This window comes from Melanaphis sacchari, unplaced genomic scaffold (assembly GCF_002803265.2).
Source record: "Melanaphis sacchari strain LSU unplaced genomic scaffold, SCAv2.0 Contig8_pilon_pilon, whole genome shotgun sequence".
NCBI lineage: Eukaryota > Metazoa > Arthropoda > Insecta > Hemiptera > Aphididae > Melanaphis > Melanaphis sacchari.
In genome coordinates this window covers 4,104,171-4,248,349 of record NW_020271635.1, presented here as the reverse complement: position 1 = coordinate 4,248,349, position 144,179 = coordinate 4,104,171, and the positions used below count along the sequence as shown (strand labels likewise).

Below are 144,179 nucleotides of genomic sequence, written 5' to 3'. Positions count from 1 at the left end.
ATATACTTAAATATTTTTCTTTGAAATTGATTTTTTCAAGTTTTTAATTTGTATACATTTTTGATATTTATATTTATAAATAATAATAATATAATAATACAAATATCAAATACGTAAAACAAAAACTATAATAATAATAATAAGTAATTATTGTGGTGGAAGAAAAAGTAACTAAAAAGTACCTAAGCTTAATCAATTAAGAAAAAAAAGGTTATGTTTTTATTTTAAAGTGTATTATTATTCTAATATTGTGGTTTTTTTTTGTACATTTTTTAAATAGTTACAATTTAGAATTAAAATAATATAGAAAATAAAACTAGTGTAGTATAAAATATAAAATATAATTCAATAAATAACTGTATAAAATAGTCATAGATGATCATTGATCACATTATATAATAAAATGACAAGACCAAAAATAAAAGCAATAAATTATATGAATGAAACAAATAGAACGGGTTTATTACTGTTTTTATGAATGAATATTATTTAATATTCTATTCATACTATTGAATTTTGAAATCCTAAAATTATCACAGAAATTTACTGTAAAAAAATTATATTTCTTAAATTTAGTAGTGATGGTAGAAGATAAGTTTATGAAAATAATGAGATAAATAAAACAAAGCGCGATTTAAAATTTGCATATAATTTGAATAAATCACTTGAATATTCCAAGGCAGTGCGTATACATACTACTTTTAAATGTTTAACTCTTGTCATTACACTTACGAATAAATTTGAATACAGTAGGTTTCTATATTTCGAGTTTATATAGTATTATAAAGTTAATTGTTTTTAAAATACACTACGTATGTACATTAAATGTGTATGTACGAGTGTATATACAATAGTCATTGCAATATAATATTATATCTATAGTATACATTTATTTTTTATTTTTAAAATAAATCAATGTACTTGAAAAATGTTTAAATGAAACAACATATTTTTCCTAATCAATAAATTTGAAAAAAATGAAATATGTTATTATTTTAATAATTAAGCTGATAAATATAATTGGACTATGCACTAATAGATTATATTTATATGAAACTTAAGTATGGATTTTCAGTATATCCAAACAGTATATTTTAGTATATTTAAAAATATAAAAAGTTATATATTTAGTATATTAAACTAGTTTTGTCAAATAATATACTTTAACAATTTTTTCATTTTAATTAAATTATTTTACATAATTACTCCTTTTCTATGAAAATATCGTATTATAATGGTGATTAAATTTAGATGTGGTTTACTAAAAGAGAGGAGGATTGATATCAGCAATATATCTTTTTTTTAATTAGTATTTAAGTTTTAAGTGTATTATTTAAACAATTTTATTTAATCTTTGAATTTTTATGTATATTAATATGTGATTTTTCTAGTAATTTAATGAACTTATGGTAGTTGAATAATACTAGCATTATTGTCTGCTTATATTATGCATTATATTATATTTACAAGTTTGAATTTTGATACTCAAATAGGTATATATTATATATGAATATACAATCTAATAAACTAATGCTTAATAGAACTCATTATTATTAAAATTAAAATTAACTAATCATATTTAAAACAAATTATTCTTACCCAAAAATTACAACTATAAACCTTTCTTAACAAATTGGTTAAAATTTGATAATTTTTATAATAGTCAATAAACCACAATTACTATAACCATCTAAAACTGTAAAATAATCATACTCAACAAATAAGATTTTGCCGTTAAAAAAACAGTAATCGGTTAGAAGTATTCACAAATTTTCTACAATTTACAAGAAAGCAATTCAAAGATTAGAAAAATTATCTGTTATTATTCTATTAATTTATTATTTTAGAAGAAAAAAGTTCTCACAGAGCAAATGCATTATAAAAGTAAAATGTATATTAAAATTAAAATCAATACAAATCAAAATATAAAACTAATTTTAGTAAAAATCATGAAAAGGTGTATTAAATGCATAAATTATTCTCATTTTGGATATAATTTAATTGTATATAGTCTATACGTTAATTTTTTGAGTTCCGATCTGTTATTTATTAGACTTCAAGTTTTTATGCCCGCCATTTATAATGCGTATGTAATATTATTGATATTTTTGAAGAAAAAATAATTTACATTCATTTGCATTGAGTGAGTAAAAGAAAGTTTTAAATTCAGTTATTTTCAGTTTCTGGTATTATGGTATCACAAATAAAAGCTAAGAATTGACGTTAAAACTGATTTAAGTTTTGAAAACTTTTGAAGGAACGTTTAATATGAAGTGCCTGTCAGGAATAATGTGTTTAAATGAGCGTTTGTTTTGAATAATGAATATTGAGAGATTTCAATGATACAAACAGGTTATATTGTTTGCTATTTATGATTTTTGTGATATTGGACAATTAAGAATGTAGAAATGTATACGTATTAGAATAAAAATAGTGATTTGAACATTAAAAATTAATATTCAATTAAATATTATTTATTATAATAAATAATACTAAAATATATCTACATATTAAAACATCGTGAAATTCGTTATGCTTTATTAAGTTTCATGTGTACCTTATCATTTAGTAGAATAAATATGTTAAATTATATGAAAAAAAATGCTAAGCGGAGATGACATTTTAGTCTATATTTCTATGGATATTTTATAAGATATTTATATTACTATAGATAAGCAAATAATTTATTTATTTTCTATTACTATAATTGCAGGTTGAATTTATTAATTTAAGACATTTATGAAATAAATTATGTGATGAAAATAAAGGATGTTATAGCGTGTGAAGTGAATAGGTTCACTACTTAGAATTGCTGGCACAAAAGATTTGTGGTTTTGAGGATTACATGAAAAATAGGTTTATGCATAGATAGAAAGAGTGGGAAAAGGAGCCAAGTTTTTGTGTGATGCAGTTGAATTTAAAAGGTAGATTTTATCAAGTGATTATTAAGCCATTAACGAAGTGGAATTTTAGGCAGTGGTTAATAAAACAGAGCGAAGTGAGAGATGAAAATTATTCTAAGGTAATAAGAATGAATGAAGTGACTAAGGAGGATAAAATATAAAATAAATTCATTAGATGTAGTGATGTAGTGTAGAAGTAGTGCTTATTATAGGTAATATATATCATTTATTCACACGCGTTACGCTAAATGTTAGTATTAGCCATTAGGTATGTAATCAAATTTAACAAGTATGCAGCATTGTGTACGGACAACAAAGTGCAACGAGATGCTATAGCTACGATATCAAACTAAATATTTTTTTTAAAGTACTCTTCAAAGTTTTTATTGATTTTTTAATATTTTTTTGTAAATTTTAATATTCGTTTTTTTGATTAGGGGCATAGATGTACTTGTATGAATTGTTTTCTGAGATATAATATAAAAGTAAGCAACATTACATTACCTTCGTGTACATTATTACACATTAAAATTAGGCCTTTTAGTGGTTCAAACTTTGTTAAATTTTTTATTTATAGTCGTTTTTCACAGACAACAAGGTGTTCATTTTATACATTTATGAATGTAATTCCGATTATTTAAAAAATTAATTACTTGATTGTTAATTAACTTAAAGAATCAGAAATAGGCTTAAAATCATCTCCACCCAAATGAACTGTGTTAAATTTTTAAATAATCATTATATAAGTTGATACAATATTAATAATTTTTCTAGTTGTAATAAGCTCGACTCGCCAGGGAAAAAGTTTCACCATATTTTGTATTGAATTTAAGTTTTATTTTGCTGGACAGATGGTATCACTAATATATTCATATATTATTGTTCAATATTTTGTGAACGGCAGTCGGGTTCATAAAATTATACTTAAAACTTACTTCGTAGTATGCTTTTTTATTTAAAAAAACCACAACCCATCTAAGATTGACACATGTGTTATTTAAGATATATCAATCCCAATATTTTTTAGAACTCTATTGCAGTGCCACCTAATGGATCCAATTATGAATTTGAATCATCCAGAAGCCTAATAAAATATATAAAAAGAATGTGTAAATATATTAATATTAATATTAAACAAAATAATTGTTTTTTATTGACCGAATATTTAAAAAAAAAAAAACTGTTATTTTTGAATTTAAGTTTTGTACCAAGTCTAATTTATTATTATCATTTTTTTCATTAGTTTATTATATTAGGTAAGTATATATTTTAATGTAAATATAGATATCTCGTATTATCTACAGTAGGGTAGTCGGGTGGTTTCATGGTTTTGATATTCGTCGGGTTTTTGCTGTGCTAATTAAGAATGCCTCAAGGCCTAACATTTCCGTGTATACAATGATAACATAATTTTTTGAATATAATGTACGGGAGGGGGATTGAATGGATATCATATTATCATGTATAGCAGGATAGAATATGTTATTTAAATAGGTGTTGAGAAATTATACAAAACGTAGTACATAATAGTTATACACATACATCACAGACAGCAATTTATGAATATTTTAGGTAGTATAGTAAGGATTAGATTTCAGAAAAAATAGTTAATAGTGTAGATCAAGCCTACGAAACAGTTGTGTCAAGACCACATACCTAACTATAATTTGACTATTATAAGTAAATTATACCATCACGATTCACGACGAATAAAGTCTTGCTCCTGTCGTATATTAGGAGTGTAATATGATGATTGTTTAAGTAGCGATCGTAACACAGACAAGTCTATTATTTAATTTTTGTTTTAATTCAATGATAAAATTGTTTACGACTAAAAACTATGTTAAGATTTATTGTAATTATTTGATGTTCTTATCGTTTATCTTGAATAGTGTTGGGATGTACGTACTTTGAGCCGATGGATTTTTTTTTTTTAACTGTATGTTGCACTGTAGTATATTATGTAATTTTGTGAAATTCTCTTTTCTTTGACAGAATAAACTTAAAACAGATAAACGTATGCCATCGTATTGGATTATAGCTAAAACAGAGTTAATCCAATTATTTTTTCACAGAATTATTAGCTTAAAGCGGGGGTTACTGACTTATTTCTATGGGGGTCCGTTTTGAAACTTTCCAAACTTTCTGCGGTCTAAATAGTTTTAATGACTTTTTCACGCGTTAATAAATAGATATATACATATATATTTTATAAATTTGTATTTATACATATTTATTTATTTAAATTGTATTTTAAACACGTTAATAAATTACTTGAATAATTTTTTTATTATATAATATACATTTTATGTGACACATTTATAGTTTCTATATTTATCTTATACAAATTTAAAAACTACTCTGTGGATAAGGGTCTATAAAAAAGTGTTTGTGGTTCATATTCAGACTGCGGTCCGCCAATTGGTGACCCCTGACTTAAAGTGTGCGAGGGTAGGACGATAGTAAGTTAAGTGTATATTACTCAAAAGAACTGATATGACAGAATACAGTGTATTAGACATGCACGTTAGGTTGCTCAACATGTATATTTACGGAGATGCCCGCGTGTTTTAATTGAAATGAGAGAATATAACTATTTTCGGAATTTGAATTATTATACTCGTATATTTTTTGCTACGAATATTATGTAAAATAAACTATTAAATAGATTTTACTTTTATTTATTTGTTTACGTTTAATAAATTAATTTGGGACTTATGGTTTTGAATGTATATTAATCGATGTAATGTGTTTTTTATCAATGACGTGTTTTTAAAAATGATTTTTATAGTATTATAATAATAATTCTATTGAAACTTGATTTTTTCTATAATTACTAGTTTAAATATTTTATCATAGATTTTAATTAATCTGATGATTACATGCAGTTTTAGTAATTTAAGGTTCTAATTTTTAACTAAATAATTAAGATTATTTAACCTAATCTTACCTACGTTATTAATTATTTATTTTAAATTATTTTGATATAACTGAAAATGATTAGGTACGAAAAATAACTTTTTTTTAAATTTTATTTTACATTTTGAAGTGTAGATAAAGTAATATTTTATTACTCATCTTAGATATTTACATAATAAGATAAACATTTATATACTTGTAGTATAATTATTAATGATTTAGATTCTCTTTAAATTTATTTTTGGGAGCATAGGAACGAGGGATAATTCTCAATTTATTTGTATTTTGTATAAATAATAATTCCTTTTAACACTAAATATTTATAATATTACATTATATTCCTTCATTGAATATAATGATAATTAATTGAAATTATCATTGATATAATTTAAATAGTTATTTATGTTTGTATATTTTAGTGTAATATTGCATTTTACAAATTAATTTTTTCTTATTTAAAAATCGTTCATCATTTTCTTTTTTTTAATATCACTGTCAATCGACCGTAGCGCAGACTCCCGGGTGGCAATTGTACAACATGCGCCCTCGGCAGCACGTGTACATTATATTAAAATGTTAGTACATCCCCAGTCTTCACGCAGATCGGTCATATTATGTTGTGTTAGCGTTTTCCGATCGGATATTTTTTTTTCATTTGGATTTATAAACGAGCTGTATACATTTGGGTGAGTTGTCATATTAATATTATTTTAATAATAAAATTTTAATTGCAGTTTTTAATTATATTAACAAAAATATTTATGTATTTCTAATAATTTTAAAGTTATTTAAATCATTTGTCTCATGATGCGATTACAATTTTATTAGTTTTAAATACTAAATTTTCAAATACTTTTAAGATTATATGACTGTTTATTTTATATTAATGAGTATTTATTTGCATATATAAGTTATTGATTATATTTTTGAAAATAATTATTCAATTATTAAATAGTTGGTTGTTGGTTAAGACTGAGGATTTATATTTTTAATAGTATTTATTAAAAAACTTTTAATTGTGTTTTATTAATATAGAAAATAAAATTTGGTTTTTTTTTTAAATTTATTAAACTTAACTATAAGTATTACGTATATTGTATTCATTAAAATTATTTAAATTTAAAAAATAATAATGATTATTCTACGTTTAAAATAACATTGAAATTTCATTAAATAGTAGGTAACATTTAAAAATGAGCTTTAATATTTAATTTTTTCTAAATACATAAATAAAATTGCTATGAATAATTCATTTTTTGTTATAAATGATAATTAAAATTTATAATTTATCAAGTATGAATGTAACTAAGAAGTTAAATATTACTTAATATTATTATGTTCTTTGGATAGTTAAATTTCAAGAATATTAAATATAATCGTTTAATTTTCATAGTTTTAATACATCTACATTTTATAATACCTATTATAGTGTCATATACTTTAAAATTTTATTTTGCAAGATATCTCATTAAATTATGCGTTTTTGGCTAATATCCTAAAACCTGAAATCTCTTTAAAATACACATTTTCTTTTTATTGTATTCTAAAGACACTTATATAAAAGTAAATAAATTGAGGTGATTTATAGATATTAGGTTTTTTTTTGTCCTCGTTTAAGTCTTAATCTTTTGAAATGTTCTGGCACGAAAATAGCATTGTAGATTTGTCTTAAGCGGTTTTTCCTCACAATACATCTATAGAATATAATTTCCCCAAGCACCCAATGTCTTGCTGTTACCTAATGTATTTCTATTGTACGTAAGTTCGGATTTGTCTGATGAGTAACGGTGACAATCTCAGTGAGCTACATAAAGTATGGGCCTATTAGATTTGTTGATGCTGGATATAATTATGTAGGTCAATAAGTTTTTTTTTAATAGGTTCGTCTAGACTTAAAGCGTATTATTGTAGACTTTGTCAGTGATCAGTTCGAAGTACCTATAAATTTAATATTTTATGCAATTTATTCATTATTTTGAGTAGTTAAATCGAACACCATTTTGAATAGATATCTCTAGTATTTTGGTGTATTAGCTAACACTTATTGGATAACACATTTTGTAATATTTTTAATTTGGATAAATAATATTTATAATAATAATCATTATTGATCGTTTTACTATTACATTATTATACTCATTATTTAATGATTTTGAATAAATTAAGCTTATAGAATTCATTTTGTTTTATTTTTTATAATATATCATACAATTTATAATTGTTTATAGTTCAAATTTATTCTGAAATTTATTGATGCTATAGATTTGTTATAACTCATAATATTTTAAGTAATTGAAAAGTTAATAATTTTCTTTAAGAACTAACTAGTTAAAAAAAAAAAATAACATTTGTAGGTACTAAAAAGTATTCATGTTTTACATTTTAAGAACATTGTGTACTTAAAGCTGAATATTTTAATTTTAGACAAGTAACTACGTTTACCTGAGTAATATGAATAAAAAAAATGTAGTTATATTATGTTAAGAATATAGAACAAAATAGAACTAAAATTTTTTGTGTATATAACATATAATATATTAAAATAGGGTATATGTACAATGTACATACATATTCATACAGATGAATAATATATTATTATCTCAATAATGATATAAACGAATATTGGTATATTTTATATTTCTATGTACACATTTAATTAAAATTGGTTATAAAGGCTAAGCTTCTTTTATTAAATTATTTCTACTTTCGTGCGCATTTAATTTTCGATTAGTACTGATTAGTATACTTTTTGACAGTGTTCTTGAAGGATGAATACACAAAATTAAATGATTTTTTGACATTACTCGAAATGAATCTCAATTAAAAATTTAAAAAATAATTAATTTATAAAATAATAGATCCTCATTAAGTAATGCCATTGGAACTCTTTAAATTTTAGAAGGAGACTGATGACTGATTAACTGCATCTGTAAAAATCATATATCTTAAATAAAGATTAACTAAAAAAGATATGCTGTGGCATAGTTTTTATAAAATGATTGAGTATAATTTTAAGTTAATAAAATATTTTTAAATTAAAAGAGAAAAATGGTATATTTTAATAAATATGAAGCAGGACGTATTATAGACTTTAGATGTTGTCAAAAACGTAGAATCTTTGTATATTTATATACTATATAATATTTAAGGATGATTAGTATTAATTTTGGTCAATAATGATATGCGTGTAAGTAGTATAATTCATTATATTGGCAATTTATATTTTGTGTAAAACCACTAAGGTTTTACAATTTTTAATTAAATTAATTTAAACTAATATTTAAATTGTATATTATTATAATAGCTCAATATCATAGTAATACAGTTTTTGAGATTAATCTGATTTATGTGAAAATAACTTGCATTTTAATTTTAATTTACTATAATTAATTGTAAATACAAAATTAAACTAAATAAGTTTAAAATGAATAAATGTTAAAATTATTGTTATTATTTGTATGGAAATATTTTAGTTAATTAAAACAGAGATTTTCTTATTAATTAATTTAATTTTTAGAAACATATTAATTGAAGATTTGGATTAAAAATATTTAAATAAAATTTTTTTTTTTATCATGATTTAATATTGTATTTAATTATTTATACTAATTATTTTAACAATTAAAATTTATTATCTAGATAATAATATAACATTAAAAATAATAATATTTTTAATTTTTACATAACTTTAAGTCAGTACAACAATTTTTCTTTTTTTTTATCATCATAGTTTTTCTTTACTTTTTTGAATGTTAACAGATTTTTATTTCATATATTTCAAAGAAGTACATTATTTTGAGAATTTTATTCTATGGAAAATGAATTTTTATGAAGAAGTAGTTAGTTATAAGCTTATAAACGAATGTGTATTTAAAGTTTGATTAAATAAAGTAGTAGACCAATTATTTTGCTAGTACCTCTGCGGCTCTGCACCGTTCCACTCTACTCACTTGCTTTTTAAATCATATTTTAAGCCTTATATATTGTAGGTATAAAAATAAATAATACTTCGTGTTTGTGTGAATATATTTTTTTTTCTAAATAATTTTTACGCAGTGATTTAATTAAAGAAAATTGTTTTAAAAAAATAAAATGTTTAAGCTAATGACTGTTTACTATTAATATAATCACTCTACCTATAAGACTACGTCATGAAATAATAAATTATGATGATTTTGTCCGTATATTTCTTCAGATAAGTATAGGAGTGTACTTTTACAATTAAACGTGTACAAATTATGTAGTGTTACATTTAGGTATTAGGTGTTACGATAATAATTTATTCCCGATTCCAGATGTGCGCATATTATATTATTATTATGAGACTTTGGTTTATGTTTATGTTGAAAAACAGATGTTGTTCTATTTCGGTACGTTATTTTATTTTTCAGTAAACGTTCAGACTCTAGGGCATATATAAGTTACAGTAAATGATTATTATTAACTATTAAGCTACTGTAGGGTACTTTTGAAATTTGTATGTTCTGATTATTAATAGTGTATAATGTATATCTATATTAAGTTTGTTTACTCGTAAATATACAATTTTGAACGGTGTATGGAAATTAACTGTATTTTTAAATATCTCTTGTGCTAATTTATCACAAGAATTCGCTATAGCCTATAAGTACTTCCATAAGTATTACAAAATAAAAAAATAACGAATGCCAAACCTAGTAATTGAAAACTATAATGGGTCAATTAAATGTATTGTTATGTCAGGTAGTAATTTATTTAGTGATATCAGTGCCTTTTTAATTACCGTCTTTTAATCTAATAAATAATAGTAACAATATTCAATATCAAATTAGTAAATGTGTTAACAATTTATTGATTTAATTATTTGAATTGTAAATATATTTATAAGAAAATGTTGATACTATTGATGTGAAACTAATGAAATTTTAAAAAAAATTTACACCTTTCAAATCGATTATAAATAACTTTTATTACCTCTATTTATTTTTGTCTACATTATTTGTATTTAAAAATAGAACAGACGTGTTCTTCCATTCATTATATGTACACAATTCGATCAATCAAGTTTTCTTTGGACCTTTTTTTGAATACAAAATCTATTCCCCTCTAGATTGTTTTTTTTGCACCCTTCTTGTAAAAACCTTTTAACCGGCCAGTCTGGCGCCGGAACTACACCCAGAGAAAAGAATTCTAGTAAATGTGGAAAATCGAAAAAGCTCACTAAATCAATAAAACATTGAATTACGCATACCAGTTTTAAAATTATTATTTATTATCATAAGTTAATATTTTGCATACATACAAACAAAGTTTTGAAACATGAATTTCATAAATTTTAATACTGATCGCAAAAGGTGAAATAATAAATTCGAAATAAATTTCTTTTATTGTTCAGTTATTATTTTAAAACTCATTACACAAATTTTGATTATCTATTTTTGTATATTCAGCACTAAGGAACTATATAATAGTATTGTCGAGTTGGAAACTTTACGAAAGATTTATTTTTATGAGTTGTAGGTATCCTAATTAATATTTAAACGTTTAAGACAAATGAAAAATTTAATTTGATTAGTTGTTACATTTCATAATTAATTTACCTAATAAGTCATGATGTTGGTTTTGAATGTTTAATAATGATTACAAAATATATCGTGGATTCTTGTTAAATACTAAAATATATTAATATTTTAATAATAGTCTTATTATTTATACTACAATTTATGAAATATTATTAAAATATAACTTTTTCTATGCGTAATATTTAAATTAATTAATACATTTTTACTTTGCAAAGTATTATGTCGATAAAATATTTATGTGAACATGCAAATATTTAATCATAGTTATTTTTATTTTTAAAATTAAACTTAATGTATTTTTTATTTTATTTTCAACTAGACACTGAATTAATTTTATTGGTGTTACGTGATTTCTATACGAATTGTAAAAAATTATTTTATTAACAGAGTTTTTACAAACTTTGATTCTTGTATATATATATTATCTTTTATCGTATTATATCTATTTAAATTAATCGTACAAACTTACCAGTACATTTGTAATACATACGAATTACTTAACAAATTAAGATAATATGTCATTAAAAAGTTAGTTACAAAATATTTTGGATAATTCAAAAAACCATATTTTCCGTGAAAAGGAAGTAAGATTTTTTTTAATGTTGTGATGTAACATATAAGTGTTATTAATCATGTGTATAATATCTCTTAGATGATCTATAAACCTTTTTAGATACAATATGAAATATACATTATGAATACATAATGCTGTTTCTCAGAATGCTGTATAAATGGAGATTAATTGTTACTGATCTATTGGACCGTAAACGATTATGTGTCAGACCTATTTCGACTATTCCTTTTATATTGTCAGTGTTGAAGATATATTTTTTTAAAGTAAAACATGATCTTCTTATATTATATGACGTAATGATTATAGACATCACTATGTCATGGGTGTTTGTACCGGAAACCGTGACAGGACATTGTCAAAAAGCAATTATGCGATAAATGATTTAGGTTTAAAAAAACAATTATAAACGATTATCGTATCGAATTTAAAAAATAATAAGATAAAATGGTTTGTATAAAATATAATGAGCAACGAAAAAATTCTTTAAAATCATCAATTAAAATAAAGGTTAGTACGTATATTCGTAAACAGCCCTTAAATATTTTTATGTCAACTCATTTTATTGTTAGTTTTAAAATTAAATTTAAAATCATTTCTGATCTCATTAAAAAATAATAAATTAAAAAAACATACTCCGTAATTATTTTTTAGTAGGCAGTATTATCATTTGGAATGGAATTAGATTATATCAAATAACTTATTAAATATAAAATAATGTGAAAACTATTATGGTTTACTTCTCAAACGGTTGGTAGAAAATTGTATTAAATGAGCCATTTAAGTGATTGTTCATCATATGAAATTTGTAAAAACTATTTTATCATATTTTTAAAATATTTTTTGAACATAATTGTTTCACAGATTTATATTTTTTAAGTTTGAAATCTTAAAATTGTAAATTTTCGAAGAAATATAAAGTGTAATTTAACATATATTTTATTATTAAGTAACATTAATAACGATAATAATAATAATAATATAATAAACATAATTTCAAGAAAAATACCTACCTATGTAATATTATACTTAAATATAATATCATACATATTATAATATTTACTAGTTTAATTTATAGGTACTTGAGTTTAAGTTCAATATTAGCTATATTATTATAACAATATTATAATTATACGTATAAGTATTTAAAAATTTTTTGCCATAATGCATTTTTAAATTTTATCATGATGTTAGTCTTATAATCAATTCAAAGTAATGAGTTAACAGTTTTTAAATTTATTATAATTTATAAAAGGATATAGATATATTATTTATCTATTTCATTTTTGTATTATAGTTTTATTAAATACTTATACTAACCATTTTAGAGTTAAATCGGAAAACCATCAATAAACAATTGAATGACGTTTTGGTTTTATTTTATAATTATTATTGAATAGATTTAATTTTATTAGGCGTGAAACAATAAAAATTCTTATTTACTTTTTGGATAATATAATTTTGCATTAACCCAGTAGTTGAAGTCTTTTTCCTGAAGAAAAAAAAATTTCGTTGTTGGGGAATAGTTTTTAAATTCAATCCCTAAAATATCCAGAGACTGTGTGTTTATCTGGAAAGGGTAAAGAAAAAACTCTCTATTGGTTTTTGTGATAAATTAGTAAATAAATTAAGTTATTACATCAGTAGAACAGTTTACACCGTAGTTGACCGGTTTTCAGCAGTTTGTGTAAATTTATGGCTACCTATACTGAAATTATAACGCTTTAAAGTTCTCCAATTCTTATTAATCCTTTTTGGTGTATTTCAAATCTAAAAAACAAAGAATCTGAGATTTTCAATTAATAATATATATAATATATATATCGTATTATTTTTTCTATCAAATAAATTTATATCTATATTTTTATTTACTTGGTTATAATTTAATATGTAACATACTGAAACTTATAAACATATTTCATTTTAACAGAATTAAAAATTTGTCAAAATTTATTATGTATAATATTTAATATTTAAAGTATTGAAATTAATAAATTAAAAAATCGAATTCGTATTTTTATTTTTAATAATTAGGTATACAATTTAAAAAAAAAATGTTATTTCATTAGTCTTGAAAATAATTGATTAAAAAATTACATTTTTGATTAAATATGCCATGTTATTGTATTTGAGAAAGTTAATTATGATTGTATTAATTATTTATTTATTTTCAAGCCAAGTTGATTAATTTTAATATAGTTTTGAATGTCTTGTTCTTTCCTTGATTGTTGTGTGTTTGTGTTATTATATTACTAAATCTTGGGGAAAAAATCGACCATATTTATTTTATTATATTTCATTTTATTTAAACATGTTTTGAAATTAATGACTTTTAATAATGTAACGTGTAATTCAACTATAAACTTATAAAATAAGTATACATAATTATATAATGTTATTTTATGTTAAAATTGTTTATAATTAAGACACACAGACAGGTTATAGATGATGTTAAATTATTTACAAATATTTTAAATTTTATAACATTTTCAAACAACTAAAATGTTTTTATAAAAAAATTTACCTAATAATTTATAATGTTTTTGGTTTAAATTAGGTACCTATCTAGATACTTGTAAGTTGTAAGTTTAATATACTGTAAACATATATTACGTCTTACCAATTTTTATAGACAAAAATAAATTTAAATAAATCATAAATTCTAACACTATTGTATTGTTTTCTATAATTTTTAATAATACTAAAATAATACGTTTAAATATAACTATGTTAAATAAATAAACATTTTTTTGAGAATTGTATTGTTATTCAATATTTTCCAATGAGAATAGTTGAAATAGTTACCAATTGTTATAGTTTTTATGGTTAAACTTTTAGTTTTAAAGGACGGATTCACGTTTATAATAGCATTTATCTGTATTTTGTCTTCCACCCAGTATAGTGTTTCCAGGGACCAGGGTTGTCTAAAAGGGTTCACAGTTTCCTAGTGTAGGTAAAGTAAGAGTGTCTGCGTCTGAGAATGTTTGAAAAGTTTTCTGGTTGTCCTTCGAATACTCAGCAAAAATGATGATAGAGAAAATCCATTTGCTTTTCAGACCCAAGCCTTTTAGTCCGCGTGTATGACATTTTAAACAAGTTTGTGTTGAGAGAGATGTAGACACTTTTTACTTTATATGTCCTTACGGATCATGCAAGGTTCTAGATATACTGTCCAAATATGTCATTTAAATCATTTATTTGAATTCCGTGTTCTTAAAATTAAAGCTTATAAAATTACAAGTCATAGTGAGATTTTAAATTTGTACAACTTGAATAACGTTTTAATGAAAATTATCCTTATTGAAACTTGAAAGTTAATAAAATTAAACAATAAATTTAAATAAATTCAATTTTTAAATTTTCAATATATTTATTTTAGTATATTTTTATTCCGGGTACGTAATCAATAACCATATAATATTAAATTTAGTAATAATAATCGAAAAAATAAAAATGTACGTATTTTAGGTGTTATCAGTTTTTAATGGTTTTAAAAAGTATTTATGCAAAAAATAAACACAAAATAGCTGTTTGTGTATTTGTAGTTTTTTGTACTTAAAGTATGGGTAGTAGTGTTATACCTAAAATATTAACCTGTATACTATTTATATATAAGTATTTAACGTTGTGTATGTCAACAGCGACTACAGAGCATCCCCATGATTTATATGGTGTACAAAAACATGAATACAAAACTACATTACACACGCTTTTTTGTGTTATTAGGCTTGTATGTAATATGTTAGTAAATGTGGTCGTTATTAGTCTTTATGTATTTGCTTGTACCTATTGCTTGTAAACCGGTATATGCTGCGTTTTGTTACATAATAGTAAGGTGTGAATGTGTGATCCGGAACCGTGGTAGATTAAAATATGTACAACGAAATTCAGTAATATTTGAAAAATAAAATGTTAAATGTTGTTTGGTGAATGTTTTCTATTAATATTATATGCATGCGTCACATTATACTTAAAAGCTTTTGAACATAATATTATTGTGTTGGTGCATATCGAAGCTACTCATGTGTAAAATTAATTAATATCTATAATTATTTGTAAATATTAACGCTATTTTTTTTTTTTTTTATTATGTTTAATAAAAATCTGTATTCATGTATAGATTAAATTATTTTTAAATCATATTATTTGGTAACTGATGAAAATAATATTTTATAGTCAATAACATATCATATCAAATAATTTAATTGCGAGTTTATTATACTTTATGGCTAAATAATCTATATATAATATTGTCGTTATTTGTACCGATTGGGTTTTAATATACGTATGTATATATTTTTTTGAATGACTAAAAATTATATTATACACCATTTAGAATTGTATCAAATAAATTTAAATTTCATCACATAATTGTACAGTTTTTTCAAGCTATAAGTAAATATATTACAAAAAGTTAGTTTAATTAAAGTTAATTTGTTTTGTTGAATAAATACTAATTAAATTAATGTTATTATTAAGAAGTTGAAAATAAAGAATTAAATCAATATATTTTGATATATTGATATATAATATAATACCTTATAATAAGAAAAATAAATAGTTTTTCTTTAAATATTTATCAAACATTTTTAAAACTGTTTTATAGGTATATTTAAATAAATTTGTTGTTATTTAAATTCATAAAAGATAAATAAACATAACTGCAAAAATTCAAAATTATTTAAATTCAACGTTAAATTTGGCCATAAAAACATAAAATTAATTGAAGAAAAACGAATAAAATATTTCAACATTTATTCATTTAGCTTAGTGATGTGTATCCGGAATTTCAATAAATTAAAAATTATCACAGTCGTTCGACAATGATGAAAGAAAACTACTTTTAGCTCTATTGGTCTAATGTCAAATCGACGTTATTATTTCCATTTTGTTTTCCTCGTCGACCATAAATTTCAAATTAAAAGTCCCCGCTGTAACAGGATATCGCTGTCCAATTGCTTGGAATCTAAAATAATTATTATAATTTACGATAACCGGCGAGAGGAGGGTAAATAAAATAGTACATTCGGCAGCATTCCGACTGGGTGGTCCACACCTTCAACGATTATGTCTGGTCGACCAATAATAATAATCGTCACCAGACATTAATGTCCACCCGGTAATGCACCCGGTACACTAATCTAAATTATTGTCCGGTATTGATCGTAAAGATCTCAGTATAACGATTTTCTACCGACACATAAAAATAACCAGACGCCTGTACATGGGTTAAATGTTATTAATTCACTAAATGACTGTCCGCGCGACCTTAAATTTATTAATACAAGATAGAAAAAAAAAAACAATGTTACTCAGTATTCACTTTTTTTTTGTCTTTTTAATTTCAATATTATTAAGTAGGTACGATTTATCTAATTACTCTTCAGTATTAAATGTAATATCGTTAGTTTCTTTTTTAAATGACGATTGTTCTAGCATATAAATGCAAATTTCATGTATAAGTATTAAAGGCACACGTCTTTTAATTTCGATAGTAATTGTTGTTGGTATTAATATTTAATAAATATCAAAGTATGAATATAAGTTTTGTTTTGAAAAGTGATTTTATTTTGAGTAAATTTTATTTTACAAGACCTTGTTATTTTATTGGTATTCAAAAATGATCATTTTTTTTTTTTTTTTTTTAATCGTAAAATGTGTAAAACATACTTTAATTTTAAATTATAATTCTTCATGTGTTTTTTTTTTTTTACTTAACAATATTTAATTCTAATATTATTATTATTACTTAAATTATCATATTTTAATTGTTAAAAATGCACCATTATAATATCATTAGATGTAAATAGCCATGGCTAAGAACATCTTATATATATTATATATGAAATAGCACCTATTTTACATGTTATAGTACTTATTATTTTGTATGATGTGCGCTCATGACTCGTACACCTGTAACTTGTATACTACCCCCTTCAGCTTATGCTTTGGTAAGTGACGAGTATGACATTCAATTCCTGACAATAATTGCTGGGATTCACTCAACCCACATTTATCTAAACTTTCTGTTTGAAATTAGTGTTATCATATAATTGGCATATTAGTATATTACACTACATAATATATTATAAACAAAGCCATATTATCCCGATTGCATTTTATATTTTTGATGCTTTGACATTGTACATCGAATATCAATTGTATGTTATATCTTTTAAGTCCATCATGATATTATACGTCTGAATACATTTTATTTTCAAAAAAAAAAACAATATTAAAGATATAATAATTTACAATTTTATGGATATGTCAATATATACAAAAAAAAAAAAATAAATAAATAAATAACATATACGCTAGCAATCATTTTTAGATAAATAACTTTATAACTATCTACTTTAAGCACAATTTTTTATATAACAATACAATATCGCTTTTCAATTTTTCTTTTCTTTTAAGTTTTTATTTTAGGATTATATTTTGTAAATAGAATAATAAAGAATAAAAATAATTCTATTGATTAATACAATTTTATATTGTTCGATTTGGTTATTTTATAAAAAAAAAAAATAATAAGATAATACTAATCTTAAAACCTTAAAGTTATACTTATTTTAAACATTGGTAAAATATTTTTTATTTAGATTTAATCAGAATTTTGAAACAAATTATTTTAATTTATAATTTATTATAAAATCCTTTTGTTATAATATTAGTTATTTATAAACCATATATTGGTTTTTTCACACACCGATATTCCCGATATTCCTTCAAATGATTGTTTACGTTCCAGTACGTATATACCACTATAAATACTTAATAGTCACTGTTTTTCGTTTAAAAGGATGACGTATACATATATACGGTTTCGTGTACTGAACTGACTATAAGGTCGATATATTAATTGATGAGTAGATAACGGATAAAAAAAAAGTTTTTTAATACGATTTTAACATAGTGGTGAAAAATATCACAATATTTACGGTATATTTACTTTGTTCTCTATAACTCATTATGTATTATGTTGAATAATTCTTTTAAAGTTATCTATTTCGTAAATATTTACCGAGTTTTATAGTTTAAAATAAAAACATATTATTACTTTTGAATAATGTGTATAACAATAATGAGCTGAAGCATCATCTTTCGGGGTTTTCCTTAAAGTTGGTGGGGAATTTAATAAACTTTGGTACTAAAAAGAGGACGAGTGAAATTGCATTAGGGTGTGCGTCAAAGATAGAGAGAAAAATAGAGGGTAGAAGAGCGATGATTCAACATTGTGAGAATGAAAACGTAGAGGGAAGACCTAAACCGTTTTCTATGTCCTGCTCCTCCCAATTAGAGTCATAAAAATTAATTACATCAGACCCTTACATAGTTAAATGTAAGCTTTATCACACTCTCTTAAATACTTACAGATGAGTATGAAGATCAATTAAATTTGTCTATTTTATTGATCTTAATTAAACTGTAAATGTATTTATATATATTTATTTAATTTTTAATGGAATAGACTGGCGCTCAAATTCAACAATTAATATTAGTTTTATACAAGTTATTATTATATTTTCAACTAACAATTTTACATAAAAATAATAAAACAGTAATATAAACAAAAAAAAGTAAATATAATCAAATATTTGATAAAGTTACGGAAATATAAAAGAGAACCCCCCCCCCCCCCCCAAAAAAAAAGAAAGAAAGATTGGTATTGGAAATAATTGGCTTAAAGTGGTGTATAGGTTTAATAAGTTTCATAAGTGTTCGATCGGAAACAAATAGAAACAATTTTAGTTGAATTTTTTTTTCAGATTATTCGAGATGAAAGTTTATAGGTATTCGCATACTTAATGTCAATTTTTAATTCAAATGTATTTCGTTGAAACAACTGTAATCTTTAAAACATAATAAGAAAACTATGTTGTATAGTTGCTACTTTTTTTGGTATTTTTGACATACTGTTCAATGTTCATATTGTATTTAATCTTTTTAATTCCGTTACTATTTTGCTTTTTTCATAACTTATTATTTCATATAGTAGTTCTTACATATTTTTAATTAAAATATTAATTAATAATTTAATGTATGTTTCAATATTTTCCACATTTACTTTAATTTATTTAATGATAATTTATAAATTATGATATTAATATGTTAATTTATAGTTAATTATATATTATAATTGCTATACAAAAATAAATATATTTTTTGGGGATATTATCTCAACTTCTAACATGCATTTGTCGGTTACACGTCTTAAGCAATTTTCCACGAACTTCCTTGGAACTATAACTTGAAACTAAGTAGTTAATTATGATTAATAGCTAGAATATATAGTCTGCTACTTTATTTTATATGTGTGAAAGTATAAAGAAATAATTATTTTGTGGCATATACACTAAGAAATATTTTTACATTTCCATCAAATCTATTAAATAACGTGCATAAGTTGGATAGAAAAAAAACGTGGGGTTTTTGAATTTATCATTTGATTTTACGAAACGTCGTTTGTCTTCATGTACAAGATATAAACTATATATTGTTCTAACAAAACGTTTAACATTTGTGAAATTTCTCAAGACAAAGAGGGGTTTTTTATTTTTTTTGAAGTAATATGTAAGACTGTTGATTTTTTCATTTAAAACATTAGGACGTATATTATATATAAATCTTAATGAGTACAGAAAATGGTCAATATATTATGCCCTATGTTAATATATTTAATATTAATTATTCTATACCTACTTAAGTTATTAAAAATGTATGTAGTAATTTAATTAATATGTGTTAATATTATTGACAGTATTTTAAAAATGTAAAAATTATACAAAGAAATGTATCAAATATCATCTATTTATCAATTGCTTATTGTATTTTCTAAAATAAAATAAAAATTGAAGTAAATATTGTGGTTTATTGAGTATAATAATATAAGTACATTAGTAGCTATTTTATATTAATAAATAAGTTATAATTTATACTTATATAAACATAATATAAAAATAAACCAACTGCTCTTAGAAATCAATCCACTTGTCTCCAAACTCGATCGTTTTTTTCATATAATTATTTAATATTTACCAATCATTAATTTTGAATTTATCACATTCGTTACAGTGACCACGATGATTTATACTAGAAATCTACATATTACATAATATGCGAGTTTTCTTTTTTTTTGTGGATTTTTATATTTCCAGATATATAATATATAAGAACAGTAAATTATTGGATAAAAAAAAATGTTAAAGTAAAATATTTTTATTTTTACTGTATTTTCTGAAAAACATTTAGTTTTCCTGTCACCACAAAATCTATATAAATACGTAGATGACACATGTCAAAAACTAGAAAACTTATTAATTTATATTAAGTTTGAATCAATTTGACCTTTTTCACTTAATCTTGTTATACTTATATAATTTAAAATATAAATTTTTAAATTACGTAATATTTTATGCGTCAGTTGAGCATATAGTTTTAATTATTTACTTTATCACAATATGTTATTGATGTAGGTATTCATATTAAGTTCTTGACCAGTATAAAAAAATTGTTTCATGTTTTCATTTTTGATGGAAGCGTTAAAAAATTATATAAAAACAAACTGTAAAAGATTTTACAATCTTTAGATACTGATTACTGATACAAATATTATAAATTTAAGTCGTTTATAATCAATATATTTTTATTTATTACATTTATTCAATAGATGATCTATTAAAATTTATCAGAATTTGTTTAATGTACGCAATTATTAAACATTATTTTTTTTTATAATATTGTTACGACGTATTGTTTTTGACTTACTTTACAACTCATGAGCAACATGTGGTAAGCAAAAAGTACAGGACACTTATTATAACATATAAATTATATTTTAGATATTTATTCCTTCAGTCCATTGTTATTAAATTATCATACATATTGCAGATTTGATTTAAAATTACTTGCTAATAATATATTTTGATATGCTTTAATTGTGGACACAGCCTAAAGCGTAGACGAAACGCAATAGCACTTTTAGCGGTTAGCTGAAGGAGATTATTAATTATATCATGAGTCGGTACGCCGCGGGTGGTGTACGTATCGTACAGAACAAAATTAAAGGATGTTACCAGCTGTGATATGTCACCGTTGAATAATTCAAGTGGAATAGCACCAAAATAACAACACATTTGTGTCGATTGTCATTCGTAATTTTCTCGTTACAATTTGAATATTTTACTTAAGTACTAAAATATAAATGTTTTGTAGTCTAAAAATAAAATATTCCTTATATAATAACATCTATTGATTAATCTAAAAATAGAAAAAATTGTAACAAAATTTGAAATAATTTATTTTTTATGTACTTATATAATTAAGGATAATTTATCGAAATATAAAAAAATAAAATGTTCACAATAATCAAAAATAGAAATGTCAACACAAATATAAAAAGATTGATAATAATTGACATGAACATTTTACTCACCTTTTAATTATTTGACAAGTCTCGGAAAGTATATTATACAATATTATATAGATACCTATAGGTAAAATATGTTATAAATATCTTCTATTTTTCATCTCTTAACTGTATAATATAATAAAGATTATAATTTGAAAAGAAAGTTGAAAAATGTTTAAACTTTGAAGATTGATATTTTGAATTATTAACTTTTTTTGAAAACTTTTTTTCATTCCTATTGTCAACAGAACAAGTTTAAATAACGATAGTATTATATTTTGTTAAATTTGTGTTTTAAACTACATTTATGAACTGAAAAATAAAAGAGTTAAATTTTTTTCTTACTTATTATATAAATGTATCAAGTTATCAATATTTTTTTGGTGTGATTTTCTAAAAAAATATATCTATAAATTATAATATGTAACTTATATCTATTTTTATAATTGATAAAAAGTTACATACAAATTTAAAGTAGATAATTACTTTTGGAGGGTTTTTTCACTAGACATTCTCTTTCCTTATACTAATATCGTTTTGTAAATTACAGATAGTAAATAGTCTATTTTAGTAATAATATTAATGAAAAATAATTACTTTTATTGATTTAAAATTCAAAAGTTTTTTTAGAAAGAAAACTTAAATGCACCATTTTAAAATCAATTTTTACCCTAAAAATTTTAAACTATCCTTGCCTTAAAGTATATTTTAGTATATTTTATATTAGTTGAATTATTTTAAATTTAATTTTAGGATTTTTATACTTTTAATACTACTAATATTGCCTACCATAATATAATCAATGATTCTTTCTATACATTTTAAATTATTCAAATTAACAAACTGTTGTACTTGAGCGGAAAATATAATTTTTTAATTTAGTCATTGATTAATAATCATAAAGTTTAGTATATATTCATACACATTAATGCAACCATTTTAATAACACACACACACACACACACACACACATATATTTAATTACATGTCAAGTATCGCTTTCTAAGAATTAATAATCATTGAAATCACATTTGGTCCTCATTCAAATTAGTCACTTTATTCTGATTTCAATGCCTAAGTGAATAAGTTGTAAGCCGTTGACGCCGTTTGTGTGATTTATAATATGGGTTTGCTTTTAGATAAGTGACTTATCGTATTACATAATCATATATGGGGGGATTGATATAAAGATTTTTGATTAAATATTGTTTTTTATTTTATAAATTGATGTATATTTAGTTGTTTTTTGTATTATATTAGATAATTATTCAATATTAAATGTGATAAATTCAAATAACTAAAAATAATAGGTATAAGGTGATGTCAAAATATTTAAAACTCATCTTGAAAATTAAAAAAAAAAGTTACTTAGTACTTACATCAATACAGACAAAAATAATATTAAAATATTGAGTTAAAATTAATTTGGACAATATAAAAAAATATAAACAGTGTATAAAAAAATAAAATAAAAATGTTATAATTTAAATTAAATTTTATAGTCTGTTTGTTTAGAGAATAATAACATGGGAAGTATAATATTTTTTGAAAATCAGAATAGTATTTTGAATGTTGTAAGGGTATTGTAAGTTTTAAAAAGGGCAGATAGGTGGATACATTGTGGTGATAATATTTAGTGCTGCTTAAGATAAAATGATTAATGTCACTTATTATAGGGTTGTTATATAGTGCATTGTGAGAGTTACTTAAGAAATTTAATGCAAAGAGAGATGAGTATAAGGTGTTGCTGAATTGGAGAAGAGAGAATAATGTTTTTCATTTCCTAGAAAGATTAAGGTTGTAAAATCTCAACCCTGAGTTATGATAGGATGGTTAAGGATTAAAGGATATACTTCTATACCAATTATTAGTAAAACTAGGCTTTTCAGATTTTAAAAATTATAAAAAAATTGTTCATTGTATATTGAATGCAAGTTAAATGTGGGTATACCAATACCGAATAGAATAAATACTATTATTTCTTTTCTTTTTTTTTAATATTTATAATATTTAATAATGGTTTTACTTTATTATATAAGTACAAAATTTGTATACTACGTATTTTGGTTTTAAAAACATTTGGCGTTTACATAATCAAATACGTTTAAAATTTTTTTAAACAGTTGAAACTCTATTAAAATTAACAAATACCTCTGTAAATTATGTCTGTCAGATGTATGCAATATAGATATAATACAAGATTCTAATGTAAATATCATCGTAATAGTAGCGAAAAGTACCATCTAATTGTCACAGTGCAGATAGTCGTAGTAAATCATATATTTCAAAGCCAGAATGTGGCTTTTATATTCGCTATTTACTGTAAGTAATAAAAAAACAAAAATGTTCATAAATAAGTATATATTTTTTCATTTTATAAGTTTTAAGTTATTCATTTTTATGGTATCCTATATTTTTAATTTAGTTTTTATTCTAAAGTAAAATACTATTCGGTGTAATTATATTTCATGTAAAAATGAAATTTTGAATAAGTAGTAAATTAATAATGAGTTATAAGTATTTAAAGTTTTGATAAACTGAGTAGTGGGCTAACGCTTTGTGGAATATCCCTACGTCATTTCATTTCTCTAATCTAGATTTTAAATTGTATGTTATTGTACAAAAAAGTAAAAATTTAAGGCATTTTTGCTTTTTACTATTTGTTATTAATTATTATATACAAAAACATTTTTAAAATCATTAATAATTTTTAAAATAATGAATGGTTCACGATGAAAGAATCACTTTTGTGTAGTGGCGTTTATTTCTTTTTTTTTTTTTTCATAAATACACTCTTCCATTCCTTGTCCGTATAGTCGTATCGAATTTAAACGCATTACAGAACACAAATATACATCTTATATATCTAAATATGAGCCCGTTGAAAAACCATTAAAATTTTATAAACCCCGGAAAAAAAACAGTTAGGCATGATATCATGTTGCGATAAATCTTCTGTTACTACTGTTACGGATATAAATAATTATTTACATTTCATGGGGTTTTTTTTTTATTCAAATTCTGATGTTTAGAATCTTTAATTAGATATATTATATGATATAAACCTTATTTTTAAAATATTTAATTTATATATGGTATTTTAAGAGTCCGTTAGTACCATAAAATTATTTTGAGAACTTCTTTTATTCCTGTAAATTAATTTATTAAGTACATAAATTATTTAATGAACACGGCTTATTAATTTATTTCTAAGAAAATATTACTTTTTAAAAATTTGCACGTGCCTATTTAAATTGAAAGGTATTTTATACAATCTATATTCTTTAGTAGTAGTTTATGAAGATAAGTTTAAATATATTGAAAAGAATTTCTTCATTTTCGAAATATAATAAATAAAATTGAAAATAAGCTATTTTAGTCCAATTGTATACATCAATTAATAATGGAAGCAGACAAGTAGTATTGTTCACACAGAACCTCCCTAATGTCAGTTTATCAGAAAATAAATGTTTAAGATGTTTAAATATACTGGGTTATTCTTAATATATAATACATCATCAAGTCAAAAACTTATTATTCCAACATTTTTTTACAAATTATAATATATTAATTTGGATAACTAATTTTTAAATTTGAATTTTCACTGTAATAAATTCTAAATTTATTATCAAGGACTTTTTTTTTGTATATAAAGTTAAATAACTAGAGTGTCAGGCTGGTTCAACATTCGATTTAAATAAGTAGATATATCGCATTAAAAAAAAATTTGTTTAACACTTTCCAGTAATCAAAGAAGTTAAATTAAAGAGGTGTCGGTTATATAATCATAGTATGGGGTGGAGGTTATGTTGTTTTTTTTTATTGTTCTTAGACAAAAGCCGACTTTGGTGTGTTACTACTAATGCATAAAAAACTTTTATACACGATAGTTTGGAAAGGCTGCGTGAGATGGTATTCGATTAGGATACTTAAATATTGGATACAAGAAATACACGGTTTATAGGCATATATTATATTATTCGAGGTATACACTTCGCATTAAATTATTTTCCCAAGATTTACTATTTGTGTTCATAATTTAAACTGATCAATTTGAATATAAATATGCATTATTAAATATATGTATTTATCTATTTATTATTATTATATTTAGTTTTTTTTTTACAATGAGCTATAATAACTTTAATAGGAATTGACAATAATTTCAGTTGACGGTCGTTACATTATCATTATGGTTTCAATAAGGAATAATTATTTTTAAGTACCCAATTTAAATGAATAATTGTTTTCACATTCAACAATTGTTTGATTTATATCTAATACTTACACAAGATACATTATTTTATTTATGAATGAAACAACTTTTAATCACAAAATTAATAAACGTTTTAAAGTTATATAACTTTTTTTTTATAATTAACATATATTACATTAAAATAATTTAATTTTTAAGTTGTTCATTATTTATATTTTGTAATCTAAACAAACTTAGTAATTTATTCTAAAATATTAAATAAAAATTAACAATAAAGTATATAAACTAATTATACTAGAGTTTATTTTAATTTTAAATAAATATTTTATCTTTATTCGTTTACATTACTTTTTTAGTGTAAAATAATTTTATGTATCAATTAGTGATCTTTTTATAGATAAAAGCCGTATAATATCAATATTTTAAAATATATTTATTTTTGAGAAGAATCTCATTAGTAGAAACTAATGTGAAAATAAAAATTTTAATATTTCTCATTTCTCAATAAATCTAAAAATAATAGTATTGTACCATTGTCGTAATGTAACTTTAATAAAATCTAACTATACCGTTTTATGTAAAACTTTTTAAATTTTTATCTTATAAAAAAATATTTTCAGTTAAAATAATTTTCTATATTATTATACTTGAAACCGAGACCAAATATTTTAGTGTTATACAGACAATTTAAATTAAAAATAAATGTTCTGGCATTGTTTTTGTACTTGCATTAAATCATTCTTTAAATTTAATACAAGTCGATTCAAAAATAAAGCTCCGAAAAACTTTGTTAATTTCTTGGTGTAAACTATTGGGTTCTTGACGTTTATGCATGGAAGTCCTTCAGGGAAAGTTTTCTATACTTTACTATACTTTACTAAATTGCTTGTCCATAGTAAGCAGGGTTAACAATTCTTTGTAAATAATTTTTAAGACAGTTCAATTTTATGTTAAAATGAAAGTCATTAAACATCTCATTTTTTATGTTGCCATTTAAACTATTAAATTTTGGGTTTTGAACTAAGCAATGGATGTATTAAATTTAATACATTTATCCGTCCATGTATAATATTATATTATTATTATTTAACTAACATCCTTATTACGCTCCTATTATTTCTTTTTAATAAGATTTCGATTTTGTTATTTTTTGGAGAAATAAATAATATTTAACAAAACTTTTGGTAAAACAACGTTTTTTGGGTCAACTAGTTTGATATAGTAATTATTAATTATTATTAAAATAAAAAATATTTATACTTTAAATAAATTATAAAATAATCTTGGGACATAAAGGACACTCGTATGCAATTATTTATCTTTGAATCTATACTTAACACACATAATATAGTGCTCTATTCAATGGCAAGGTAAACTCTAAATCTTCTATAGAGTAAAGCGCGACTTTCCTGTTTTTTTTTTTTTTGTTTTTTTTTTTAATGTATTTGAGAGTTTTATTAATATGTCTCTCTTGTTTTAAATTGTTATCTTTGAATTGTCAGAGTAAAGTTATTTTACTTATAACTATATATGTATAGTTATAAATACTTATTTTTCCTTTAATGAATCATGTAAAGTAGACCTAAAATTATAAATCTCTCATGAATTATTTATGATTTGTTAAGTTATAAAAGGAAATAGTTAGCTAGTATATTTGTATCGGGAAAAAACTTCAGAGATCACTGCAATTTATTATCTAATGTTTAATACAAACGCATATTGCAATAAAGTAAATATTTTATAACTAAAAATAAAAATATGTACAAATTATAGTGGTCCGTAATACGTTTAAAATAAATTAAATGTTAATCCTCAAATATATACAGGTACACCATGAACTAAATTACTTGTTAAAATAACCCAATTGTTTGAATTTACCTCAAATAACAAAAGATTTAATCTGGAAATGTTGTAATTGAAAATGTGAAAGCCTTCATCCACTAACATAATTCATTATCCTAATTAAACTTTGAAACACATTCAAATATTATACAAGCAATCGTCAAAAATGATATGGAAATCAATTTAAATAAAATATTGTTTTAATTTACATTATATAATAGTAGGTTCAATTGATTGATAAGCAATTAAAAATTGTTTTAACATAATAAAAGAGAACTTCATTTTAAAATACTTGTTGTTGTTTTGTAGTGCAAATCAAACCTTTTTGAATCTTTGAATGTAGAACAATATAATGTAAAATATTTCGAGCTATTTTTAGAATATCCTTTTTTAAATATCACTCATATTCTAACAGTATAAGCTTTTTAATAATAATTAGTTGAAATAAATAATACAATCAATGTATTAATTAATTAAAAAATTAAAAAATATTTAAATATCAAAATTTTCAATTTATAATATTATAATAGTTATAAAATGGTTTTAGGATGAGCTTAAAAATAAGTATACGTATGTGTTTCTACGGTCTATTTTCATATTGTAGTTAAAATATTTCACTATGATTCTTACCAAATACAATTTTAGATTTTTATGCTTGTTTATTGTTTTTATGCTATGTTAACAACAAATTAGAATATTAAATAACATATGTCGTTTATAAAGTAATTTAATGTTATAAACATATTTTTATCTTTTTAAATATATTGTTTATATCGTGGCTTGCTTTATTGTTAAATTTTGAATAACAAAAAACAGCACGCATCTTTGTTGTTAAGGAAATTTTTTCATTGTGCATAATATGTTTGTATCATGAGGTGTGACATATTATGTGACGCAGGTGCCACAAGCTTCGACTGGTATTACGCACAATTTCTCGTGAAGTTTTTCCCCAACGAGGGTGGGAAAAGCTTTCATGATATTCGATTGCGTATGTTGTGACCAATTTTCTAAAAGCATCTTTGTACAAAGTTTGATGGAATGCAACGCATTCATAATATTGAAATAATATAATTAAACGTACGGAAAGTGCGAAATTATTTTTAAATTAGGTTGTTCTCAATATTTTATATACTTATTTATAAATTCTGTGAACATATAATAATAATCAATTAAATCTATACGAGTAAGCTATATTTCTTTAAGCTCAATAAATATATTTTTTTTAATGTTATGATGTCGATATTGAGCAAAAAAGTGAATTCATTTTAAATGTTAGTTTTGATTTTAAATTATTTACTTAATAATTGGTAATTACTTAAACGATTTCACTTAAAATATATTAAATATATTTCATCATTATAATAAAATGAGTAATCAAGTCTTATTTCATACATTTATATAATTTTTTTAAATTATTTGATTGAAAAACTTTTTAATATAGTTTTCAGTTTCAAAATCATTTTAAAGTATTGAAAATATTATAAAATATGATATAGTTAGTACTATTCACTATTTACATTGAATTTATCTTACAAACTAGGTAGTTTATTGTATATTTTCAATATTATATAGCATGTTTATTAAATCATAAACGTAATTAATTTAAGGTAAGCAAAATCGCTTAAATGATACATACTATGATTAAGATTTACCTGTAAAGAAATCGTTATCTTTCAACATGCTCAGGTGAGCAATTTTGATATTTACCGTAGTTATCTATTTTGGTATCAATTTCTCTTACTCACGTAGAATTATTTAGTTACATATATAATGTCTTACTTTATGTCTTTGTTTTGTTTAATGGTTATGGTCACTATTAATTCATAGGTTGGTAAGTAGAGACCGAAAGCATTCAACCAGCATCTCTAATTTCTATTGAAATAAAGAGTCTCTATAAAGTATAAATTATATAAAACGATTTGTTTCTTATACATTATTCAACTGTTAAAATAATAATAACAATAATAATTAATTTTAGTAGGTATATAACTATATTATTAATTATCTGCTTTTACTATCATTTAAATAGTATACATATATAAAAATGTATATGGTTAAAACCATAATTAATTTAATTTGATTTAAAAAATAATAAATCTTAAATTATGCTGTGTGTTGATTTTTTATTAATTTTTGCCATCGCTGATTTAAGGCCCACCAATAACCATTATTGCTTCTTCTAAAAACTTTTAAAGAAAAACTAAGTACATATTTTATAGTATTATATTTTTATTATATTTAGTGAATTATGATAATTCTTAAGTATATATTTTTGAATAAAAATATCTGTTGTATGTTAATCTTTTGCAAAAATCTTTACGATGTGAATTCTAAAGACTATATTGTTTAAATTGTTCAAAGTATAAGGACAGATACGTAAAAGGAGCTTAAATAATTTGTCTTAATATCTCTGACGAAAAAGTCTTATTTCATTTTGAGCTCTACATTTAGACATAAATCCAGATTGGGCTGAGCAGAAGTTTATACATATTCAATTTATTATGCTTCGTACTTTGTAATAGCTAAATATTGTACCTGAATTTTAAGAGATATGTCAAATGTCTATTTTTCTCGTTCTGTGTTTACCATGCCTTACCGTTGTATACTGTCAATATCAGCGATATGCAACTTCTAGATAAGTATTATTAATTTTAATAATACATTTAATATTTTACAAAAATATACTGTCTAATAGACATTATTGATTTTAAAAATGCATTTACCTATATCTATTTGATTTAACTCACAGCATGTTTTTTGATATTACTCACAAATTAATTCGATTTAAATTTATCAAAAATAATAATATTATTAAAAATTTATCTGCATAAAATATAGATAAATATATAGTATATATATATATATACGTATATATTTACATCTTTGACAAAAAATCATTTTACTGTATGATTTTATTTTATGGGGGAAGATAATGGATACGTATATAGTTTTATTTTATAAATTATTTGCTATATGACTGAGAATCATATTAAATCAATTTTAAGTTGTAAATTATAAAATGTCTTTTATTGTTTTTATATGGTATTAAGTAAATAATTTTGGTTAGTTTTTAGTGATATTTTTATTAAATAATAAAATAATTAATAAGTTGTTATTTTTTAAATTATTTTTAAACTATTATTTTTCGTTAAAACAATGTAATTTATGAAAGAATTCTAAGCAATACAAACAGATCAAATAGTTTTTTTTTTTTAAATAATATACTTATTAGAGGTATGCAATCTGTAATATATAATATTTTGCGTCTTAAAAAGAATTAAAACAGCCTACTCTGAATACAAATTGATTATAAGTTACATTAATTTTAATATGTCCAAATAAAATAAAAATTATATAAAACCATATTAATCCAAATGGATTTTACCCGTTCGTTTTAGGTAAAATATTGTTATAGATATTAACTGTATTAAAACGTGCATTTCCATGATTATTTTAATGGAAGCGTTCGGAGTATGTCTTATGCGATACTTAATAAGTTATAATAATTTATACCTGCATTTTATTATATAAGAACTCTAAATGTAATATTATTTTTTTTTTAAACAACATTTATATCAACTGTTACTTTAACCTTTATGCATATATGCATATTACAAAAAATAGTCTAATGGGATTTTTTGGTTATTAATGTTAAGTCAATATTGTTCAGAAGTTTATCGATATTTCATGTATTTATTGATGCGTCTTCATATTAATGACTTCATGTTTTTGTTGGAAACTTGGTTACACGATAACATTTCTAACTACAAAACAACATGTATAGTAATCAATTCTAATGTATATATTATCATGGGTGTAATGGTTAGGATTAAAATTACTTAAACCAGACCCAGACTTCACTTTATAGAGAATATTAAAGATGATGTATGATATTATTTCTATTTTAGATTTTGGATAAATTGAAATAGACAAGTACACATGCATTTTAAGTTCTGTATAAATTTAAACCTAAATCCATATTTTGAACACAATTTTCATATTAAAACTATAAGTAAATTTTGATTGTTTAAATATAGTTGAACTATCATGAATTGTATTATAAATTTATAAATTATATTTTGAATATAATAGTACAATAATGAATTTAAATTATCTCTAAAAATTTTGTTAACATCGTGATAACAATATTAGTACATCTTATCATTAAAATAATAAATGATAGAATTACATTCGAAATAAAAGCACCTAGGTATTTTATATTTTTTTTTATAAATTTATTTGAATTTTTAAATAATTATACACAAATATTTATAAAAATAAAATAAAAATAAAAACTAATCGAATGACAATGTTTAAAGATTTGTTATGTTATTTCTCTAAAATGTTTTTTTGGTTTTCAATTTACGAAAATGATTTTTATATTTATACAGGTTATATAATACAAAATTTGTCAATATTGAAAATATTAGTGTAATATTTTATTATTTTATAATTTAAATATCAATTTATAGAAATATATGAACAGCGACATGCTGAAAATTAAAAATAAAGAATTTAAGTTAAGTTATATGACATGATTTTCATTATTAAATTAACTTAATTTTCAATTGTTTTAGATTTCAAAGTATACCTATATTTTATTATATAGGTTACACTTATTAGTCTATGCACTATTTCAACAATAATTATTAAGTATTTTAAATTTAAATAACTGCAATTTTGACATTTTTTTTTCATTGATATATATAATGGTATTGGTGTAATGTTCAAGAGCATTGTTGTTTTTTCTCACGCGCTATACCGACATATGGCCATCAATCTCGTTTATTCGTTAATTTGTTTTTGGTGAACACGACTGTAGTAGTACCTACTTTGATATATAATATTACATGTACGCAGTGTAATATGTTACACCTTTTCACATTACACCGAATGATATCCGAGAAATTCCGACATAGCCTCTTCTAAGCGATGATGAATGCAATATATACACTATGTATACATATACATATATAAAGCGCAAAAAAAAAACGTGACTAGTGAAACTTCGGTCCGAGTTATAAGAAAATATTTATATAACGAATATAAATTTAATTTTACTACTTTTGTACTTGTTCATTGTAATAAGACTATGCGTGGTTTATGTTGGTAAAGAAAAATTAATGAACTTTAATTCAACGTAAAAGTGAGGTCCAAGGTCAACGATGACGTACAATATTATAATATACATAATGTAAATAAAAAAAAAATGTGGAATGGAATTTTGTGGCTTTATATTATTTTTTTCTCAAATAACGTTTCCATATTCAAATACATATAAATTTCGATCCATTAAGTTATGTCGAACACAATTTTTAGTATAGGTATCTATTGTAATTTCACACGATATATTACCTACGAACCAAAAAAAAATTTAATAATATAATATAGTTCATCTTACGTCTGATGAAGCACACTACAATATTATAGTATATTGTCAATAAATGTACAATAATAAATTAGTCCCTATAGAATAATATGTTATTTTTCAAACTTAATATAGATAGACTTTTTTATTGAAACTTATATTATTGTTTATAGTATCTAATCGTATGAATGGATTTTTAATCGAGTTTATTTGATAGACAATTTATAGTTGAATAAATTATTTAAAAAATGTATATCAGAAGATACTTGTGTAATATTTTAAATTCTTCACGTTAATGTATACAATTTTAAAATTAAACATTTACTTCTTTATTAATCTTATTTGTATAATAATATACAATTATTATTACAATTTTAAAGTTTTTATTTTTCTAGAGTTGAGATCAATTGAAACTAATTTATATTTTAATGAAGATAAAAAAAAAAATAAAAAAAATACTGAAGTTTTTATGCGTTCAATTTCGTTTTTCTACTTTGTTTTCAGTTCAATCACTACAAAACAAATACTAATTTTAACAAAAAAATAAAATATTTGCTTTTATATGATTTATTAGACAATATGAAAAAAAAATATATATATAAACACACACACTCGTATGCAATATTACTTATAGAGTCTTCGTTTTCGTTAATATTAAGTTATTTTCAACTGTTTGTACCTATACAAAGAGGTCTCTTACATAACTTTATTTTATATGATACTCAAAAGGTTTAAACATATGTTGTTTTTGTTATTATGGTTACTGCAAAACCATGTGCAAACAAATGGAAAATTCATTTTGTGGTAACCCGACCAAAGTTTACATCAAATACGTATTGTTGACCGTAGTAGATGTACGGTTTTTATTCCTTTTTGTTATTTACGCCATCTGCAATTTAAAATGATAAGTAATAATAATTTAAAACGAATGAAAAATAATTTTTTTCATGTTGCTATTAAAAAATAAAATAAATGTTTGATAGATGGATGGCTTTTACTATTAATTTATTTTATTATATCTTATACGTATACACTCTAAAAATACATTATATTACAAATATTGTACATATTGGCTAAGTAACAATATATATTTCTATTTTATATACAAAAGTACATTTTTTTAATAGTTTGTTTATAAAATAGACTAAGTATTTTCTTAGATTAATTACTTACAGTAATTCATAATACATAAATGGACATGATCAAAAAGTGTAATTTAAAATACCAACAATAATCAAGATTATTAACTGTCAGTTATTTTAACTATATGATTAATAGCTTACGAACTATCAACGCAGAATATTGCAATTTAAATGAATCACTGAAATCTATTAAGAATATTTTGGTATATATTCCTTTAGTTTTCTTATATTTTTTTGTTATATTATATTACTAATTTTTTATAAAAAAATCCATAATACAGTTCCTAACGATTTCAATAGGCAATAATTCTTGTAATACTTTTAACCGTTATAGCTGTTGAACCGTTCTTTAATTTTCATTACCGTACGATAACACTATAATATATAGTCGAATGCTTAAGCACAATGATCAACAATGCGTTCCCAATATTGTTCCCCACTAAACAGTAAATCACCAATAGATTGATCCATAGAGTTAGACCGGCTATCTAGTTACTGTATGCATTACCAAATGTTTTACAACGGTGGACGTGCTTGTTTAATACGCGTAAACTTACCTCATGAAGCAAGAGAAATATGTTGATATCCACCGCTGTAGGATACGTGTTGCGTATAAAAATGGGCATTTGTCACGTATCACGCGATAACGTACCGGGTCCGAGAGGCTAATAAATAAACACTTCATGGCCGTGGGAAATCTCAATGGACCACGTACTACGTGATTTTCTTCATTTTACACACATACTATATACGTATATAAACCGCAAAATAAACTTCAATCTTTCATCACAATTCCGTGCAAAAGAAAAAACTAATTTTTCTATTTCTATTATTCTCTGTGTACCTATAACTGTTATTTATTTTTATAGCATATCCAAGATTTAAAATATTGATAAACAAAAAAAAAAAAATATACATATATCGGAGATACTGATACACAAAATCATTTTTAAGAACTCGGTGGTATTTATTAAAAGACGGAATCTTTTTTGACATACATTACCAAAGGCAATATTTATTTGAAACGTTCACTTTTATTTTCGTTAATTTATTATTAAACGTATATTGGATTAGATTATTAGAATACAATAACAATAAACATAGTTTTGTTTTTCCGACAAAACACATAGATACAATTAATAAACTTGAACGTTGCTTACACATTAATATTTTTTAACTTGTCTACCAGCATATATGAATATATTTATCGAATTTAAAATATGTATAGGTTAATTTATATAAGATATATCTACGACAACAGAATAAACCCCTTGATAATTTATTTTTATTTCAGTAATCATAACTATATTTATATATCCGTTTAATCATGGTATGTTCCTTTTTTGTTTTCTCCTATTCTTGGTTATTCGGTATGTAGATGAAAGATGACTAAATATTATTATACGTACTAGGTATGTCTTAAACGAGAAATTGCACTTGTGATTTATAATTTATATATAGATAGTAGTTAAGTAGGTAAAAAGTTTGAACAAACAAAACACCAATTCTGGATTAATGATTTCACATATTTATAATAATTAGTATACATAATAATATTATAAAAGTCGCGTACTCATGTGAGTTTTTATGACGTTTTGAAAATTCTGTAATCATGAATAAGTTAAAAATGAATAGAACAACAGTAGGTATCTACAGTGTACATAATATTACAATATAATATTCCCGATAAAATTTAATTAATTGTTGAGTTTCAATAATGATTTTGTATTCAGTGTTTAATTACGCATAAAATGTATTATCATAAGATAGATTTAAATTTATCGCTGGTGTGAAATAATTAATTGGCGAGCGTTAATAACATTATGACTGTAGTAGATGAACTGAAATACAGCGCCTGATAATAATAACGTACTGTTTACACACATGCTCGTGCGTATTCGACTTACACCAGTTGGCTACACCGATCGCCTTCTAAATAAAATACGACTTACCGTGAAATCCTACGTATGATAATATTACGTAACTACGTATTAAACACCTATTAGCCTATGTTCACATTTTTTCATCTATAGTATATTATTTTATAATTCGAAATGTTGACGTTATATTATAAATAAACCGCGTGTATACAAATATTTTATTTAAACATTTTTTTTTTTTATATACTGCAAACACGGGTTGTTGTATATTATTATTCGTTGGGTTTAGATGGTGAGTGTGATATAAAAAAAAAGAGGAGTGTCAACCCGTGTAATAGTGTTTTGCCCGGCCACCGGCGATATTTATGATCGGGAACTATGGAGATTAACATCAACCCTCGTGTTAGTGTCAACGTCTTTGACATTATTGTCCTACTTCAGTACACTTTTTATGGTTATTTAATTTCCTTATAAACGTCCGATTTCTCGCAGTTAAGGTAATAATAATCTTCGATCCGTTTACTTTTTTATCTCGCTCTTTCTTTTCTATTTTTCTTACTCTTTCTATTGCGTCTTTAATGCCTGAATGCGGGAGACGGTGCTGACAATTTATCTTATATGATAACGTATTAAAACAGATTTACACAAATTGAAATACTTTTATATGTGCTATAAAATAGAAACACGATATAATCGCCAATGGCTGCAAAGGATTTATTTTTAAATATTTGACATAGACTTTTAAATGGCCTTAAATTTATGAAACTAATTTTAGTTAGAATCAAATTAGTGTTTATCACTATTTGTTTTTTAAACTCCTGACTTCTGCGGTTTTCAAACTTTTAAAATGACGTGATCACCGTATATTATGTACTACAAAACAGATATTTATTCATGTTACCGACATATTTATTTTTGTGTATAAAAAACTCTTAGCAATCGTCTTAAAATTTACTTACACTGTGAAATTCTTCAATACAAAAACAGTTTATAACTTATATATGGGATATATTATTTGAAGTTTTCCTAAATGTTTTGACATTTAATATTATATATATTTTTAAATGACAATACTTAAAACTCTACTCTTTAAGATACCTATTCAAACTATGAGATGATTTAAATTTAAAAAATATTAAAATCTGTGGTAATTTACAATCTAAAAAGTACTTACTATATAAGCAAACCAGAATTGTGTCATCAAATATTACGATGATGGTTAGTACATCTATTCTGTAAAACTATTCGGTGAACGTTTTCAAAATTACAGACGTGCATTGACTATATGACAGCAGAAACTCTTGAACTTTCGAAGCCCACGAACGTGTCAAAGTGGAGTCAGCATATAATATGCCGTTGGGAATCTCTACGAATCTTCAAGCAATGTACTTAGGACCCATTAGAATGTGGATTTGAAGAGGTTAGAGTGTGTAGCATAGGAATAATACGCCGGCATATAAAATTATTTACTCAAGGGTGTGAAAATTTTATAAGAAATAAAAATTAAAAGTTTTTCTTCATTTGCTTTATTATATATTTATGTATAATATTTTTCCTTAGAATAAAAACTATAAAAAACAATATATTATAGATTATTTTTAACTGAAATAATTATTTAACCGTAACATTATTTTACTTATATTTAAGCTAGAATCTATCAAATTAATAAAAAAAGTGAATTGTAACATTATATAATTTCATAATATATATTTAATCAAAAGTATGAGTGTGATGACATAGGTGACGAATAATAATATGATTACATTTCATTAAAGTCAACAAGTATCTAGACTATAAATCAAACATATTGATTTTAAAATATGTTTTTACCCAATCCGATAAAATTATATTTCAATAATTATCAAAAAATATTGTACACAATAATAGTCAATAAGTTATGGATGACAAAACTTTACTATATAGTTAAGTTATTTTTTAATTAAAATTGTTTTAGATTTAGCTTTGATTAACCATACCTTTACAATAATTAAAACTCTCCGATATCTTGGTATTGATTATTCGTGCTTATTATAATTTTTTTAAAAATGTTAAGTTAGATATTATACTTAATTTCAAAAAACTTTATCATTTTCGTATACAATGAAATATTTTTGTTAAATCAAAATTTATAAAATTGCATTTTTCACTTTTAAGGAAATAAAATAAAATAGATTTTCAATTCAAAGTTAATTTTTTATGTTTCTAATTTATACTTTTACCTATCGGTTATCAGAAAACCTAGGAATACATGAGTATTGTGACATCAAGTTATAATAGTTCTTTGAACTTTATCAAATTCGCTGAAAAAAGGGGGAAAGATGGAGTTTAAGTAGATTTTAATTAGGCACTTAGATTGTAGGGATGACCACGTTTACTGTTCATAAATGCATCACATATCCTAGTAGTAATAAAATTGTTAAAGTCTTCTAACAATAGAAAAATAAATTTGTAATTTAATAAGTTTGTTATTATATTGTGTATTATTGCATTATTAAAAGATAATCATAAAATGCAGATAATGGTAGTATGGTATGATATAAAAAAAAAAAAAAAAAAAATGAAAAAAATGTTGATCCATAAAAAAAATGCTACGTAATCCAAAGCACTTTTTTGTAAACATCACACCCTAAGTCGTTAAACTCTAGTGCAACGTTCAAATATATTAATACAATAAAATACATAATAATTTATATATAACGTTGTCCATTGTTATCATATATTATGCAATAGTGGTTTAGAAAATAACTACGTTTGATACGTTAAAAGTACAACATACTTAACGTATTAGTAAAGGATATGGATAATATTGATAATAACCGAATGCGAATTATAAAAAGAAAAATATCACACCACGTACAAAATATCGCGTATGCACGAAAATAGTATCAACACAATATCAATTATTGTAATAAGAATATCAACATTAGAGAGTCATAGGGATGATTTTGGTGTTAAATTTTTAAATAACATAGTTTCTTGATCTATTAATGCACCAATGTTACTAACTGAAGTTAAATTTCGAATGCTAGTAGTGGGTTTAAGAGTTTAGAAGAGATACCACATAGTACATACCTATGGTAAGAACAAACTACCTAGATGTTGATCAGCCATGTTTCAGGTGAACCAAGATAAAAATTTTTTGTAAGATCGTATTTTTATAATAATAATGTATTATGTTTATGTAAACATGTCCTATATATATATTTATGTCTTTTACTATTTACTAAAAATAAAATCTGTATACTTATAGTGTTTTTTTAATTTGAATAAAAATTAATAAATAAAAATGATATTTACGATATACATTTTATTATTCACACTATGTGCACAAAATTATGATTCTTATTTCACATTACTAATGTAATTTTTCTTTATTTTCAGGTAAGTGTCAATGAAATAATAATACTAACGACTTATTCTTGGTTTCGGTTGGTCTAACATCTCATAGTACGTACCTATTATCTTTTGTATTTTAGTTTACCTCATACAATTTGTATAGATTTTAACATCAATCGTTATTTTAAAATTAACTTCACGAACGAAAAAGTTTTATCTTTTTTTTTAATGTTATTTTACTAAACAGATGGCACTGTTAGTGTATTACTATTTTATAAATCAATTTATAATCCATAGATAGGAATTGAATCAATAAAACTTATTATAACATATTCCTTAATGTACTCTTTAACAAAAAAAAAAAAAAAAAAAATACTTAATAAAATTAATTTGGTAGTTACTAAGATTATCCCTGAAATATAAAGGCACTTTGTTTGAATTCAATTATTAATTCATATATTATATGAATTATTAATTATAAATGAATAAATGAAATCCAATCATTTGTTTAATAACAATAATAATAAGAAGAAGAACTCAAATTAAAAATACATATATTTACGTTATAAAATTTAAACTACAGAATATCGGATATTTTTTTGACAAGTTATGGATTTTATGTATGTCATTTCATTTTTTTATGTATAATTATTAAAATTATAACTAAATTAAATTATTATAGGTATATATCATGTAAAATGTCGTCATTAGATGTTAATACTTAAATTGAAAATATTACGGTTGGAAGTTAAAAACAATAGTTTTTAAATATTTACTGTGCATGTTGGATACAATTTCATTAATTATATCCCAAGTATTTTAAATGAATTACATTTGTATTAATAATATTATTTAATTAGTTATTAGATATTGTTATTATCACATATATTTATTGTTGATACATTTCTACCAATATTAGTTTTTATGTCCGCAGTCTATCAAATTGCAGTTTATACATTAGAAAAGAGTGCAAACGGTTGGGTTAGGTTAGGTTCTGTCATATTTTTATACTATACTATAAAACTACCGCATCGGTTTATGACTGCAGCGGTGGCGATAATTATTATTATTATTGTACCTTGCACGACCGTACGTATAATGATCCTTTTGCTGTAAACTGTTAAGTGTTGATGGCGGATGGTGGACAATCGGTGTGCGTGATCCCGTATAATCGCAGAATAATAGTCTAATGCTTTTTCGTGTACTATTCCGTTCTATATCGTTGTACATATAATATTAATAATATAATTTATATATATATATGTATGTATAACGATTTAATAAAGAAACATTAGTTACTGGTGTACATGTAACTGGGTGCACAACAAAACATCGCGTCGCGTCAATCCGAATACGGAGCCGTGTTTTCGGAAAAAAATAAGACCAACACGCAAGTACTATCGTCGTTATTATTATCATTAACATTATTGTTGTTATGATTATCATAACATGATTGATGACTAAGCCGTCGCCAATGTAAGAACCGTTGTGGGACTGACTACGCACATTATAATATATTTGATTATTATAACTCAGTATGTCTACTTCTATGTTATATAGTGTGACTTGTTTAACGATTACTGGTTACCATACACTTATTGCTCATTTCTAAAAGTTTAAAGTCATCTGAAACTTTCTTTTTGTATAACTTGATGGCGACTTAAATATCGTCAACATTTGTTTTTGTGGTAGCGTTGACAGAGGTATGTTTATCGATTTAGGCTTTTTTTTTTTTTTAATAAATAATAAGATTTTAAATTTAATTGATTAAGTTAATATAATAGTACTTTTAGTGTAATGTTAGAATGGGATTTCAACTTTAAATGATTAAATGCATAAATAGTATATATTATAATCATATTTCAACATTTTTATTGGCATATTTTACTTTTAAGTTCAAACTATGAAATCAAGATTATTGGTCACCGTATATAATCAAAAACCTGTATTGATTATCGGCGAGACTAATAAAAATATCATTAAGGCAAACAATAAAAGAGAACAACTAAAAACTCCCAATATTGCTTATGTCTATAATTTTTCTAAAACGATCTAATGATCGTTGGCTGTTTAAGTAATCACCCTGTATGTTATACACCTATATTATAAAAATGTGTTCAAGTCCTTCACGTATTATACATTTATACGCTATTATTGTAGGTAGGTACCTACCTATAAGTATTATATGGCCGTGTGTACGTATATCATATACGCTTAAAATGTTACACGCTGATGGACTGATGCATCTGGGTCGGACCGTATTATATATTATGATGATGAACAGATTCCCAACTATTTTTCGATTTCCTTTAGCGATTATCGACGTTGTTTAAATTAGTATTATTATTATTATGATATAATATAGGTATTATACAACTAGATATATGCGTAACAATGAATTGTGTGAACTCCGTTGCAAGTCGTAATCAAGAGTGTTATTATACAAAATACGACTGTAACTCGAGAATAAATAATAAGTATACCTACATTTAATTTTATTTTTTTTAACACCTATCACATTCGGAAAGACGTGTGAAATGATTTATTGTTAGTGATTTATACTGACTGCAGCATATTATTGCAGGTTCCCCGATCTCTATTAGCAAAGTTCGGATATGATATTTACAAATATTATGAAGTTAGTTAACAATAATCAGGTACATGGCAGATATTTATGGGGGCGCATAAAATTACTTAAATATTTATTAATGCTTTTATTTAATGTTTTTACTACATAGGACTTAATAGATCTATGACAATTTAACGCAATAATTAACTAAAATATTACTATTTAATTTTCATTATATTAACAATTATTTAATGATTAAAAAAAATTAATTTAAAGAAAATTGCTTTTTTAAGAAAATAACATTACACTCTCGTAATCTATTCAAAAATTTTGCATAAAGAATGTTATTGGTTATTTTATACTAAAATTAAATATTATTCTACTCTTCGTTTGTATATACAGTGTGTAGTCCTCGTCGGTGATTACATTCTACCGATTTCATCGTATTTTAATATACGCGTCCAACGTACTTACTTTATGTTTATTGAGCAGCCCGAATATAATTAAATTTTTTTTAGTATAAAACTGCACTTTTAAAATATATATCTATATATACGTTACTCGATTTAAGTATCTGAGCAAACAAAGATAGGAGACTAGTAAAGCGTAACTTATTAAAAACTTCGAATGATATATGACACTCGTTATTACCACAAGTTAAGACTTCACATTTGCTTTTAAACAACGCATTATTATTGAAGATATACAATTTGTGGTTTGTCATTATAATAATAATATTTTAATGATATTTGTTTAAAAATATTTTCAACATCTAGTTAAATATAATATGTCAACAATATTTTGATTTTTAAACAACGATTTAAAGTTTATATTTGATTTTATTTTTAATTTTTCCATTTTACTTCTACTACTATCTATTAAATGTTTTTATATCATATGTTAAAATGATTTTCGTTTTTAATTGAGTTAAAAATATATACGTTTTTTGTACAATTTGTTTAATTTATGTTATTTGAGTTTGATATATTGATTAGAATAGCCATCCTCTGACGACACTCCTGGTAAAATGAAATCAATAATTTAAAATATGTTTTGCATTTTGTTTTTCAACATTACATATATTAAAAATAATTTCTCAATGTTTCCGTGCATATTTTCAACATTAAACTATAACTTATCTATCAAAAATAAAAGTTTATATTTTTTTATGTTATGTGCAATTTTATACATTTAAAATAATTTAATTTTAATAACTTTCGTGTCCAAATTTTTGGGCATAGAAAACATATGCAACATATTGTAAAAATAAAATTTTACGTTTACACGAAATGTTTGAATAATTATTAAACAACTTATTAAATTATAAATTATCAAAGTAAGTGATAGTGTTTAATGTTTTGCCAAGCATTTCAATATAACAACGAGCATTCAAAATAAAATTAAATCATCAAGCCCACGCCCTTCATTTATACTGTATTAATACACTCTAACACATACACATTACACATACGTATTTTACATACGTAAAATTATTGAGGAATTTATAATTGTACAAAGTAAACGCTTAGCGGGATATTTTATGAGATCAGTGACTTGACCTGGAAGGAATGATGGCGAGAGTGGCAAGACTCAAGGCAATTCTTCGAAATTTAAAACTAACGTAGGTATTTGGCTTCTGTAGTTAGGTGTATACAAAATTTGTTGCTATGTTCAAGTTTATTATCCATTAATAAATTGAATTTTTTTCATGAATTGGAAGAAACGTTTAAGTGAAAATGATTGATTAATAGCACTTACATTGCGAGATGTTCATTATAAATAAAAACTCTTCCCACTAAATATTAACACGCGTGATGAAAAACAATATTATTTTAAATGTGTATAATGACAATTTAATCCATATTGCAGCTGACACTTTTCATTGACATTTTTAAATCTTGAAAATTAATTCATGTTGATGGAATTGTTTTTATGTGCGTTGGAATTTGATTCACAAAACGGCCCTTTTAATTTAAATACACCCAGGTGCGCGTGCTACATGTAAGAGGGGAGCAAATCACTTCCACGGAGAGAACAGAATTCTGTCCCATGACATTTACCATTTACGCCCTTTTCGCGTTCCGGGTGGAAAGATAAAATGGCTTATAATATATTTGTCAACAATTTTGAACAATTCTCTTTTATAATAAATAGCTTTCTCTTTGTTTTGGTATGGTTTCGTGATGAAAAATTATTCAAGTTTTTCATAGTTGAAATATAAATTTCAGTTTATTTTAAAGAGTTAAGATTTCTTTTTTTAAATTGGTCGGCAAAAAAATAATCAAATCAAAAAAAAGTTTGGACCACCCCGTGATAATATAATATAATGTTTGTGAACTCTGTTGGTTCGAAAAAAAAAATAACATAAATCATTGGAGTAGTGTAATTGCGTGGTCATACAGTATTATAGTTTGTACTTAAATACAAATATAATTTTAAATCTTCATTACTTAATCTAAATTATACATTAATAATATTTTTCAATTTTAAAATATTTTGTTAAAATTTTAAACATTATACACACGAATATATAAGTACTCGTATATGACACAAGTATTCACTTATACATATTACAATATCACATAGAAGTATAGGACACCCAAGTTGCATTTGATAATAAGGAAAAAAACCTGAGATAACTATAGTGATTGTTCTTACATCTTGATTAATAATACATGTGAACGTCGGCAATCCTAAATATAAAGCATTGTACTTATCGAGTTCTATTATAACAGGTAGTTTTGAATCATTCCATCTCTGCGTGAGTTCTGAGTTATGCCTTAAATAATAAAAATCATTCCATTTGGAAAATTATCGTTTGAAATTAAAATTATATGTATAATAATAATAATAATAGTAATCGTGATACTGACAAAAAAATAAATAAATTAAAGAATAGGTAATATTGGTATTTAATTACCTTAAATTTTAACTTTATTATGTTTATAATTTAAAAAAATTAAAGCATTATCTATTTTTCTTTATGTACTAAAATATTATTACTTTTACCAGCTATACTATAGGTTTCAAGTAACAATCAAAACTTTTAAGAAAAAAAAATTATTATCATAAATAATTCATTATTAAACATTCAGTATGAAGAGATTTTATACCAGGCTTAATGTGCTAGAAAAGTTTAAGCGTTCTATTAACAATTTTTGTATATTAGTATATATTATCTTTTGTTGAGATATACCTACATACAAGTTATGTATTTAAATCTAAGCTCTTTGTAAAAAAAAATAAAATATTTAGAAACATTACAATGGTGAATAATAAATAATGATGATTAGTCTTAGGGTGATTAAGCTAAATTTTCATACAGTTTTTGATTTTGTTTTTGATTGTCATCATGCAAATACGTAATTATTTTAATTTATCTTTGAATGTCTTAGTCCAAAAAATACGCATTAATTATAAATTTATTTTCCTGACATAAATAAAAATAGAAAAAGTATCATTAGTGAAATTATTTAAAGATTGAAGAGTAATAACATATTTTTATTAGCTCAAGGAAAAAGATGTACATAGCGTAGTGGTAGATATTAATTTAAGAATAAGAAAATTAATTAATGGTGTATATATTCAAATGGTAAAGCACAGTTTGAAATGATTATTTTCTTTAGCGTCCCGTGGTGAAGGATCGCCCATTTAAGTCCATTTTCTCCCTCTAGTAAAAATAAAAAATAAAAAACTGAGCTAAGGCGGGCTTAAGTTTGGTATCTTATATTTTATTTTAATTAAACAAACTCACCATTGAAAATGTCGGGAGGATATTATTTATTTCTATGTCATAACGAAATGTGAAAATTATGCCAATTTTTATTTCTTATTGTCTCAAGAGTCCATTAATACATTTTTTCTCGATGGCTATATTCTAAGTTAGAATTTAAAAACAATCCCCCTCCAAAAATAAATAAATATAAATCACCTATGAGGAATTATTTCAATAAGATATTTTTAACATATATATATGCGCTACCAACGTTTCTTTTTGTTTCCTGTGCAAGACACGTCCACCTGCACCGTTATTAAAGTGCCTAACCTTCCGGAACACGCTCACTACCTACAACCCCCAAAACAGGTGTTTCTCACAATCATTGCCTTATGCTTGATATATTTTCTCATGACAATTATAATGAATAGAGTAACCTAACTTTAAAAAAAAAAAAAAAACTAAAAACACTAAAATATTGTATTCAATACATTTTATATTTTGATGTTTACAATAGTTATATAACTTTTTACAATATTCAATGTAGAGCAGCGGTTCTCAATCTTTTTAGTACCATGACACAAATTTTCCCCGAAAAATCTTTCGCGACCCGCATGGTTTCACTTTTCAAAAAGTAGTTAGGCAAAAAAAAAAAAATTAATAATTTAAAAATAAATAATGATAATAATATAATATTATAATTTTAATTTTTTTAATAAAACGGTAAATAAAATAGCTAACTAGCGATGATACAACTTAATGACTAATATTGAACCAACAACGACTGATAGTCGTCTTTGTCGAACTGCCACTTTATCGTATTTTATCGCAAAATTCTGCATATTAATAGGTGTACCCATCGAAATAAATAAATACACAATGAATTATTATTTAATATTCACGTAATTTTTGGTACTATATTACTATAATAATATAAGTATATTTAATAACAATATAACATAATAATATATTTAATATTAATTAACATACATATCTTGGAAGTTGGAATCTGTATAATTCAAAAAATTGTTCGCGACCCACCAAAAATTGACTGGGTCGCGAGCCACAGTTTGAGAAAAGCTGATGTAGAGTACAGAGAATTTTATTTCGTCACAAAAGTCTAACTAAAGAATACAGTTTTTTTAAACCGTTGATTTACCGTATTTACACAATCCGAAACTTATTCACATTATTCATGGTTCTTATGATTAATTTTCATCTTCAGTATAACGTTTAATATTAAATCATAGTCATCATAACTTAATTCATTTTTATTTTAATGTTTGTTACTAAACACTTAATAATACTCTAAATAATTCACTAATAAATAATGAAACGAATTAAATAAGAATAACTTATGTAATACAAAGAAATTGTATAACTAATGAAAACCATAATATAACATATTATACTAACAAAAGTTTTATAATACTTTATGTTGTCATCATAAATATTTTAATGTGAATGTGCAAATCATTTGAAGTTAACTAATGTCGGCCTATCTGATTGCTTATAAAATTGCGAAGATATAAATTAAAATATAGCTAGTCATCTCCTGTAATTGTCTTAGTCTGGTTTATATAGATGTAAAAACGTATTTAAAGGATACTCGTATATACAAAAAAATTGTACGAACCTACCAGACGTCAGATTTACTGATATAAAATATTTCAGATAGTCGTTTATGATTATTAATAGTTGATACCTGCAACAAGAGAAAAAACAATAAAAATTATTTGTTATTATTTGTCGATTGATAAGTAATAATGAACCGATACATACATTTGATTATTATAATGAATTAACGTGACGATTAATTAATTTACGTATAAACCGTATACCTAAATTACATATATTATACAGTTTGTACCTCAATTGAAATCTAACCATTATAATATAAAATGTACCTTACAAACTAAATATACCTACATAAAGTATTCAAATTATGTTGTTTCATGTTCCTCTGTATAATACATGTAGGTATATAATATGTGTGTTATTACTTATTTCATAACATATTATTTCTATCTTGTTAAATTGCTAAGAGTATACAATGTACAAATATTGCAGCATACAAACAAATGATAAATGAAATGTTTAATTGGAATATAATGAGTGTAGAGTGAACATTGTAATATACATGTGTATATTCATTTAATTTAATTTCTACAAAGTCGTGTTAAATATATAAGTACAATAATTTAATTAATTATTAATGATAATTTTAAAAGTGAGAATTCTAGAGAACGATAAAATAACAAGAGATAATTTTTAAGTAAAATTAACTGTTTATAGAGAGTTGGTATAGTATATGAAAATAACACATTAAAAATAAAAACAAAGTTTTATACAGCTTTAAATTTTTAAATATACCTATTCTCAAACTATATAGATAAATTATAATAGGTTGGGTATTATTTTAATATTTTAATTTGCAACATAATGTTTATTATACTATTTTATTAAAGATTTAAAGATTCGTTCAATTGTAGCTTTTAAAATAGTACTTTAATTACTATATTATAGACGTTTTAATTTATAACTGTAATTAGAACAAAATATGAGAAATAATGGTTATACTTATTGAATGAAATATGTTTTTTGTAACAGTTGACATCGTTACAAATCATAAGCCAATAATTTATAAATACATATTTTGATAAAGTATTTTATGAATAAAAATTATCTAAATTTTGTTTTACACCAACTTATTATTAAATTAATCAATATTATATTTATTTTACAAACAACTTTAGACTTTTTACTAGGTACCTTAGTTTTAAATTTATATTTAAAATTCGATTTCCTCTGTATTTTTGACAAACTACTTATCTCGTATAATGTATAACCGTATAATATTAAATTTGGGAGCAAGTGAAAAGTAAAAACTTTCAAATAATAAATATATAAATAACTTTGTTTAGTTGAAATTGTGTATAATAAAGTTCAAAAAAATTGTCTCATTTTAGGGTATATCCGATATTATTATTAATATTTTTTTTTTTCAAGAATTTATAAGTAAAAAATATTTTTATGTAAATATTTCTGAGTCAAAAACATAGCTATGCAAATTATTATTATTTTAATGCTCTGTAATACAGTCTATACTATTGTTTAGATAAATTAAATATACAATAAATTATTATTCATAAATGTATAAAAATTCAATAAATATAGTTTTATGCATGTTTCTTGAATAATAAAAGATTATATGTGGTAAAATAAAATAAAAATAATAAATTATTAACAAATTATAATTAGATTTTTAATATATAAATAAAATGAAGATGTCGAATTATTTATACATGTCGGTAATCATAAAATACCTTTGTATTTTATATAAAAATAAAAATAATAATTAAAATTTAAATCAACGTTCATAACTTGTTCATGTAGATTATACGGATCAATATGCTAGGTATATACTTATTGCAAATTCAAACTTGTATTTATAATAAGACGTTTTCAGATTACTAATTATATACTACTACATAACACACATATTATAATGTATTTTAAATATTTTTGTTTAAATTTACACATTTATTTAACACAATGATTTAGCAATATCGATAATTATTTTATTAGCTACTACTGTACAAATATTAGTGAAATATTTTATTGTACCTTCGCCGACAAATAAATTAGGGAAAGCTTTTAAATAATAGTTTTGAGTAATTTAACGAAATTTCAATCATGTAAAGTATTAAAAATTAATTAAAAAATGAAATAAAAACGATGTTTAGGTAATTTATTTGTTTTTTACTAAAAGGTTTTTTCCAAAACGTAAAATAAATTATATATATATATATATATATATATATATATATATATATATATAAAGAAATCGTTAAATATTTTTATGAAAAAGATATTTAACTGAAATTGAAATATCGATAAAGTACTTACAGCAAACGATTTTTATTATCGTGATTGGTGAGTTGTTGTTATCGGCTATGCTATGAAGTTATCGCAATAAGAACATATCAAATTGATTTTGTCATATAATATATACAAAAACGGTTCTATGTAGATTGTTGCATGTATATAGCTTGAGGTTTTGCAGGACGAATTATTCAAATTCACCCCTGAACAATATGATTTTGCTTCTACTAATACTACTACGCAACGTTCGCACTATAAAAACATTTGAAGTATATCCAGTTCGTTAAGCGCGTTACCATCCGTATATACGTACGTACATGTAATTTTCGATGCCTTTGTATCCAGACCTTGCCTAATACTTTCGATGCTTTTTAGGAACCTTATGGTGGGCTTAACAAATATAGTAGATGACAAACGCGTAAATTGAATACTATTTCTATTTTATCTTAGGTACGAGGTAATTGTTAGGTTTATTGTGCTTATATAACTACGTATTTTATTTTTAGAACGCGATTTTATATTTTTTGAAAACAATCAGCCAATATCCGGGTATAGATTTTCTAAAGAGAAATTCTGAGTATAGTAAAATAAAACACCCCCAAACGCTTTAAAATGAAAATGAGTATTTAAATTGTATTATCACGTCTAGTGTGAAACGTACAGTTTTTTAGTGTAAATAGGTATAACGAAAGTGAAATTTGAAATCTTGCCTACTCAATCATGTTTTAACTTAATACAACTGCCATTTCTTTTATAAGCAATTATAGAAGTGTTATATCAATGTTCTTCTGTATAAATATAATATCTATGACAAATAATTATTTATTTTCAATTTTAGGCTAAAAAAATATCATATATATTGCCTTTGTGGTAATGTAAATATTATTTGTACAGAGAAATCAATTTTTTTCAATAGAAATTCTTGCCAACTGCATGGGGAATATTTTCTATGTCTATGTATTTTTATGATTAGATCAAAATATTCACTAAAATAAAGAAAACTATATCAATACCTAAACTATTTACTTTTAAAAATCATATTCAATTTTCAGTTTATATTTATTTGCAATGAAGATTCCTTGTAAAATTAATTTATAATATAACAAAGTTATATTGAATTTCGAAAATAACATATTAAAATATTTAATGTGGTAATTTTTTTCCAGATAGTTGATTAATAAAAGAGAAAATCCTAAAAGTTTATTCAATAAAAATTAATTGTATTTATAATTTACTATTTTCTTATTTTCCTGCTAACTCCGCTCGCAAACCTAAGATACTGTCATAAAAATAGTACCTACAGTCGAATTCGTTTATTACGATGCCGTATAATATAACGATATTTCGGGTAAAACGATTCCAAGCAATGTATTTGGTTGGTTTTATATCTTATGTTTAATACTTTTAGTCGTATATTACGATATCGGTTAGGTACAACGATAATCCGGATACAGCGATGTTATTTTGAAATGATAATGGGTTTTTATATTCGCCTATAGCAATTAATAATACATACACAAATAGTAAATTTGATTTCGCTCGAAACAATCTTTCTTAATCTTATCTGTAACAGATAATGTGTCTTGTACGACACGTATATTGTATACAGCATATTTATTTATCGTCTATTTTGGAAATTTATTTTTGTATTGATCAGGTGCGTAATTTTGTTTTGATAAACAGCGATATAAATATGCCAGAGCCCAGAAATATCAACGGCATTAAAAAATATTTCTAATTTTTTTTTTTTAAATCTTATTCAAATTATAAACAAAGCACTATAATAGTTAATTTTTCAAATAAATCGTAAATATTATAAATATCTTGACTGTTAAAGTACTTAATCTTAAATAAAATATTACAGTGAAAAATATGTTAAATAAATCAATTAAAAAAAAAAAAAAAATCAAGTTGTTTTTATAATTCGGATATAACGAACTTCGGTTATAATGATTAGATTCTCTAGGTTCCTTGAAGACCACTATAAGTGAATTTGACTGTAGGTATACATTGTTATTAAAATGAAAAATAAATATTTCAACACTCATAACTATTTTTATTTTTTCTGGTATTAATATTATTATTTTTTAGATTTTAGCTCAAATGTTTTGTGATATTTGTAGGCATGAGAATTTTTTAGTTTTTCTTCTATAAATGTTAATAAAATAGTTATTCTTGCATCTATGTATAAATATTAAAAATACACGGGAACAATTAATTTTTTATATGCATTGTAAGTTAAAATTTTGACGAACTTAGTCGAAATCACAAAATATTGCAAACTATTTTATTGTTAAAAATCCATAAAAACTTTTATCTTTGCATTCAAGTTTTGAAAATCATATTCAAAATTTTTCAGAAGTATTTCAAACTGAAACCATGAAATCTAAAAAATTTAATAAATAAAATTATATTTATAGACATTTTCATTTAAAATTCAAACGAAATTAATTATTTAAATGGTAATTAACGATATGTTTATTATTTTGTTATTATTTAGAAATATTAATAAGCTTTTGTGTAATTATATTATTATAAATTTTTCTATGTGCAATAACGTTTTTGATTTATTTTAAAATATTATTAATTTATAGGTATTTCAAGTCTATTTTTACTGTTTAACAGTATTTACTGAATATCTTTTAATTTTTAATTATATAAGTTATTACACAAGGGTTTATCTATATAAAACTATTCTCTATATATGTATGGTTTAATAGATTCACTAAAAATATACAGGTATGAAAAATGAGCTTGATTCGGAAAATACCTACAAAAAAATCTATGTATTCATTTTTTATTTGTTTACCTAATTTCATAGAATTACAATGTTTACATATACCTAATATACGGGCTTCGTTTAATACTACTGTTTTTAAATAGTTCATTTTTGTGTACCTACATCAAAAATTATAATAGTTTCTAGAGAAGTTTCATGAATTGGAATAATTTATATTACGAATCAAAAGTAGACAATAGCTGTATTGTACTGGCGGTAATTTACTGTAATATTATAATATGCACTAAATTACTACCTACTAGTTGTCCACGACAGTAACACTGTAGCTACTTTTCACATGAATTTATTGGTATGATGGTCATCTAGTTGTAAACACTAGTTTTAAAAAACGATATTACAAACTGTTGAGCTGTTGATTTTATTTGCATATTATTAGTATTTTAGTATTATAACTTTGAAACGGAAACCATATTTTGTTAAATGCTGTAAAAACGAAAATATTAATTAATACATTATATTGTCAATTTGTCAAATAGCTTTATTATTTGATAAAACGTGAAACTAGTTATACATGCGTAATATTATGAATATCTACTGTATGATTTATTAGCTATGAGTTTATATTTTAAACTGATTATATAATTTTAAAACGTGTTATTTGAATTCTTGTTTGAAATCCTATGTTTATTAATGCGTCTATTATAACTCCATCGTTATAGAACATAAAACACCATGTACTAAATTGTTGTACTTACTTTTAAGTTTTAAAAATTGTATATAACATTATGCCTAATACTCTAGTAGTCTAGTCTCTTATGAACGTACCTGGTGTGTAGATATTATATTGTATACCAATAAGTTATTACAACTTTTTTTTATTTCCATAAATCGATTTCGGTGTGTGATATTTCCTCGGGGTTTTTCGTTTGATATTAAAAATAATTCCTCTTTTAAGGATCGTGTATATTTATCAATTTACATAACAATATACGGGTTTACTTTAAACCATTTTGTACACAAAGAATAAAGATATACATTTCAGTTACCTATATCAATTTAAAATAATGAAGTGTATTATTGTAATAGTAATATTCTCACATAAAATATAATACGTTATATATATATATTATATAATATTATACTGAAGTGATAAAAGACTTGACACGTTATACTACGATACAAATAGACAATTAGACAACTTTGGTTAATTTTAAATACTTTTTTGGCTATTTGATTTGATAATTTTATTTACCATTTAATAGAGTATTAAAAAAAAATAAAAAAAAAAATAGAAGTTCATATGAGTTTATAATAAAAACTCCTAGTTTTTGTAGGTATAGCATACCTCCTTATGAAGTGTGTAACAGAGCTGATTAATCAACTGGTGATTGCTCCTGAAGTATAAGAAATTAAATTTACATTCTATCCAAATCTGTATTTATTTCTAGAACTAAAAAATTCAATTGTTAAGGATTTTTTTTTAAATATGTGTAATTATTTGAAAATAATTATAGTATAATTATACTTGCACTCAAAAATTGATATCGTAAATATTTTTGGACACTATTCAACTTAATTTGAAATATTAAATTATTTTAACAATAATATAATATTATCTTACATACATAAATGTATGATTTAAATTTTAAATCATACAAATTTAAATTTTAAATCATAGAAATTTAAATTTTAAATGTTTGGCAATTTGTCAGTGACTGTACCACTTACAATACACGCAGGCACAAGCGTAATAACGTGTCTTCGTCATGTCCACATCAATTTGCTAACCAGTTATCTCGAGAAAAATAGTAATAATGATTATCACGAAACAAATGTTCATCGCGTGTAGGAAGTTTTTTATACGTATAGATGCGATTGAAGATAGACCAATTTATTGACGTGTGCCAAAGATAAAGCACGTAATATAAGTATAGTTGATTTTAATTTTATTATGTTATTTTGTTCTTTACTAGTTTATCAGCTAATTTAATATAAATATATTAAGTACCCTAATAAGTAATACATTAAAAATATCTCACTTTATTATGACACAGTAATAATGCATATTGCACCAATGTTTTAATGGTAACTGTGGTTATTCTACTGTATACAGAGTATTTAGGTTCTATGAAGTATGTCATCATTACGATCAATGTATACTCACACAATGCAAAATTGGTTAGCTGGAGGTTGTAATCAAAAATCTACTACAAAAAATATCAACTTCAATGCAAACATTTTTTTCTACGTTAGTATAAAACTAGATTTAATTAGAAAAATGATGACAAGGTAGTTCTGATAGTTAGAAAATAAAACTTGATTAATTGTGCAAAAATACAAAATAATCATGATAATAATATAATAAGTCCAATTAAAATGAAATAATTTGTAACATAGTTTCATGACAAATATGAATGCATTAAATTTATACCAATTTACTAATAATAAAATATATCCATGATAAAAATCATTAATCATTTCAATTCTAAAACTTAATTATTTTTATTACAAATGAACCTTGTTTTTTGATGCAATTGATAACAAAATGAATTAATTAAATAAGTAAAACAAATTACATTTTTAGATTACTTCACTTAGTAGTTTGTGTATATTTGTCCAAACGATTAATTTTGTTGTAAAAATTCCTGTAAATTGACGTGGTGATGTTTATATTATGGTGCTTATCTTAGAACACATTCGCATTCCAGTCCAATACGGTTAATTAGTATTTTAAAGCTAATTTACTTGACTCGAGTTGAACACCATATAGGTTGTCTTTAAAATGTAGCTGGAGTAATAGAATAATTTAAACTTAATAATGAATGAAGAAAAATGTGAAATCTAGAGAAAATTATTAATTAACCAGCATATTTAAGTGTAAAAATATATTTTATTGAGCAATAAGTAAATAATAGATACACATTATTAACTCTCCCTTTAAAATGCAATTTATACATTTCATAACTATAATTATGTATATATGTGTACATAATATGAAGTTTACTTGTACATAAACAAAAACTAATTATTCCGTTGGAACGGAAGTGAAATTTGTCTGTTTTATATCTTTTTATTAGATGTCCATTATATTATATAGGTATAATATATATTTTTTTTTTAAATAGGAAAAATAGGATCATACTTATAGTTCTAAAAAATTGAAAAAAAAAATAAAAATTTATATTTATAATGTTATAACGATTACTTCTACATAACTATTATATATAATATATATATAAGTTAAAAATAAACTTTTTGTAACATTATTGTAATAATTTTTATTAATATATATATATATATATACATAACAATAAAAAAGTAGGTAAGAGTACGAATCTGTTGTATATTAGGTCTCGAATGGGTGATATTAAAAATCTCATTATCTAATCTTGATATTATTAAATAATTAAAGTCATATATTTTAATTTTAGCAGGTTGATAAAATATTTTCCAAAAATAATGCATTTATTACATAATTAGTATTTAATTATTATAACGATTTATATTTACACCATATTTTATAACTGTATAAGTTAAATCAAAAATTAAAATCATAGTCGGTTAGTAAATCAAAAATGTTATTGCGTGTAGTAGAATTCGTAATAATATAAATTGCATAAAAGCTTATTAATATTTTTAAATTATAACAAAATAATTAATTTCGTTTAAAATGTAAATTAAAATGTTTATAAAACACAATTGTATTTATTACATTTTTTAGATTTCATAATTTCAGCATTCAAATACTTTTGAAAAATCTCAAATACGATTCATAAAACTTGAATACAAAAATAAAGTTTTTATGAATTTTTAATTATAAAAGAGTTTGCAATTTTTTGTGATTTCGACACAATTCGTCAAAATTCTTAGTTCAGATGTATGTAAAAAAAATTTTAAAAAATCGTGCCTATATATTTTTGATATTTTTTTTAAAGATGCAAAAATAAATTTTGTGGAATTTTGTATCAAATTTTTAAGAATTTTGACCCAGTGAATAATTTTTATCAACATTTATAGAAAAAATAAAAAAACTAAAAATTCCTGCTGCCTATAAATATCACTATAAACATTTTGAACTTGAAATACTTGTAAAAAATGTGTTTGGCTTTCCGATAGACTTTGTTTTGTTATACTATATTATAAGTTGACAACTTATAAAGAACCTTGTATTAAATTTTTAAATTTTCATGAGTTTCAAGCTACAAAATAATTTGCTAAATTTCGCGATTTTTATAAATTCTGTAAAAATTTTAACATTTAACACTTATTAAAAAATATTGTGACTGTAGATTTTTGATATTTTTAAATTGAAAAATTAATACCTTATGAGAATCTTTGTATTCAATTTACAAGAATTTTTACCCAGCAAATAATTTTTAATCGTCATTTAAAAAATTAAATCAAAACAAATTGAAAATAGTCTAAATATTTTGAAATATTTATTGTAAATATAAAATAAAATATAAATATTTGATAAATATTATAAGCATCTGAGATTATTTATTTTTGAGTTACATCAAAAAAATTGATCAAAAATTAGATTTTCGTAAAAAATCTTTTTTTTCTGAATTTTTTATTTGTTTATCGTGAATATAAAAACCATATAGTTACAATTTTTTATTTTTGACCTTTTTAAAGTACAATTTAAATCTAATTTGATATACGAAACCATCCCTATTTTTGAATATTGAAGCATTTTTTAACTTATTTTAACTTATCGTTTACTCTAACACACATGAAACACATGATGAAATCAATACATTCATTGCTACGTTCAAAATCTAAAATCAACATTTTATTTGTACTTCAGTATATCTATTGAAGTATAATATTTTACTGTATCAAATGCTAATTCATCACTTTCATATTAAAACAATTTTTTTTTCAATTTTTCATTTTAATTTATGATTATGATTTCAAATTAGCAAATATTTGTTGGGTTTATAAGATTTAAAATAATCTGCAAGCGTACGGAGAAATGGATGAGAGAACGTAAAAAAATCATATAGCACTTATATGATATACATGAAAACCCGATTTGAAAAATATGTCTTAAACCCTCTAATTATTTTTATGGTTATGGATAGCGATACGTACAATAGATATAACGTATACCTACATGCGTTTGAGGTTTACTTGAATGGCGTGACGTTGTTGCATGAGATATTTTTATCCACTTGACCGTGACAAGTATAATACTATGAATTTTTGAATTACAATTTTTTGCTGTTTCACATAAAAGTTTATAGTTTATAAGTATAAAAGCCAGCTTGGAAGTTTTTTTTAATGTTTATTTAAAATTTTTATATACGCGTGAATATGTATGTTATTCATTGGGTTTATGTTTACATAATATATAACGTATCCATTTAAAATCGTTTTGTATACGATTTTCTACTACTTCGGTATAAATAATATCTAACTACGATAGACTTGGGCTAAGAATAGGACAAAGAAATACGTTAGTTGTAAATTATATGGATACCGAACTCTCAGGGACATTATATCGAATTGTTAAGAATTCTTAAGATAACTTTTCGGATCGGAATAATTTTGAGCCTTCGCTGATTAAAATTACACATTTAATAGTCACTTATTTTCATAATGTATAAAGTTTAAATATAATACTATAAATAATACATAATATATAGGTTTTAATGGACTAATATTTACAATAATATGATACTAATATAATAAATATAATATTATTCGTAAAAATTAAACTATTTTATTGTATTTTTATACATGCATGTATAAAATATATACAATATTATTACTAATTAAAATTTTAAAAATTCTTAACATTTATACCAGTTTGTTATAATAGAACATTTTTGGTGTAATCGGATTATAAAATACAATAGAATTTTGTACAAATTTGGTAGTCCAAATAATAATTATATTATTCTTGTTACAGAACCATTATAGTATCATCACAATGACGTTCCCTAAATAATTTCTAGTGGGCGTGGGAAGGAGGAAAATTCTATATAATGTACATAGTTGGCATTATTTAAATTGTGGGATAAACAGAAACTAACGTATTTAGGGAGAGAGTTAGTGCAGATTTGGAAGCGATTACCATAGGTAATACTTTTGAATGGATTGATTGATTTTTTTTTTATCTGGTCAATAGCCATATCACGTTTATAATATTGTTATATTCAAATCTGTTATAGTAAAAAATATATTTAATTATTATTTATCTCTTACAATAATCTGAGTATATTTTTAATTATTATAGGTATGGATTTTAGCTTCATTGAGCATGGATTTATGTATATTTTATAATTTCCACTTTCTTTACTATAATTATTATTCGTTGTTACAACTTATTAAAATGTAATTAAGTTACCAATTTAATATTAGATTAATTAGTTCTTCTTATTCGATTACGTCAAAACTCATTTTGTATAATACAAGTTATATTCATTTTTTCAGTTAAAAAGTAATTAGGACCGTAGCTAAAAAAAAATCCAGAATAGAGATCGTAGAGCACTAATCAATTTGTATAAACTTGACTTATTATAGAATTTAGACATAGATTACATTATTAACAATAATAATTAGAACCTCATATTTAGTTTAAAAATGAACATTATTTAGAACAGTATCGATATTTTATTTAGTTGGTTTAAATAGTACTATCAATGGTCTTGACGTGTAAAGTTATATGGTGAACTTAAAAGTTTTTCGAAAGTCGATCTTTGTGGAGCCTTTTAATCCAACCAGTTTTATTAACATCGCCATCATAATAATATACGACGTGATAACGGCTTGTATTAGTAGCGGCTATATGTATTATGTACGGGCTTACACGAATACATTATTGTAAATACGATAAATTCTAACTAAAGGTTGAATGAAACAACATTTGTTATTTATATTTTATGTACTCTATGCCTCTATTATTATTACCATGACACTAGATCTGTGAAGGCGATAGACACGAATACACGATCGTGATCAATGATTATGAATACTTGCTAGCGAACAGTAATCATGATAAGGAAAACAGTCATCCGTATCTTGACTGTTTTCTTAGTGTCTGAAAAATTATTGATCGTACTTGTGTTTCACAGAATAAGTGCACATGTTATATTTTAGTGGTGTATAATGAAATTTCAATTATAAATCTCAACTAATAATTTTAATTAAATTATTAATTTTTCGTTCCATTATTTATGAATATTTCTATCATTTTGTAATAGCGCCAACGAATATTTGTAATATTTTTGGTTGTTGTAAACTTTCAACGGGTATCGGTTGCTGTATTCGCGTCCAATTTTCTTTTAGACGATTTTCACGTCTGAATGGTATGTAGTGTAATGTTAATTAAATCAAATATACAACATATATAACATTTTATACATTTTTCTATGATAATTTTAATAATTTAAATAATTCCTTGGCAATCTATATAATAATAAGTTATAATAATTATTACTGATTAATAATAGAAATTTTAATGTAACCGATACTAATTCAATTCTGCTATTTTAGTAATTGGCTAAAATCTACAGAAATTTTAAACATTCTCTGGGAAATGAAGTTGTTTCCTGAATTATAATCATTGTCGGTAATGTGCAAAATATATTATCTATAACAAATATAAATAATCAAAGATCTCACAAACACTTATTAAGCCGGATCCACGTGATAATAAAATCACGCAATACTTGCAATCGACAGTTGCAACAGCTTATATTATGATAATTTGAGGAGATTGTTACTGCGAGAAAAATATGACTGTAGCTGTCACGAAGTTATTTTAAAGCTATTTTTTTAGTATAGGTAACATATATTATCAAATTTTTTTTTTTTATTGAAATACCATTTATTATTAAACGCCATTTCGTATTATTTATATATATCACCTATTTAAGATTATGTAGGACATGTAGGTTCTGAGATATTATATTGCAACCAAAAAATGGTATAACAAGCTAAAGTGCGAGTTTGGAACATGGACACTTATCGTTTCTATATTTACGTGGCATCTTAACCGCTGTCTACGCATGTAGAGACTTTGAAAAATATGTGTAAAAAGTCTTGTCATCTATTCTATACCATGGTTAATAAATAATAACTGTATAATATGTTACTTAAAGTAGGTAATCTATTATAATGGGGTACTCGTGTTTATGAATTGTTTTAAAACATTGTATAAACTTTAAATTAAAATTATAGGATTGAATTCATAATAATCGTCTCATTAGTTTAACTAAATTTTTCTGTGTGTATTTTAAAACTTAGTAATTTATTATTATGCGTGGTTTTTAAAATAATTGATGGTTAAATAAAATATGGCTAGATTACTCACAAACACATACTATTATATCTTTCCATTAAATTTGTAATATGGATAATATTATAATATATATCAAAAACAAGAACCCGTACATGTGTGTTATCATGTAGGCACGTTCAATTCCGCAGTTAGTGTATATTAAGTTCGATACACACCAATATATATAATGCACAGGGTTACAAGAATGTATATGCATTTAATGTGAATACATATAATTACTGTAATTGTCTATTGTTAGGTGAGTGTAGTTAACTACCAACACAGGTATAGAAAATATTACTATTCGGTGAGCCCTTGTAAAGCTCATTATACATATTAACGTACAGTGACAGTATATATACCTATATCTATATAATACATACATTATTATTGTAAACTTGTCGGGGTACATACTTTCAAAACGTACGGTATGTTTAGGTAAAGCTGCTGCTTTATCCAAAACAATAGTTGCTGTAGCTTTCTGAGTACGGCTATTTGGCAGACGTGTATTTATTTATTTAAACACAAAGCCTGCCAAAGTCTATACGATATAGTATATACATAATAATGGTTACCAATTTATCAATTTTGAATCTACATCCGCTGAAAATGTATTGTAGTGAAACCATAATGTGATTAATGATTAGGTATACTGCATTATATATTATGAAGCTGATAAATCCCCCAAAAATCACCGATGCTGTAATTACGAATAATTTCCCGAGTTCAAATGTTTAGTTATGTACCTACTTAATGTCTTCTTTACTGTGAATTTAATTTTTTGATAAAACTTTCAAATTACAATCTACAAATACAATTAAACATTCAGTACCTAAAAGTAGTAGGTACAGTACATTTTTAATTTATAGTAAAATATGTATCCGGTTATTTTATTAAACTGAAAAAAGAAATTATTACTGTTTTAATGCATTTTATATATTTTTTTTTTATAATTTCAGATGCATAGCAGTTATTAAATTGTATTAATAACGGTATTATATATAATATTTTTAAATGTGATACTACTTGAACTTTTGTATTAGATTATTTTTATTTATAGAACTTTAATATAAACGTTTCATAGTGTTTTAAAATTATTACTCAATATATAGAATAAGATTTACTTTTTAAAAATATTTAGTAACAAGATATAAATTATTGGTTTTAAATTAATTTTAAATTGAGATATAAATTTAAAAATATTTTTAAAATTTTAATCAAATAATTAAATAATGTGTTGTGTATTAAAAATGAACATGTTTTTGATAAATTAATTTTGTAATTCGACTATTATATATGTTAAATAATATGAAATAGTATTTCAATAAACTAACATAACTGTACTTGAACTTCACGCATATTATAAAATAATACTATAATGTATATATGATACTAAAACTTGAAATATAGGTTTTATAGTCAAATACAGGTTTACTAATATTGTAATGCGAATATAAGTATTTTTAACATTAAGCCTAGAGATTATTTAGGTAGGTTTTGAGAATCGAAAACATAGTGTACCATAAGCAAAAATTTTATAAAATAAAGTTCATAATACTTTAAACTACAATAAAAATTAACTTAAATTTTCAAAGTTTTTTATAATCTGTGTACTGAATTATTTTTTAAAATTAATATTTTGAATATATTAATTATATCATATTAAATACGAATTTACACAACAATTAGAAATAACTTGGCAAAAATTACAGTTAATTTTACTACAGAAATAATAAATTTAGTGAGTAAACTTTTATTCATAACTAATTATTTCCTAATGTTTACGATGTTTACTAAAGTATTTTGGTACATTTTACTATACATATAATATATTTTAATCTCATTACCTACTAAGTTGATTTATAAAATGTAGGAAATAAAAATTGTAGTATAAATAAAATTTATTTTATGTATTCGTGTGAATTTAATTGATTTTATTATTTGGTGTATATTATTAGTAACTATTTCTTCAGTTGTGTTTTCTAAAATCTAAAGTAATGCCATTTTAAGTTATAGCTTAAAAATTAATATTTTTTAATAAATAAAATATTAAGTAATATTTCTAAATTTAAAATCTATAGCAAATAATAATTTATATTTTAAGAATTTCTTAAAACTAGTGCTTTTCTAAATTATTTCAGTAATTATTTATCAATAAAAAAAAAATATGTGTATAAAAACTGCTTAAATGATATATTTTATTATATAACTCTTTGCCCCTCTATTATTTAGTTGACTAACATTCAGGTTTACTCACAGATATTATTTTAATCTAGGTTAAATACAATGTTATAGTTTTAACCTTTTTAATTATATCAATAAATCGTATTTAATGTTATGCTAAGTAAAACAAATATGTAAATTATATTAAATTAGTTAACTAAAAGAAGAAATTTAAAAATATCAATCAAATTTGTTTCACTTAGATAATTTTTGAAATATTTTAAGTAAAAAAAACGATATAGGTAGATAGATTTTTAAAAATGCAAGTTCTTTCTTTCAATAATTTTTATAATTATTTCATATTATTTTTTATCTTAAAATTCACTTCGTGTTACAATTAGACCTATCTATTAATACCATTAGTATTATCCGTAGATTGGATATTAAATTATTATGGTCTCGTGTTACGAATAATTCAAAAAACCTTTTTAAGATATTAATCAACCTTCTTTTCTAATTAACGTTGATGTAAAAGTAAAAAAACACAATTGTATCAATTACCATTGTTCTATAATTCCTTTTAGGTACCAGCTTTACAGGAAAATTAAAGAAATTGATAATGATTAGTGCGTATTGTAAAATTACCCTTTACTATTGTTTATAAACATACTCCCTACTCGTAACTGAATTAATATAAGTGCACGCATTATATACGCCCTTGTATTTAAAATTTAAATCTGTTTTACGAATCTAAAGCCATCACGAGACTTTTAAAATATATTATGCCGTCGTTATAAAAATAGCTGGTAAGGTTTATGGTTTTCCATTCAAAAACTGTACAAAAATTGATTTATTTCATGAGATATCGGAAATTGTTTTTTTTATTATAATTTTTTTTTTTTTACAGTATTAACATTATGTTTGTCAATAAATATTGAAATTGAACATAAAAATTCGAGTTTTTTGTGATCTGATGGTTGAGGAGTTTGGCTAAGTCACAGTAGCTTTCATTTAATTTAATCATATATATTATATGTATTATGGTTTCCTGGTATTGAAACACCAAAAGATCAAAATAAATATAAACAATAAACTTGAATACGGTTGGCTAAATGGATCGATATATCAAACTTTATAGTGCCGTAAACAGCCCCCCAGGTCCAAAACTGTTTATTGCGGTGACCGGAGCTGAGGATCGTACGAGGCCTTATATTATTACAACATGCGTACGCTCGGTCGTTCATAACATAATAAATAAATCGGAGAAACCTTATTTATTATCGTAACTTGTAATCGAAACAATATGACCGGCTTTTAAGGTCCTCGTCGGGATAAGGAAAGGATATAACTCCCGGGAGTGGAAAAACTTTATCCTTCACTTAACTTTGATCAGACTGAAATCTAAATTGAGAGAAAAGGTAGACCAAGTCAGCGGTGAAGATTTTACTTGCAAAAGGTAAAATATATATGGACAGTTTTCCATAAAATTTAGGCTATTTTTTAAAACTAAGTGACACCATACGTATATTCACCAAGCTTTCTCTCTCTCTTTTTGTTTTAATAACACAGTTATTTAATAAATAATTTTTGGAATTTTAAAATAATAGGCCCATGCAAATAGGTTTAGAAGATAGAGATGATTTAAATCTGATAATACGTCTATTTAATATTTATTTATTTATTGTAAAACTATTTTTAGGACTATTTAAATATTTAAGTATCTGAGAAACTTCGTCAAATTTTGAATTAGACGCATCAATATTTTCAAAAAAAGAAAAAAATAGTCTAATTAATAATGTACAGCGGTAATAAAGGGGGATTCTTATTTGAAAAACTGAAATTTGTATTGCCATAGAATACTCCTTAAGTAGTACTAAAAATCTGAAGAATTTAATATAATCCTAAAACGCATATTTATATAGTATTCGTACATATAAATTGAATGTTCCTCAATCAGAGAATTACGGTTTGTTTTTCTAAAACATAATCATACTTAATAAAGTCTATGTATAATACCATATTTTAATGTGCCATAATAGTATTATATGTGACCTTTGATTCGATATTATAGTACACTCGAACTCGTTAAAAAGTACTAAAACTCGGCATGTTTAGATAAACCATTTTACAAAATTGAATATACGAATCTATTTCTTCCTTGGATAACTATTATTAGATCATTATTAGTCTTACATATTACTTCATCGTATATCTTCAATCTGAATTAGACGCATATATTTTGTTGTTGTCACCTAAACCTTATTTAATAATTATTCACTATACTTTAAATGCCAATTATTATTATTAATAGTACTTAGCTTGTAGCTACTTGCCATTTAAGTATAATATGTAATATTATTTAATATATCATTATTTAGTTTTTAAGTGAGTATTATTGATAACATAATATCTTACTGCAGGTAATTTTTGACCTCGGGGTCTAAACTTATACACAAGTCATACATTTACTACTGATTTTTACTTAAGCATAAACAATGTCAGTGGTTGAAGCAAATCTTTTATAAATTATAATAATATATTAGAGGCGATCATAAATTCCTACTTAGTTTAATGTTATTTGCGTAAATAATGTATGTCAACAATTGGTAAACATAGAAGTTAAACAACTTAAGTACTACCTGCTAAAGTAAAAGAAATTTAATGAAACTCGATCAAATTATATCAAACCACTTATAAAATTCTTAAGCATTGAAAATAATTTGTTTGGTTAAAATATTTCACGAGTCTCTATTCGCTAACCTTCATATTTACTTTTATATTAAAGCAATGGAGCTTATAAACTTTGTTATACACTATGAATGTATTCATTTAAAACTTTTGAAATTAAAATTTATAATTTAGCGCTTACTAAGTTTTCTCTTATATATTTAACTGTATTTATTATTATTATCAATTATTAAATTATGAATTGAATAGAAAACAATAAATACTAATGTGGTGACGTCGGTTATAATATTATCATAGTCTGGCTCACATTTGTGGATTTTCCTGAAGGAGTGAGAACGTTCAGGAATATTTGGAAACGCTATTAAACCTTTATATACCAGACAAACCCGTTGTTGAGAGTCAGTTGTTTTTCATATCGCCATGTACAAATAATTAGGTTACATCGGTATCAATATTTTTGTTGCATTTTTATCTATTTAGAACTTTTAATACAAGTTTATACATATGTGTTAACTACAAGTACAAAATAATAAATCTTTTTTTTTTTTATAGAGTAGTAGACATTTTTTTATTCGCGACATCTTTGGCACCTACACTAACAATTTTAAAGAAAATTCCTCATTATTTTTTTTTCGTATAATGTATTTATATTACATTAAATTATTCTTAAATTATATTCATTTTTTTATTTTTACAGGAAATTAATAACACATAATATTGGATATGTATAATATTTTATAACACAAAAATTTAAAATCGATACTTAATTATTATTTTTTATTACTACTATAAATTTATATTACATATAATGGGTTGTTTATTTACATATATTACATGAAATAATTATTTGAATTTTGTTATATGTATGTTGGCTATGTGGATAATAAATATGATAATATGAAAATAATAATTAAAGCTATTCAGTGCAAGTTATTTGGGTAATTAATTAAACTAATTCAGTTGAATGGGCAATTTTAACAGAATAATAATTAATTTATTATTGATAGTTATAAATATTATGTATAGTTATACGGTTTAACGATTTGATAATAGTTAAATATTATACACAGGTAATATTAATGTTATAGTCTTACCCCTTATGCCGCCAAATTAATCATATTTTGTCGATCCATTTCATCACAACATTTAAATTATTTGAAACTTTAGAACTTTAGAAGTGCATTGAAAATTGTAAAGATCGTGTGATAATTTAAAATGTATTCACAGTACATTCTGATAAGTTTTTTCATCATAATCACAGCCTATTTATCTCGTAAAAATTGAAAAAAAAAGTTTTAAGGCTGAATTTTGTTTGAGAGCATTATAAAAATAATAATTAATCATCTATTATATTAAAGACTAAATAAAATAATAGTTATAGTTATTTCTAATTTTCTATAACTACGCTTATACTTTAATATATTTATATACATTGATATTTAAATTATCTTGTTGAAACATGGTTAGATGATTTTATGTCTAGATTTATTCGATATATTTGAGACCTCTGGATTAATACAGATAGATGGAAAATTAACGATTTAGTTGCCATTATGCATTAAATAAAGCAGCAGGTTAAAATGATTCTAGTATATTTAAATTTATAGTTATATTACGAAAAGACCATGCCAAAATTAAAAATTGAGAATGACACGAAACTTTTCCAACGTAGTAAACGAGTTAAAAGAATTTACAATAAATATATTTAGCTTGAACAAAGAGTTTGCTATAAGGAGAAAGTGACAACTGACAAGCAATCCCCCACAGATGAAATGTATTGATTATTTGGATAATATTAGTTATTTAATTTAACGTAGTGAATAACTATTCATCAAAAAAACTTATTTTATATTATTCTTATAATTATTATTGTATAATTATTGGACTTTTTTATTAATGACTTTATAAAAGGTTCCTAATAATGGTGTACCTATGCAATTTTATATAAAATAAATACATAATACCTACATAAATATAATTAATTAGTATGTTATCTGTAACTTATAAGTTATATTAAAATTACTCGAAAAATTAATTTGGAGAAATGAAACAGCAGAAAAAAGTAACTGACTAAATCTTATCATCAATTTATTCCTTGATTTAAAAAAAAAATTTTGGTCAAAATAAAGCTATAAAAATAAGCAATCATAAACCTAAAATCTCATACTTTATTCAAGAACATAATACTATAGTAGTATTTAATAAATAATTATTACTTATTACTTATTAGCAACATTTTATAATACACATATCGAGTTTCTAGAAAAGCCCAATTTTTTTTTCATGCCTGATAAGTATAATTTATTTTACCAAAAATTAACAAAGATATTATTTTCTTTATTTTTTTTTTTTTTTTTTTTTTTAAATCGATACAAAATTATAGGTTTTGTTAAACGATTTAATCTTTTTTTCATTTTACTAAAACATAATTTTTTTATAATTTAAATATGTATTATATTATTAACATGCTGAGAATTAGCTCTATCAAAATACATTTAACATCCTATAATCGTTATATTAAAATGTATGTTACTACTTATTGGTAATAAAATTATTATTAGGTATATAGATATGAATATTTAAATACTATAAAAATATTTATGGGTATGAATAATTTATAATTATTTTTATTGATCGAATAAATAATTTAAAAACATACATAAAGTACAATGTACTATAAATATATGTATCAACATACATATTAATTTATGTATGCAAATTATTTTAGTTTTGTTAAACCTTGCGAGTCTTAAAATAAGACTAGTAATAAGTATTGCTCTAAGTAGTTTATCCCTTTAGATATCAAATTATTCATATTCAAGTAAGTATCTAAAAACAAAGAAAAAAATTCAAAATTGTAAAGGTAATGCATGTATATTTTGCTACAGATTTATTATAATGGTAGACTCTAGATAGTTTTATTTATATACTTCAATTATCTTTATTAGCATGCAAAAGTATATTATGTAGACATCAATAACTTATGATGGTGCCCATTATAATTATATAGTTGTCACACTTCTAAGCTAAGGACATGTAAGATAGCTTATAATATTTTATAACTGACATATTTATTCACATCTTTATTTATTTACATATTTATACATCAAACGTTAACAGTTATTATTTTATTTTATACAATAATAAATATACCTAAGTTATTTTAAATATTATTATTATACGTTCGTATTAAAACCTAATATAGTAATATATTTATTGGCTACTATTATATTAAAGTAAATTAAAAAAAATCGCATTTCAAATATTTTTTGACGCATTATTTTTAACAATACATTTTATCATTGAAACAGTTGCATAAATGTTTTGACCATTAACATGGAAAAAAATAAAACTATTTGAGGTCAGTTCTATTAAAAATGTTAATGACTTAGTTTTGGATAGAGTAGAAACATAGTTAAATGTTTTTATTCTATTCTTTATAAGCAATATAATATTATAGCTATCTTAAGTCATTAAAAACAAAAAAAGTTCACTGCAAAGAATAAATCGACATTCTAGCCGCAAACCATCTCATACGCACGCTGATGTAAATGAACGAATCAGTTATACCTATAAATTATAGTTAATGTTTGGTAAATTTAAACAAATATGCAAGTTACATTAGATTTATTAATTAAAATTTAAAATAGGGATCAAATTTATTTTACCAAAAAATATTATTAATTGACATCCTAAAGGATATACCCCGCAGACTACCCTCAGTATACACTCTATGACAACTTGAATAAATAAATTTCCTTAGTCTATAGTCTATACCAGTTTGGTTCTATTTTTGTAAGCAATTGCAACCCAATCTATATGAATACAAAATTATTTGATTTTCGTGGGCCATAACGAATTTCATGAGTGAGCCATCCAATACTATCTTGTATCAATAATTGTAAATTCTATCCCAATCAAACAAATTTATAATATTAAGTACCTATTCTCGTAGATCATATTATATAGTATAAATATTGACATTGGTGTTTTATTATTATTTGTGTAGGTATCAAAATAATATGACACCATTAGGAAATAATAAATTATTTTGTTAATACTTTTTTCAGAATTTACCTATACATCAAAATATCATTGATGGTTTAATAGGAAGAAATTGTGTGTATAATAATTATTACTAACAACGCAGTCGTATAAATCCTTGCATGCCGTTATACCAAACGTTAATTACATCACACTGAATATTATAATGCAGCAGACGCATTTTAGGTAGAACATATTTTCGTAATGAGATATTTGTCACGTCTCTGACGAAAATCTCCTTTGTAAAATAGCCGTGATGCACAAGCCGTCTTCGTCGTCACCGGAATCTCACGTCGTCTCTGTAATTGAAATGACATTACGACTTGTTAAGACGGCATTCCAATTATGCCGAGTCAGTTAATTTGGCCGAATTATGAACGGCGGATGGTCGATTTTGTGTTATCACGTCGAATTATTACCGGAACGTCTCGCCCGAGAAATTCAACGTGGAACGTGCCGGGCACGGCTGCGTTGTTATTACTTATTACACGGTGTCATCGAACACTGTCTAACAATAGGTACAATATTAAACTGTATAATATCATACATATAGCGTATATTTTGAGAAACCCTGCGCCAACGTTCTAAAAAAAAAAATACCCCCCGCACATGCCATCCCGATTCACGTCCCACCATCCCTCGGAGCCCGACACACGATCTTATATAAAAGGTATATAGGAGTACATGTTGAACATGGAAGGTACTCTGTGGGCTGTGGCTCTATAATATTATTACAGTGTGTATGTATTTTTTCCAACCCCAATAGCTATATCATATTATAAACCAATTTGGTAGGTATATTCTATTATTGTGAAGATGGTCTCCTAACCTATCAAGTATTAAATGTATAAGTTAGAAAAAAATTAACAATAATACTTACAATTCCTCCTCTCATTAAATGTTTCTTATTCAAGGAACCACATTCTTTGTATACTTTATATTTTTATCTATTCTAAACCTCGAAATCTTGAAACATCATTTGCGATTAAATTCACACTTTCTGTTTACACTTTTCGTTGTCATTATTATGTCCTGAATTTTAAAAATCGGTTTTCCTTCCATACTCTTAGTTTTTGATCTAATAATACATTTTATCTAATCAATGAAGAAACTAATTATACAAACAATTATTCATTTTATAACATTTGTATATTGATGAAATTAATTAATCAATTAAAAATCGATTTTTTCATCAAACGTTGACTTATTTAAAATTTATTGTAATATCATATACATCTTGGTAATGCTGTAAGTAGTTTTTTTTTTTTTGTTTAATTTTTGATTCATATTGTTTACTGTAATCGTATTACTGTCTATGAACGTTGATAATTTCTATTATCTAATTTATGTAATTGGGTTTGGCCTGTTTAAAACTTAAACAAATATCTATAGATTTAATATACTCGCGGGTATACCTGTTCGATGCAGTGCGTTCGCGTGGTTTTGTGTATTACACACTGCAAGTTAGACCGCATGTTGTTGTTGTTGTTGTTGTTGCTGTACGAAATCCGTCGTCGCTGGTAAAAAGGATGAAAACGAAAAAAAAAAAAAAAAAAAAAAAAAAAAAAAAAAAGGAGAAAAAATACCTGAATATTCTCTCATTTAGCCCCGAGGAGTCTCCCGCACCACACTACTACACAATATAATAATATAACGTTATAATATTATTTTAACACGCGCGACCCACACGCACACGCGCTCTGGTACCTACACGCGCATATTATATAAAACGGACCGTCTAATTTTACTGCAGTCGAACCATACAACCTATATAATAACGCAACATAGGTAGTCTCGTAAGGAAAAAGGATACGACGATCGCAGGCCGACTCGCCGCCGGTGTTTCTCCCACCCCTCTACCAACACCACTCCGACGGCGAACCGTGTGCGGCTCGAGACCGGCCGCGGAAGAGGCGGGCGGCGCGGAGGTGATTGCGAGGCAATCGTCGTCGTCGGCAGCGACGGCGACCGTTCTCGGTGGTGGCGAGGCGGACCAGTGTCCGAATCCGACCGGTAGCCTGCAGAACGCAGCAACGGGTTGTCTCGCCATCGATTCGTCTTCGCCGTTTCTGATGCGTTTAGTGCGCGCGCTCGTTCTTGTGCGCACGATTTTGCGATTATTGTCAAAAGAATTGTGTTGTCCGTTTGCCGCGAACTTGTGAATTCTCGGCCGGGTTATTCCGTTTTTCGCGCGCGATGGGCGTTTCGGTTTACCGCGAAGTGACGATGACTACCGCCACCGCCGCCGCGACGGTCTCGTCGACGTCGTCCGTAACCGCCACCGCCAACAAGACGCCGTCGTCGAACGTGTTGATGTGCCGCCAGTGGTGGAAAGTGTGTTGGATGTATGGAGATCAGGAAAAATATTACCGGCAGCTGTACGGGGCGACGAAAAAGCAGTCCGCTTCGTCTTCGGCCTTTGGCGTCAACGGCGGCGGTGACAGAGCCACGGTCATGGAACTCCAGCAAATGTCCACCGTCTCTTTTATGCCGCCCCCGCCCCGGCTCAATGATAGGTTAGTTGCCATCGTCTATGATCGTCTATCCACCGATATTCGTATACTATGATAATCGCATGATCGTTTTGTCAGCTTTTTCACTAAATGTTTTGTGTAAATGAGAGTATCTACTACTGTATAGGCAAAGCACTGTATAATTTGATAATATTATCAAATAACGTTTAAGTTGGATCTCGATGTTAGTGCTAATATTTAATTGACAATAAATAATAAAGAATTTATTTTAAGTATTTTTGTAAAATAAATAAATACAATCAAGACTCTCCACCCCTTACATCTAATAATTTTTATTGTAATATGTACACTTGAAAACATGAAACTGTCTTAATTGATTATGGTAACATACTTTCAACACGAGAAAATTCTTTGCACAGATATATTATATTATAAGTGTATACTGTATATCTTATATTTTTAATCAGTTTTTTGCATCCTGGCGAATTTTTTAATACTGCCTATACCGGTTATTTAAAAGTTAATAATCAATATATAGAATCGAATTGAACTCAGTGGTTTTCTTTCAAAATTTAAAATGCACTTGAAAAAATGGACTAATTTATACGTAGAAAGGTTTTTTTCCTTAAAGATAAACCTATGCAATCCGTAAATATTATGTATTATGTTTATATTCTAATGTAATCGTAATGCAAAATCTGCATATATCTATAGAAATACTGTTAACTATTATTTAATTAATGTATGATATATTCCGAGTTGTAAATATTTTATTGATATTACCTAACTGGTAACGAAAAGTATTTATAATATTTTTAATTTGAATGTATATTTTGACGTCTGAAATTCAATCATATTCTTAATCGTTTTTTTATATATAATTATACGCCCACTCCGTTTGATTAAATACAAGAAGGTATCGTGGGTATTACTGAATAGATTACGGATGCATATAAACAAAACCCGAGTTTCCGATTTTTCCAATGCGTGAAACGTGATTATCTGAAAGCTAAAGAAATGTATTTCGACAAAATATAATACTATTTGAGAAACTATTATAATAATATATGATAAAAAATACTATTATAATATATATTTAAATGCTCATATTATATAAATATCTTTATTTTCTTAGATTCATTCACGATCGATTTATCGATTAAAATACTGTAAATTATTATAGTTCATATTTGAAATTAAATTAACAGTTTCATTGTGTTTAATGCTTACAAAATAGCTAAAGAATGCAAAAAGTTATTTTTTTTTAATAAAAAAATGTTATTGTATAAATGTCCAGCGGCTATTTACACAATACGTTTGTTGGCTAATCTTTGTGATGACGTCTTAAATTTTAAACGGTATTTTTTCCATTTATTTTCCCTGTTTAGCCGCTTGAGGCATTTATATTTTCTTTTAAATATAATTTATTTTCTTTACTTTGTTCTCATTACTTTTTTAAAGATATTAAATGTTAAATATCGTTGGATTATTGATGAATCTATTTTAATGATAATAATTAAATACACTTAATAATATTTTTTTTTATATTAAATGTTTTTGATTCATATATATGTACGACCCATATATGTCTTTTAAAATATTTACTGATCTAAGTGATATTTATGAAAATCATTAATATTATATTTTACTCTTTAATATGTAAACATGAAATTAATTTTTAGACTTTGGTTTTGTAAATATAAACTAAATTTTACATCAAAATAAAGTAAACAGAAATATCTTATAACATTATATTTTAACAGTGCACTTTAGTAATAATATAATCCATGGTGTCTTAATGTTAAATATTAATAAAATAATTAATTTTACATTTTAAATTTTAACGAAAGTCGTAGGTCAACGAAAATCAGCTTATCGCTAGATTTGTATTCAAAATTCTACGTTGTAGAATAGAAATTTGCTTTACAAAAAACTAACAAACAGAAAATATTTAAAAAATAAAGTTTAGTATTATTCCGTTGTCATTTTTAATAAAAAATTTACTTCATAATTAAAAATCATAATTAGTGTATCAACATAATATTATCATGTAAGAAAAAAATAAAATATTCCGATGTCTTAATTTAATGTGAAAAATTTTGTAGAGAATGGCATAATATAAAAATTAGTTAATAACTGTGATCAAAATAATTATTTAGATAAAAGTGTGTAAGTTCACGAAAAAATCAAATTGTATTATAATACCTGTTACTTATGTTAACTGTTAAGCAGGAATACTTAAAATACTGTAAACAATAATTGAAATCATCTATAAATAAATGTTTATCTAAATTTAAAATAATTCAAATAGAATTATAACTTAGAGTGCTTAAAAATACATTTTTGTCTAAAATAGTTTATCAATAATTATAAAAAAAAAATAAATAGTTTTGAAATAATGAAATCTATAACAAAAAGTAAAGTACTCAAGTCTTTAAATTAATAATAATAAATAATAAATAGAGTAGGCTATCAATTAACAAGGTAAAAACATTTTAATATTGTGTAAAACGCATATTATTATTTATTAAAAAATTACATTTATTAATTGCTGGTATAAAAGTATGTGAAAAGTTCTGAAAAATTATTTTTGTCCTCTGACAAATAAAAATTTTGTCGTAAAAAAAAAATAATAATGTAGAATGCAATAAGTTAACAAAACAGTGTGAACGAAAAAGTAAAACACGTGATTCAGATGGTATCTTAAAAAATATATTGCTCTTAAAATGTTCAAAAAAATAAAAATATCTCAAACATATGAGATACATCTTATATTTAATAATATATGTAAACTTGTAAAAATGTTGGAAGGTCACGTTCATAGTATGAAATATTTTGATAGATAGTGTACTTAACCTAAATAGTGTCGGTAGTTCGTATACAGTCAAATAAGCTTTTTTACTATGAATGTATCCAATCATAAATCCTTCCATTTCCTTGCAATATTAATTAGCTAGTTATATTTCTAGTTATAATTCAAATTTAAAACATTGAATTTTACCATTGCAAAAGGGGACAATCAAATTATTAAAATTATGATTGATAAGTTTTGGTTCAAAGTCTTTGAATTATAAAATGTATTTAGTGCTTATCAGAGCTGCATCGTTAAAAAATGTACTTAATATCCATTAGTACACGGTAAACACTTACCGAATTTCATCTCATTAATGCTTAATATTTTCTGGGATATTTTCCTTTCCTAGTCAGGTATCACACATAATTTAGACAACGAGTTAATCTTGTTATATGATTTACCATTTTTTTTTTTTTTATTTAAAATGTAAATATATCTTAAAAATTTCGATTTGAAAACATATTCTACAAAACAAATAAATAGCTAATAATAGATTTTCTTTAGTATTTATGCAGAACATACCTACTATATTGGAAATATTATTAATACAATTAGCATTATATAATATATACGTAATAATTATTTATAATTAACTTAAGTACATAAATAAAAAATTAGAAAATGTATATGACTATTCAAGAACTTATTGAAAGCTAAAGCGTTGCGATTTATTTTTATTAAACTTGTTCATCAGCAATTTACGACTATGAATAATAAATTAACGACCCATAAAACTCAAAGGAAATTTCAATATCATGTTATATATTCCTATTTTATATGTACCTGTGTCGCATAAAAGGAGCACTCATCGCATCGATTTAGCGTCATGAATTTTGTGAACCAACTTGTACAAAATAATGGGGTTACGAATAATCGTTCTATGTACTATAAATATTGACAAATAAGCTGCCAACCGTTATTATAATTTTCGTATAATCATTTCATCAACCGATATAGCATTATATCAATGATAAAAAAGAAAAAAAGAAAAAGGCAATTGAACTTTAATTTCAAAAATATTTATCGGTACTTCATATTTTATTAAATGCTTTATTTTCCATTAAAGGTTTTATGTTAAGTTTAAGTCATTTTCAAGATAATTCAAATAAAGCTTAGAAATTTTGTTTAGAGTGGAATTATTATATTTACAACTTACAAGTTTAAATTAGATTTAAATTTTTTAATGTTTACAAAATACTTTTTTTAAAACATAATTTATAAACACTTAAATATTTGAAAACATCTAATATAAAAATTTTTATTATTTAGAAATTTTTATAAATTGATTAAGATTTAAATATAAATATATACAATTTTAATACTACTCTATTAACAATAAAGTTTTTGACTAGGTATACATTTTATAATTAAAATTTCTAAATCACTTAAAATGTAAAATGTTTGTTAACTATTAATATTTACTCTTTCTTTTAAATTTTTTATGCATGTCGATTTATTGAAAGTTTTGAAAATTGTAATAAAGTTATACTATTCCTCTCTGCGAATGAACTCAAGTGTCCTAATGTACTGACCGCAATAAACCCTATGACTATCCACCCATGCCAATTGCTGGTTTTCAAATCCGTTACGCATAAGCCCTAGATAGGCCGATTAAGCGTCGGAATGTCGGTAGAAATTCCGATTTTCTTGTAAATTTACCGACCCATTGTACAATGCCGGTACATGAATGGTCCATTTACACGTTATATACCTGAACCAAAACCACACTGCTGTGACCCACTACGGTGTAAACTACATTGATGTACTCGTATTCCTGTTTGGTCGTTCATAAATGGAGAGGTAAATGAAAGAAATCCCATGTTTAAACGTTGTTACTCGAGCTCAATTTGAACGAAACGCAATTTTGAAACCCTTGCGATTGCACCGAAACGATAAAGTCAATGGTTTGGTTGGAAAAAGTTTTCAATTCGTTATTCTATATTCGACGATGGAAATTAAATATGTTAAAGAAAATCCCATCAACACATTAACCCTGACAAAAAAAAAAAAAGGAAATTGGAATTTTCATGTTTTCTCAAAAGTTATTTAACGAAACCAGGCAGTATAAATTACTTTTCTCTTGACATACTGATAGGTATATTTTCACTTATGAAGAACCACCCAATTTTCAATATTTATTAAAATAAGTTTATGAAAAATAATTTTAATAATTATTTTCAATTTAAATAACATTATAAAAATTTCCTTGCTATAAATTTATTTTTTTTACTATTTAAACTAAACTAATGATAATTTATTTTTGTTAAACACCATAAGTATAACTCGATTAAATTAATTCAAATTTTAATTATTGAAATATAAATTCAACAACTAAATCAAATATTAATAATAAAATTATACTAGTAGGTATATATTATTAATTTGATATGCATTGAATATAGAGAAAAACATTTAAAATCAGAAATAAATATTTCTATTTTGAATCATTTTCATTTATCATACTTACCTTATCTACTTATATGACACTTTGTATTATCTTTTAGCTGATATTCTCTTAAAAAAAAAAAAAATAAAAATATTTAACTAATTTAATAAAACTATAGTAGTGCTAATTATAAAGTTAATCATTAAATTATTTTATGTAAATTTGTTACATTGTTTGTATTCTTTCCGTTGATGTTTGGTTAACGTTTAATCATCATTTAGAAATTAAATTAAAATGTATTAAAATAATACTAAAAAATATAATTATTCAATTCTTTGCTGTTTGATAAAAACGCAGTATAAATAGTATTTTAGAATTTAAAATATTTAGGTATATAATACAAATTTGTATACAACAATTATCGTTTAAAATTCAGTTATGTATGTATGATATGCTATCAAAAATTTTATCAGTGCCAAAAAATAATGCATGTTTATAATCTTTGTTTAGAATAAGCAACATTAATAAGGACATTAATATAACGAAACGCGTATTTCAATACCTTTAAAAAAATATATTTTATACAAGATTTTCAATTGTTTACTTTACTCTTACGTTTTGTATATTAATTAAAAGTATTTATACTTACTGTTTACCAAAATAATATTCTTAAATTAAATAAACACATTAATGTGTTCTATATGCATAGAAAATTTATTCGATTTTCTGAATATTATAAATGTACCTACAAACTCGTATAAGTGTATTGTACGCGAAAGGGCACTTAAAAAAGAAAAAAAGTTGTATTGCAAAAGGTTACGTGCTGGGGACTAGAAAACTTCAATGGCGTCCATCCCTCCTCTGCAGCATCTAGCTGTTACTCGATGGTGATGAAATCTTCTATTTTTTTTCTCTTGAGCCGACTTGATCCTTTTTATCCTTCACCCTTCGGTGTGCACATAATACCCGTTTCGGTTTAATCGCTTCAATATCGTATCAAGAGCTCTTTACAAAATTTGACGTCTTGCGAAACCACGTAAAAAAAATCCACCCTAAATTCTAGTTTGGTAACGACCTCGACGATTGAAGTGCATTGCCCATCTCGTGGGTATGTATATGCACACAACATGGTTTTATTAACGTCAACAAGCCTTACCCTCCTTATTGGATCACATCAGGTTTATATTTTCCAACACTTTTGCACTACAAGTTAATTTCTTTGCTTATCAAATATTTTACAAATCAGCATAATAAAACCATAGTATACTAAACTTATATCAACAATGTTTGCGTGTAATAATGTTATAACTTCGATTAATTTGAAATAATTTCCTTTCAAACTTGAAAAACATAATTCTATTTATCGTTAAAAGTCATAAATTATGAATTATTCTATGCAACTTTTATAAAAACCTAAATATATGAATTATTAACAGTTTTTGACAAGCAATTCTTTATTAACTTTATCTCAAAGCTTTTTTAATTCGAACAAAAATATACTTAAATATTTTTGTTTTATAAAAATATATTATTACACTAAGCACTTTATAGTGAAAATCCAACATTATAATAGTATGTATACATTACTAATTTGGATAAATTAAGAATGAGATATAAATAGAATTTATGCATTTTATTTCTATATCGCGAGTTATTATGCAAATACAATTTTCGCTCTTGTTTTGAAAGTAAATTGAGTTGTTTTTATTAGTATGAAGTTTCAGTTTTGTACACTCGCCGATTAAATTATTAATACTCAAAACAAATATTAGAATTTCTGTAATTTTTGATTTACTACAGTAAAAGTACACTATTAAAACGTGTACGTAGCTTATTATTGTGCTCATATCTATGAAACTTAAAAATTTAAATTTTAGTTCTATAAAAAAAAAAAAAAATGCCATATGTATGAGAACTAGTGATTGTTTTTCTTTTGTACATTTTTTTCTCCGTTAAAAAATTAACCGTGCATACTTGTTATTAACGTAGTCATATTATACCCATCGTTCATAATACTTATTTGTTCCTCTCAGTTTCTTTCTTCAAAATACACAAACGCACGCTTGTGCACACTGTATTAATCTGACGTCCTAACAATAATAAGTCATCACACAGGAATCCCATGCACGTCAATTTGCAGGCTGTCAATTATACAAATAGTGGTCATACATTTTTCCCACAAAGCCGTTTATTACCTACCGGTTATCATTTACGGTTAGTTGATCGATATCCTCCAGAATACTGTGAGAAAATATTACTCATCAACTTCGGTGCAACAAATGGCTATAATATTATCATTGTTTCTAAACGAATAAAGGTTGAAAAATTCTAAATCGTAGCAAATCATCGCACTTTTAAGGGTTTAGAAAATAAAATTCATTCAAAATACCTGACAACCGCTGTTGTGTCTTTGCCCGTGGGATGATTGTTGCATCATAACAAATTAGTACAAAAATAAGATTCTTTAAAAAATACTTATTGTTCGTTAAATTAATAAAATATTATTTTGTTTGTTTATCATTAAGTGTCTAATCTCATTGTGCTATGAATAAAATAATAATAATAAATGTGCTGTTTTAATTTATTGCGCTAAAATGCTATTATTGTTAACAAAATATTTCATTTAACATGTAGGAAAAAAATGTATAATAAAAAAATTATTATTATTTTGATTTATTTTTATTAAATCATTTCGTTTAAGCTGTTAACTGGTCAATTAACCCTTGAACTAACTGAACCGTAACTGAAAAACAATATCGACTTCGATTTTTTGTTTAGTTTTTTTTTTTTTTATATATAACAGAATTTTCACAATTACTTCTACGATACCAATAGTATTAATTAAAATTTAAATTAAATATCCTCTTTCTTTAGCTCATTTATATCTAATTTCACTAACTTATCGTTGAATTTCCCCGCACGCGTGACGTGTAAATTTAAATTCACAAGAAATAGTACTTTTACTATATTCGACAACCGGTTCATAGCGGTGACCACCAGGTTTTTGATGTGTTGTTTCACAGAGTGCGTGGAGACACAGACAACACTAACGAACGATAACATCTCAGAAAGTAAAAAGAAAAAAAATATTAAGATTCTTATTTGAAGACAACTATTTGCATACTCATCGTCAGCTTATACACCCAACTAATGAGAAATAAATATAAATTATTAAATACGATATACAAATACATAATGAGCATTGCACTAATACAATATGTCCTTTTTATCGTGTAATTTGTGTTAAGACGCTGTTTTAAATAACAGTTATTTTCAAAAGATTAGGAGTTAGGACCTTAATTATTAACCTACAAACTATAGGTGGTGATAATATATTTTTTATTTACTTTAAAATTATACAAAAACAACAACATGTGTGTATAAAACCCGTATGATAAACATGTCTCTTTATTATCAATTGATATTTGATGAATTCATATCTAATTTATTCTTATCTTTTAATTACTAGCTATTTTTTATAAACATAAAATTACATATGTAAATATTAAATTATTATACCATAATTTAGGATTCCAGTAAAAATAAAGCATTAAACATAATAAATTACAACTATAGTATGTGGCATATGATAATTATATCATGATTTTTATAACGTATCTTTTAAAGTAGCTTTAAATAATATTTACATTTTTTAACTGACCGTACCAACCAATGCAATGTATTGAGCTATAATTTCAATAGAATAGTCTTAATTATGTGACCTATATTTCAATAATAATTTGACTTGGGCGAGTTAAATAAATATTGTATACTAAATAATGTATAATATTTATTCGATCATACTTAAAAAATTTTAATAAAATATTTATTTTTTATTTGAGGAGTGTCAGTTTTTTATTTTCTAAATTATGAATACAATTTACATGCAATAAAATATATAGTTGTTGAAGAAATCATAATCAATAAACATTAGTTAACACCAATAGAAAAATGACGTGAAAGTAAACACATACAAATCATTTTGAATGGCTATTACGTTTATTTTGAATAACACGTATACTTAGACACTTCGTATAATAATATTAACGATTCTAATACATAAGTCAAAAATACTTTTTAGTATCATTGTCGTCAAGACACTTGCAGCAGTCTATGGTTATGATTGAACATTATATACAATGATTTTTTATTATAATTGAACATAATGTACAATTGGCGATTTGAATAGTATAAATTGTATCTTGCACGTGCAGTAATAATTATGTCATCGAAAATAGGTACAAAAAATTGTAGTATGTCTATCGCATAAATTATTGTTAAAAATTTATCGAACAGCGTTTTAGATTGTGTTCATAATGCGATATTTAATTTAGTTTACGCAATACGATAAGCCGTTTTAAACTTTTAACGGTTGATAAACTTCAATTTTTATCGTCAATGCTCTTAGAACAATCTAATTAGCTATGGAAATTTTCGTTTGCATTATCACATCAAAGTGGTGTCGTGAATTAAACAAAAGAAAGATCGAAACTCATAAAAAGACTATAAACGCACGTTTGTTTGAACGTATAAAAGTGGTGAATGATGAGTGCCATACATACAACCAAACCTGGTAGGTAAACACTGTAAAGTGTACTTCAAGTATTATGACTGAAAAATCGAGAGAGAAAGAGACAATATGCATATTATAATATAGTAAATAGCGAGAACTTGTCAATTAAGTCTTCTTTACTGCTGCCGACAAGCTTCACTACACAAAACCTCTCAAATAATGTACAAAATTACTCATTAATATTATTATACTTTATTATTATTACCTATGTACATAAATTAGTTCACTGAAATTGTATTAAAGAAACGCTACAATAGGTTAATTTCTTAAAATTAAAATTCATATCATACTACGTATTTATGTTGTATACATATTTTTACACTACTAAAAATTCTGGATATTATATGGATGCTAATAGTAGTGGCTATATTATGAAAAGCCATGAAAAGTTCTGAACAACAAATGTAAACACTTTAAATATACGCATATATACTCTGTACTGTAGGAAATAGCAGTGTTTGATCTATAAATTATTAAAACCTCGTGACTTAGACCGATATAATATTTAATTATTATTTAGGTATCTGTAAATTCGGTATTTATTTGTATCTATCATTCGTAATAAGTACACGCAATATTCAATCACCGATGCCACTTTATATAAAAAACAAAATCTTCTGCAGCATGTATAACCGAATCAGAAAACATAATAGACACGCGTATAATAATAGTGATAATCGACCGCCGCCGGGTTCACGTGACAATGATCCGCGAGTCACCTTCATTGCCGATGTCGTCGCCACACAGGGTACGTGACTTCCGAAGCCACAAGAACGCGTGCTGGTATCGCGCGTACATAAAGTATAGCCGTGAATTTGGTCCACGTCGGAGGTATATTAAATTATACTTGTATTTTTTTTCTATTTTATTTTTTAGGAGTAGGCCGCCATCTCTCTATACGTGATTGTATTCCCCTTCTAACCACAAATGTACATTCAACGTCGTTCTCACATAATAAAATACAATATATATATATATATACGGTCCACAATTATTGTTGATGTTATTTTACGATACAGTATTATTATTATTTGGTACCTCTCTCTTTCTTATATATATAAATACATATTTTTCTTTTGAATGGTACCGGCTAGGTATTGCGTGTGTGCGACTGCTGTACGTGCAAGCCGAGGAAAACAACACCGATATACACTGATTATTATCTTTTAATTTTATCCGTCATGAACGAACCGTGACGGTACAGCTATAGTACTGACAGATGGAATCCAACATCCGCCTGGGTACCCAATCGGGGTTTGTGCGATTCGACGACGATTTGAGCCGTACTACGGTGATTCGTGAATCCTCAGAAAAATAACAAGATATTCTTTGTACGCGCAGACGTCGTCTATTTATTTTCTTGCGTGTAATTTGATATGGCCGTCAAACAAAGATTAATTTCCATGCACTACTATAACTATACATACGTATTTATAAAATAATATTATGCCCGGAGCAGTGAAGGACATATTATTATTATATCGTGCATAGTGCAAAATATAATATCATAGTATTTTAACAGTCCTAGATTTAGATGGTTTGGAAAAAAACTAATATACAATTATTTCATTAAATGAAAATATGTAAAAATAAAATAAATGACAAAAAATTGATATTAGTAATATTAAATATATTTTTAAATTCCGAAATTGAGATTAAATCGTGTAAAAAGTATGTTTTACTTATTTTTTGTATGTAGATCTTTTAAAATGTGATAAGAATATCATACTATTAATACAATATAATTCATTACAGTGCATGTGTATAACGTACGTATATATAAAAGACACAAAAAATTGTAATCTTATGAATTCAAAAATTATTTTTTGAACGTCGAAAATGTAACCGCAGCAATAAAGTAACTATACGCATATAACAGGTGTTTCTAAATAAATACACTCTACAGAGTGAATTTGTGAAACGTTACCTTTTTGACGCATTGCGAGTTACATATTACATAATGTATAACTTTGGTCACGACATTCTTGGTAACTTTGTCACTTTAAACACGCAGAATAACATTAAAATGTTAATATATTAATAGAAATGCATTTCAAAAGCTCAAAAATCGAAGTCGAACGTATATTATATTATATAAAATGGTTTCAAGTAGAACATTATTTTACGTTATACTATTTTAAAAAACTAATCGAAAAACACGTTGAATTTATTGCTTGCTGTTTTCTCCTCGAATTATTTTTACAGTTACAATAAATGTACACAAACAGTACGTAATAATACGTATAAATATTATATATCATCGAGAGACAGTACAACAACTGCAATGTAATCCTTCGACGAGTTTATTTTCATTTCCATTATCCAAATAGTTAAAAAATGTTAATTCTTCGACCAGGGCAAATGGTTATTGAGTGAAAATCACCGTTATCAAATAGACGGTCGGCTGGACCGTAGTCAGAATATATATATATATGTATGTATGTGTGTGTGTATTATTTATTACATGGGATTTCGGTCGGTGTACATATATGTTAATAACCATGTTTAAAAGAATTTTTTCCTTCGTATAATTACTTCAACAGTCTCAAAAACGTAGCTGGCCCCATAATAAATATGTATTCGTGTATGTGAGTGTGTATACCTATATACAAAGCGTTGTTGCTCTACAATAGCATTTTTATATCAAAAGAAAAATCCACACGTTAACATTTATATTATATCTATGGTCAGCTGCTGTAACAAGGCGTGTCACAGGAGCTGCTGCTGGTCCACCGCATTCTCGACAGTTGTCTTTCCCGCGGATATATAATATAGGTACGATGCTCTCGTGTTTCATAATAATTATAATTTTATTATTGTACCTATGCTATAAATATAGTGAGGGTAGGTAAAAGAGACAGAGAGAGAAAGAGAGATATAGCCCCGTCATGTAGACATATATATTCGTTCACAGCGATTCTGCGATTCCTTCAAGATAATTTGCATTATAACACCATTTCGCATATGCACAACTGCAACAGTACCGTGTTATATGCACAGAGAGATTTTTCTTTTTTGATGTATTATATGCGTGTGCACATTTGCCCCTTCGTTGCAGCGTCCATGAATTATTAATGATCTTCTCGACCCCGGTCGTCTGGTCGTTAGAGAGTAGATATATACCATCGACGCGTGCAACAGATTTCGCCGTTCCTTGATAGGATGATATAGGTACCTATAATGTGTGTGAGTGTGTATAATATTTTATTAATATAGTCGCAAGACCACGATCGTTCGACGGCCGGTCGCGCAATTTGTCTAGACTGCTTCCACGACGACACACTATTATATTACATTATTATATACTATACTCGCATCACGCATATATAACGTACATAATGCCATATAATATACGATATCGAATATATGGGTAAGTATATACGGACGGAACCGATAGAATTTGATCGAAGATTGTGCAAGGCATTAAAAACGAATAGTTCTCCATAAAGAAGCTGCGTGCGGTAGTGACATTATAATACTGCATTATATATTATATTATTATATAAATAAATTTATATATGGTTACAGAAATTTGAAATATTTAAATCAGTTCGGAAGGGTTACGGTATAAAATATTAAACGGGAATATATTTATTCCAATAAATCTATAGTGCCCAGATAAAATTTATGTTATTTTATACTATTTTATTATATCTTATTGAAATCCACTAGACGATAGATCAGCGCTTACGAAATTACAATTACTATTTATTCTAAGGGTACAATTCACGCTATTCACTAATAAATTGTATTAATTGCTTCAGTAATACGTCTTGTCAAAAAAGTCCGTCGGATAGCTATGCGCGCTAAAATCTGCATTGATCGTCGACTAAAACAATTTTCAAAGTACTCGTAATTGGTGCGTCATTGAGACGCGCTGAACACTGAACAGTATACAATATACCTATATTTTAGTGGAATTGCATGTAATGTTAATCATTATACTGTAGGCGGATGAATAGTGAGCGGTCTCATTTTATTTGTGATTATTACAGGTCACGTAGTATACGGAGTGATTTTTTTTTTAACAGAATGCACTCGTTTTCGCGGTCAGTTTTGACTATTTTTTCGTACAATCCGAAAAATATACTGTAACTACGAGTATAAACCAGTCTTAATGTTAAGATTTTTAAAAGTTTATTCTCATTTATAATATATGATACTAAATTTAAAGTTAAAAAATTCTAGATTAAAAATCAAATGCATTACGTTATACTATTATGTATGTTTATTTCTTTTAATAATAATTAAATTTAAATTAACTAAAATCCATTAAAAATAAATGTTTCTAAAGTTTTTATCGATCAACTTGTCTATTGGCTATTATATAATAATATTAAAACGGTACTGTACATTGTAGACAAGGAAGTTAAGTTTTTAAACGCATTTATTTCGACGTTATAAAATAAAAAGCAATAATAATTGAAAATAATTAATAATGAACTACTAGTATTAATGTACCTACGCATTAATATTTTAAGTTCTTCGTTAAATAAAATATAACACTGCACATTTACAATAATATTTAGCTTAAATTTTCAGTTGTCTAGTAATGATTAAAATAAAAACAAAATATTTTAATAGGTGTAAGTAGTTTTTAATTCTTAGCCTAATTACTATATGTTTATATCAGACATTAATCAATTCTAAGATTGATTACACTTGTTAAAATTAACTATAGACATTTTTTTCTTTAGAATTATACGCTGGCATATGTATGATTAATTGAATATTTGTTGTCCTTTTACCTAACGAAAAAATAATATGTGATACAAAAACTATATTTAAATTACACCTTTTGCTTAAACATGAACAATTAACAGAATGTAAAACTGTTCTCTGTTTATGCATTATTTTTGATAATTTTTACCTTGTTGTCAAATATTTGAAATAAAAACATTGGTGGTTTGAATTTATAAAACCGGTTGTTATAAATAAAATTATACATAAAATCGTGATTGTTTCGACAGCCCACGGTCAGAATAAGTTTATAAATTTTATATAAATAAAAAAAAATACAGTTTATAAATGAACACGTATGAATTTGTACCAATTATTAAAAAAAAAAAAAATAGTGTAACTTTATTTGTTTTGACAACACCAGCCAATTAAATAAATATATTTTTAAATTTTCTAATCCTTTCAGAATATAATGTCTGCGTAGTCATTTTATTATATTTTTATATCTTATGCAATTTTATACATAGATCTACAAAATAGTATACATGCATTTGCGTTCGAAACAACATAACTATACAATTACACGTAATTATGGTTATTGGTATATTTACACCATACATAATATAGAATGTGAGTATGATACGTGCCTCTGTGGTCATTTTTCCGGAATTCATAGAACTACAATTTGGTACACTTGTTATAACATGTTGACGCCGAGGGCACACTAAAAGCGAGATTTCTAGTCTGTAAAATTATTGATTGACCATTATTATATTACGGGTTATTACGGTATTATATTACATAACCAATCAGTATTTAACTTTTGACCAGTATATAACTTTCGTGAATTATGAGATTTATTTTTTAATAAAAATATATTGTTATTACTTATAAATAAAAGTTTTATGCTATAATATATCAGCGTGTGTATAGTAAAAGTATAACATTATTTTTTATACAAACCGTGTTCAAAAAAAATAATAGAACGATAATATAGAAGTAAAGATGTATATAATAATGTTATCAAGAGTAAAAAATACCATTGAAGTTTTATAAACCAAAAAAAAAAAAGAAAGACATTTTAAAGAGATTTAATGACGAAATACAATTATTTCCAATTATTTCCTTATTAAGATAAAATGAAAAAAATCTTGTTACCCTGACTTTTTATATACATTTACAATATTAAGTATCGTTTTTATTTTTTTTATCTTTAAGTAATTTTTGAAGTTGAACAAACGTTAACAGAGAAAAGATTTTATCTACTATTAAATAAAATAAACATAATATAATATATTTTTTTCCTGCGAAAAGAATTTTCCCGGAGTTTTCAATCAATATCTCAAACGTATTGTACTTCTCAAGTTTCACAAATATATTTATTCTAAATAGACTAAAGAATGCTAAGATTGTATTGATTTAAAATATAATGTTTAAAAGAAATAAGTAATAACCATTATTAAACTAGGTACTACATAAATTACACATACAAGATAATATGATTGAATGGAATTTTACGGAAATTAATTGATTTTTAATTAAAAAGTATAATTTTAAAAAATCTGGTAAAAGATACCAAGCATACATCTAGTTTTATATAATTTGATATTCACTAGTTGCAGTACGTATTCATTGTCTAGTAGTTTTATTTTTTTTTTATTAAACCAAAACTATTCAATAAATCTAAAACAATTTCATTTGACATATTATCTACGTATCTATCATATGTTATTAACTATCTTTGAACTCGATTGTATGCCTTTACAATAACTTTACAAATGATTGATCTAAAAGATATTTTCGTTTTCAAATAACTCAAATTGTTTTTATTATTTTTCCTCCTATGATCATCGTTATTTTTGAACATACAAATCGCCTACGACTTCGATCGTTTCGAAACATCACTAAATACATATATACACAATGTAGTTAGTCAGGTGATTATACGATAAAATTTTTTGGAGAACCCTGTTTATAAATATATTATAAATTCGATCTGCAATAGGCATGCATAGAATACGATGGAATCTTCTTTTAGATTTTTTTTTCATGTATCTGTACAACGTGTGCGTTAGATAGGTACCTACCCAAATTGAGATCCAATAACGTGTCATGAAGTTCGGCGTTATAGGAGCCCGCAAAGAAGTTCAATCAATCAATCTTGTCCTTCTTCCACCTCACTGCCACGTCATCGTAGCCTTCGTCCCCGCGTATATATATATATATACCCATTTTACGAACAGAAATGCTTATCAAACCTCCGATTTTTTCGAATGTCAGTCTGCTACCGAGATTATCCGGTCGGGATCACAATGGCGCACGTCCAAGAAAGCCCCCGCGGTGGCTGTACACAGGATGTCTGGACAATCATTAGTCATGATTTTTTTTCTTCTTTTATATATACAAAGTCCATTAGTTCGACGGGAATTCGATTTTAAACGGATATAACCATACACCGCGGATATAATATATGTATAATGTATACACTATATACAGTATACACACTTCTTTTGGCGCGCGCATAATATAATATATATGTGTGTGTGTGTGTGTATTGTGGTTGTAAGGAGGATTAGGAGGACGGGGAATTTATTTAATATACGATCGTAAAATACGAATATTTTATATTTAAACAATTCATCACATGCTGGAACGCGTTAAATCAGACTCGTTGGTAAAACTTATGATGAGGTCGGTTTTGCAAAATTCATGCGCGTGGTATACGGATGTATACAATTTTAAACGGATCTATAAAATTTTTTTATATTATTTAATTGTAACATTACATAAAGCTGTAATTAAATTTATTATTTCCGGGTAAATGTCCAGCATGATATTTTACTCATTGCTCATGAATAATGAACAAATAAAAATCATTATGTTAATTACTGTGGTAATCAAGTACCTGCATCAGTGTTGCGTTACAATTATGTTCTCAAGTTTATTTATTTTTATTATTTTAAAACCATCGTAAACTTGGATACCTATGTATAATGTGTATTATACATAAATACACAGACAAGATATGTGTATATCATATATTTTATCTTAGTAAAAATTATTTATAAAATATACAATATACATATATATGTATTTTGTCTACAAATCAATATGTGTTAGGTATATATTATTAGCTTTTGAGACTTCATCTTGCAGTGAAACATACACTTTCTGATCCCAGATTTCTCTGCATATTTATAATACGTTTTACACCTGTATGTAAAGTGTGTACCAATGCAAGTATTCACGAGAAATGCCGTAGTGTCTTTTGAAAGTCAATGTGCACAACAAGCTGCAGGTAAATGACGAACTGACATTTTCCTCTCGTTTAACACCTTCGACATGACAGTTAACAATGTGTGTAGGTTTTTTAGGACGAGGATAAAGAAAACGGGCACTCGCACATACACATATACGTATTTATGCGCGCGTTCGGTTAACCTCGGCAATTTACACCTACTACACATACGTTTGTATTTATATCTGGCATGGTATAAACTATAATATTAAATTATATTATATTGCGTATAGGCATCTATAATATAAAAACCAGTTGTCCAGTCTACCAACGGTTGTGTGTAGCTATATATTGTAAGTCCGTGACCACGCTTCATATATTTATATATATTGTACCTATATACAAGTACTAAACGTACATATACATATAGCCATATATTAGGTATATAGGTTGTCAATCTCAAATGAAGAGGACGTAAGCATAAAATATAATGATAATAATATTTAGGTTGTGTGTAATACACAAACGACATGCGCTGTGACGATAAATGTTTTTGTGTCAGTCAGATTGAAAATAAATTCACAAAACCGACTGCATACGAAAATACGATTTATATATACCTACGAATCGTACAAAAAGCTGTATGGGTCTGGTGTATTACCTGTTGATTAGCCGTGTGTCGAGGTGAGGCTGTGCCAGTCGACCATTTTTTTTCTCTCGTAAATTATCCTGACATCTTTATAGTGTATAAATTTAATTACCATTTGCAACACAAACGCGATACGTAAATTATTATAAAACGTACGCATAAGCAGTACTTTAATATCAGTACCATTATAGGTATTAATAAATAATACAGTGTGATACGATTTTATAAATATTAAATAGTATGAGCTACAATGAGTAATATGAAATAATTAAACAGAACGTAATGCCTTTACGGTAAATGTTTCAACTTAATATTAATATAAACGTAACGTTGTATACTCGCAATTCTTTAGTTGTTATAATAAATGAACGGTAATAGTACTGATAATTAAATTTTTTATGTCTAACTTATACTACTCTCTCAAGACGTTTTGCTAAAATAATGGAGATTACTATTTTACGTAGTAAACAATAGACTGTGACTTTGGTGAAATATTTTGAATTCGTTGTTGCCAACCCTATAATAATAATTCAAAACCCGAAATTATCATTATATCTAAGTACAAGTTATGAGGACTTTTGGGTCATCTTGAAATGATACGTCTTGGTGATAATTATCGCGATTACCCACTACAAATATAATATACTACCCTGCAGGGAACTATTTCAGTAAAACAAAATTTATACTACTGCATCTATTAGAGTTTTAACGTTCCAGTACTAAATTGTATTTAAACTTAAAACACTGTACAATTTATTATATAATACTAATTTTCATAGAAAATAAGTTAAAAAATACTTATGATTATTTTTTAAAGTTAAGCTATTTAAGTATTTAAACAAAGGGTATACGAACTATCAAAAACAGTCAACGTTCTCTATATATATACGAGTATATATATATATATCACTTCTGTGCCAATATAATCTAAAAAATAAATGGTCTTTTCGATTATTTAAAACCAATATTGTCATTTTTTCCGACCAAGCAAAATTAATATAATTAATCCAATAAATAGAACCCTAGATATATATGTTGTTCGTAGTCTTTATATTAATTACAAGAAACTATATATAGTTACACTTTTTATTACTATTATTATTATATGCTTGGATGGATAATTATAATACTACATTTTACTGCCCTGCATATTATTTTAAATAAGTAATAATTACTCAGTGAACAATAGTGAGAAAACTGGACAGTTGTAGTAAAAAAAACACAATTCGTTAAACCACACCTACAACGCGTCAGACCTTTTCTGTCTAGTCATTTTTTGTAATTTTTTTCTTTATACGTGTCATCAGACAACAGACTTTTTCAAGATTCGAAATAATATATATTATATACTTGGAAAGCTGTTAGTAAACTGAATTAATTCCCTAATTTTACAAATGACACAAATTCCCACAGTTAAATTAATGAAAGTATTCATTTTATTTATTTTTAAACAAGATCAGAAAATTAATATATGAAAATAAAATGTCAATATTTTTTTACATTAATTAAAAATAAAATAATATATTATTTTTAGTTGTTCAATATTAGAATATGTTATTACTTAGTTGTACGAAACTTGCTGACAATAAAACAAAAAAAATGTATAATATAATATATATAAATACTACCTACTGTATAATATACCTAATTTAAGTTATATATAGAATCCAAAATAAACATAAATTTCATTTACCGATCGAAATTGTCACATTAATTGCCCATTACATGACTGCAGTAGTTTTGTTCTATACCGACCTCATTTCATTCAGAATATATTATTTATCCAAACCCGGTATGGAAGTGTTATTATGCTACTTGATAGCTCCATTTCGTTATTATTTAATTATTCATTATTTAATTACGTATTGTGTACGATTAATAAGCTGCCTACGAATAATAATAATTGTTCACACGTATATTCGCATACAGTTATTATTTCAGACATACGTTAAATAATTATCAACTTATAATAATTAAGTAGTACAATTTCACAGTTTTACGACATTTTATTTGTGGACTTTATACTTACAGACCTAAAGGATGAACCTATAGTAGATATTATAATCATAACTCTGCCTCGCAATATATTATATCAGTTTATATCAGCGATCACGATGATATGAAAAGTTGTATTTATCTCGTTCAAAACCCATTAACCTAGATGCAAAAAAAAACATTTAATCCAAGTAATAAAATTTAAGCTACCTATCCCAAAAAAATTAAATATTACAATAATTATTTATAAATAGTTTGTTTAATTTTTATGACATTAAAAAAAAAAAAAAAATTATTAGTAATGATCATGACATAAAATAATTTTAATATTTAGTTTTTATATTCTTAAATAAGTTATATTTTAATTATGTAGCAGGAGAGAGGCAAAAATTGTTTTCTCCACTGTAATATTGACACTTTATCCAGCTCTTGTCTCGTTTAATATAATATTGCCATTTTATAAATAATTTTAACAGAAGTTCGGACACATATGTTTTTATTATTATTATAAATTAGAACTATATAGTTTACAATGACATTCAAACAAGTGATGTCATGGCACGTACCTATATATCCTATAATAGTACGCGCTCGTGCGGATATATCGTAAATTCATTTGATCCATATTACGGTCGCGCAGTAATCTCACAATCAAATACTTCTCCGGCATCATGTATTATCGTGTTATTACATATTATATACTATATAAGTACCTACTACCTACCTATAATATTTTATTTATACGCACAAGGCGGGTTTTCGTGAATTATTACCGCAAACGTCACACCTACCTATATATATATAATATATATGTAATATGTAATATGTAATATATGTTATAGGCACATATTATATACATATATATGCTCGTTACATGCAATATACCCATATAGTTGTAAACTACATACGCGTATATAATGATATAATATACAGGTCAACTATAATAATAATAATAATAATGTAATGACTAATGACAATGATGATGATGACGATGATAATGATGATAATAATAATAGGTAATAATAATTGGTACTTGGAAGTGAAAACTCATACGCCTGTGTGTCATGCCAACGACAACGACAACGACGAGGAGCCGCGAAATTCTATATACCCCTCTCTCAAACGCACTTTTACCAACCCATCATCTGAGCTCTCATAGACAAAAAAATGTCGATTATCTAAGGACTATATCATCGTTTACGCGGTGTGTGCTGCACAGCAATTGAAATGTTAAATGAATATTGTACGCCATCGTGTGGAGTTTATCATGCCTATTATAACCCGGGAGAGATTTCTTCTGCTGCTGTTGCACGTATGGCCCGTATGGGTCTTATATTGTGTAGGTATACGCGTCTTTAATAATATTATAATAATATATCCGTGAGGCCATGCCAGTGATTTATACTGCGCTGAAGCCTTTAGCGCGCGTACAATGGACCGCCGGACAATTAGCATAAATAATTATAGTATGTATGCGTTTAATATAGACCTGCGGCGGCTACTTTTTATCCGGTTTTATTAGTTTACCCCCCTCCCCCTCCCGAATGGCAGCCGCCCCAATGGTGAATACGTCCATCGTATCCGTAGCCCGCGCGCCTTCGCACAGGACATTATATTATGTTATTACTTATTATTATTATTATTATTATTATCGTGACTATTCTTAAAAATAAAACTCATTCGTCTAGCTAGATCGCAATATCTAGATATTATTTTTCACCGCCTTCCTATAAACAAGTATATTTTATAATAATATGATATACTACTAGCTGTAAAATCCAATTTCACATGTGAAAAATGAAAAAATATTAAATACGATTATAATTAAATATATTTCAATTTAATTGAACCTCAGTTTAAAGAAAATTCGGCGTCAGTATACTTCGCTTGGTGAAATAATTCGAAAAGAAACACAATTCACCTGTAGCAGATTAAATATAGTACTATATTTACGAACGTAGTTTAAACCGCTCTCTAAACTTTTCTGGTATCTCTAACAACAATCATCGAAACTTTCGTTAAAATCAGTCAAGTAGTTTTTGATTCTATTAGCTATGAACTTAAGGATATTGTTTTTTGTTGTACCTACACATATACAACAAACAATAAATTAAAAATAATTTTCTTTTACTTAAAAAGAATTCGACAACGGTTAACAGTTTGACTAATTTGTATTCTATACTAATTTATTTTTTCTTTAATTAATAGCAATCTTATATGTATACTTGTATATATATATAAACAAAAATATATTCAACTTTCTTGAGTGAAAAAGTGTGTTTTAAAAAAAAATGTGATATCCCCCCCCCCCCATAATAGTCTAAAGACATTAAAAACAAAGTTATAAACATTCTTTAAATCTCAAAAAATATGAGATATGCGTATAAAAATAAAATCAAAACCATAAAAAGTTATATTATAATAAATATTTAGTAATATAAAACATAATAAGTATGAATGTAATATTATTACCTCTTGACGAGATTGCTGTGTAAAGGTTTGAGGCCTCTAAGACTCTATATTTTTAATTTTAGGGTGAAGTATTGACTGGATTCAGGTGCAAAACACACTTCCAAATTAGCCACACAAATTCACGCTAATTTAATGCTAAATAATTAACTAAAAATAATCTTAAATTCTTTATATGCGATATAGCGGGGAACATACGTATTATTTCACTAACACGCACGCATTTTGTATTGTTTTTAAGCTAGATACGTCTATTTGTTATTGGACTTATCATTCCTGTTATTGCTCTATTAGTTTTCTAAAAAATAAAAATAATATTTTTTTATTTACCTATTAGAATTAGACTAACATACTGTTTCAGTAAACAGTCAACAATCTATGCGTGTTAATAATTATTATTATATTATTATGTTTTATTGTTAACTTAAACGGTGTTGTGATATAACACATTTATCAATCACCATGTACAATAATTATTTTAATAATAACATCATTTTTCTTACATTGTTCTCGGTATCAAGTGTTTTATAAATAAACTTAAGTAATATTCTTTTAACTGTAATTTTATTTGCCAATTAAATGTTTTGTAAATTATATTTATACATTAAAACGAGTTTTCTCCACATGAGACGACTTCGTATAATTTTATTTTATGCGTATTAACAGTAAAATCTTTATTTATGAACACGCTCTTATAATGGAAATTTATTTTTTAACTCTATGCTTTAAATAGTTATAGGTTGTGATATTTTATTATTATAAACTTATCGATATCATAAACATTATGTTTTTATCACTATATAAATCGTGTAGTAAATTATGAAATCATATTATAACGTATGGTATTAAATTGTGTACCATAGTCCATAGGTATCTGATTTTATTGTAGTATTATTTTGAGTTTATGTCGTACATAGATAGATCGATTTATTCAAAGTAACAATTAAATATTTGAAATATTATCGAATGCTGAATTTTACAGACTCGAAAAGAAATGAAAAAAAAAAATCTTTTTACAGACTTTATCTTTTCGTCCAAAATTAATATTACATATTTTACATTATTGCATAAAAAGTATTCATACAGATCCGTTGCAAATAATATGAAAGCTTTTTATTAAAAAAAAATAAAAAATACCTATAAAAATTCTGTATTTCATAATACTATACACAGCCGCGACGTACATAGATATATTATATATATAACATAATAATATGTATGTACGAACTGCAGTTATAAGTAACCTTTTTAATACTCTAATTTAACATCAAAAATACACGCTTTGTGTGTGCGTGTGTGTATGTGTAGGTATGTATAATATTCAATAAATATTACTGCTTCGTATACCGAGTAAATATTAATATATATAATATCAAAACGTAAAATCAGATATTGCTGGACAATGGTTCCCACAAAACTGTGTAACGAAAAGCGTATAATATTATCTTTGGGGCTAATATTCGAGACTCGAATGATGACAACAACGACTTTGATTATTATAATCATAATAATTATGATTATGATTATGACAATGGTGATGATGATGATGATGATGATGATGATGATGATGATTATAATAATATAATAAATTGGGATAACCGTTAGTGTCACCAACTCTGCTACGAAAATGACATACCTATTACATTATAATAATATAATCCTAATTCACAAATAAACGTTCCATATAATTTTTTTTTATTACATAATATACCTACCTAAATATTATAGCTACCACCATATTATATACATTTTATGTCTCGCCTCATAAACAAAATGATTGTCTATTCACTCTGTTGAACTATGATTAGAGAAAGATTTGATTATTTTTTTTTATTATATTTTACTTGCTTTAAAAAATTATAATACTTATATTGTCTTTGTTATCGAATATAATATTACATAGAAGTCGGAAAATTGTATTTTGTACCACTTGATATAATTTGAGGTTCAAATGTTTAAAAACTAACAATTAAAATATATATTATAATTCTGAATTATAGAAATGATAGCCAAAAGCTTTTATTTAAAAGTTTAACTTGATTCTCGAGAAATTATTTCTATATGTTAAAATTTGTTTTTATAGTATGCAGCAGGTACCTAGACGGACATATTATTATGTATGAAAGTATTAATAATTTTTAATATTATTGTTTCAATTGATTACCATATCAGATAATTGATAATATTATGGTGAAATGGGCAGTCGTTTTGGCATATCAATAAATTACTTGCTAATTAAATCTATGCAGATTATCGTGTATAGTTGATTTTGATAATATATTATATATATTTAAAGCTTTTATTACGATGAGCTGTTTTTGATTTACATATATATTTACAATAAATATGATAAAAGTTACAAGTTTACTTTCCTGAACTAGTATTTTTTGATTTAACGGCACAGTTATGAAAATACTATAAATACGTAACTATGAAATTAATTTACATATTAATCATATATTATATACCAAAAGTGATAAAATTGAATCGATTTTTTAATATTTTTAAGTACCAAAACAATAATAAAGCAGATTAAAATTAATAAAATCTCTCTAGGTTTTTTAGAGTACATTACCTAGATTCTAGGATTGATTTTCATCAAACTATAAAATTATTAAGTTATATTCGTGTTTTATAGGATTAAAACATTTATATACATGTATCGTTTATTCACATGTATTGTGCTTAAACTACATTTTTAAATAGATATAGTTATTAGGTACATACAATATACACGAAAGAGAGTCATTTCAAAAATAAATTTTTAAAATTGGATACTGATAACTGTTTTTAGATAAATTATATTCCACATGTATAAATTATTTCAATAGACAAGATAAAAAAAAAAAATGGTTTTTCTTTTTATTAATATTTGACTAAACTCTATAACATAATCTACAATCATTACGATAATATGATTACGTATATATTCAGTAAATTTTATAACGAATTTCCTTATCCATTTTACGTTTCACGAATATTTAGATATACATTATATGACTTAACCATTAAAAAATACGTCGTAAACTATAACTTGAGCATGAAGTACAAGAAAGGTTTGTACATAGATACCGAGAAAAATTGATTGCTTAGGAGTCGATAGCGCAATACACTGTAAAAAAAATATGTAATACTATTTAATCGAATTCGGTCTCATTTTATACTTGGAAAACATGATTTGTTCAACTATACTCAAATTAAAATTCAAAAAAAAAATGTCATACCAGACATAATATTTTTGGAATATTTATTTATTTATTTATTGGAATTTCACGTCGTTTTTTAGACAAGTGTGCCGGAACTGCAACTGTCCGCGTGACGATCACAGCATTGGCGGCAACCAGAACAACGACAGCCACCGACAACAGCCAAAGGTCACCGAAACGGCCTTGTGCGGAGGAAGTGGTGCCGCGGCGATAATGTCATCGTCGGCGGCGACCACGGTGACCGGCGTCAAGCGGGGAACGCCCCCGCCACCATTGCCGCCTTTGCCCACGGGCCCACCGGGTTACGACCAAGCGATCGGTGGTTACGAGAAGCTGCTGGCCGCCACAGTAGCCGTGAGCGCGTCGGCCACGTCCACGGCGTCAGTGGCCACAGCCGCCGGTCGCAAAGACCCGTCGGCGGTCGCTGCGTACCATCTCCACCACCACCATCCGCATCACTCCCATGCTGCGATGTCGGCCACGGCGGGTGGAGGCGATCTGCAACAGCGACACTCACACTCGGACGACGATTCCGGATGTGCGCTTGAGGAGTACACGTGGGTGCCCGCCGGACTCAGACCAGATCAAGTCAGTACCTCTATATTTAATGTTCATTATATCATTATAAAATAGTCAATTATTATCAATAATATCAAAGTATAAATCGAATATTCGGCACTTTTATACCCGTCAAGATGCCTACAAACAGAATACGTATAATATATTGCGCTTTACCTATAGTTATTACTTATTATACACATTCTTTCGGAATTTACGCGCGAAACCTGTTTTTTTTTTTTTTTTTTGTTATTTTTTATCTCATTCGTAAATCGGTTTTGATCCATATTACAGATAGATTCTTGATATTTTCGAATTCGACCAGAACGGGACACCGAAATTGAATAAGATATACGCGTATAATTTTAATGGACCATATTTTGTGAACTTGTCTTAAGATGTAATAATAGATAGGCACCAAAATAGCGACACGAAATTATTTTTGTTACATTTCGATCAATAACATTCGAACAGTAATTATTTGTCCACGCGTTTGTCTGACAAAAACTACTTGGTCACAAACTCACAATTATTATTGACATCCTCAAATGCTTCAACATTTTTTAATCGTTCATCCGACGTATACACATACTATTACTATAAAGTAAATTAATGTTCCGTTATCGTACCGAAATTGTTTTACCTATCGTTGGCGATCCAAGCAATGTATGAAAAAAAATAAAATATGTTTATAACACAAACGACAAAAATCCATTGAACAAAAAAATTTTAAATCCGTTGAAATTATTCATGGTGTGTAGTATTATATACCTGAACTATAGGAATTACACCGTGCACTATATACCTACGCGTACGACATCAAAATATATCATATTCCGCGCGTTTATTTCTACATGTCCAATGGCATCGTCGTTTAACAATACTTCAAACAAATTTTGATGCCGCCGCGACTGTCAACTGCACAACATTTCCGTCAGATGGAATAATAATACTACAATCCAACCCACGACGCGTGCGCGCGTGTTTATATATATATTATGGTCGTTGTGTTTAATGCGCCAGATTGCGTATAGTCCCTTTGATCTGTTCCGTCAGCCGAACTACATTTTCTAGTCTCTGTTTGCCAAAATAACCGTGAAAAACGTTTTGTTTCGTTGTTTTGATATACACGGTTAATTATCGTGTACGCGCCAACGCATCCGAATAAATGATGACAAAACGGATTTTGTGGCGGTGGGACGGTGTATACAGGGTGGTGATTCAACAAGAATGCTCATCCCCTTTTTTTCTTCAATAATGCAACTATTCAAAAGAATAGTTAAATATACTTAGGTAAAGACTACGTTTCAAAATTATTAAGTTTTTTTTTTTTTTTTGTACTAATTAAGGAGTATATTATGTAGACATAAAAATTTGTTTTTCAAATGAGAACCCTCTCCACTATTCATTTTACTGTAAATCATTTAACTGATAATTTTCTGAAAATGTTGATGTATCTAAATCCTAGTTTGAATATGTAGTTTTTGAGTTATTTAACTTTTTGTACTAAGTATAATTGGTTTATGTCTTTATGATCATAGATTTGGAATAAATGGTGATAGATAACTGAAAAAACTACTGTTAGTTTGAATTTTGAATTGGGTAAATCAAAATTTTCAAAAAATTTTCCCTGTAAACAAATTACAGTAAAAAAGAGAGATTTTTGTTTGAAAATCATAAGTTTGTATCACCATAAGATATGATTTATGCAGTTACAAAAAATATCAATATTTTGGAAATAATATTGTCTTTAAGTATATTTAAAAATTCCAAAAATAAGAATTGAAATAAATTCATTATTGAATTAAAAATGGGAGTGAACATTCTTTTGTATTTACCCTACATATTCATGTTTAGGTATGCATTTTACATACATAAATATATCCGGCTAAATAAATATGTCGTCGGAGTAACATTTTCGGCGCATTACAGTTTCAAAACAAAAACTTTTAACAACAATAATTACCCTCATAAACGTGTTTCAAACAGAATAATTGAAACTCAATGTTTTTATGAGTTAATAAACAACAAGTGTTTTAATTTAATTAATACGTATCTCTTAGTGGTATTCTTCCCTTACACCCCACAGGAATATAATTTTACATGTTACTTGTTAATCATATTATAAATACTGCAGAATAACGTTATAAGTTAGTACCTATTTAATACAAGTTCTAAGAAAAATTTGCATGGTCTAGATAAAATCGCATTGTTTAATATTAATGTGAAGGTATATTTAATAATAACTTGGCATACTCAAGGATTTCAATAATACAACTTTGATGCAAATTAATTTAAATTAATTTTGATAATAACAAAAGAAAGAATATAATTTTTATTTTGAATTATTTTGAATTAAATTTTAATTTTGTTAACAGTTAAACCACGCTGTTACTTTTAAAAATATATAATAAAATATTCCTGCTTTAAACGAAAAGTAGGAATATCTTGTGAAATTGTACTGTAAAAAATTTGAAAAAACTAGTAATAATATTGATGATACATTTGCATTAATTTTAAGTGAGCTTTTATGACGTTAAGTTATATAATATACATATTATTTATTAATTTATAATTGCATATTTTCTAAACAAATTTAAATGTTGTGGTATAATGTAAAATTAATACGCTTATGATTATCGGGTGATTATTTTATCGTAAATCTTTTAATGTCTTAAAAAATACAAGTAAATTACATTTTTTTTTTGAATTTTTAAACAAAATTAATTACCTAACAATCGTATAAAGATATAAAGTAGTGAATATTTTTAAATATTGAATGAAATAAATTTAAAAATACTATTTATTGCCTATAAGATTGAAGCCTGTTTCACGATAAGAAATCCCTCCGTATATTATACATTTTCATAAGCAAGGTTAAAATTCCATATCTAACTCATGTAAGTCATATGATCCCACCGAACGCATATATATATATATATATATTCCGTTTCTGTACAGTCGCCCAGCCAACAATATAATGATAATGGGTACTATCGAGTCGTGGCAGTTAATTGTCCATTTTATAATCGCTGTGGCCGGTATCTTAATAAAATCTAAAGTACTTGTCGAGAGGGTAGCGAAATACCGACAACGATACTTCGCCCTGCTTTTAAAGGAATTATATACAAGGAATACAAGACCGATTTACTTTTGTGGACGATGGCTTTTCTCCGGGGCGTTTCATCTGACAATGGCGGCAGCAGGGAAACCGCCGCGTTACGTGATTCATCATTAGGCACGACAAATAACGGTCGTACGGTCGTCGAGGTTTGTTATGTTTCCATACACACACACACACAAACGCCGTAGCCGCTTTATTATATGCCTCGTAGCCACAACGGATCTAAAGATCTTCGCGCTTTTCCGCGAGACCCACGGCGGCTACAAGAGAGGAAAGAAAAAACGTATTATGAACAAGCCAGCTCGTCCCGAAAAACGTATTTATCCATCTCTCTTTCTCAAACACACGCACACGCACACTCTCTTTTTTTTCTTTTTATTTCGGTCCGTTTGTTGCGAGACGCGGGCAGCTCTCTGGGGACACCGCGCTGCCGCAGATTTCTCGCAGTCTAACGGGCAAAGAGCATGTCGTTCCGAATTCATTTGCAGAGAAAGAGGATGGAAACATAATATATAAACTTTACCAGAAAAATATTCGTTTTTCACTCGCTTAATGAAGTCGTCACGAAAACAAAACTGTCCTATGTTGCATGCAGAATACTTTAATATTATACATTATCATATTATATGTGATTATTTATCGCTCATTCTAATACAGAGTGAAAACTCTTCATAACTATTTCGCTTTACAAAAATGATCTCTTTAATATCATGTTAACATATTGCACTGGTTGATTTGTTTTATAACCTTCATCTACATTAGATCATTCTCTATAACGAATTAGTTACTCTCAAAAATGAAACAATATTTTACATTTATTAGTAAAAAAAAAAAAATAATGCAATATATATGTTATCAATAATATTTAACTCATTATCACCGATGTAGTGCGCTAACATTCAATCAGCTTAGTGGCAAGTGAAAAAAAACATTTTGCGTAGATTAAAAAGTAGCTTTAATAAATATTGTAATCGAAAAAATTAAAAAAAGAAAGTGATGTCGGAAGACGTTTTAAATTCAGCCCATCTACTATAGCTTCTATTAAAAAAAAAAATATATGGCAGGCTGAAACAGAAAGAAGTTTTTGTAAAACAATAAGAATACCGACATTGAAGACTTGGAGCTAGCAAATTTCATTTATTTTTTGAAAACATTCTCTATTACGAAAACTCTATGATAAAAGAAGTCTCACGGTTCCTTAACGTTTGTTATAAAGAGTTTTTACTATATAATATTATTAACTACGTAGCAATATAGATACCTCAGTACGTAATTGAGCGTATAATATCATATCATATTATATTATATAACGACTTAGGATAAAACAAGCCGACAGACTGGATAAATCTCGATATGATTTCAAACTAAAATCATTAAGGTCGAGACTTTCCGGTTGTACTTTTGAGTGTTGTTGCAACGGAATAAACTAGCGATTATTGTAGTTAATCAACTCAAGTTAAATCATGTTATACTGTATATCTTATATTTATTATTAAGCAACATGGTTACTATTTTTAAAAAGTGCACCTGATGTAGTGGCGTTTAAATATTAAACACGTCAAGTCAATAACCACCCCGTCGACTGTCAAATATGTACATATCATTTAGTTACTTGGATATCCATTCCCATTCTGTTAAATTATATGATATATTATATATACATGTATTTATTATAAATATATATATATATATATATATTTGTGACCCCGTTATAACACAAAACGATTGATATATTATTTTTCTGTTCTTTGTTTTTTTTATTTTTTTATATCTCCGACCACCCGGTCTAAATCGACGTAGTGTTATGTGTAGCCAAAGGGAAAACGCGTTGTTAACCGACCAATTAGTGGTTGGCTCCGACCGGTGCGGCGGCGAGTACACACAACGCATTCCTCCGTCAGAGCGACTACAGTATACTTATACAAACCATAATGTAGAACATAATATAATATTATATATTATTCTATCGAATGCTCCTCAAACCAAGATCCTGACGGAATGAGGAAAAAAATTTAGTTTCCTTACCTGTATAATGTATATATTTATTACCTGCGCGTTTTTGATTAACATTTCTAATCGTTAAAATATCATAAATCAATTTCAAACCTATAGTAACAATTTAACCGTTTGATTAGTTTTTAAATACATATAGTTTTTGATCGATGTATCTTTTTGTTTTTTTTTTTTTTTTTTTTTTTTTAATTGAGAGTCGCGACTTCTATACTCTTTGCGGCCAAACCATGGCTATTTAATGTTACGTAAAGGTATGCATCAACTTTATAATTTTTTTTTTTATAATGTTAAAATAGTTGTATAGGTACTTAATTATACCTATTATAAATTATTATAAGTCTTTGTATAACAATAGTACGTCCAAATATTATGCGAAGCTTTGCAACAATGAAACGTTTAAATTTTAAATATTGTTAAACGACAATATATACAGATATGCAAATTTCATTGCAACATTTGAGAGATGCCACTCTATAATATATTGAAAAGTTTCATTTGAAAATGTAAATAGTTTCAAACACTCTGGATAAATATTTTCGTTAGGAAAGAGCTGCTGTTAGTTATTCGCTTTATGACTGCATTGTAAAAAGTCAAGGTATGCTAATGAGTTTTGTCGAAAGACATCTACTAAAGAATAGTTCGCTTAAGCTACCCGGTAAAAGTATTCGCGGTGCATTGTTATATTATCTAGACAACGCCGATGATCAAACGGTTGATTCGCCGTCTTTGTCGAAATAATAATAATAATAAAAAAAAAAAAATACTTAGGTTTTTAAAAGATGGGTTACACCTACCGTACTGTCTGAATTAAAATAAAACTATTTATATTCAAATTAACACTCTCCAGAATGTTTTTATACTCGTTTAATGCATTTGAATGATAGACGTATATAGTGCTTTGTAATTGCTGAACGTGTGTTGAACAGACAACGAAAAATTGATGTATCTACACAATTAACGACACAGTTATGCATCGTCTTATTTTAATTGTGCACATACAATGATATTTATACATACTATACAAATTCGTTTATACTATAATGTACTATATTATGCTATTATAAATATATATTTTTAACACCTATTAATTATTAGTAATTTACATAAAAGTAGTAATGCTGTTCGTTAAAATAAAAAACTACGAGAACACAAAATTGAATAGTCATACTATATACACCCTCTTTTTCACTGTTAATAACCGCTTACATGTACAGTACCAAATCTTTTAAAGTCTTGTATTCACAACGGGGAAAATTGAGTTTATGGTAAAAACCGTGACGATATCCAACGAAGATTCCACAAAATTATGCTCCATTTCTCTCCACGTCCTTTATTGTAAAAACGCTCACCGGCGCATATGTAAATGTTTTTGTTGGTCTTTCGTATGGTTTTTTTTTTCTGTATCTTTGTATAACTATTTGATACCAAAAGGAAACGAAAGAAGGGAAAAAAACATTTTTCTTTCTCTGCGGTGGTTGCTGTGTTGTTTGTGAGACTATAATATGTCTATATATATATATAATATATATACTTACGTATATATTATATAAATATATACGAAGGCACACAGTATTTGTCCATATACATATGATGCATTATTACGCCATGGTTGAGGGGAGAGTAGGGGTAGTTGGACAGTATACGTATATGTGTGAGTGAACTAGGTAAAAGATACTCGTGTCGTAGCTGCGGGTTCTCGTTTGTGGTTTCCTTAAGCCTTAGCCCAATGCATGTATAAATATATTTATATATACGTATATAATATGTTATAGTCGTCTTTTTACTGCGTTCGTAATGAAAAAATAAAAATAAATAAAATCTCAGCTGGCTCTCGAGAAACGTTCTTTACAATTCGCGGTTTCATCTCAACATCCCTTCTTAGCTCTATTTTATATATATGAGTACATCATTTTTATTATGTGCAAATGTTATGTCTGTATATATTTTATGTGGGATACACACAACGTATAATCTAAAAATACTCAAAAGGATGAAAAAATCTTCGTATATCTTCGTCATCGTCATAGTCGTCGTCAAAGCAAAGCCCATCAAATATATAAGACAGATCGGCAACACTCCCCCGTCTTATAATAACCTCTTAAAACACCGTTTCCAAATAACGACTATTTTTTGAACACAAAGATATTTAAGGATTTTCCATAACAAGGTGGTCGTAGCTTAGAAATAACTAAGGGCCAGTCCACACTTAACCTAACTTTAACCTTGTAACGTGTTTGTAACGGGCCGGTAAGAATGAACTGACCCTAACGGATATCAGTTTAATACATATAATAATAATTAATAGAGTATAAAAAAAAAGGTTAGCTAGACGTTGATATAATACACATATTACTAAAGTTAACATAATAAAAACTATATAAAAGTGCCAAATTGGTTGTTTGGCTAAAGCTAAAAAAAAAATCCCTTTACAATATTCAATTACAATTTTTGGACGTGCCATTTCCATGTTAACTTTTATTAAAAAAATTAATTTCAAAACGAATGTTACGTTAGTACTTTTAATTTCGAATGAAAAATTAAAACAGTTACGTAAAAATTAATATACGTTTATTCATTTTGTTTCATACTATAAAATATAAAAATTAGTTTTTAATATATTTATAAAATATTTATTAGTTATTAGTTTTATATTATACATTTTTAAAATATGTTTGTGCGTATTAGAATATAACAATATTTAAAACTAACATTTTAATATGTCGACAAAGTATTTATAAATATACTATGTATATTTGATAAAACAATGCATTTGCGTCCGAACATTGTAATTTGATTACATTACAAGTTTGTATTATAATTTAAAATCAAAAGCATCCGGTTACATATAAACTTCATATACACCAAAATCATTAAAATTGTCATCATCACCCATATTCGGTTGTTATGTTGAATAATAATACAATTTCATAATATTACACATTTTTTTTTTTTTTTTAACTTTAAATTAATTTAAAATATTGTATTTCTAACGCTATACCTTTATAATATAATATCGGTTGTCCGTTGCAGAATTCTTCCGAACTGGAAAATATAGATAGAAAATCGCTTTCACACGATAATAATGTTACGATAATAATACATTATCGTGGGTGTTACTCGCAGTTTCAAATATTATACTGTACATTATACTTAAACCATGTCAGTATTTAATACTGTAATGTTAGGTTAGGTTAGGTTAGGTAAGTTTCATTGTAATAAAATTATCACTTTTATATTCACTATGTATATTTTATTCAGATATTATAATTTGTTACAGTAGCATCTTACATATATTATTATTATTATACACATATTAGATATACAGGTAGGTAGGTACATCATATAGCCATATTACATCGTAGTATATTTTTTTTTTTACTACTAATGAAGATATTTAGATATTATTAAATATGGCTAGTCTATGGTCACTACAACTGTTTTTCAAAGGTTTTGATACTATTAACTACAATTGATGCTACATAGTACACTTAACTTATATAACTTAAGAGATCTAGTCATTAACTAAAACTTTTCAAATACCTATTATAAATTATTCAAATAAGAAATTTTTATCATTAATAATATATAGTTTAATAGCATCAATAAAGTTATCAAGTATAAATTATTAGTGGCCCATACAAAATCCATCCGTATTATATTTGGTTGTCTAATGCTAACATTTAGCGTAATGCGTATAGATAAATAATATTTTTGATCTTCTGGTTTGATATTACATAGGTAATTTATTTCACATATCAACTTTACATAACTGTCCCGCCTAGAATTTCTCATATAAATATTTTTGACCGTTTAAAAACAGAGTTTAAAAAAAATTATTTTTTGCTATGTCAGGCGCTAAATATTTTTTTTAAATATTTTTCTGCATTTCCATAGAATTTATAATATTTCTTTATCGACTATATTATTTGTTTTTATGATCTGGAGCATAGATGTATATAAAAACAATAAATTGTTTTTTGAACTTATACAAGAGCAAGCAACATAGTAGTTATCCTCTTACACTTCGTTGCACATTACAATTACGCTTTTTATATAGTTAAAACTTTGTTCAATCCATTATTTATATACGTCATTCACAGATTACATGGTGTACTTTTTATGTTTATTTGTGTATTTTCAAATAATTTTAAAAATTAATAACTTGATTTTTAATTAAATTATGAAATAGAAAATAGGCTTAAAACCTTCTCCACCTCAACATACATACGGCGCTAGATCGTCTCGATTTACTATCAGTTCACTGACAAATCGTTTATTAGTTTAATAGATTTTTATAATCTTTATTTTAAAAATAATTAAAAAAATGTAAGTCAATACAATATTGACAATTTTTCTAGTTGTATTAAGTTTGACTTTGCCAGGAAAAAGTTTTACCATTTTTTGTATTAAGTTTAAGTTTTTCTCCTGGACATGTAATGTTATTAATATATTCATATTTTATTACTCAATATATCATAGACGAAGCTTAGTCCATAAAACTATATTAAAATCCTGCTCCGTAGTGTGTTCTTTCATTAAAAAAAAACACATAACAATCAGATGAATGGTTCCCGAGATTATTGAAATCTAAGATTCACATATGCAATGTTATTTTAAATATATCCATGTCAACATTACCTACGACTCAATTGCAGCACCACACTACTGGGTTTAGTTGTGAATCTTAACCATTCAGGAACCTACTCAAACACACATAAAAAAATTTCATCAACATCAATCCAACCGTTTAGGAGGAGTTCAGTGACTTACACACGTACAAACGATTTATCTATATTAAGATATAAGATATACAAAACGTGTTGACGAGTGTGTACGTGTATAAGACGCAAGTGCGTGTTTTTGTCTTAACCTTCGCTTCAAGAAAATTTATCTGTAAACGAGACTAGTCACTTACTTGCATTCGACATATCCGGATGATGATTATGATAATAGTAATAATAATAATAATAACAACGCATACACGACATTGCCATGCATACGTCCCAATATTATATTATAATAATATTATTTTATTTATAATATGTTGACTTCAACAAGTCTACTACGATTTATCCAGTGATGCTATGCCGCTGCTATAGCATCAACGATTCATCGGCGACTGGACTGCGCACGCTACCCAGCGGGCTAACCCCCTCCCCATCACCCCCAACACCATCGCGACTTCTCTATATTATACATTAACATTAATCAAACGCAGTAATTACCGTTTGGATATATATATATATATACGAATACACATGTGTATGAATAATATATAGTATTATATTATATTATATTATGTATATAGGAAAATGTGTTGGGACCTGCAGTGTGGTTTCTTGAACTACTCTAGTGCAGAGCAGTACATATTACAATATTATTCCTGTGTATACTTACGTATACGCCCATGCGAGAGATGTATCGCTCTCCCCCCCGCGGCCGTTTGATTATAACGTATTAAAATAATATGCACACCTCGTATAATATTATTGTAATACATTAAAAAGAAAAAAGGTTTATTCTCTGTTTTTCTTGTAATGTTAAGCTCGCCAGCCCGTTTAAATTTGTATCTGCCATTCAGATATATACAGTGCGAGTTACCTCAGCAGTGTCTACTCGAGTTGTAGACGTATAAAATCATACACGCATAAAATTTGATAAACGACTAACCTTCTTAGGGATACAAATTTCAGATATTACGCCTGTATAACAACTTACTTTAAACAAACGTATTAGATAAAATACTTGAAACAAACCGCGAAGATTTCGATCCTGGATGAGCGTATGTGACATTTTTGTTAATTATAAAAAATAAAATTGTTGATCAAAACATCACTTACGTATTTTCAGCAGTTTTTTGTAATTTTTTAGACATTTTCTAAATGACTTCTTTCCACATCACTTTTAGATGGAAAATAATAATATAATATGTATATTAATATACATTATAAGTTATAACTGTTTATATGTATTATAATTTATCTTAATATGTACACTCCAATACATATTATATTATATATATATAGTATACATATTATTATGTATAAGTTTAACATGGTGAAGTGAATTTATTTATCTATATACACTATTCACTACATTATGCGTGTTTTCGACGGACTCATGTCAATTCCCAGAGCGATTTATCATTTCCCCCCGCCCAAAACTAGACCCCATTATTACCATCAATTCACATCAATATCTATAGGTTTGCATACAATCGCGATTCTGCACGTCAGTTTTATAGTTATATCGTCCTTTATCACCGTGTATACAAATGTATAGCGTGGTTCACCAAACATGCTCACCCCCTTTTTTTTCTACAACAAGCAATTATTAAAAATTTAATTGTTTTAAATGTTTAATTATACTTCTAGACCATATCTTCAAATTATCATTATTTTGTACTATCTACCTAACTTAAATAGTGTTCTGTGAATATATGAACTTATATTTTTCAAATGAAAACCTCCCTTTTCTAGATACTGTATATTATTTACCAGATAATTTTACTAAAAATGTTTACTATCTAAATCATAATTGAAACGAGTAGTTTTTGAGTTATTTAACATTAAGTACCCATGATATAATGAGTTTGGAAGGCCAGGAGGCTATGGTAATTTGAACATTTTCAACATTTAAAATTTGTAAAAATAACCAAGGTATAATAAAATAATACTAGATTATATCTATATTATAGTTTTGTAAAATCATTTTTGAGTACTATTAATCTGTAGTATAAATAAATTTTTATCGTTCAAATTACACTGTAATTATCAAAAATAGAAGTTGATACCGCTTCAGGATACTCGTTAAACGGAAAAAAATAATCTCAATAATTTAAAAATGTATGATGGTCTTTAAGTGTATTTAAAAATTCCAAAAATTAAAATTTGAATATTAAATGAAGAAATAGGGGTGAGCAAGTTTTATAAATCATCCTATTTATAATATATATAATATATATACATATATACACACCACAGTGACATTGAGGTCCTGTATATATTATATATACAGTATAATATATTATTATTGCACAGCGAATATCATTTGTCGCACGTCTGATCGGCAGAACTCCATGCGCACAGCTTTAATATATAGCACGCGCCTGCCAATACATACAACTATAGGTATGCCGACGCCCAGACAAACGTCCATAAATTACCGTCAGAGTAATTACGAAGTCCCATTGTTATTAACAAACACGTCGTCTACCCCGAGCAACACATTATTATATATTATAGGTATTATATTATTATTATTATTATTATTATTATATTAACGCACTCCATCGCTAGATAAATATAGGTAATGTAGATACTAGATAGATATATCCTTATTCCGTATCCGTCGAAACAGATTAGTTTAAATCATTGTATATGAGTATTTTATTATATTATTGTAACGTCGTGTTCTACGTAATCCATCAAATTCGGTGATTTCTAATCATGTTGTTACACCGCACTACTAATAATTGTCCGATGCATCGAAATTCAAAACGTTTTTATTTTTCACCGGACCCGGCGTAGTACTGTAGTCTTATCCAGCAGCGTAACTAAGTAAAAGACTAGGGAAGCAAACTAATTTATTTACCAACATCGAGACCATAACCTAATAATTTATGTTAACACAAGCTTTAAAAATTATTTTATGACTTGGAACAAATTGTAAGTACCATTATAGTTCAATAATATGAATCACATAATTACGTGCAGTCGCCTTTTTTTTCTTACCACTACGTACTCAATGACCATAATATTTTTAACTAGAATATATTATAGTATGTATTTAATTGACATTAAAATACAGCTAACACTGTGTGTTATGATATAATGACGTCTCATAAATAACGCGTTTTGAAATGTATTTCCTTTTAGATTGAACCACACGGTGAATCGTGTATATACCGGTTGGTTAATTTATTTCAATATTAATGTAAATATATAAACCTAAATATAATAACATTATAGAACCAAATTAATATTATAGTTATGATTATAAACATCAAATGGTCCATAAAAGGTAAATCGTTTACTATAGTGACGTGTGGTATGTATAACAGTTATGCATATCCCTTCGAATTGATACAACTTCTCAGAGCAAACGGGAAAATTACGTATGCTAGACATTCTTACACTCTTATGTGTGCATGTGGAAATTAGAAAACTTCGACTGAGATAAGCATATTGAACAATACATTACATAGTCTTGTATAATAATGTATACGTTATTAGGATTTTGTTTTTTATTTTTATCTCAATCATTTCGGGTTCATATCGTCTCTAAAACAATTCGTGAACGTGAACGGAATATTGTCGTCTTTATTATTATAATTTTCTTTTCAAATATATTATATTAAACAAGTATTACATGTATCTCTTTTTATGTATAAATCAGTGTACATAAAGCCAAATCTATATAGCCACACGTGATGATTAATGATAATTATATTCAAAACGATCACTGTTTAATAACAGCGATCGCGCTTCGTTCATTCAAATTAATAAAACGTCCTAAGCAAATCACGCCCACGTGTTGATCGAATCGGAAACCGTATACAACGATAACTCTGGAGGCTATAGTAATGAAATCCGGATAAACCTTTGCATATATTTTTCGAGTTAATCATACATTTATTAATGTAAATTAATCGGGTTAAATGTGTTTATATGTGTGTATTATAATGTTGGCGAGAATTTTTACAGTTAATTAGACATCTCTGAAGGCTGTTATTTTTAGACGATAATTTATTGCATAAACTCGACTGCGCTAGGTAGTAAGGTACGCGTCCTTCGAGATCAATAATTCAATTTAAACCCACCAGTTCTTAATGCAATTGAACAATTATTGTGACGATGGAATTTTATTGCAACCTATACTTTATAATATATAATAATATGTATGTGGGTTAGACCGACGCCATACTCGGTTCACTCAATGCAAATGAAATATTTACACATAAATCGTTATTATGCATTGCTGAAATGTTCTCGTGAAAATACATTCGTCTTTTCGTGGTCCCGAATAATTCAACACATTTTTATAATTTCATTGCATAAATACAATTCATTTAGTTATGCGTAAATATATATGAAATTAATAATATATATTTGTTTTCAAACACATTTAGGATATTTAATTAATGCGCATTCGAGTTCCAAATACCAAAAAGTGCCCGAAATTTAATTAAAGGCCCCTTACAAAAAGTTTAGAGTACCGAGAGTAAAAATTCAGATCAAATATAATATTTTACTACCCCCCATTGTGATTAGTTAGGAATGTAAACATCAAACATTTCAGAATATAACATATTTTTTTTTTATTTAACTCTCACTTAGTACATTTTAAAATATACATTTGTCAACAACCTAAAGTCAAATAGGGAAACTAAATAAATAAACGCACCGCATATATGCATATGTATGAGTTATTATCTGAGGTACTCGTCCGTAAAAAAAAATACCATCTCGTTTTTTATTTCAGTCATATTTATTGTTGACGAAAAATATGATAAACAATGACAAAACATTACTTATCGTAAAATTAAAAATCGATGTTTTATATATCGTCGTGGGGTAAATAAAATAAACGTTTTACCTTTTTCGTAACACAATTGCGGACGATGATGACCCAAAAAATGATTACATTTTTTTTTTTTTTTTTTTGCAACAAAACGATACGATTGTCGACGATTTTTAATACAACATTCTAAAATGTATAGCTACTATTAAATCATTTTTTCACACAAATCAATAATATAATGTAGTGATCAGTTTAATTATTTTTTAAATTGAATTAAGTTTCAAATTAAATAAAAATATATAATTATTATAAGAAGAAATTCGTTGAACTATAATGAACAAACAATATATCTACAATACAGGATAGGTATTACAATATCAGGTGAAATTAATTTATTTGCCGCGTTGTTTACAGTGACTAATAGATATATAATTTATGATTTATTTAATATTTAATCCTTTCCTTTTTTATCTTTTTATAATAATAATAACTTATAAGCCTATTAAACCTGGATGTTTGAGAAGTCTATTAATTTCATTTTCTATTTGATTTTCAATATTCTAATAATGTTTGGTTTTATTTTCATCTGTTTTACTAGGTGCACTTATTCTTCTCGGGTGTGCCCGAAGACAAAGTGCCATACCTGAACTCGGCAGGTGAGCGGTACCGGGTAAGGCAGCTACTACAGCAGTTACCACCACACGATAATGAGGTGCGGTATTGTCGAGGGTTATCGGACGAAGAACGTAAAGAGCTGAGGCTATTTAGCGCACAGAGGAAACGCGACGCTCTAGGACGTGGCGTGGCCAAACAGCTGGTCGCCGAGGTACCTTGTTCGAATGTAAGTCAAGCACGATACATCATATATTATATATTTTATTTTTAGAACGATTGATTAAATGGCTGCGACTACGATAATTTTACTAATTTAGTTTTAAAACAGTCGTGTTTTCATAAAAAAAAAAATGTAATAATATAAAAAGAAAGGATAATAGCAGATTAAAAAAAGTAAAAATTATCATAAACCATACATTTACAATATAATAAAAAAAAACATTATAACATATATTTATTTTATACATTACATATTATAATACCATAATATAGGCGTATAAGAAATATTATTTTTCCTTTGCCTCCCGCAACTCTTTTGTAAAATGGTCATTTCGTATATATTATTTACGTATGTACATTGTAAAACGCACGTGCTAACAGATTTATAAACTCGAGTAATATATCATTGCGATGGCTGCCGCAGTTGCAGTGATAGGACATATGATATAAACGGAAAAAAATGTTAAAATATAAAACTACATACCTAACAATTTTCCTGTACATGGTGAGTATATCATATTATGCAGGTACTAAGGTACACTGCACACTACACCGATGCACGTCATATACGCTTACATCAACTCATATATTATAACTATATTTACGATATTTATACTTTACAGTATTGAATAGGTAATATAGTTTTAAGTTACGGTTACCCAACCGGCCAAGAATGAGTAAATTTTATTACCGCTACATATTATCAAATTCTAAAATAATAATCTAATTAAATATTATCATTTACAATCAGCGATTCAAATTGAAATTAATTTTTAAATGTTTGTTTTATTTACCAATAAATAGTAATCTTTGTGTACTAGTATTAAAATAAAACGTATCACTTTAACTTTGTCTTAATCAATTGTTCATAATTTATGACAAAATGTTAGTACTAATGTCTTATTTATGTTTTATGAATTATTATTAAAATAAATCATTCTAATAAATAATCTTAAAATAAAAACTATTCAAATTATATTTTATCATAATACTATACCTATTTAAAACCGTTCAATTCGAAGAGATTTTTTTTTTCTTTTACGTTTTTTTATTATTTTTACTTGACAATTGTTTAAAAATTGATAAATATAAAAATTGTATAAAATAGGCAATAATACATGGAGTTCAAACTAAATTTTCACGGAGACAATTAATTTATAGTTACGTAACTGAATTCTCTGATTAAAAACTATGTCAACAAAATTGCATGTTTAAAAAACTTTATAGTTCTTGATAGTTCATGAAAGATTATTATAAAATATTATAATTATTGTACATGAAGTATACATACGAGTATAGGCGTACCTATACAATTATTGAGCCTCACATCGATTACGCAACATTTTATTTGGATTTTACTACTCAATATAATAGTATACACTACGATTTTATTATGTATAAATACAATAAATTATAAATAATAGATGTACAGTCATTCTTCTATCAAGAACCTGTGAATAATATATTACATACATTAGATAAAGAATGTTCACCATACCTCAACTCCCCATGTTCGGGAAACGGTTGACCAAAGTGATGAGGATCGTAAAAGCACTATCTAAAGAATCTTATAGATTTATTTTGCGTAATTTCGTCGAACTACATAACACAATACTATATACACATTCATGAAAGGGCACGCGAAAACAATTTGATCAAGAATCTCTTAACCGATGTGGAGGAAGAAGCTGGTGTCCATCGCGTTTCCATCAAACCGACTAACTGACAATGCGATAATTGTGATGAATACTCTCTCACAGATAAACAATATATTTTCCAATAATCAGTCTCAAAGAAATCGCTGAAGATCGGTCGTGGAGACCTATTGTGGGAGTATACCGCTGTTTTTCTTAAACACTTACCGCAATAATCTCCGTTAGGCAATCAGTCTGAAGGAAACGCAATCATTGTTGCTATGTTGGCCGCTATTAAATATGATAGAGACGTTTTTATATAATTAATAAACAGGGTTTCTCGATCTGAGTAATGTGAAGCGTGATCGATGTACAACATCGTCAACCAGCCATCAAGCAGCACTACGGGTGGTTTCACTTTAATAGACCTTTTTTCCCTTTTTCCCTTCATTATTATTGCTTTATTTTTTTTTTTTTTTTTTTAGTTACCAATTGTGACCTTCGGTGATTGTAGTTTTATTTTATGGTGGGGTCCTGTCCCTGTATGACATCATACCATATATTACATTGTAAATGAGGAATGTCTATTGTATACATAACATTTGCTTCCCTGTGTTGATCTTCATCATTCGGCAACGATTATTACATGTATGCAATATTATGTTGTGTTGTGTTTAAAAACCGTCAGTCGTCGTCATAAACAATGCATCCTACCACTCGATGCTTATGAATAACTTTCCAAAAATTGATAATCAAAAAAAGACGTCGTCGAAGAGTGTCTAAAAAAAAATATATCATATTTTCACCACAAGTACGATTGTCCGAATTTCGTAAGCGGGTAAAAACCCATTTCAACGTATAAACGGTATGAGCTAGACAAAATTGCACTAAAAATGGATCATGAAGTCATACGGTTAATTTCATAACATTTTCATTGTAATCCTATAAAATTGATTAGGATACGGATTAAAACGGAGATAAGTAACCAAAAACAACACCTTTAAGGTGGCAGACGTTGGAAAGTTAGCGCACGCAGCTATGGATACAGTTACACAAAAAGATTGGGAAAAATGGTGTAGCACATGCCGAAAAAATTCAAAACGACAATAATGAAAAAGAAATTATGAGGGATGTCCCGTTAGAACCAATAATTATTACATTACAAGACGATGACAGCGATTTGAGTGATGAAGAGGATGACGAAGATGTATGTGATGGGGGTATTTAGTTTTAATTGTTTAGATTATGTACATATTTTACCATAATTCGTATTTTATATGACTTGTACAATGTATAATATACATATGTTAGAACGAATTTTGTATTAAATGACATAATGATTATATTTTTATCAAAGTTATTTATTCGTATTGCATAGTAAGTTATTACAAAATGTAAATATACATTACATTTAATAATTCAAAATATGCGCGCTTTTTTTTTACATTATTTTACGAAGCATTATAAAGATACACCATCGGGAGCGTTCGCATCAGCGTCAAATTTTTATTCTTCCGAATATTTTTATCTGCCTCTCTGTTTGACAGTTGATCAAACAATTTTTGCGTTATCATCCACCTGATGCATTACTCACAGAGTATCGACAGCCAACAATTTCAAACGATGCTGTATCATCGCCAAAAGCTTATTCTTCCGTATGCACATAACTTCTGTACAAGTATTTATGTATTTTGCATACACATTTTATTTTGATCCCGCACAATTGCTTAAGTTGATTTCCGCAGCTTCGTCTTGCCTGTGCGGTGATTAGTGGTCTTAAATAATAATATAATATAAATTTTTTGTAAAAAATCGGTGTACAAGTGCACTGCACCCGCACGTATGTATATATTTCTCTCCCCTTTCTGAAATTTTATGAAACTATTGATTATATTTTATACATCGCATAAGTATTAAGTTATAATAACCATTCTTTTAAAGATATAATTTATGTATAGCCACTGAATAGTACATCTATTATAAAAAATTTTAATCTCGTAATAATGAATTTTAATTATACTAAGGAATCCTATTTTCTCATAACTTAGTAAGAGATAGAAAAGCATCATATTAAAAAAAAAAACAATCTTTAAATTATTTTCCACCCGAGAAAACTTAACACTGCACTGATTTTATAAAATAAATAACATTTTCGTTCCACTATGTAGTATCTAAAACGTTTATACGAAAATTATTTAAATGATTTAATTTAATATTTAATTAATATTACGGTTATTTAATTACATTGAATAAAAATAAACAATAAATAAAATATAAGACGTCGAAAAAATGTGAACTAAAAGTATTATTTTCGATTGTAAATTAATAACAGATATTTTGAACTACTATCTATGTTAGATTAGGGTTCTATGTTTGAATTATATCTGTTAAAATTTCTTATACTATCTACATATACGATATTTATTTTCTAAATTTTTGTGTTTTAAGTTAATTTGTTCAAATAAAAATTGTACTCTACTACGCATGTTTAGGTGTTATACTATATGAAATATCACCAGCAGTGCTAAAAAATAGTAACAACTCGAAATACGTGATTTTAAAATTTAAAACTACCCCTTTTAATATATTTTTTTACCTAGTACATAAAAATACACACTTAATAAAGATAGAATCTAGTAAATCTTTTTGTATAGTAAATTATTAAATTGTTTTGTTAAGGGGTGTAAAATATAATCATAACTATCTAAAAATAAGAGTTTTTACTTTAATAGTTTAATTAATAATGTTATAATATACTGATGAATAAATAAATATACAAATATATATATATTTATAAGAAGAAAATTTGATTTTGCACGAGGGGGCGTTAGCAATTAGTTATTACGATAAAGGGGGCGCTGAACTAAAAAAGGTTAAGAACCACTGAGATAGATACATCAATATATTGAATCTTTCTTGAAAATCACTTAAATGTCATGTTATTTTATTTGTATCACTATTCTTATCCGTAGGTAATATTCTCGTATAGACCTCGCGTTTTTCTGCAATGTATATTTTTTAATTTTTAATTTAATCGTATTCCTACGCATACATTACAGTAGTGTTCTTTTGCTTATTTCGAATGTGCATATATATATTATATATACTAGATGATCCATTTAACTTAAGACATTAATTATTTCAAAAACTATTAACGGTTGTTATCTTATTACGATTTAAGATTATGTAAAAGAAATATTTTCAAAAAAGTAACATAAATCTGAAATAATAAGTTTCTAACGTTAAATTAATTGCATTATTTTTGTATTATATGAAACTTATACATGGTCATAGCTGCTCGTACTATATCAATGGTTAGGATTTCTGGTGAATACCATTTTCTATATATAATACTATAAGTCTACGCTTATACACGCGTTATTTAATTCACTACCCAATTCGATTGACATAATTTTTGATTTTTTCTATCCATTTCAGCTATTAAGTTGACGAGGATTCTGGGAGAGCAGTTGAATTTCTTTAAAACGTATATATTTATAACATCGGTATTATTATTTTATTATATTTATTCACACTGATTCGAAATTTAGAACATCACGTCTGCCATACATTCACGCATTTCGTTTATTATCATGGTTATGTGTAGATTTAGAACAACGACGGTGAACGTTATTTTTATTTTGTCAGAAAAAAAAAATAATCGCCAAATTGCGTTTCATTTTATTATTTACTCTCGAAATGTGTACTCTCTTTCGGCACCAGTGTTTTGATTGGAAAAACAATACTGTTGTGTACACTGCACACATTTCATTTCGAAATATTTCAACGTGCAATACAATAGCGGCGGTGTATATAACAGTATCTCGTGGATCGAATTAATAATAATAATTAATATAATTGGTTTGATTTGGACGAAATTAAAATTTTAGAACGCATATTCGTGGTCAATCTCGCCAGCATTATAATATTGTATTTATTTACCTAACTCAACCGTGAACATCACTCGAGCTGAGTTAAACGTGTATATTTATAACAATAACTGCTGCAGGATATATAATGACGAACGAAACAAATGCATTCCATTTGTTTCACTCTCCCGACATTCGTGTAAAAACGAAAATAAAAATAAAAATCATCTAAAAAAAATCCGAATTCTCTCATTAGAGAATAATTTTTACTCTACGAGTCGACGATTTATTGTGTCGACTGAAAAACGAACGGCAGAAACCCGAAAACCGACGCCCTCGGCTGCCATACGCACTCGACTTTAGGTTATCGCTTGGTAAACGAGGCGCAGAGTCATACGCGTACTTTATACTCGTATATAATTGCTAAACAAACTCGGTAATTTCGACAGTTTTCACCACGCTAGTGGAATACGGCGGGGTGGCTGATAGATGGGTTGTTATCTTTCAACAGCACTTGGCGTCAATGGATTTATTACCGTATTTATATATATTATAATAATATGTATATGCGTTTTAAAGGGTGCGCGAACAACACACACACACACATATTTCTTTCTGTTTCTCTCTCTCTCTTCCCTGTAAAATCGCTCCAACCGCCGCCGTTAAACGACAAGTCACATGTGCAGTGCGCGCCGAGGAGTAATAATTATATACCCCACGGTTGCTAGTTTAAAGTGTTTTTAACGCGAGATTTATGACAGCGGTGTCGTGAAGGAAAACGAAAAGCTAAGCCAACCAGCCCTTAATGTCGTTATCGTTATTATTGTTTAGCTGCTGATAGAGCTAATCATAATATACTATCTTAGTTCTCTAAAAATATTCACAATCACCTTCGACTTCCTCAAAAAAATGCCCACGAAGCTTGACGAGGATTATTATTTTATAGTTTGCAACATTTAAATAATTTGATTTTTTCATGAGTTCTTTTTTCTTTTGGCTTATATTTCTGAAGTCAATAGATTTCATCTTTGACTCGGCCTGTTTAGTTTCAGAAATCAGAGTGTTTTATTTTTTGAAATGTTCAAATGTGTATACATTCAATAAAATGTTATCCATTTCTGATTTGTTTTCATTATATGAATATTAGGTTTGATCATATAATTTATTGCATGTATAGTTTATCTATTATTGTTTATTACACGGTTAGTAATATTTTTATGATAAATAAAAAAATATTTAAAACCTTGAAAATATTATACGAATCTGTTTACTTTTATTAAAATATACCTTTATATAAATAAGCTTTATTTAAAAAAGTGCTTTAATTTTTGAAGCTACCCTTAAAATCTAACTTAATCTCCGCTTATATTTATACAAATCATTTTGCGTCTTGATTTCTTAGTGATAAGTGATAGCAGCGGCCCCCGCAGTATTATCTCAACGGATTTTCTGGCTACATTCTACTTATGTACGATTTGAGTTCTGCGGCTTTTGCACAACAACAGTTGCGCGTAATACGCAATGGATGTTTATCTTGTCTTACAAACGCATTCGATTGCCAAAAAAGATAATCCCACCCCCCGAAAAAAAAATCTAAATCCTTTTTAGACCACACTGAATTTTTGTAGATCAGACTCAGAATCACACATACGGTGATTTTTGTTATTATTTTTATCCGACATTTACTCCGTTTTTGGTAATATCTTATCCGTGTAAACGTTTACAGTTATAGCAGTGTTATTATTCATTTTTGTAGCTGCGCTGTTTTATATCTATTTTCTTAAATAAAACACCCTACGAGCTTCTACCCCCGGACTGTTGATTTTCACGCACTAATTTGTTAGGTTTTAAATTTTAATACGCTATCTTATACAAGACGAACTATACACACACTCAAAATATGCACGTAATAATACATGTTTGCTGATTAACAATATGTTTGTTTAACATAAACATTATTCATTTCGTCAGTCTATTGTTGCTTTTAAGCCTTCGCAAAACCTGGGGGTGCTATGCATAAACACATTGGTATTTTGGTAGGAGGTTTCACGGCGGTGGTTGTTTGCAGAAATCATATTATATCAAACTCTGTGTACGTGGTAAAATATAATGTTACTGACACTACACAACATTATAATATAAAAATTTATTACGGAGTGACTTTTTTTTTAAATGATACCTTCTATTCAGACACGCAAATCAGATACAAAATCTATAATCAAAACGACAATTTGCATCTTTGTCTCACTATTTTGCCTTTACGTTGGTCGTTGATTTTTCATAGTTTATTTTGCACAGTATAATTTTATACATTTTTGTATCTACATGGCAATTTCACTTTTTTTCATTTAAACGCGGTTTAACATTATTATAGGGTTGTATAATAGTATATAATATATCATTATATACCTACGTACCTAACCTTAAGGTACACGCGCGTTGTCATTTTTGCTTAGAAATATGTTCCATCATTCGAACAATTTCTTGATTACGCTCAAGGCAATTTAACATAACATACATATTATGAGATGTGTAATTTCGATTCAAAACCTGTTTGAAAATATTTTTCCTCTTAAGTTTAAGTGTTCATCATAATTATTAATTAATTCGACCCTGTAACTATTTCATACATTCTATTATCGACAATCAATACCAGTAGTACATTTTCAATTCATAGTTAAAAAGCACTTATATATCATTATTCAACCAATTATATAATTGAATTCCTAAGATTACGCTAACTGACTAAACTATTTAACCTATAAATGTAGTGGAAACAAATTCTATAAATCAATCGTACTTGTTTTAATTAACGTTTTATATATTTTTAAAATGAATATAATATGGGCATTTACCTATGTATACATATATACACATATATATATATATCGATTGATATAAGATTTTTATAATAATTATTTTATTATAATTTTGAATGATTAAAAAAAAAATCAAATTATTCAGAGCTACGCTTAGTCTTTTAATCTAACCTAACTGTAGTCGGAATCCGACGGCCTCTAGACCATATCCAGTCTGTACAACTATTCCATACGACCTTCTCCAAAATGGCAGTTAAATTTAATATTTTATATATTTAGCTATCTTCTTAAAAATCCACACATTTTATATTTATAAAAATGCTTAATTGTACTTTACTTGCCGTGTCGTTATCATACAATTATGTTTTTAATATTTAGGTTGTACCGATCACGTTTAACAGATTTGATGGGTTTGACTAAATTTTAGTAAATGAAGTATAAAATTTAATTTATCTAACAAATGAGATTTGAATAATTTTAGATTGATTCTTTAACTCGGTGACCAATACTTATACTGAGTTAACCATTTTTAGATGAATTATTAACACTGTTATGTTAATACATTATATACATACATACATACATATATGTTAATTAACTATTTTCCTAAGGACGTGTAATAACTTATATGCAACCATAATAACCCCTGCCATAAACCTTTTTATGCGGAAAAAGAATGCAAAACACATGCAATAATTTTTTTGAGTGCAATTAAAGTTAAAATAAAACGTCAATTTATATTGGACCACTTAATTTTATTATTTAGAATAAAGTTAGGTTCCTAGAAATATAAAATACACTCATTCGTTCACTTTAATATATAAATAGTTTAAAATAGAACGTAGTAAATAGGTAAATCAGAAAATGAGTAAATTAATTATGATCTAAAATAATCGTGTTTTGTATTAGGCTAACATATTATACGCTGTATCTATCACACTCAAAACAGTTAATCTAGTTTTTTATTTCATGAAATTCCATTAGCTTTATATAATATTTATAATTATATATTATTGGTTGTATAATTTTGTTGTTAATGACATCTAGCACCATTAGTTTTTATCATTTTCTTGTTATCTATTAGCTTGTCGTCCATCTCACATTTGTATAAATTGATTTTTTTCCATTAAAAAAACCACTTTTATAATAGGGTTGTACGTTTTCTTATTGTATACAATTTGTGTCAAATTTCAAAATAGGTAGTCATTAAAGTAATAAAATAAACACTTTTATGGCTTTAACCACGATTATACGTCAATATTAAAATGTATTTATTACCTAATACATAAATGTATAAAGAAATCGTATAATATTTTATATTTTTCATAGTTAAATATTTTGTTAGAGTAACACAAGTAACATTATTTTCATAAAATATATTATGAGTTGAATTTTAAAACCGATGATCGTCATCATACTCGTATTTCGTAATGATGAGTTGTGTCTGTTCGCTTCACCTCTATAATTTTGACATTCGTTTGTTTTTATTCTCCATTATTTTAGTGATTTTCGTTGCACATTTACGTCAAATCTATAACCTTCAATTTAAAAATGATTTTTGTCTTCTTTGGTTAAAAAACAATTTTTTGATTTTAAATATAATAATTTTTAACATCCTCAAATACAACTAAATTAAGTAATGTTTCGTATCTTTTTATGAATGCGGTGCTATGATTTAAAACAACCCTCATTATTATCTATTCACAACTTTCTCACTATTGTGTCTGTATATCAATATTTACATAATACGTGTAATAGCAACTCTACCTCATTACCGGTGATGACGTTACGATGATATGTTTGTAAGCAATAAAAATAATAATTGCAATGTAATTAAATCAATTCGTAAATGTAAATAAATGCGTTAACGTTATGCAGTGCATATTATAATAAAGGGTCATTTTACGGTCGATATGGTATGACAGAGATTTTTGACTTTGATCAGAGCCCATGCATCCTCCATTGGGTCCACCCGCCGACCACTGGCGTACGCAATAATAGAGCTCTCATTTTATCGTAATTTATTTGAATTATCGATGCCTGCAACGGTGCGAGGTTTTAATTATTATCGTTATTGAAATTTGAAGCCTGAGACGCGTTTAAAAAAATTGAATGTTTATCCGGTTATCCGGTGTCAATAATGTACCTATTGTGTGTTTGATTTATCTGCCCGCGCGTCATCGCTATAACAATAATTTTCGAAGTTACATCGTCGTTTTTCCACGCTCGCTCCGCTGAACGCAATCGAAATAAAACTAAAATATCGTCACACAATCCCCCGTCGCGATAACGGAAACTCCAAAACCAACTATATTTTGTACGTTAAGAGTGTATAATATTTCTTATAATAATTCAACATTATGTGAAACTGGCGAAGCAATGCAAGCGATGAACCATATTGTTGAAAAATGTATAGTTTATATATTTTTCCCTGGAGCCATAAACACTCTACACTCCTTTAAGAAGAATACGTGGTCTGGTGGTTGACTAAAATTAAAAAATAATTTTGCATTTTTAAAATACTATATTTTTTGTATCAATTATGTAATTATTATTTTAACATCCTGTTATATATTATTTATGTTACCTGCATCTCTATTATTCCTTAAAAATATTTTTATTTTTGAAATTAATAAATAGCTACCTTCCTGTAATTGTAAATTTAAAAGCAAATTATAATACACACAGAACAGCTTAGGTACACGGCATATAAATTCAAATGATTGAAAGGATTTTTTTGAATCAGTATTTTTTACCTATATTTGCTTTGATTTTCCTCAATTTTAAAATATGAAATCTAAATAATATGTCGTATTTGCTGAGAACAACGCCTAGCTTGTTATTACTTTTATTTACCTCCAAACAGCTTATCTATAGGCTTTAGCACTTAATGAAAGTTCTATATGTTGACCATTAGATACTCTAAAAATATATAATGTATAGTAATAAAGAGAGTGTCTGAGACATAAAATATTTAAATTCAATTCTAATATAAAATTGTAAAAACTTTCATGTATACCATATTGATGTATAGGTACTTAAGTATATAGTAGATAATATCACGGTTACTTATTTTTTATAGCTTTTTTTTTATATTCTACAGTTATTTAAGTTAAACCATTTTCGTTTTTACAGTGTCAAGAGATCTTGCAACCTGGTGACATGGCGGTGACGGCGAGTAGAGTTGGGTCAGGCGCGGCTTGGCATCCAGCGTGCTTCACGTGCCGTGTGTGTAAAGAGATACTCGTCGACCTCATATATTTCTACAAAGACGACCATGTTTATTGTGGTCGCCATCACGCGGAGACGCTCAAACCCAGGTGTTCAGCTTGTGATGAGGTATAATATACAATATTTCAATACATATTCTACGTACAACCATTCGTTTTACACCTTAATCCCCGTGCAGTAGTGCAAACAAGATGTTGTATAGGTTTACGCAATTTTTTTTCTCACTCATATTATATTAGGTATCTCCCGTTTTGTCCACGGATCAAAATTTCACCCACCCACCACGACACCGTCTCTATCTTCCCCTATTCGCGTTTTATATTACAAGATGCCTACAATATTACGACGTTATTGTTCTGGTGTGGCATACAATGAAAAATATAATAGTTGCACAATTCATAATATTAAAACCATTTTAAAAAATAATTATGAAGTACATATTTTTTTAAATAATACATAACAAAATATTATACGATTTAAAACAAATTATTTTTCATTACTTAAATTTTAAAATAAATAAACATGATAAATAAATATACAAAATAAATTTAAATATGGATAATTTTATTTTTTTTAAATATTATCTTCTTTCTAATAAGTTTTTAGTTTAAAATGCCATTAAAAAGCAGTAATAGTCGATCTGCGTCAACATTTTTCAACGAATTTTCTATATATCATTCCTTACTCACACAACAACTAACAACAACGATGACATAAGAATATGGGATAACGTATGAAATACAAGCCTATTTCATATATTGAATTTGTATTTAAATTTCGTTAAAGTTGCCTAAAATAAATTCATAAAAAATGCTAGTCCTCTTAAAAAAAAATTTTTTTTAACGCACTGGACTACAAAACATAAAATAATATTATGCTTTTCACAGTATGCCTTACCCATTGTTATTTTGTATATGGTATATTATACAGTGTGATCGATTTAAGTGTTAATACTGATTATTTCGAAATGTTCTAACTTTTTCTTTTTAATAATTAACGTCGTTTCAAAACAATATTTTTGAAAACAAATTATATTTTTTTTAATTACAACATACATTTTTAGTTTTTTGTTCTTAAGCAAAATATTTTTCAAAGTAATTTGTTGCATAAAATTCAAATTTCGTATGATTCACTATTTAATTATAAGCAGTACCGGGCTAAGGGAGGGGGCAGCAGCCTCCGGCATTAATTTCTTGGCGGCAAAAACATAAGTTTTGAAGTTTTCCAATATATTTTAGTTTTTAGGAAGAATTATTATTAATCATTGAAAATTGTGTTAACAAAATAGTAATAATAACATAATAATATACATACTATTATAAACGCTCGGACTGACGCATTTCTAATTTCATTTATATTATCGTACAATATAATATACAATATATTTACAGTAGTGTACGTACACTTTACACACTGACACATAATCATGTTTGTTGTTTAGCACTGTATAGTTGATTATTAAATTTGATATTAATAGTTTAAAATGATTTATTTATGCACAACCAAGCAATTGTTTTTATTATACTATCGTATATTCATCTCTCGAGTCTCGTAAACTGCAGTAATCATAATCTTGTCAAGTCATACAGAGTTTAAACTAAAAAACAAACGTGGTTAATTTTTTATAACAGTGTTTTTATTTAAATATGGAGGGAGTTGACAATGGAATTTTACACAAAACAATCAGAAGTTATTTATAGCGAAAATTTAGAACTTTACCTCGAGAATTAGATTATTCAATTTAAAACTAAAATGAAAGATTTTTCTTAAGAAGAAAAATATTATCCATGCACAGTTTGCTTGAAGCATTAACAAAATCAAAATTAAACTATTCATTTCCTAATATGAAAAAAAAATAGCTTAAAACTTTTTGTGTCTACTCAAACGCTAGCGAGGAGAGATCTTTTTTAGTATTAAAGAAACTGAAGAATTACCATAGAACCTCATTATTTAATAAAAATATCTCATTGTTGACTTTAATGTCTATTAAGAATAATTTCCTACAAAGTATGGATTGGAATGATATTATTAAAGAATTTACTTACAGAAAACTAAAAAAAAGTTTTAAATTTCTACTTGTATTTAAATAATTATACTTAAAGTACTAATAGTTATATATTATACTAAAACTACCGCTGTTACGATATGCTTATAAATATATATATATATATCTCAATTAAATAATTTCAATATTATTTTTATTCACATATTTTTTTTTTATGATGAGTGCAACAGTATAAGATTTCTAAAGAGTGAAATTTTAAAATCTGGACACAGGTGGTATATTTGTTAGCCGACACTGATAATAAGTATTTAAAATTTAGAAGAGTGAATTAAAGTGAGACTCGGTCTGCAAGACCGCAAAATAGTAGTCCACTAATTTTCAATAAAGTTAAAACTTTTCAAAAAAATGAATATAGACACTTAAATGGATTACCTTGAATTTACCTTGTATACTTACTATATACTTATATATATCATTTGATGTGCACACAGATAATTTTGGCTGATGAATGTACGGAAGCAGAAGGTCGTGCTTGGCACATGAAACACTTTGCATGCTTGGAGTGCGACAAACAGCTAGGGGGCCAGAGGTACATTATGAGAGACGGCCGGCCTTACTGTCTACAGTGTTTTGACGGCCTATTTGCCGAATACTGTGACTCTTGCGGCGATCCCATAAGCGTGGACCATGGTGAGTTATTTTTATTTAACAAATTATAAGTACACGATTTTTAAACAATAACAACAATAAGTAAAAACGAGGGTATAGAATTAGCAAACGAGAGCTGAATCCTTCCAGCGGTCATGTTTTATATATTTTTATTTTTTTTATCTGGAAATTATAAGTAAATATTATACAGTTTAACAAACCATTATTTTTAGATAAACGCATAAATAACTCTCATATGTAAACGCAATGCAGTAAATATTTAGTCTTTCAAAATCCCATGATATTAAGTATATACATAATAATTTGATTTAATACTCGTTAGCAACTTGATTTGCCTAGATTATTTTTTAAATTTAAATCACTGATTTATGACGCGTTTTCATATTACATATTATACGTATTGTGTTAAAATCAGAACATCGATCATTGATTTTCTGCCATCCATAGACTCCGTTGCAATAAACTAAATAGTGTAATCACAATATCGGTTAATGTATAAATATATTTCCTACTCAACGATTAAAATAATATTATATGTGCAGTTTCCTCGATGGATTCCAATGTGCGTGTTGTATTGTAATAATGCAATTATTATTATTATTATTGTCAAAACTCACGTGAAAACGTATACTAATGCTACAATAACACTACAACTTTTGAGTTTTGACAGTGAAAAATTCCGGGCCATGCGTTGTAAATCAAAATCATTTTAATATAATAAGAACAGTTGACCTTTGCACCTGAGTGAATACCAGACACTCATTAGTACTGAGCGATATTGTATATTCATTTCCGCAGATATGTAGCGCGCATAAATATGACCTAAACCTCTACTCCTGCACACGAGAATTTCGAGATCAAAAGTAACGTTAATTATACCATGTGTCATAAATCATAAATTTATATATAAATAAACGGGTTTTATAAAATCCTTTAGCATAGTAAAAATTAAGCAAGTATAAGTGTTGTATACTCAAACTAGAGCTGGGCTTATTTTTTTTAGGTCGATCGTATTGTGTGTCATTAAACCTAGCAAAATATGAATGTTTTTTAATGTGTAGTTTGCCAATATTATTTTACGTTTCGACATTTTACAAATTTAGGAACATTTTAAATTTTTATCAATACACATTTAACTATACGAAAACACACATTTTAATTAATGATCTTGACAACTATTTCGTACCTTTATATGGTGTAATGTAGTTATATGTAGTAATGGTTAGATTTGAACGTCTATAATACAATAATATACGCTTGAAAGCTAAAATAATTTTTAAAAATAATAACTTTAAAATCTAAAATGATTAAATAAAAAATTTCAAAAGTTATGGATTTACGGTGCTTTTTAATTTTATTTAACTCGGCGTAATAGTATTTACCACAGATAGCTTAGTCTAAATATTTGTTAATATTATTATTTATATGTATAGATACATATATAGGTAAATGTGAATTTATGAGTATACTTAATCGTGTGTAAGAAAATAAAAATAACAAACTAATCGCAGGCCACGTTACACTTTACTGGTGAAAATAAAAAAAATTTAGCGACATTTTATAATCCTGACTAGTGTAATAATATAATAAATAGTTTAATATATCTAGAACTATCTACATATACGTAAATTGATATGAATTTGTTTCCATTAAATAGTGTTTAAAATAATCCACTCTCCTTATTCTTGTGTATGCAATACTTACTGTCACGACGTGCATATAGATATTTTTTTAAAGACTAATTCAAATACCTACTTTTTATATACATGTAACATGTTGTATTATACATATGTATACACTTTTACCACGTTGAGACTCGAGAGGCTGTTGCCTGTTTATATACATGCCGCCCGTATTGTAAGTTAAACTATATACGCTGCTATTGTGTAAATAACGAGTCTCCTGCACGCTATATATTTACACGCTTTAATACGTCAGATACTCCAGAACAATACCTTATACGTATTATGCACATAATAATACATTAAACAGTATATACATATTAATATATGTATGATATTATATTGCGCAGATTAGATTATACACGAGAGCGCCGCGGTGTATAGGCTACACAACAATCGTGAAAAACTTAAGCGATAATATTATTAGTATTATTACGACATTTATTATAGCCTACAGGTGATTATTATAACTACTACATTTTTGCCGAAAATAACGGAGATATACTAATAATAATAACATGTTTGCCTTCCTACACAAAGTGCAGGGTGACCATTTTAACGTCAAAAGTTCGTTTCATAAAACATTAATTTTTCTCATTTAAAACCTTTTTTTATACATTTAAGATAATATGCTATAGCATAAGTACTACTGTAGTACGTGTTTATAAATACGCGTAATTCTGCACTTTTAAAGTTTTATTTATTAGCCTTATTTTTTATACCCTCATATTATTATGTTTATAGCCAGTAATATTTTTTCAGTTCATCTTATTGTTCTGGCAAAAACTGTTTATAAAATTTTGATGTGCATAGTTATATAAATTGAACGCATAACTTTTTAAATTCTTATCTCCAAAAAAAACTATTTGTTCAGTGTTTAAATCAACCTTAACATTTTCGGCTATATATTTTCTGCACAAGATTTAAGAAATTAAAACCCCAGTATTGGCCATTTAAATCAATACCGTGGAGTAATTGCACCAAGAAAAACAAAAGACATACAACAGCTACGGCTATACCTACGTTAAATTTTATAGAAAGAAAATTTCAATACATTTTGACATTTTTAAAATGACGAGAAAATTATTCCACTGGGGCAAAGGAATCGCCCTGTATATTGTAGTACTCGATGGATTAAAAAGTAAGAACATTAAGTTATCTGGGCAATACAGACGTCGAATTATTCTAAACAACGTGGATTTGTTTGACAAAACCCGTTTTGTATTATATTTATAAAAATACACTGTGCGTATACAAGGTATCCGTGTTTTAACGACGCACATAAAACATTAAAATATTATTATTATTATTATTATTATTATTATAATATATTAAATATACACATAGCGAAGTGAAACCTTTTAAAGAGGACACCCGTGAGACCGAAAACAAAATCATTCTTCCCGCGTTAGAGTACGTATAATATATATTATTTACTCAGGTACCGGTGTATAAATTTTATAGTAAAGCTATATTTTGTTATTATCGCGTGTGTGTACAAGACAATTCATTTAACTTATTATTTAAGAACTTTCTCAGTCAATATACAACGATTTTCGATAAATAAAAAATAAAAAAATAATTTTAAATTATACATAAATATTATAATATTGATTCAAAATAATCTTACTGTATAAATTTTGGAGAAAAATGCTTTTCTTAAAATCTGGATGTAATTGAATCGAACTTCGAGTAAGTGAGCAATATAGCGCACAACAAATTTATATGAAATTAAAATTGCGTACGAGATTTTTCTTCAAAATCGTAGGTATTTACAGAGTATAAAATATAGTAATAATAAGGATCAAAATAAATTACCCTGTACCAAAAGCCGAATTATGGCTATTATTAGGATCATATTTACACAAAGCAGCTAAGTCCTTTCACGATGAAAGTTTCATTCCTATAATATAACATATTCTATAAGTTATAATTAGCGTGTTTTACATACGTAATTTATAAGTGTTATTACTATTATAACTAATACACAATGAAGATCATTACCTACTCATAGTCATAGATACATTTTTTTTTAACAAATTTGAATATTTATAGGTAATATAGATTTTATTTATTTACCAAAGTTGATATATTTCTTGATTTTTGTTATGAAACAGTCAATATAAAATAATAAAATAATTAATACAATGGTTTATAATATAGTAACAAGAAAAATATTTTATTTTAAAAATGTTGATATGTTTATTTTACTTAAATCTCCTTAATTTTTCTTGAGCATTTGCCACATTTTTGTTTTTCCTCTTACTTTTTCTGACTTGTATCGTATGTGCATCTTGAATAATAAATTATTATAGTTATATTATAATATAAATCTATCTACTAAAGGATTATTGTTAAACGTTCCAATATACATTGCGGCAGATCAAACACACATAATATTATACATATTATATATAGTATTCGTTTCTATAATATAATACATCAAGAGACTCGAGATTTCGATGCTATCAGATATTTATACCTAACAGACTTTATTTATAAATAAATATCGTGTAAAGATATATCTATGAATTATATGCAAAATCTTGAATTCGTTATAATATACATTATATGGTTTATATGGGTTGACCCATTTAACGTAAGACACTAATTATTTTGGAAAACACAAACGTGTTTGAAAATATCATACTTCTTACTATTTTATATCGTTCATATTTTGAGTTTTTTGCTCTTTTTACTGACAAAATACAATAACTTTGAATTCATATTCCTAAAGATAATATTACGTATTATTCGGAGTATTTCGAACTAAAAAAATCAAAAGTCAAATATCATACAAGTATTTTATAAGTTTTAAAGTTTTGACAATTTGACAAGCATTTTGTGGAGTAACCAACTCGTTCAAAATTATTTTTACATATCGAATTACTCTAAAACATTCTATTTTAGAACGATTGTGTTTTAAAAATTCATACTACCATAAAAAAAAAAATAGTTGGTAAAAAACTAAATAAGAAATGTTTTATATTAAATGAATCACTCAGTATATAGGTTTACTTGTATTGTATACTTATAACTCTTAAAAATATGTGAAGATATAATAACAATATTATGTAGTATAAGAACTGTCTGTAAAGTAATATTCAGATTTTTCATAAATTAATTTTTTTCGTGTTCCGCACTCGCCCGTTTGACAATTGTGCTACACGCTATGGACATTATATATATGCGTAATACGAATACTTTCATAAACATTGTGGGTATTATATTTCCACAACAAATATTTAGTAGTGCACATCACGGTGGCAGATAACACTATATACCTTGTAGGTACCTACAATATTATTATTATTATTATAATACCCGTCGTAGCAATATACGATACTCGTATACCAGTTACTATTATTATAATATATTATAATGTGTATTTAATATGATATTATGCGTACGCGAGTAGATACTACACGCCTATACCTACAAAGCTATACCCCATATAGGTACTTGATCCCGTATCAACGGTTTATATCTTCGATTTTATTATAATGTATTTTATTATTATTATTATTATTATTATTATCGTCCTGCGTGTAATATAACGAACAACTAATAAACATACGTGCGTATGTGTGTATGGATTGAGCAACTGCGTTTACATAGGTCTATACTTTATAATACAGTCAACGCCGGAAAACTGGAACTATACACGTCTCATCTATATCAAATCATACTTGAAAATATGTCCCCTAACCACCTTTTCAACCTTAAAAATGATTTTCAAAATTATTATTTCACAATAATAAGTACGTAGTTATTTTGTGTGAACTTATTCACCCAAATAAAGTACTCAAATTGTTCCTTACCGCTAAATAACAATTTTTTCATTATGCACAGCCGCGTCTCATTCACTCATTCGCCTTTAGCTATTCATTTATTCGCATTTTTTCTAATATCATAGCTGCTAGAGTTGCGGCACATGCATTCATTGTTTAAATGTGCAAAAAATGACAATTTGATTTGGGGATCCAGAAATAACTGGTGATAGGTGAAGTATAAGTCGTGCGAAATTAAGTGAATTAAATAATTTTTTCGAATAAATATCAAATATGATCAACGTTGGATTATACAATATAACGATACCACAGTAAATCGTTACGGACATTTGTCATAATAATGTTATAACGATCAGTCATAATTCTTACGTAATACATTCGCATCGGAACTGCATCGACGACGTGGCTGTACAACACCATAAATCAATTAACCCACTTTTAAGGTCAAAAATTTAATAACCCAAACAACGGACTACCGCGAACGCAGTTAAATGCCAATTGTTATTAAATCTTTTCGAGTGGAAACAGCATCATACGATGTATATGTATAATACAGTAATTATTGTTGTTGTGCATTATATCAGTAGGAGGTAGGTACTTTGTACTCGAATTTAACGGTTCGTTACCGCTGCTTTTGCAGCTCATGGTCTAGTCATTACAACATTAATATATTATACGGCTACTTCAGCTACATAATGTGCCTAGTGCCTACTGTAAATATTATCGATTCATCGGTGATATTCATGACTATTTTTTTTCGAATACGGTAAACTCGATTTATAAGCGCATTTACTAGATAATACGTAATATGCGTATTATGGGTACAAATCAAAAACAGTTTTAAGAAAGTCGTAACGATAATGACTTTTTAACTATACATAATCAATATTATATATTATGTACTAATTAATGGTATTTTAGTATTTGATTCACGTTTGATAAAATTATAACCGTATAGCAAAATGAAAATCATTTAACGTGAAAACCAATCAAGTGTATTACGTAATTGATAATCAACTCGATTTAGACATAAATATATAACTAATAAATAATAATATGTATTCAAATAAATATTAAATTAATTATTTTGTTAATGACTTGTGCTAAAGTAAAAAAAAAATCGTTTAAATATTTAAATAACACAAAAAATAATTAGACCGGTAATATTATGTGAGTTTAAGTAAATAATCCATAGTTATAAAAATATACTGCAGGCTAATTTTTTTAAACGGCGTATTCAACCAATCTTGCAATTCTTTAAATTTAAATTTTAATGTAGATAATATTATGTTATAAAAACAAGATATTTTATTAAATTTTATAAGTTTCCTGATGAACTAATTTAAAAAAAATAATATATTATACTTGTTAAGTGGATAATTTTATGAACATTTCATGTAAGTATTAGATAAGTATACCTCCTAAAATCCAAATTTTAACAAGTAGTTTTCTGAGTTATTTAACTTTATATTTAGTCTATTTTATGTTTATGTACAATTTAATAATAGATAATTATGGATATAGAAACTAGCTATGCAAAGATATGAATCATACGTAATGTAAAAAAAAAAATATAGACGAACTTGACTTTACTGATTGGTGATTTACATATATATTATGTTTTTATGTATAACCATGTAATTTTATTTATCCTTAACTCATACCTATTTATATTCTATTTAAATATTAAATCGACTTCTATCTGTGATAAACAAGCAAAATAACTCAAAAACTATTCGTATTTTAATTTTAATTTAATCATATAAAAAATTTTAAAAACAATTAAAAAATAATAATTATATTACCATGTCATATACGTTATTATTCCGTAAAAAATCTAAGTATCTACTTAAAAATGCGGTCTTTAAGTAAACTGATAGATATAAGATATAAAAAAAGTTATAAAAATTAGGATTTCAACAAATAAACTATTAATTTTAACAAGAAAAATAAGTAATCGAAGATAAGAAAAATCGTCCTATATAGACGAAACCATACAGTAAATACTCATACAACAGAAATAGCATAACGAATACGAGTAGTGTGTTTTTATGTTTTTAATAGAAAAAAATAAAATAAATAAATTGTTTATTTTTCTATTGCTAACTGCAGCATTAGTGCTTATTACCACATCATTCTGTTTTTGCTCTCAAATCGACCGTTTTGGTTTCTTTTATTATCTAATATTTTCCGAGCACACACTGCAGCCAATTGAAGATCTTTTCGTTGCAAACGTTTTCATAAACTAAACATTTGTTGCGCGTCCAATGCTATTTTTCAATGTAATAACACATCATTTATCTCACTCTGCAACAACGACGGGACTTAACAAGACTATTTTGATTTTATGACCCCCGTAAAGCATAAACCATATTACTGCCGAACCCGTTTCGTTCAGCAGCAGGTTAGACATAGAAAAAAAAACTAAAACGGAGCTCCGGTCGCGTAGATCAACATTTCATTTCCGTGCACATTATAGTAGTAATATTATACATTATTATAATATACCTACCGAACCAGACTGGCGATACAAACGACGATAAACACGACCTCCATTGATGTTATTACAGTATTAATCGCGCGTGTATTGTCGAGATTTTCGTAGCGTCTTATACGCGTTTTATACACGACATTATACATATTATTATTATTATTATTCTTATTATTATCGCAATATAACAATATAATACTATATACCGTTCGTACACTTTTTGAACAAGGGATTCTCAAACACTACGGATCCTATAAAAATACAAAATTATTTTTTTTTACGAAAGGAGGTGAATATTTCGAGGCCAAAAAAATAGATTAAGAACCCGCATTTCAAGCGGTTGTTTAGCCAGTGTCGGATTTAGGATGGTTGGGGAGGAGGGTGAGTGGCGGTAATTGTTGCCCCAAGGGCGGACACTGGGGCACGCAATGACAAATGCTTAAAAATTTAAATATTTAATTGAGTTAAAATTCTAAAATAATAACAAGAACTGTGTACCTCCATTAATATATAATAATTATTCAATATCATTAGTTATCTTAAATTTGCATGATTGAACGTAATACCGTAATACATATGGGTCGATAAATGGCTATCGAATATAGCCTATCTTTAAGGCACATTTTACCTATCACGATATTATTTTGAACTATTTACTAGTTCTAGTCACTCTTAAACACACAGTATATTACAATATTAACAATTAAATTATGTGTTTGCGTATATTGCGTATAGTATTATTATTATCGTATACATATAATAATTACTGCCATTACAACACAACAGCGAAACAATAACCGTGCTCCATACATATTGTTGTATTAACCAATTATATATTTTTTTCATCTCTTTATTTGTATCTCTTCGCCGAGAGATTAAAAACGTTCATTATGTATTATCGTTTATTCCATCATCGTTACATGGTTTTCTTTTTTTACGACGACTTACGAGCGCCAGATAAACCGGTATCGATGTCGTTGAGTGTCTACACGTCTTAAAATTCAAAACAGTTATTACTTTTTTTGACTTTTTCTTTCGTTTGCTGCAACAAAACGAATACTATGATGATATATTACCGATAATTTATTTTAACTACAAATCATGCAATCCGGGGCCATGATGCCCCAAAATAATGACCATATATTTACAGCCAGTGGCGTATATATTAGATAAGCAAGCGATGGTTTTTTTGATTTTATTATTTGAAATTGTGTATTCATAAACAATTTATTGCCCTTTGCTAATTTTTAATCTGTTACTGTCAGTATTTTCTAGAAGAAGTGATAAATATACAGATATTATGCTATTTTATGCGAACTATCTGGTATGGTTTATAAAATTAGCCAAAAGTTGATATTAGAGATATTGAAACTAAACCAGAGCATTCATAGATAAATTTGCAAATGAAAAAAAATCCGTATTATTAACTCTTGAAAATTTTTTATTCTTAAATATTATTTTTTGATTGTTGTAAAAGTCATTATACATGATATAGATAATAATTCTAATGGTATTTTTATTTTTTGTATATTTATTTAGTGTTTCGAGTGAATATTATTAGATGTATTTAATATGATTTTTAATAACTACATATCATAAATTATATTTAATAAAATTTTTTAATAATTTTATTAATAAAATAAGCAACTATAAGATATAGTGAAATATTATGAGATCGTCTGTTATTTATTTATTTTTTAAACACCTGTTTTCCAGGAAATCAAATATTACATTCCTAACATTTTTTCAATTATATTATTATTCGTTTTTAGTATATATTTATTTTTCAAAACTGTATTAATATATTTTATAGCTATGTTTATCTCTTATCAACAAGCAAAGTAACGCACTGCATTTTTTCATTTTTTCGTTTAACCAACCCATGTAAGCAATAAATAGGAAAACGTAATAGAAATGATGGAACACCCTATACGTTTATGATATTGACGAGAGCATAGAGCGGAATATAATAATGATAATAATTGTAAACAAAAAATATATATTTATAGTGTTTTAATATGACTGCACACCGAACACGAAAAATCGATTTAACAGCATCAGATATTATAATGACAATACGCGTTAATTAAATTACCAAAAATGATATATATGAACGAACTTTAAAACGTCGCATTATGGACCCATTATATTAATATTTATTATCCGAGTATTATTGTGAGATATATTTTATATTTCGCTGAAAATTTCAAAACGATACAGAAAATATAAACTCGTTTAATAAATTCATCAATCTAATCGAGGGGTGTCGGGATACATACTACACAGATTGATCTAGATTCGGTTCAAAAGTTGAATGATGCGTATCTCTTTATAATATTTTAATGATTGAAATAAAGTAAGTGTGTATAATTTATATATTTCGATTTTAAATTGTTTTTTTAAAAAAAAAATCACCAATAAAACCAATTGAACTGCAGTGATCAAATCAAAGAAACGTTAACTATTCCTAAGGTAAAAATAAGCACATATATTGAATATTGAAAAATCGACTACTGTGGTGTATCATTTATACGCGATTTACATACTTTTATGAAGTTGAAGACAATTGCCATAATATTTTTACTATAAATTTATATAAATGAAAAAAAATAGTACATACACCTACTCACCCGTAAAAATTGAAATAGCGTTATATGAAACACGTAACTCTGAAATGTATTAATATATATAATATATATATATAGTCTTTGCCAATATACTTATCAGTTAGAATTTGAATGCAGGCGAGTTATATCCGTTATATCGTAGATATTTTATATACTATCATAGTACCATGTTATTACAAATCGATGTTTTGAGTTGGTAATACGTGAGATGTGAAAAATGCAAAATTAGTTATCAAAAAAAGGCATAAATTACACTATTCAATACAATCAAGTGACTTATGAATTTTTTTAGATAATCAAATCTGAATTATTATCCACTAATAAATATCAAAGTGCGTGCATTTAATTTAACAGATAAATTTACAGAAGTTAAAATAAAATATTGAAATAATTCATAATTATTTAAATTTCTACCGTTTTCGTATATCCCTATTGCGTATTATACAATTATAAATATCATGAAATATCGATGGAAATCTAATGAAAACATCACCTCTTATCACCTCTTATCATCCTTACCGACGTCCTACGCAATTCGGATATAAGTAGAAAATCTGAGGTGGAGGTGGCTATATAAGCCATATAGCCCATAAGACGTTATTGCTGCTTATTATTAAAAATAATTATAAATTATGACCAGATATAAATATTAATATATATTATGTTTTACTAGCAGTTATTTCGTGTCATGTTATAATTTATAACTTATAAATTATAATTTTATCACTTTTATGTATAGGACAAATGAGTCACGAAGGACAACACTGGCACGCCACCGAACAGTGTTTCTGTTGTCACACGTGTAGATCTTCGCTGTTGGGCAGACCGTTCTTGCCACGCCGCGGTGCCATTTTCTGTTCAATCGCCTGCAGCAAAGGTGAACCTCCGACGACAATGACGACATCGCAAAGGCCCGAATCAGAAATAGCCGATATCGCTGCTGCCAGCGCGCAAACAGAGCAGACGACGCCCGCGCAAACGGTGCAGTTACAACCGGTCGCCGCCGCGCCTGACTCGCCGGCCAGCGCCGGAAGACGGACCGCATCGACCAACGGATTCGCGTAGGTTTTCCTTGTAATTTAAATAAGATTTTATCGCCCTCCTCCGCGATTATATTATTATTATAGGGTTTGGGTTTGTTTTTAACATTCATTTATTTTTCTGGTCGACAATATAATATTGTACCTATGTTAAGTGAGAGCAAAAATTTCGTTCCATGACACTGTGAATAAAAGTTCCTAACTTTTCAATGCATATATTTCACAAATTTGATTTTAATATTTTATCTTTTTAATGCAATATGTTATTTGGTAAATATTCTACAATCTACGATACATTTCAATAGAAAATAAAATGAGACTATGATTTTGTGTGAGATAATATGCCAGTTAATAGAATATATCAATTGTTTTAATAAAAATTACTGACGATGACAACTATGATAATATAATACTTTGCTTCAAATCTTAAACCGCGTTAATTTATCTGTTGTAAACGTTAATAGTAAAAACTTAAGCTCTATATTATTTTTAAAATTTAAACTTAGAAAAAAAAAAAATAAAGTTAGTCTTTTAAGAGATTTTACTACATTGTTCACTTTCACTACACATCGTCTCATCAAACATTTTTATATAAGTATATATATATATATATATAACTCGGCCTCTACGAATACATTTATTTCCATACTTGAGCATTTTTGCAGTTTATAAATGTATATTTTAAAGAGAATATCATATGATTTTTATTACATACAAATCCAATCCCTAGTTACTTATATTTTTCACTAGCGATATCCTGGACAATGAGCCTATACGATTTCGTGTTACTGCCTCATGATAAAATAAAATGTTTGTATGATATTAAGTGTATGCAATTAAAGTAAAATCATTAGTGATAAATAGTAAATTTCGAAAAAGCTAATTTAATTTAAACATTGGAATCAACCGAACATTTTTTCAGCAATTATCGTTCTATGCACGTATTGCGTCTTCTGCTGCTACCACAACCAACATATAAAAACGTGGCACAAATCACTTACTCTTGTGATGCGTTGATGCCCCCCTGCCACCCTCCCTCGATAGAGACATATTGGTAAAACTGTGGTGGTTTTTATTAAAACCAATTGAAAAACTTTAACTTTATTATGACAAGTATGATCATCTAAGAACCCTCACGCAGCCTGCTCAAAATCCTTTAACAGATTAAAACATAATCAATCTGAATCCAATGATGACCGTACATATGATGCGTTAATCACCATCACTCGGTAATTCGTTTTTATCTTTTTCATCATGTAAGCTTCGACACTCGAATAAATGAAAAAATCCAAGACAGTTTTGAAGAGTGTGCGAAATATGGAAAGAAAAAATTAAAAACGTCACTCTGATAATGTCCTGGGCATACTCATCATTTAATTGCAACTGACCCGTCCACAAATTCGAAATACATTTAATCGAAAAACCATCTGGAAAGTTTGCGTCCCGCTCATTTCATATAAATGTATAATAAAACCGGCGATCCCGAAGTCAGAGAATTTTGTGTTATGAAAGAATTATGGGAGGTTAAAAGTATGTAAGGTTGTATCATTACATAACTATATATAATCAAACACGTATCTAACTTTTTAATTATCAATTTATGAAGATATTTAGTATAATTAAATACATGTTTATATTTCAGAATAAGACTTGTCGAGCTATAAATAAAACTATTAACTTAAAAAATAGACCACATAAAATCCAATTTAAACGCCTTATATAAATAATTAAAAACTATCCCAATGATCTAATATTAAACAAGTTATAAGAATATAAAATTAAATTAATATTCATACAAATTTTTTCCTGGAGATTTTTGTAATTATTTTAAAGGACTTAGGGACTATTCGACGACCACCTATAGACCTGATGATCATTGACCTAATGATTTTTTTATACATAACAAAAAAAAATTTCTTAATTTTATAGAATCAAAATATAAATGGTCGACTTCTTTCTCTATAGAAAAAAATACGTGATATATAACCCCATTCGCCGACATCATTGTCACAAATGTTACATTTTGAACGTCTATACCAAACAGCTCCCGACAACGGAGACACTCGCATAAAATACAATCGCATTTCACTTAATCCACTTATCTAGCCTGGCTTAGTCAAAAACAATATAAGACAAAAACTAATTTACTCAAATAAAAACAAAATGCAATTTATATATTATAACGAAAGTCTCACTACGAATCATGCGTGTCTATACATATACCAATTGAAACGCGACGCCATAGGCAAAATTTATCACCCAAATGTTCACCGTAATCGAGACTTGCGAACCCTTCTTGGTCCTCGATGGCAGGTATTTATTGCGTCAAACCACAGGCGTCACTAAAATTTCGCTACCTAAAAAACTATTTTATTAGAAAAAAAAAAACCTATGTAAATGAAATCGAAAAATATAAACGAAGAAGTCGATATTTGGTCACTAGTGACAGTGTGAATCGTTATAAATATATTTATGTAAAAAATAAGTTTGAATATTGACAAAATATCACAAAAAAAAAAAATGGTATGAAATGAGTTCTAATCGAATATCGTAGAGTGTTGAGTTTATAGGATTCCGGATAATAGCGATCGAAGCAAATAAACGGAATATGAATTGTTCAAAAATAAATCGTTTTCGCTATACCGACATTTTGATCAGTGACTACCATGCGTACTATAACCATATTAATCTCCTTGATTTCCGCAGGTCGCCTTCGCCGTCACAACAATCGGCGTGCCGGTCTCCGCTGATGGGCCGCAGAGCGTTGCAGAATGCCAACAACAGCAGCACGTCGTCGCCGTCGCCGACGCGCCACATGCCGCAGCGATCGGCGGGCGACGGGGTGTTGGCACCACCGCACGACGGCCGACCGAACGCCGTGGCCACGCGTCCGTCCGACTTGGACGTAAGACAGCGGCGCCGGCGCAACGACGTCGGCGCCGTGGTCGAGACCAGGCGCGTGCTCGCCGTAGTGGACAGGGGTGTCTTCTGTCGATGCAATATTGCGTGAGCCAGGAATCGTCGCGGCAATGTCGTGTCGGACATCCCGGCTTAAGAGTGGCTCCACTTGCGTTGTGGCGCTGGAAGGCCGAATCGAGCCGGAACCAGCCGCATCGGAACTGCGGCGAACGGTTGCATCCACTGTCCCATGTTAGGGCATTGGCTCGATGATCCTTAGATCTCGCGTTATCATCCAGCGGTGTCGCGGTCATAGATCATGCTCTGCAGATGGCCCGTTGTTCGTGCCGGCATTGAGCACGCATATATTAAAAATTGAACGTGAAACTGGTTGGTATTAATATTTTATATTTGATTTGATATTTATTTAGCCGTTCATGTAGTAAATGGCTTAAATCAATTATACCATGTCGTACAGATTGAGCTGGGATTACAATGAATACGGTATGCATAATGTATGGTTTTCGATTATTTCTATTTAAAGGATTTAACATAGACAAACTAACCTTTGTTATTTAGACGTTTTAAGGAAAAAATACCTA

General features: G+C 26.2%; 1 protein-coding gene across 1 annotated transcript; it reads left to right on the top strand.

Moving 5' to 3' along the window:
* Positions 1-72,213: 72,213 nt before the first annotated feature.
* Positions 72,214-143,660, top strand: LOC112602695 (protein prickle-like; the record flags this gene model as incomplete). Its single annotated transcript, XM_025350908.1, is given in 7 exon segments — positions 72,214-72,762; positions 98,851-99,358; positions 114,586-114,828; positions 126,279-126,482; positions 128,871-129,069; positions 140,379-140,700; positions 143,386-143,660. Coding segments are annotated over 7 exon segments (2,071 nt in total), but the record flags the coding sequence as incomplete, so codon positions are not given.
* Between the last annotated feature and the right edge of the window lie 519 nt (positions 143,661-144,179).